Source organism: Caloenas nicobarica, chromosome Z (genome assembly GCF_036013445.1).
Source record: "Caloenas nicobarica isolate bCalNic1 chromosome Z, bCalNic1.hap1, whole genome shotgun sequence".
NCBI classification, from domain to species: Eukaryota; Metazoa; Chordata; class Aves; order Columbiformes; family Columbidae; genus Caloenas; species Caloenas nicobarica.
In genome coordinates this window covers 2,169,386-2,313,564 of record NC_088284.1, presented here as the reverse complement: position 1 = coordinate 2,313,564, position 144,179 = coordinate 2,169,386, and the positions used below count along the sequence as shown (strand labels likewise).

Genomic DNA, 144,179 nt, shown 5'->3' with positions numbered 1-144,179 from the left:
AAAAAAGCCAGAACATGAATGATTCACAGTAACTTATTTTCCGAACTTCACACTTGCCAACTCCATTGCCCTTCCCACAGTTATATTAGACCTTTAGCCAGGAAACATTTCTCAAATGAGTCTAGTAAATGAGCAGAACAACATCTCCAAAAAGAAAAGTCTTCTAGTTCATTTGTTAAATACTCTAAAGTCTCTAAAAAGAGAAGAAAAAAAAAAAAGACAATGTTTTTGTTCTCAAGTTTGTAGCCACAATTTGTTACAAACAGATTAAATGCAAAAGACCCTAATTAACAGAACCAGAAATACTGTATCTTTCAGTAAACCAAGCTAAAATTCAACAGTGTCCTTGAATGAAGGAAACAGGAGAACATCCCACCACAACTAAACCAGCAAAGCTCCACGCGGCTGGTTTCACGTCCATCCACACCACGTGTCCTCCTCCCTGCCCCTCCAAAACAATGACCCCCACCAACCATTGCAAACACTCATGAAGAAAATCAATAGAAATGGAACACTTCGCTTTTTTGGAAGTTAAGATCTCCACTAGGAAATCAAACCAATGGACCATCCTCGAAGCCGTCGCCTGGTTTGAAAACACTACCAGCTCCACCACCCATCCTTCTCCTCCTATCTCAGTGCTGCTCCAGCCTCACCACCCATTCAAAATCAGCAGGGGGAAGCCAACCTAACTCATTAACCCTCCCAGCTGATGAGGTAATTAGCAGCAGGCATGACTGCACTCTCTGCCAGCAGCAGGAGCACATGTCCTTGTGGCCAAAGCCTCCTGAGAAACCATCTTGGGCAGAAACCAAGGCAAAGTTGTTGAATTTGGGCAGTGGGTTTACTCTGGGGTTATCTTCACCTCCCGTTTTCCACGTGTGCCTGAATTTGGGATGAAACGGCAGCTGAACACATCGTTCTGAGCTCGCTGGAAAAATAAAAACGCCACCGGTGTTTCTTCTCATAGTTGAGTTGCATCTTTGGGTGCAAATTCTGAAGATGTTCTCCGTGACAAAGGACGCCTGGAGTATGTTATACCGAGATAAAACTGAATCTCATGGCTGTGTAGCTCTTAACCTGCAGTGATTTATGGGCTGCTGAGACTGCCCAGATTTGTGTTAATTAGGAGAATTCCAGCAATTGGTGTTGGAGTAATTAATTCCCCGTGTATTTCCTCCTATGGCCAAGCTCTTGCTGGTACCTGCAGCAGCTTCGTCATTGCGTCAATCGGATGATGAGGAAATTCAGCATCTAAGTAAAAGCAAAAACTCTGATTCCTCGGAGTTGATTTAGAACTGCAGTAATCCACCTGCAACTGTTAGCTGGCTTCCCACTGTTATTCGGTGATTTGCATGAAAGAAAAAAAATAAAGGCATCTCCATAAAAAATGGAAAATAGGGAAGGATGGATTGTTGAGTCCATCCCTCCAGCCAAAAACAGAACAGGTAGTATTAATGCATAGAGCTGGACTTGAGTGCTGCTCCAGAAAATGTCTCAAGATGACCGAAATGAGTAAAAAAGTTTCTTTGCGTCCTGCGTATTTAACTCTTTCCCTTCTGCAACACGCTACGATGGTCGCTGAGAATTTAAGGGGTTTTTGATCTCCAGGGCATCTTTGAAGTTCAGAACATTTCCTAACATCAAAGTACCTTCTTCTTCCCACCTGATTTTTAAGCATAAATCGGTCCACAGTAAGTGTGGATACACACTGACCTCTCTTTAAATTAACACAAATACGAATAATTTCTGTTCCGGAGAAGCACAAGGGTTTTTTTTGCTCTTTGCTCTTTGCTCGCACGAATTTCCCGGGAAGAAGGTGAAACAGGATGACACTCATTTTAGAAATATGTTGCATTTTTGCAAAGTCAGAGCATCATTCAGATTTGACAGGAATGAACTAAAACCATCTTTGTTTCAGACTTTAAAAAAACTAGAACAAATGGAGTCAGTGGTAATCCCAGGGGAAGAAAATGCAACTGTGTTTCCAAATTCTTTAGGTTTCAAGTTATAAATCATTCATCCAGCGCAGGACAGCAAGGGGTGAGGTAACACACAGCTCTGAATCTGATGACATATTTCCCCTGTCCTTATTAATTAAGATCAGATGAATATGTCAGTATGAACATATGTTCTCCAAAATACGTTTATTTTGAAAAATAGCATCCCTTGACCTACCAAAACCACATCCCTCCTGGTAGAAAAACTCATCAGGACAGCTACTATTGTATATTAACATCACGCAGCTTTGGTGAGAAGTCTCCATAACCATTCCTGGGACAAGCAGAGCAAGTGTCCTGTGTATTTTTGGAGAAAAACGATAAGCAGACCAAAAGGTGTCAGTGTAAGAGTCATCTGAGATCTGATCGATGCAAGTGATGAAGGCTGGAGAGCCTCAAGCAGCCGTGGGTCATCTTCCAGATGCTTGACCGCATCGATCGGATCTCTGGAATTTGATGGGAACTTGGACGTTGACCACACTTGGAGACACCAGCGCGTATCTACATTTGGACGCTGACAGTTTGGACCTGCATCCCACCCACTGTGCAATTTTTAGTAATTTCCCATGATTAGATTGGATCTTGGGGACAATTTCTTCCTGGAAGGGCTAATCGGGCATTGGAACAGGCTGCCCAGGGCAGTGGTGGAGTCACCATCCCTGGAGGGGTTGAAAATACACAGAGATGAGGTTCTCAGGGACATGGGGCAGTGCCGGGGGTGGGTTAATGGTTGGACTTGACGACCTTAAGGGTCTTTTCCAACCAAAATGATTCTATGATTCTACAATTCCACCAGAATGATGGATCAGGCCCACCACAGGAAATCCTTCCATAATCTTCTCCTCAGCTATTCTCTGCTCTCCATTGTCACTCTCTCCTGATTCATTTTGGCACGCTTGAGGGTGAAGAGCAGTTTTCAGGTAGGACCCCGTGAAAGTCCTATTTTTTTTTCTCCACAAACTACCACGCGTTGTCTATGGGTCTCAACACCGACGTCCTGAAAGGTCTAGAGCAAAGCACATCCTTTGCGAGAAGAGCTGAGATGGCAGATGGTGACTTTCTCCAAGGTACCATCCACGACTTCTCTTTGCTGGAAGGAGCCCAGAAATACATAACGTTGATTGGCACCTTCCCATTCAAAGGATATTTCTTAGTGCTAAAGAAAAAGTTACTCGGGTGTCACCCTCCACGTCAAGTACACACAATATCGTTCTCCAAAGCATGTTGAGGCCCTTGGCAAGCCTGTGCTCTCCCAAAGGACAACGCAAATCCAGCTTAATCCTCTCATGGATTATGGCCTGTAACTGTGATGACTCAATTTCAGACAAGACGTGTGTCCACACCGCACACTTTTCCTCTCTGAGGTTGGAAGTTTGGAATTAAATAAGGAAATAAACCACCACAAGTCAATATTTTGAAGCTCCAAAGTCTGCTCTGGGGCTCTTATTTCTCCAGTAGTTGCCTTCAGCAGTGAGGAATGAGGGACAATGAGTCAGAAATGGGTCACTGTGTCCTACCGCTGCCTATGACACACAGCCCTTCCACCTTGGGAAGATTTATAAATTCCTCCTTCATCTCATAATCCTTCATTTTTACCCCGTAACTTCCTTGGAATCCGCTGTGAGTCAGCAGGACTTTTTGAGGCAAGATCGTTGCACGGCTTTGGAGCAGATAAATCATGTCCCTGGGCCAACCAGAGGATGTTTTGGCAATATTAACCATCTCTTCTCTCATCCCCAAGCCCCAGAAGAGGGATGGAGTCAGTTCAGGACCTGAATGAAGCTGCTCCAGATGCCGTTGCCTCGATGACTCTTCCCAAGACAAGCTGAAGTCTTGGCGTGACTGTGTCGCATGAAACCGAGAGCCCCTTGGCACAAATCCCGCGTCTCACAATCGTGTTTTCAGCTCCTGGAGAAGTTTTCTTCCGAACGGGAGAAAAACATGAACACTGTCAATTGGTGCGTATTAGGGATCGCATGGCTGGCAAAAATATTTACCCTGGGAACCTGGCCAAACCCTTCCCACACGGTCATGTCCTGCCTCCCAAAGCTCTCCCAGAAAGAAAAAAAATAAATAAATACTTAAAGTCGGCGCTGTAGTTTGCTTTAGAGGTGGGTACGTGTCCGGAATGAGAGACGGCTGAGAGCAAGCGCTCCCATTTGCTGAGAAAAAGCACCAGAGCTTGGTATGGGGGGTCAAAACTGCCACTTTAAATCACTTTATTTCTTAAAAATTGTCGTTTTCGGCTAATCTATCCCGGCCTTCAGCTAAAAGTGACATTGCCTGCAAATGCCATCGCATCAGATGTGGACGGCGGCTCCTTTCATCCCTGGCCTGGGGGCTCAATTCGAAAAGATATTTTTCTTTGGAGATGCCAACAGTTGCCTCAGCAGATTTCTCCCCCTCGTGCTCCCCCACCACTCCAACCTATTTTCACAAAGGAAAAACAAAACCCAAACAAAACAACACAACAAATAAATGGATCCTATAGTGTCTGCAATGTAAAGAATTAGCTGAATGGGAAGAAATGAAGCATGGTCTTTATGTCCTAGTTAGAGTCAGTGCAAACATTGCCGCTAATCCCTGTTGTCAGAGGGGACCGGGGAAGGGACACGGATAGATCCCACTGGGAACATTTTGTCTCTTTCAATCTACACTTGAGATCACTTTTTTTTTTTGGGGGGGCGGTATAATAAGATTGAGTTGTATTAAGAGGCCCGTGGATAACGTAAAGCTTGGGGGGGGATATTGTTCGCCGGCTCTTCCACCGAATGTAGCACCCACAATCTTCATATGCCGGGAGGTCTTAGCAACCCATTCATTTCAGGGGAGAAAAAGGAAGCTATTCATTCCCAGTAAATCCCGTTTTGCCATGGCAACCCCCCCCTCCCGCCCCTCGCGCACAACAGTTGCTCACAGGGGCTGTTTCAAACCAGACAACAAAACCAAACCATCGCCCATCCAGCCCTGGCACCTTCTGCTTTGAATTTCCTGGCGACGTCCAGCCTGTGCGCCAGGGCAGGGACAACCCGGTGATGGGGAAAGGGTAAAAACGCTGCGTTGTCACCTCCCCTTGTCCCCCACCATCCCTGGTGGCATCGCGCTTCCTGTCCCTGAACGGGACCCAGCTCAGAGATGGGACGTGGTAGAATCATAGAATCATTTTGGTTGGAGGAGACCCTCGAGATCTGCAAGTCCAACCACTAACCCAACATTTCTACGGTCTTGTCACAAGAGCTGCTGGGTACCAACCCAGTTCCCACCAGTTTGGGAGCCTCTAGTTGTCCTGGCCCCCTCCAACCATCCTTGGGCACAATTCCCATGGATTGCAGCCCACAGCCACCAACAGAAAGCTCTGGTTTGTGCTGCTCATGGAGCATGTCGGGCATTGGAACAGGCTGCCCAGGGCAGTGGTGGAGTCACCATCCCTGGAGGGGTTGAAAATACAGAGAGACGAGGTTCTCAGGGACATGGGGTAGTGCCAGGGGTGGGTTAATGGTTGGACTCAATGATCTTCTCTTCCAACCAAAATGATTCTATGATTCTATGATTTGGGGGTTACTAAAGCTGTGTTCAAGCTGCCAGGGAAGCCACGGGAGATGTAGAGCTTCCCTCAGCAGAACATATTCCCCTCAAGGTCTCACCTCTGTCTGTCCATCTCTCTCCCTTCCTGATGTCCCAACCCTGTGGAGCCACTAGGTGCGTAGGAAGGGTTGGGGTACAGGAACGGCACCCTGCAAGGCCAAGGTTCTTTGGGACACTACCCCAAGCCATTTTGATCTTGTACTCAAACTGCATCTCAAGTTACAACTTCAACCCGAGCAACCAAGAATTTGTTGGCCCTGAGGGTGGTGAGAGCCTGGCCCAGGTTGGCCAGAGAGGTGGTGGCTGAACCATCCCTGGAGACATCCCAGGCCAGGCTGGACGGGGCTCTGAGCAACCTGAGCTGGTGCAGATGTCCCTGCTCATGGCAGGGGGGGCACTGGGGGAGCTGGGAACGTCCCTTCAACCCGAACCATTCTATGATTCTAAGAGCAAGAAAGAAATGACTTGTGCACTGTCTCCTCGCAGGAGACCCTCTCCCGGCAAGACGTGATTCCTTTATGTAGTTATTACCCAGAGAGACTGATATTACGTTACAGGAGACTCACCTGGCAAGCAGCAAAACAGGGAAATAGCCAAAATACAGCTGAGCAGCGTCGGGAAGACGCGACCTCCTCGTGTGCTACATGGGCTTTAACTTTGCAGCATCACCTCTGCTGACAGCAGCTCTTCCCGAAAAGCTAAAAATTACATCGCTTTTTGGTTAACCTGAATTCACATTTAAGAGCAAATAAGGCATTCCTGGCATAATTTCAGTTACATTAAAAAAAAAAAAAATAGAATTAAGGACTTGTTTTGATTAAGAATTAATGGGTCGTTTTATTTTTATAAACGCAGAGAGAGCGCAAAACATCAGGAAATAAAGGCAAGTGTTTGTGCCAGGTGTTTCTAGAATAAATCTCAGCAATACCACAGATTTTATCCTGCACTTTATTACTGACTGTGGCAAACGAAGCCCTTCTGGTGACCCAGGCTTTTCCCTGAAACGTCCTGGGCACAAACCCCTCCCTCTCCACGGGCAAACAGGGTTAGGCAGTTGGTCACACCACGGCCTATTAATATGTAGATATTTTAAATATTTTAAATACCTCCCAGATCCTTTGGCAAATTGCTCTGTGTGTTCTTTGTTTCGTTTTTTTTCAAAGTACGCAATTAATGTCCCGATTTTTAGTGGCGCTTCTCCTTCAAAAGCTTCTCACCTCACCAGAACACCTTCCCAGAAGAACCAGCACGTACTGGGATCTACCCCCACTTTTGCAGACAAAAAAAAGTAACTTTAGAGTCAGAGAAGACTCCTGTCTTCAGAAAGCAAGTTGTCTTTCTCTAAATCCAATATTTAATTCAGCTGAGCAGACCATTCCTGGATGCTACTTCTCTCCATTCACAAGAACGAGCATTTGACTTGCTGAGATATTTAAAATAAGTTGCGACGAATCCCACCGAAAAGCCTCCCTAGAAATAAATCCCTTAATGACAGAGTTTGGCTCACTGCAATTGTGGGGCTTGGGGGTGAGAAAAGGGAGGAAAATAAATCCAAAGGCTTCGCCGTTCTCAAATTTTCACTCAAAAGGCTTTGACATGAGAAAAAGCAGATTAAAACTAAGCAGTTGGAGAAACTTCTGCTGCCAGCTGTCTGTCCTGCCTCGCTCCCCTCTGCTGTCCCCGTAGACGTGACACAGACAGCCTGGCTCAGGCAACAGCTGTGAAACCACTGGAAATTTCACACAGATTTGGGGTTTCTTTCATATGGGAAGTGTAACGTGCAGCTGTTGAGCAGCTGCTCTGCGGGAGCTTAACCACCCGTGCGGCAGCGACACGGATCCTGGGCAAGGACGAGCACCCGGGGGCAACCAGAGCACCCACGGTTGACCAGTGCCTGTAAATCGGAGCTTGGCCCTTGGTCCACATCAGTTTCGACTCGGGAACGTGTTTTTGGGATCAATCTCTGAAAGGTCTTTGCTCCTTTGGTTTGGTTTCCGAAAGGGAGCGGGCTCTGGGCGCACGAACCCAGCTCAAACCCAACTGGAAGGTGCATGGAAGAAGAGCTCTGACCTTGCAAAACCAGACACAGCCTCTGCATTCTGGGAGTCCTCGAAATATTCAAGCATGTGATATTTGCATTGAAAGACCTGCACCACAACGAAATAACATGAGGTATTTGGGAGAGTTAAGAGCCCAACTCTCTACTAGTTGACCATTTTGCTTGGCCAAAGCCTTAAACATCGGTGGCCACTTGGCTTTTGCTAAACCGTTCAGGACTGAAATGAATCACAGAACCACAGAATCATTTTGATTGGAAAAGACCCTCAAGATCATCGAGTCCAACCATTAACCCAACATTGTCACTAACCCATATCCCTAAGAACCTCGTCTACGCATCTTTTAAACCTGCTCCCCATCAGACTTGTGCTCCGAAGCCCCGGATTCAGCGCGGGGTGTTGAGGAATGACGTTACACAGCTGTGTGGGAGCTGCCAGGACTCTGTTTGCTCCTTTAAGCCTCATTAAAATCAAATTTAGCTTTAGGATCTGGGAAACGCTGTCTTTAGACTTCGAAAGCCAGGCTCAAACTAAAGGTTGCACGGTTAAACCGAAGGGCCACAGCCACACCGGGAATGCGACGATTCCGGTGCCCCTCAACCCAACCGGGATGTCCACCACTGTTGGAGGGTTTGTTGGGATTTGTAGCTCCTGAACCACCCGAGCAAAGACCAGGATCTGCCCTGAGGGCTGTTGTCTCCACAATCTGGGCCACGTTTGTGTCTTGGAGCTGGGCTTTGCCTACCCTGCTCTCTACACATTGCTCGAAGGCAGAGAGAAGACGCTCAGGTGAGTTTGTCCTAACTTTACCAGATTAAGTATGACCTCTGGTTTATAATATCAGCCTCTTGATCAAGAACTGTCAATTTGCCACCATGGCCAGAAAAAAAAATCTCTTAATTTTACCATAGTTCCATCGCCCACTCTAGACAAGCCAAGAAAAGCAACCAGAACATCAGCAAAATCTCTTCTTAGAAAAAGAAATCAAGTAATTTCTGTATCCTTCCCTTTGCATAGAGTTCCAGTTCATCCCATCCACTGTGTTTCCCATGGGAATGATCTTGTCTACTCATCATTTTCAAAAAGGAACTGCATAAAATCTTAAAACAAAATCAGATTGCACCTTTTTTCCATCATATAGGTTGTTCTATTGATAATTACAAGTGAACTTATTTAACCTGTTGGCACCCATTTAGGAAATACTTCTGAGACCAGTTCCAGTGGTGTAACCTGGGTTCCTGATGGGACAGACAAAACCATCTCTTGTCTAAAGTGAAGGGAAAAAAAAAAAGAGCATTGCAGAACACTATTCTATATCCACTCCATATTTTTGCTGCACACCTCATATTGCAAACGTTTTTTAAATTTCTCTGCTTAGAACTGAGTGAAATTCAGGCTGTACGTTTTGAGAAGTCGCACACCCCACAACGGTTTCACTGGGGGTGTCTATTAAATATAAATAAAATATTTAGGAATAGACCCGGGGCAGAACCTCAGATCTACCCGCCCTTGAATTTCCCAGGGTTTTTGTATTAATATTTGTGCTACGGCCTGAATTTTGTCTATTCTTGCCCTTTGACATGTGCTCAAAACCAACAAGACTGTTAAACTTCCTACTGAGGAGCACTTACCCTGGCGTGTTTTTCCCAGACAAAAAATCCCCAAAAATCCTACAGAAAAGAAACACCACAACCAAAACATCCTCATCCCCAGCTACGTCTACCCCATAGGTACCGTGATGGGAGAGAATATACCTGTTGGTATACCTTGAATATACCTTGGTTGGCAGAAATGATAAAAATTTCCAACTCAAGAGGCAGCTTCCTTCATGCAGCATCTTCTCTCCGCTCCTTTTAATGAAACATTCTCAGGGCTTTGGAATCTCAAGAATTTGGAATCAACTCTGATTTTTTTTTTTTTTCTCTTTAGGTGGGAAATATTGCAAAGTTAATTGACCTTTTTAATCAAAGATCCTGAAATACGCCTACACAACACTGCTGATAAAATCTGCGAGTAATATTAGCATTGGCAGGATTGGAGTTATCATTGAGGGCAGGGCAGTTGGACAAGGGATGATGGAAATCTCTCAACCGGCCAAACGTATTCAGACAAATCCTATTTTCCCTGAGCTGTACGGAAAAGTCGCGCTTGGAGTTGTTATCTACGTGGTGGGAAAATGCATCCTGGAAGGTTTCAGCTGGAGAAGATGAGGATGCAACGATATCACAGTGATGATGCAGGTGCAATGATGCTGAAAAAGCTGGTAGCGATGGAAGAAAAAATTATTTGAAGGTAGAAGGAATATTTTCAGGTCTCTGCACCAAAAGGAAGGACAAAAAGTAATGCAACTGCATATTTCTGGACCGGGAGAACAAAAAATGTAAATAGGTACTAATGGACCCCCAAAAGCTGAAGCCAGACAACTGCAAATTAAGGATAAAGCACCTTTTTGCAGAATGTTTGGTTAATCACATGGAACAACTGTCACAGGAGACAATAAATCTGCATTTCTCGATCTCTTCAGCTCCAGACAGCACTTTTCTCAAGAGCGTGCTTTAGCCAAATAGAAGTTATTGCGAATAATGGGGGGAAACAAGGAGGAACTGGATAATCTTCCTTCGCTGAAGAAGCCTTTGGCACCGCGAATCAGCCTTTCAGCGTGAAGCACTGTAATACGAGAAGGATTCGCTGAAGCACGGTCTGTCCTTTTGAGAGAGAGAAAAAACCTCTAAAATCACATCTTGTTCTTCCCGCTGTGCCAGCCGGCCCTGATCTTACTCGAGGGACGGCTTTGTCTTTCTCCAGTCGTGTCGGGATATTTGTCGTCACTGCACAGCAGAGTTTTCAGTAATTAACTCGATGTTTTAAGATGTTTTAATCCTTCCCCTGGAGAAGTCGGTGTCCTTCCGAGTTGCTTTTTCCTCTTCTTGGTAAGGGCTGAGCAAGGATGAGAACAGCCCTTCATCGGAACACACCAACAAAGACCAAGAGAGAGCCAAAAAGCCACCAAGCAACACACTTAACCCTTAATATCGGTAAAAATGCACTTAACTGGAATAATCTGATCGGGTTGCTCAGCAGGGTTCAGGTTGATCAGCAGGAGTCTCTGTGCCAAGGACACCCTGTGGTGTTTGTAAAAAGGTGGCCTCCTCCTCAAAACAAGGGGTGCAGCCCTTGGAGATGGGGGTTCCCACCCTACAACCCTCCCTCTGTAAAGATTCCAGACGCTGCCAAGAAAAAAAAGGAGGCGGCATTTGAAAAATTAAATCCATTTGGGTAGGGGGCCCAAATTCGAGTCATATGTCTCAGGGTTTAGAAAAACATGTGTCCGTGTCCTCACGACGTCACCGCCGTGGCCAGTTGCTATCGGCCCCCACGCTGGGAGTTGGACTAAATGAGCTTTGAAGGTCCCTTCCGACCCAAACTATTCCATGATTCTATGATGGTCTGTGCTAGAAGGTGTTTGCTCATTAGTAAATCCTTGGAAAAATGCAGGACGACCTATTTTCTCGATGTGCAACGTGATGTTTTCTGTCCGAGTCCTGGTAACGATAAACTGAGCAAAGTGAAGCACCAACTTTTTTTCTTTTTTTAATTATTTTTTCCATTCTTAGAGTTGTCCAATGTAAAGCTCATTTGCTCAACAGCCTGCGCCAGAGGCTTCCCCTTCCACCCGAAGGCTCCTCGTAGACACCTTGCAAGAATTTTATTGCAAGCATAAATGATTTTATGCTTATGAAATTGTCCCAACCTCTGCAGCTCGGCTCTCCTCGAACAATGCGTTCTCTGTGAGCCCCTGAATAGAAAACATCAGCCCATAGTGATAGAGCTCCAGCCCTAAACATGGGATAAAAGTGCTTTTCAATGTGTACTTGGGGAAAAAAAAAAATGTCTTTTAATGCTCACACAGTACTCCTTTTAAAATGCTAACGCCACTTACAGCTATTGATAGGAAGAAGTTGGACTAATCTTAGCAAGACGTTCCCATGACCTTTCAGTATCTGCAATACCGCAACTTTGCTTAAAATTATCTTTGCAGGGGAAAACATTGTAAAATCTACCAAAGGATTTATAGCAGACAAACGACTACTTGTTAAGAAGCCAAAATATTATAAGAAGAGATTTGGGGTGTCTTTACGAAGCTGGTACTGAAGCGAGAGAAATTCCCAGTGGGAATATTGAAGAGCGAAATAAAAGTGAGTTAAAGGCCTCAGCGGTGATTTCATACAACACAGAGTGTACCTGGGGAACTCCCTGCCCTGTGATATCAGCTCAAATTAGCCCTTAAAAACGAAGCAACCGGGATGAAACACTGTGACCCCATTAACTTTCTCAGCAACAATTAAAAATACTCTGAAAAAAAGAAGTTCCAAACCCCCTTTTGTTAGGAAGCAAGCCCGTGAAAGTTTTAAAGAATCAGCAGATTAGAGATGGTAAAATGAATCTTTAAGCAAATTCGCATCAAGCAGCAGCACTGGGATACCAGATGGAATGGAAGAAGAGACTGAATTAGAAAAAAAAAGAGAAAGACAGAAGGAAATTTCTCCTCCCCAATGTCTTTGTGTACAGTAAACTGTGCTTGCCAAGAAGTTATTCAACACCTCTGCCAAACAAAGCTCTACATGTTGTAGCCGGTCAGGCTGACCGAAATCCCAAAGAAATATGACAGCTGGGATAAAACAGAAATCCTGGCAGAGGAAATCGATCAAAATGATAACAAAAAAAAAAAAAAAAAAAAGGCACAAAACCTGATATTAGCTTTGGCTGTAATTAAAATCCGACAGTCAGACAGAAGCTCGTGCCAATGTGGCTCTGCTGGGACTCCTGACAATGACTCTGTCCAGGCCAGCGTGCGTGTCCTGACGTGATCTCTGGGTTTTGCACTTCAAAAGTGAACCTCCAGTGCTTAAATCGAAACCTAAAAACCAGATTAGATCCATCAGTTCATCACAGCAGTTTGCCAGGGCGCGGGTATGGTTAATCCTGGGGGAACTGTGGTGTTGCCCTTTGGAAAACCATCCAGAAGCCTCATGTTTTTTAAATTGTATTTTAATATTTTTAAACAGAAGCAAGCTGCTTTACATGCAAGTGTGCAAATATTTGCAAAAATTGAAACAGCTTATTTTCATCACGCCTTGGCCACACCACCACTAGCTCTTTAAAAGGTGTCCTCTTAAGATTTTTTTAATATATGGCTATAAGCAGACAGGCCCTGCGGTTTCTACTCAAGTAAAACTCTTTTTCTGCTGTCAGCGAGTAGTTATTTCCCTAGTAAAAACAATCATTATTTTTACTAGCAACAGCTGTTATCCTGGCCTCAGCTCAGCAGCACCCGTTCTCCTCATTTGATGTGGCTGGTAAGACCTTCCATCTGCAAAACACCAACTCAAACTCCGATCTTTTGGGTTTTTTCTTTTAAATCAGGTGCAGCTTTGCTTGCCCAGCCCTTGACCGGGGATAAACGGGGCCTGAGACTGGCAACGTTCGGCACCACGGCACCCCTGGTTGGGTACCAGCGCTCATGGCCAAGCGATGGAGGTGAGGCCTACAAGGCCGAACCAGACCAAAGGCCGCGGCTTGGGCACCTTCAACATTTTCACCCATCTCCCAAGTCTGCATCAGCCTCTTGCTGAGGATTTGGGTTCCTAAACCCCTTGGCATTGCTGGGAAACTCCAAAAGAGGGGAAAAAGATCCTTTCCCCGCCGTTCGGTGCATCGAAAGTTGGCAATGCCAGACATTTTGGCTTGCTACATTCAGCCTGAAGGCCTCTTTGTCTAACGTGACTTATTCATAATTACTCAAGCTGCTAATTTTACTTTTATGTAAATGACGTTGGGAGGCAAAGCATGAAGGCAGCGAGGCACGTACAGGATAATGGATGGGAGGAGGAAAGAAATGAAGCTAGCACGACATGAGAATGATGCCAAGCAGATTCCGGCAAACAGAAATGCTTTTGGGAATTCCCTAGAAATCCCGGTGGTAAAACCCAGCTCCTCTTCAGATTAACAACTGAAAAGTTGGAAGGGTGAAAACACTCCGTCTCATCTGTAAAAGAGTCAGTTCTAGTGCCACGTTCATCCCCAAATCAGCCCCATCGCTGCCTCTTTTAGCCCCGGGGTTTTCAGTTCTGCCATCCCAAAGGCACAGCCCTTGGAGGTGGCTGCGTCAAGATGTCTGAAGACATCCTGCCTTCACTTACTTTGCTGGCAAAACTCCAAATGAAGCCTTAATAAACAAGCTCGTAGGTTTTTTTATTCACAGCGTCTCCACCTGCCAGCTGAGCAGCCGTCTCCCGGGAATACGCGGCGCTGAGCACGCAGCCACCAAGAGCTCGCTTGCTTTGGGATGCAGAGCAAACACAAGCAGATGCACACAGTAATTAGCAGGAGGCTGCCCTAAGCACATTTATTTCGGTGCTGGTATTTACCCGCTTAACCAGCACTTGTTTTCCATCTTAAACCTCATTACTCTTTAATAAAAGGCATTTAGACTCGCAGCACATGCCTTGGCTATCTGGCTGGCTGCACCGTGTGTTTTGGAAGCCATGAAGATGTCAAGAGAGGACAGGACCGGATTTCTACAGAACGCTGATGTTGTTACTTGCCTCACATAATGCGGAGAAGTGCTGAAAAGCAAAACGCAGCTTTTAAAAGACCTACCAGATGTAGAGCGAATTCAACGAGTCAATAGACTTCAAGCACTAATTTGTTCAACTAAACCTTCCCTGACGAGCCATAGATGTGGGCTGAGGTTTGCGCATGTCGCTGTTAATTTTTAACGTAATGGGTCTGAACCCTATGGCCAATATTTTCAACTCTTATTATTTGCTGGGCCTCCAACTTTTTCCCACAGAAGGTTTGGCCTCATGTACCTATTGCCAGCACATCTTTTCTTGGCTACCTTGCGCAGACACCTAACAAAGTAGCCATAGACTTCATCAAATAGTGCTTCTAGGAAAAAAATAGTTATAAACTCAGCTAACGAAGTCAGGATATTCTCAAAATATAGTTTTACTGATACGTCTTTAGACAAGTGAATAGGTAGAAAGCAGGCAGAAGCCAAGTGCTAATTAAGATGCAAACGTTCACGCAGGCTTCAGGAGGACAGGACTTCACCTGTCCCAAGTCCCCGTGCCGTCCCACCACCCAGTCACAGCGAACAAGGGAGAACCACACACAACTTGAGCTCGGGCTTGTTGCCTGGAAGGGTCACAGGTTTCGCTCGGGGCTGTTTCCTCTTCCAGATGAGAGGAAACGAAGATGCAAGATCTTAATTACTGGAGAAACGAGAAGGTGATTCCAACTTCTTTCCGGGAGAAAGAGCAGCATGTACCCGCCAAAGTGCTGAGCCAGTTAAGCACCATCTCTGTAATTAAGCATAACCTTAAGAAGGTATTTTCTTGTTTTCTCTACTTTTATCTTTGTTCCTTTACTCCAAATCTATGTTTTTAGTCTCATGTACTCTTTGATCTGTCTGCCTTGTCTAATGGTACAGCTGGGTGAGCGTGAGCTGAGACATAACAAGGTTTTCTCCTCCTCCGGAGTTGGCGACTCTTCAAACGGGGATACAGGGACGCGATTCCCCAGTGCTGCCGCCCCCAAGCACTGGTTCAGTGGGCACTGAGGTTTGCTTTGGGTCAGATACTAGAATCATGGAATCATTTGGGTTGGAAAAGACCTTCAAGATCATTGAGTCAAGCCATTAACCCAACCGCAGAACCAACCCACGTCCCTGAGAACCTCATCTCCGTGTCTGTCCAACCCCTGCAGGGATGGTGACTCCACCACTGCCCTGGGCAGCCTGTTCCAATGCCCCACAGCCCTTTGGGGAAGAAATTCTTCCCCAGATCCAACCTCAACCTCCCCTGGCGCAACTTGAGGCCGTTTCCTCTGGTCCTGGCGCTTGTTCCTTGGGAGCAGAGCCTGACCCCCCCTGGCTCCAACCTCCTTTCAGGAGCATCAGCTGATGCTCTTCAGAACTTGTCTCCAGCTTTTAACTGCTATTTTTGTTTTAACTCCCCCATTACCACCTGCCTCACCATGAGCCATCTACCACACATAAAGCCTTTCAGCTCCACCAAGCCACAATGGGCAACTTTGCGCATAAACCCCTAATGTATCATACGGTAAAAAAACCAACCTTACGCTTTGCATTATCAAACGCAACTTTGTGAAACGGCATGCTCTTACAAGTCACCCGATGGGTCTATTCCTTATTTCGTGCCCAGAGACACCCTTTAATCTTCAATTACTACAGCTCAGGGCAGCAACCTACCCCTCATGATGTCTCTTTATCATTGGACTTAAGAGTAAAAAACGGGGCTGATGATACTGAGGCGTCAATATTCTTTTTCCAAATTGCTCCATGTTCTGCAGAGCTTCATAAGCGATAAGCCACCTCCTGTCACATATCGTCATCCCTCGCTATCTCCTTTTTCAACAGTTGGGTTGAGGCTGCGTGAATCACCGAGTTATAAGATAATAATAAAATTATTCCTGGGCTGAGTAAAAAGTGATTTTAACATGTTAACCTTTCCAATATTCTCTGGATGTCTAATTCTAGCTCAATAATAGTCTGGGGCACTTTAGAAATGAATAAAATGGATGGAAAACAAAAACATTTCCATCTTTTTTTGATAAAGGCTACTGAAAAGCTGCTCTGCATGGGGCTGAAGTTTTCCCCTCCTGGGGAAGATGTTAAGCACAAGCTCTGAGTTCCATGTGGAAACAACAAGTTATCGCTTCATGTCCTAAAAAAAAAATCATCAGCACCATCGTATCCATTTGCGGAGCTGGAAATAAGCTCAAAGAACCTTTGCAATCACTTAGGAGGCATCAAACGGCAGAAAAGACAATTCCGTTTCCATTCCACATCATCTTTATAAAATAAAATCACAGCCAAGTGGTGGGATTACACAGAAGCTGAGCCTTACGTGTCCAAAGCAGACTGGTACATGATGGGATAGTGAACTAAATCAGAGCTGATTCACTGTTCTCCACTCCCACCACCCGCTGAGGTTCATGGTATTTAGTGGTTTCTTTAAAATCTTCGCTCCTGGGCATCTGTGCGTCCAGGGAAAATGCAGCTGTCGCCAACATAAAACCAAAAACTCTTTCTTGTGGATGCTGGAAAAACAATGATCAAAAAGCTCAAAAATTAAAAGGTAAACGAACCTCACTGAGTATATTATTTCAAATAAGCCACTGTGATTTCGAGCAATTTTCTGTGTTGGGAAGAAGAGATAGGGAAGCGATTAACTTTTAACTCACTAAAGTGAGAGAGCCAGGGCTAAAGCTGATACGGAATTCAAATGCTCCTGTAAGACAGAGGTGACTGTTCCAGGAGACACCTTCATATCTGGAAACTGGCTCCTGGTCAAGTTCAAGACCTCCAACCACTACTACAATTAATTTATTTTTTTTTCCTAACCATATTCCTACTTCTACTGTATTTTTCCATACTACAATCATATAAAAAGAAAAGGAACTATTGGGAAGCAAAATTTTCCGTTTCTCTTTTGAACTCTACCGTGCAACAGTTACTTCCCCAGGAAATAACTGGCCAACAAATTAGCGTCAACAGGACTTTTTTTTTTCAGGGATTATTTTTCCTTTGAGTCTAATTTCTGATAACTACAAAAATGAGAAACTAATAGTGCCAGTACCCAGGGATGGTTCTGCCTCTATAAAGTGTTAAAATAAATCCATTTTCCGAATTATTTTGGGGGAAAAAACCAGTTGCAAAGCATCTGTTTCAGCAAAAATCTTAGCTCCTGATGCTGTGTTATTTGAAGATTAGGCTACAGAGATGCTAATCAATGGGATAATTTCAAGGTAGATCGTTAGAAGGGACAATTTGATTATTGTCAGATTATAGCATTTACCTCATAACATCAACTATAGGTGAAAAGCAAAAAGCGTCTATCTAGGAGATAAAGAGACTGGGTTGAGGGGAAAGAAAAAAGGGAAAAAAATCATGATTGAGGATGTGGATTTCTTCAGAATGGCAAAGTATTAATACACTTCAATCAGCAAAATTGATAACATTCATTAATAGGTTTAAAAAAACCTGGTTTATGAACACTTAAACGCAAGGCTGATATATTTGATTCTCCCCAAAGGCATTTTTTAAAAAATGTTTTATCAATATGAGATTGCACTGGGGGTTTTCTTTGAACAGCAACAGCCGATGGCAGCAAAGCAAATTCCCCAGCGAGCGTTTCGAGGAAATGAGAAGCGTTTCAGCCTGTGTCGAAAGCTGCTTCTGTCACTGCATAGCACGAGAATATCCGCTGAATTAATTCTGAAAAAATCCCCCTCTCAGATGCTCTGAAATTTTCTCAGAAGACGAAACCCTGCGGATTCTGTAGCGAGAAATTTCTGTCTGTCAGAAGCGTAAAAAAAATATGATAGCTTTGCAGAATTAACTTAGAGAAAGCCTCCGTAGTTGGGTTTTCTTTTAAATATTTGTGTGATGATAGGCCTCCCTTTCTCCAAAGATCTGGAGAGGGAGCAGGGACCCCACCAACTCATCCCAGCTGGTAGGATGGGATATTTCAATGGTACCTGGTGCTTTTACAGGCTGGTGCGTTCCCTCAACATCCACCTTACGCCAACCGCAACGACGTGTCAGGTAAAACATCGCTCAGAAGCCACCTTGGTTATAGAATCACAGGATGGTTTGGGTTGGAAGGGACCTCCAAAGCTCCCCCAGTGCCCCCCCTGCCATGGGCAGGGACATCTGCACCAGCTCAGGTTGCTCAGAGCCCCGTCCAGCCTGGCCTGGGATGTCTCCAGGGATGGTTCATCCACCACTTCGTGTTGTCTCACCAGTTGACTCCCATTTCAGTTCTCATGGACCAAAGCTGCACCAGCCGCAGCGGTACCTTCAGAGCAGAATGTGCTCAGCCCAGATCTTGCTCTTGTTCTCCATAAACTGTAATTAGAAAGCACTTTCTCCACCCATGCAGTAGGCAGAGGAGTTGGTTGCATCATTGGCTTTGATGTTGAGCTACGTCAACGGATTTGGCCCTATCCAAGGAGCTGTTTGTCCAGGAGACCCCCAACACGGGGAGGAGATCATGGACCTTGTAGGATGCCAGCTCAGAGTTCCCCTTGGACACGGGACAAGCAGGATTGCGCTGTTCTTCAGAGCAGAGCCACGAGCAATCATTGCTACCAGCTCTCCCTTCAAGGCAGATTGGAGAAAATTATTTTCTAGCTCCTTTCATAGAATCATATAATCATTTTGGTTGGAAGAGACCCTCAAGATCATCGAGTCCAACCATTAACCTGACTCCGGCACCAAACCATGTCCCTAAGAACCTCACCTATACGTCTTTTTCCATATGAAAAGGCCTAAAAATGTGAATGAACCGGTCGATATGGCTGAGACCAGCTGCACTGTGTGTCTTCAGCAGGATAAGAACAGCCTTCCCAACACATACATTTGATGGGAAATGACTTAGTTCAGCGTTGGTAAAGCTCAGAATAACATCCAGCCTGGCACAGTGGTTCACAGGTGGGCAAGCTCTTTTAGGTCCTCAAGAAGAGCAATTTTTTTTAAGACTCATTCCAGAAATACTAGAACACTATCTGCTTGTAGAAATTATTTAATTCAGCCTCGGACTGCCCTTCCTGAAGCCGGTGTGGGATTATTTACCCAGGCAGAAAATCGCAGGGCGTAATCAAGTGGGAATAACGTGACCTCAGACGGGATCTGGGCTGGTCACCAGTCAAACAACCAGCCTGGCAGAGCAGCCCGTGGGGCCAGATGATAAAGAAATCCCTTTCCCTCCTTCCCTGGAGGAGAATTCAACATGAAAGCAATTGCGTCTCCTTGCAGAGCCTCAAGGAAAGGTTGGAGGATGCCAAAGACGCTCCCATCTCCCCGATGCACATGAGATGTCCTGTGGCGTCCCCCTGTGCTACTTGGTGGTGGGATGGGTGGTAGAGCCATGGAAGATTAGGGAGAAAAACACCTCTTTTAGGCAACGGCAAGGGTTGTTAGAAGGTCAATGGAAGAGAAAAATCACCATCCTACTCACAGCTCTTTAACAGGAGTATAGTTGGACCATTGACATCTCTTGTCCTTCTGGTATCTACTGTAGGTGGAGGAAAGTTCATCTGAAGACCTACCCAGCAGCTGTTGACCACATCAGCAGCCCCCTGAACACACAGAAGGACCTTGCCAAACACTTTTGCTCCCTGACAAAACTTTGATCTAATTCTGTTGGGAAATTGCTTCAAAAATTGCAGACAAGGGAGGCAGCTCCCACCTGCTTCAGCCCAACACCCCGTGGGTCCCTCTCGCCTTTTCTTTCCCATTAAGCCACTTCTGACTTGATGTCGGGAGGTCGCCGCTCTGTAATTTGCCTTTCTTCCCATCCTCCTCATCGTTATCTCGCACTTTCCCTATGGATAAAACAAGGATCGCATCATCTTTGCTTCTGGGATGTCTCATGCGTACCAGGAGGAACATGGAGAATAATATAAACCGGAAATATTTCCCAGACCTGGCAACCTCGTAGCCAGATAATGAGAAACATTTCTCTCTAACCAAAAACTTCCAGGGACAGAAACATCAAGAAATTATCTTAACGCTAAAAATTGAGACAAATTTTTCCAACCCCAAGACAAAGATTGTATAAAACTGGGAATTGCTCCCGGCGGTGGAAAGGGAGAGACAACAAGCATCTTGTCAGGAGGCCACGCAGAGGCGGGTACCACTCCAAAACCACCTTGGCTAAGATTTTGGGGGTGACCAGCCCCCCTGTTTTACCCCAGTCCCCAATAGCGATGGGGTCCTGGGGTCACCATCCCGGCCAGGCAGCACCGCTGGGGACAGTGGGCAGGACACCGGGGAGCAGGAGGTAAAAACCTGCTCCAAAGCACCTCAGATAAACGTCACAGCTAAAAATCCTCCAGGCAAATCGCTCCACAAATCCCAAAGCTTCTGTCTTTGTGGAATTTTGCGATAACAGCCCCAGCAGGTATGCGGAGCCCACAGAGAATTTCCAGGACTGTACTTCACCCGGGGCAGCAGTGATTCACGCTTCCAGCGTGGCTAAGTAATTTTCCCCCCCTACCCTTTCTACTTCTTCCCGTCCCATCTACACGAACCAATGCGGGCGCAGAACTATAGAAACTGTATTAATAATCGTCTTTCATGTGGGCTTAATGATCTCTCAGGATCTGCCAGCCCGCGAACTTGAAATTCTTTATGAATGTGACTCACTCTCGGAGCAAACGTTCATTGGCCGACAAACTCTCCTGATTTCGCCCCGTAAAAGTCCTTTTCCTATTGGAAGAGAGAACCTGAGGTGCTACCTACACTGCAACTCGAGTTCACTGACTCCGAATAACCCCGGATACTGGTATCATGTGATTTTATTCTCATTCATTCATCCTCGAGCAGCCTGACAATAAATACTAATCTCCCCAGCAGAAACCTTGCAGAAATTCCCTTTGTACAGACACGCTTTCGACTTTTGCAGCCGATGTTTTATAGTAAGACTATCTACAAGACTTAAAAAAAACCCCAAAGGTTATTTTTCTTCCCAAATATATTAAACATCCAGACTTGCCATGGTGCACTTAAAGGATTTCGATGAAAAGCCTCAATCTGTTTTGAATCAGCATCGGATCCCACTTAGGAGCTGGTGTCTGACCTGGAGATAAATGACGTCCGGTGAGAGATGAATGAATTGGAGAAACGATTCTAGATTGAAATACGGGCTTTGCGAGTGATTCGTAAAGCAGAAAGCTGGTCCATACGGACGCTGCACGGTTCAGCACCGGCAATTTAAGGTGAGCCGAGGTTCCTGCGATATTAAAACTTGTCAAATTGCTGCGTTGTACAAAAATCTCCCCAAATTCCTGCTCTCCTGCCTCTCCCAGAGCTGCAGATGGATGAAGGAGCAGATTAGAGTCTCATGAATATCCTCACACATCTCTCTCAGCCCAGAAAAAAAACGGAAAGAAGAAATTTCCTGGTTAAAAAGAACTTGGCTGAGATGTTAAAATTCAAACCCTGGACACAGGTGATGGGCTCAGCTGCTAAAGAGAAAATTATTAACAGGGCAGCATATTAGAAATGTATAGATTTAACCTCCTGAGCAAGCATGTTTTTCAAGTTTTCCATGTACATGAGCCTAAATGGGCGTCTCTTTTGTACGTGTTTATTAATATTTATACATCTGCATTCGTAGCACTATACGGAGCATCTCCTACCAGGACTCGGGTTCCACTGGAGCAGACATCAGCCCCAAAGTCTGGACCAGCTCATTTCACTAACGCATTTACACCAGTTAATCTGCTTTATGAGAAAATTCAGAGCGAAGGGGACACGTGAGAAGTAAACACATCTATAAATTGCTTCTCTGCGGAACAGGACGTAATAAAGAACATCACCACGGCTTGTCCTCCCCGAACGGGCTCACATGTGGAACAAAACATCTTGGATGTGTGCCTGGAACACGGCCACCTGCTGACAATCTACCGTAACATTATATACATGGTGATTTTACCTTCCTATTACACATCCCCAGGGTGTTCCCGAAATAAGACTCTGTTAGATTATATTAGGTAACCCTCCTTTTTTTGGATAGGCATTTATTTCTTCGCTCCCTCCCCCAATTCACCCGCTAAAATCTTTATTTAAAAACATAACTTTTGTTTTACACGCTTCTCAAACGCCTTCAGCATCCTATGCTGATTATCCAAGTCACCAATACATTTTGCTGAGAGCAGATGCCGTTCTCGAATATTTTTCCTCCCTTTTCTGCGAGGAAGCTGGTACTAGAAATGAAAGAAGAGTGGAAAGCCCAAGGATGGACAGATCGAGAATTAAAAGAATGTCTCTTCTCTAGCTCCACACTTGGGATGCAATAGCCCCCTCACAACACATTATAGATTTCCTGTCACATAGGAAAGGTCACTCACGTCACTGTTTTTTCCATTGTGTATTTGCACAATATATGTGGCTTCTCGTTGAGCTGTGACCACGTCAGTGTTGGCAAATTGCAATGTTGGCCTCTTCTGCAAACACCCACTTCATTCAACAAACGACATTAAAAATGACATTAAATTATGTGAAATGTCACCGCAGCTAAAGCACACACGCACATGGATATTTTTCCAATATACTCATGAAATAGAGAAAATCTTTAATCACCACAGATTAGCAAACCCCATCTGTTAAAAGACTAAAAAAACCCCAGCCTTAAATAGAAACAAACATAATTATTTGCTCATCGTGACACTAAGGTCAGTCCTGTCCTCCCACCAACCTCTTTGTCATCCAGCCTCACAGAAGCCAAACGTGCGTACAAATTGCTGGGATTGGAGCCATCTGTGTGTGCTTGGCAGGTGGGCGATGTTGGGGGACATCCCCGTCCCGCATCCATCACACATTTCGGAGCCTTGACCCCCGGCCAAGGTCCCTTCCAACCCGAACTGTCCCGTGATTCCACCATCATCTCGTGTTGAGCAGATGATGCCGCGGGGCAGCCCCTGAAACTCGCTGTCTGATTTTAGAAACAAGAGGAAAAGAGGCGTAAAGGTCCAAAAACCCCCAAAACCTTGTCAGCGGCAACATCTGGATTCGCTGAATCCACATCGCGGCTTCAATTTTCTGCTATTCACCTCCGAGATAAACTGTTCAATGGGCTGCATCAGCTCTAAGGTAGAAAAATATATCACTATATGTGTTTGAAAAAACCTGACGGACATGGATATCTCGGTTTTCCAGCGCTGGAGGATGGAAAGCATCCATGGCAGGCTTTCCTAGAAGCCTGCTCGAGTCATTTTTTGGTTAGATCATCTCTATTTAAAGCTGTTCAGAAAAGACAAGCGAGGGATAATCACCGCTGGATGAAACCCAGAGCGAGCGTGCTGCGTTACCACGACGGACAGCTGTTTGCTCCATTAATCGCACGGAGATCGTTATGGAGCGACGTGCTGCGAATAGAGGCAGCTGGGTTTGTGGGTTTTTTTGAATTTTTTGCTTTTTCAGAAAGAGTTGATATCTCGGGAAATCGTCCAAGGTGGCGAGAGAAAGAGACGGATGTGCCAAAGCATGATGCACGCTGGACACCGCTCCCCGCTGCAACCTGCCAACGCATTTCTCTAGCCAGCTGCTTTACGAGATGACGAGTTTTTCCATGCCCCGGGATCAAATTCAGAAGCGGCGAGATGTGCAGACGGTTTCTCTGTCGGGACAGCAGCAGATACGCATCTTCCAGCTTGGAACTCACGTGTCTGGCCTCGGGTCTCTCCGTTGACTCAGAGCGGTCACTCATTTTCCAAGGGAAAACCTTAAACTTTGATGGGAACCTGGTTAGAAGAGCCAAACGCAGCCCAAGTAGAAGGTGCTGGATGGACTCATCTCCCCTATCACCTTCGCCCTTGTTTTGTGACCCATTTTTTTATTTGCTCGGCAGGTGTGGCCAATTTCTGGCCTCCTTGGAGAGCCACCACCTGCTCCAAGAGACCTTGGTGACCGCCACGTTCCGGTTGTTCCGTTCACAATAAAATTCGAGCGAGCCCATCAAACGGAGGAAAAAATAAAAAAATCCAGCCCGAGTGTGAGTTCAGCCCAGGAAGAAGCAAGAGTTACGGAGGGTTTAGCTCGGAGGTGCTCCGATCTCAGCCTGGGCTCGGTGCCAGAAATAAAAAGCTTCCTGTAAGCCCAGTCTAGAGACAGAGCTTAGTCACGGCCTGGATTTGAAACACCTCTGAAGGGGCTCCAAGAATCCCCACGAACTTGAGCAAGGACAAGGTGGGACAGACATCAAAGACCCAGAAAACGGCACTAAGCAGCAGGTTGGGAGTTCAAAATTGTAAATTCAGGTCTGAACTCCACCTAAACCCCGTCTTAGGCCCCTGAGCTTTGTGGTGGGTCACGCTCCGGGGCAGGACAATCGCTTGGGCTCTCTCAGCGCTTGGGCTGAGCAGCATGAGAGCAGCAAAATCTGTCTCTATCTCCAGCAAAGAGTCATTTCCTTACCTCCACTGAGGCCCAAAGCTGTGTGCCTCAGTTTCCCTACCTGCTACAGGAGCCCAGCAGCACTCGGAAGTCTCTGGGTGAAACTCACGCCACATGTGAGATCCAGGCATCACCGCAATGTAATTACAACAATTTTCCTTATTAAATGTGGCTTTTTCTTCTCTGCTGAGAGGTTTCTCTGCTCACACCACCGCTGTTCCAGGCCACGGCGTTCGGTTCCCGCTCCGTATTTCTTTCGGGAACGTCAAACAAAGAGCGTGGGAAGCACGGGGGGACCAGCCCATTGATCTACAGCGTTCAGAAAATCCCGGCGTGTTCGCTCCTTCTCGCCTCTTTGTAGTCGTGACCTCTCCCTGGCGAGGCCAACCTTCTCCTCGATGGCGTTTCAGAGCTGACCAGGGCACTGAATGGAGAATTAGCCAGAACACAGCATCCTTTGTTAAAATACCGACTTTTAATATATGTAAATGGAGCAGGTTACTTTTCCGGCTCTTGTACCCATCAGCAGGTACGGACTTCCCTCACGCGGCAGAGCCAGAGCGGAACCAAGCCCCCATTTCTGTGTGAAACACAAGCCGTGTTCCTCCATCCCGGCAGAAAAATCTGATTGCCTCAAATCAAACAATCAACTATTTGATATTTTGCAGGGCAAGAATGTCCTTTTATCTTCCCCAGGAGGCTCAGGGGTTTCACGCCACCTTTTCTTGCTGCCAGGTTACTATCACCGAGCTGGCTTGGGGACCTTGAACACGACACAACAGCCCAAACTGGCAGTTCCTCCAGACTCCAACAGCTCCTCTTGCTCCTTGTCTTTGTTTTCCTGATGTTTCTTTGCTCTTTGACTTTACACAGTGTGGTGACACTAATTGTCAACAGCCTGGAAACTGTCCCAAGAAGCTGGCACTGCTCACAGTTCATTATTTTGTCCCGCCACACCTTGAATGCTAAGGCTGCACCTCGAATCCCGGGGTCAGTTTTGGGCCCCTCAGGCCAAGAAAGGCCTTGGGGTGCTGGAGCGAGTTGAGAGAAGGGAACAGAGCTGGGGAAGGGGCTGGAGCACAAGTGTGATGGGAGCGGCTGAGGGAGCTGGGGGTTCAGCTGGAGAACAGGAGCTGAGGGGAGACAGGGACACAAAGAAACGGCCTCAGGTTGCGCCAGGGGAGGTTGAGGTTGGATCTGGGGAACAATTTCTTCCCCAAAGGGCTGTCGGGCATTGGAACAGGCTGCCCAGGGCAGTGGTGGAGTCACCATCCCTGCAGGGGTTGAAAATACACAGAGATGAGGTTTTCAGGGACATGGGGTAGTGCCAGAGTTTTGTTAATAGTTGGACTCAATGATTTTGAGCGTCTCTTCCAACTAAAATGATTCTATGATTCTATGCTTTGCGGCACTAAACTGATGTTCAGATACCTCCTGGCATCTGAGATGGAAGAAAAGGGTCAGGGAAACCCCATCCTGTCAATGGTAAAATACTTTTTTCAGACGCTGACTGCTGCTATCAGGTTCATGCTGGGGCTTCACGGACCCAGCAGCAGCGCATTTGGACCTCCATTTATAGAACCACGTCACTTGAAGCTCAGGACTTGCCCCACGTTTTGGTCAACCTCAACACAAAGATCAAAGTTTGACTGAAGGACATGGAAGGATGCTCCAAGCTAAACCCCAGGCTTTCAAGTCGTGGTGTTTTAGCAATTAAGAGCCTTGCAACACTATCCCATGGTGGAAAGCAGTTGAATGGAGCCACCAAAAGAAAAAGCGGGGTGGGATTTTGTTCAATGTGGCCCCTACTGCACCGCACAACTCTATTTTTCCCTTGTAGTAGCAAATACTGGAACTAAAAGGCAACAAAGATGAAAGTCAAGGAAAGAAAAAAGGAAGAGGAGGAGACAAGGGGAGGAGGATCAGAGGCCAAAGGGCACCCAAAGCCTCATACAAAGCACTTGGCTTTCTTTTTCATCTTGGCCTTGATCAAGAAGGTCCATCTCACTTTTGTACAGTCACAGGCCATATTATGCCTTGTTTTCTTCACCAAAAAGAAATACAACCCCAGATCTTTGCAGATACCAGCTCTCACATCAAGCCTGAATAAGGGTCACATTTTTCAAAGAGGTCGGAGTCTGTTATATTCTAGACCGAGGACATAAGAGGGCCCAGAAGATCTGGGGTTTCTCTGAAGTCCTGCTTTCCATGTGAATGTAGATGACCAGTTTAGGACCCCTCTCCCTCCACCGTGCCTCACATTGGCAAGTTTTTTAAGCAAATTGGACAAAAAAATGAATGATCTCTAAGAATCTACAAGGCTTCTGAAAGCTTGTGGTAGGCAGAATCCAGAGAGAAGGAGAAACCCTGGAAGTGTATCCACTTAAGATCCATCTATGTGTCCATATCCTACTAAATATTGGAGAAACACACACCAGAGAGCCCTTAAAACACCTTGTCCACCAGAAAGCTTTCAAACAGAGCTCCTGCTTTCTCAAACACACAAATCAAACAACCTCAAGACACAAAACCATAGGAAATCAGGCTTCCTAGTTGCAACGCTCACAGAAACATCGGGGTTTTTCCCCTCTCTTCTAGACAACAAAAAAGAGATAGAAAGCTAATTTCCAAACCACACAAATGTGGAAGACCCAGAGCTCGTGTAGCAACCTCAACATTAGGCTTATAGGATGATTCAGATTGGAATGAGCCTCAAGAGGTCTCCAGCCCTAACTTCTGTTTAAAGCAACGTCAACTATGAAGTCCCACCAGGATGGAGGTGGCACAACCCCTCTGGACAGAGGTTCTCCCTCCGATCAATAGAATCATTTTGCTTGGCAACAACCCTCAAGATCATCGAGTCCAAGCGTTAACCCAAGTCTGGCACTAACCCACGTCCCTAAGAACCTCATCTATAATAAATTGCAATGGCCACCAACAGGAAAATATCAATCGATGGCAAGGGAATCACAGAAATCTCAGAGTCAGAGAGCGCTGGCTGATTTCTCTCTTGGGGTTCATCACCTTACCAACACTTATTAACACCAGAAGGACTAAGAGTTTCGGTGGAGTCCAGAATAAACGCCCCATTATTTAAAAACATCTCTGCAAAGTGAAGTTCCCTGGGGAAAGTGCACAGCACAGCTTTTTCCCTCCTGAAGCTGCATTTTAAAAAATAATCCACCCATCACCCACAGTGATCTCAATCCCTAAATTTAAACGAGGAAATCAGCTGTCATCGAGAAAGCAACCTCGGTATTTTCAGCCAGTGAAGAGGAGGGTTCCTGACGTAGCCCGGAGCTCCTCTATCGCAATAACGATGCTCAGGAGATCCGTGTTACCTTATGTGGGAAGAGAATACGCCTCACCAGTCTCCAACTGGGAGGAGGGCTGCACCAACAGGTTCAACTGGTGGAAGGTGTGATGGGTGCAAGACGTAGCCCATGCCGAGGCTTTACTTCGCGTACCCTGTCATCCCGCGATACCATCAAGCCCTAAAAAAGACGTTGGCAAGAGCAAATGTATCTTCAGAGCGGTTACTAGATCCAAAGAAAAAAAAAAAAAAAAAAGAGTTAGCCCCTAACTACTGCTGGAGAGGTCCATAAATCATCGAATCATAGAAGAGTTTGGGTTGGAAGTGACCTTCAAAGCTCACCTAGTCCAACTCCCCTGCCATGAGCGGATACATTAATAAATGCTGATATATGAGATTACAGTCCAACAAAGATGGGCGCTAGTCTCAGCTGCGAGGTTCTCCCGGTTCAGGTATTTTTACACAATATTTCCTACATCACATACATATTTACATACTTATTCCTTGCTTTCCTGCATGAATAGAGCCCGTTTCCAAGAACATTACACACACGTTATGCGGTGGGTTAGAGACAGCGGGAATTAAACAGTTTGGATCCCAATCCGAAATGAAAAAAAAGCTGCAACCACACTAGTACTGCAGCCCTGGTTTGGGTTGTCCCAAAGCACTGTCTTTAATAACAAGGTTCAGCTCGCTGGAGCGAGCCCACGTGCTAAAATTTGGATAGAATTTGAAAAAAGAAGGTGTCTCGGTACAAGCAGCGACTTCTTCAAAGATGCAACTTACGATGCGTAACTGTACTGGTGGGGAGGAATCGGTGTGAATTTTCATTCCTGGATTAGTCACGGGCTCGTTTCCCCGTGCGGCTCAGAGCTCAACAGAGGCAGCAATCCAGACCCGTCCACGGAATTATTCTTATTAACGAGCGAACGGGAAAGAGCCCAGAACGACTCTCGGTTTCCGGACTGAGTTTCAGGGATCGGCACTCAAAACAACTACCGATTTATCTGCGATTTGAATTCGGGTTAGTTGGGAAATCTTGTTTAGGCTTAGCTTTTCTCTCAGCTGACAGCCCCTTAGTCATCAGCGTTAGAATCAAGTACACATTGCCACAGGTCTTTATGTCATTTATGGGTCTTTATATCATTTCCCACTGGCTGTAACTCTCTACCCTTTCCCTTCGCACAAAAATACAGTGACACAAACCAAATCACAAGGCTGAGATCTGGAATCAGCACAATCTGGGATCAGCTCAGCGTTCCGGCACATATTCCAACCTCTATCGCAAGACCGGTGTTATGAAAGAGCTTGCAATAAAGTTGCTGACTCGGACTTTTTTCCCCCATGTTCCGCACCCCTGCGATACATAAATTAAAGGTTCGATACATAAATTAAACACTACCCACCCCAATTTTGCCCTCAGCGTCTCCCAGCCCTTCTGCCCCTCACTCGTTGATTTTTTTTTCCTTCGCAGACTAACAGTCGTGACTCAACACTGAAATCCAGATGCCGCTTTTCCACTTCGCTTCTCACAATTTGAGACATTTTCCTTTATCCATCGTTGCCCCTCTCATCTCCAAATGCCCGTACTCAAGAATTGCGCAGACTCGCTCACTTGGCTTCTCGCTCTTAGACACAACTCAGCCATTCTTGGGCGTTGATAAACAGAGCTTATTTTTCTTCGATCCTCCCTCGCAATTTAAAAATCTAATTTCTTGGTACTATATTTCAGATTTATCACTCTTCCCCCACCAGCACCAGTCAAAGCCGCGCAAGTTTCTCCCTTTCCCATCAGCTCCTGGTAGTGGAAACATCAGAAGAAGCCAAACCACAGGGACAAGCGTTGGATGGTGGAGACACCAAAACATATTCAGGTTTCCAGATTTTGGAGCACCTATGGAAAAAGAACGACTCATTTTTCACCTTCATGTGCTGCCATTTATTCACACTGAACACGCCCCAGTGGTTCCTGTCTTGGCAGAAGCTCCATTTGCCGGATGCAAAACCCTCATTCGAAAGCCACAAAACAGTCGATGGTAGTTGCCTCTGGATGTTTCCTGGGATCACAACATCAAATAAGTTCTTTTTGTGTTATTTTAATCAGAAATAATTCTCCCCATCCTCTAAGAAGTGAGTTCCAGAACAATATTTTTCTTTAAAAAAGAAATCTAAATTATTTCAGAGTTTCTTGAAGACTGCTCATTTTCCTATCTCAGCAGAAATCATCAGATTTCAGAAACTATCTTAAAAACCTTGCCTTGAGTAAATAAATCGAAATAATACCCAAGAAGTCACACCTACCGGTTATCAGAAGCCACACATATTTGTAAGCACCTGTATATACATTATTTTAAAAATCACCTTGCGGTATTAAATGTAGTATTTATTAGGTCACCCTGAAGAGATGCAGAAGGTATTTCTATACTAAAAAAGTCACAAATGTAACTTTAAATATACTTAATACATATAAAATGCCTCATTTTTAAAGAGGCTAGAGCTGGATATTTCTTGCAACTTCTTCCTATCACATCTGTATTATTTTTCTTCCCACTAACGCATCATTTGGCAGCTCATTGCAAGCAGTTTGTACTTGAATTTCCAGAAACGCGGCGTGTTATTTACACTGCTGGTTGCAACACTTTTTTCTGTGTAAAAGCTCCCTTAGATTTCACTAATCGTTGCCTTTTTTTGTTTTTTTGAATAAACAGCTGCCAAAGGCAAGAAGAACTTTGCAGGGTAGGAAACATGGAACATCAACCTCTTCAGCCTTACTCCCAGAAACACCTGCTGCAAAAATCCATCTTCATTTTTCTTTAAGCAAGTTAAATATTATTAAACGGGAAATGCCACATGATCGTAGAGTTAATATTCCACATCTACAAGGTTTTGGCAACAAAACAAGAGCTTGCATTAAACTAACCCCATTGGAATAATATTTAGGAAAAAAAAAAATAATCCTGGAACGTACACCCCTACAGAAATAAGACATGATACCAGAAAAAGCTCATTTTTAACTTGAGAAATTTGACATTTGCAAAATGGGCAGCTCGCCCTGCATGGAGAAAGGAGGAGCTGAAGGTATTTAGTGGACATTAACATCTATATTCTGCAAGTGGCAGATGCAAAGGGAAGGGATTCATGTCCCCTGACATCAACCACCTCAAAATTAAACGCCTGATAGTCGTCTTGGCTTCTTGTTTAACGCAGATTAAAGTCGCTGCGCTGGGCAGGTCTCCCTTTCTCACTCCCCAGAGGCTGCAGAAAGCGCTCGAGTGTCAAATTTAAATAGGGGGCCGGAATTAAATCAGAGGTGTCCTGCTCCTGAATGCGCCGCCCGGACCCAAAGCGCGGCGGAGTCCCTGGAAAAAAGACGGCGGTAATTCTGGAAAGGGGTTTTTAGTCCTTTGCTGCTGCTGCCCAGAGGTTTGGGGAGCTCAGGATGAGCCGGGTTAACACCGGGGAAGGAGAATTCCTGGAAAAGAGCCCCCATTTTTTTATTTCTGGAGCCTTGCAATGAAAAACCTCAATATAATTCTTGCATTTGATCGGTCACATATTCAGCATCCAGCTGTCAGGAGAAGGCGTGTGGGGAGGAGGGAAAAGCAGGTCATGCAATTTCTTTTATTTTTAATTTTTTTTTTTTTTTTTTTTTTTTACACGGCAGATGCTGGTTTTCCACCCACGCTGCCAGCTCTGCACAAACCTTTTTCTTCTTGCTCTTTTTGAGAAACAAAGCGCAGACGCCGGGCTGGCCGCTGCCGAGCGCCGCTATTCATCTGCCCAAGCGGCGTTCCGAGATTTGGGCTCAAGTTTCCTCCTAGGGAGACATGGGCTGACTCGAGAGCAGCCAATCTGCGGCGGAGGCTGCAGATGATGCCGGAGGGGAGGACCGAACACATCCCAGATGAGGGAGCAGCCGTCGGACTGCGTAAGCCCGGCTCTGCTGAGCCTGACCTCGCTTGCACCAGATCCTTGGCACCACTGCCCAGTCCTCCTACACCTTCTGGGGTGTCTGCTCAGCTGCAAATTCCTCTTTTTTAAAAAAGATTTCTTAGCCGTTTATACTTTTTTTTTTTGCTTTTCTTCGCCCAGTTCCAAGAATTTTGCTTTTCCTGTTGCCGCGTGGTTTGTATTCTGTTGTAACCAGAGGCAAGTGGAAGCTGTTTTACAAAACCAGCGTTGAATTTCCCAACGCGGGCTGAGCTCAGGGTGCAATATCACCAGCAGCACAAAGGGAAACCCCTTCTGTAAAACAGTATTTCAGAATAAATACGGTGAAATTGAAATCATACCAAAAGCGGCAGGGCTTGCCGGCTGCGCGTCGCGTGGGGGCTGAGCTGAATCCATAACTCGGACACGTCTTCCCTGGATGAAGACAATTCGAGCCAGACACCAGTTCCACAGTCAAGTCTTTTGAGAGGTGTAACCCACACACACACAAAAAAAATCCCATTTGGGGTGAATTTGTCATTGCCAAACAAAGCAACCCAGCTGGAAGGAGCTGGCTGAAGCATTTTCCTTCATTGCCTGATGCATTAAGTACAACTTAATAAAGAAATGTTGTGCTACTGAGATCTATAAAATCCTTTAAGCTTTAGACTGCTGTCTTTGCTACATCCACGTTTCTTCCTCCTCCTCATCCCGAGATTTTGCATTAACTACAAACAAGGACTAGCGCAGCACAAACAATGTAAAAACTAAAATAAATGCCCTTATAAGGGTCGTTTAAAGTATTATTAACACCCGTTCCCGATTTGAGTATGAAAATCCTCCTCGAGAAAATTTAAAACACACTTGTACAACACAGTTTTTTAATGAGTAAAAGTCCTTTATCACCTTATTTCGGTCTCTCACAACTGCTGCTTGGTGACATTGCCACGGTCTCCCAGCTCCTACCAGCACTGGCCCTCAAGACTCAGTTGTCACCCTCATGACACGCAGAAATCTGCAGAATTAGTTGTAAAATTTGTGCAAAATAAGTTGAGCGCAAACTTAAATACATCTCTTGGATGACAAAAAGCTTCTAGGAACCCTGACGTCCCAACAGACACCTGTCCATCCATCCATCCAGCTATATCTACAGGGACCTTGACCTCAGTCCAACTGAAATCAGTGGAAAAAACCCCATTAACTCCAGATCAAAAGCACCATTGAACAGTCCAAACCCACGTTTCACAAACTGTATTTGCCCAGTATCCCCATCCCTTGCCTTCAGGTGGTGGGTGGCCTCATCCAAGGCTGCCTTTGCGTGTAGGACCTGGTTGTCCCAAAGCAGAGCCCTGCGGGCATCAGCAAGACTTTGGGCAAAGCTCAGCCCGTCACCGATCCCACCTCTTTGGAGGAGACACTGGAGCCCTTCTAAGCAAGGTTTTAGGCCAGCATAGAATCGCAGAATCGTTTTGGTTGGAAAAGACCTGAAGATCATCAAGTCCAACTGTTAACACGGCACTACCAAATCCACCACTAAACCACAGAACCATTTAGGTTGGAAAAGACCCTCAAGATCACCAAGTCCAACCGTTAAGCCAACCCTGGCACCAACCGATGTCCCTGAGAACCTCATCTCTGTGTATTTTCAATCCCTCCAGGGATGGTGACTCCAGCACTGCCCTGGGCAGCCTGTTCCAATGCCCAACAGCCCTTTCTGGGAAGAAATTGTTCCCAAGATCCAGCCTCAACCTCCCTTGGTGCAACTTGAGGCCGTTTCCTCTCATCCTGGCGCTTGTTCCTTAGGAGTAGAGCCTGACCCGCAGCTGGCTCCAACCTCCTTTTGGGTAGTTGTAGAGAGTGAGAACGTGTCTCCTAAGCCTCGTGTCTCCAGCTCTGCCTGTGATGGGCCATAGGACATGACTGCAGGGACACACAACTGTCATGTCATGGGTGCTCCATCAACCACGCAAGATCCCACAGCCATGCGGCCTGCAGAAGACCTCACGCCACCTGACAAGTAAAGGAGCCGTAGGTAGTGACGAAGCAGGTGCAATCAGCCTGCTGGGGAGCTGGCTGCTGAGCTAGACCAAAAACCGAGCTCAAATACGGTCCAAAATAAACAACGGGATAATCCACTTCTCTGTGGAACAGTTTGTCCGGGTCGTGGTGTTGAAACCTCAAGTGCGTTACAGCAGCGACACCATCTTGAGAGGCACCTCTGCTGTTTGCAAGGGTACACGTTCATGGGTTTTAAGCACACCTACCAAATGGAATAAAGAGGTTAAACCCAGGAGAACGGCCATGCCTTATCCCACAGAGTGATCCTCAGTACTACACATTTGCTCCGATTTTCTTCAGCGCTCATAAATGGGTGAGAAGGAACCACCACGATTCCAACTGGGAGGTCTTGCATCCTAAGGCACATGGCAAGGAGGACAATCACCATCTCTGCCATTTCCTAGAGGGCAAGGAAGAATCACAGAACAGTTTGGGTTGAAGGGACGTTCCCAGGTCCCCCAGTGCCCCCCCTGCCAGGAGCAGGGACATCTGCACCAGCTCAGGTTGCTCAGAGCCCCGTCCAGCCTGGCCTGGGATGTCTCCAGGGATGGGGAATCTACCACCAAGAACACAGGTTGCTCAGTTGCTTAAACCGCTCCTAAAAATTATATATAGTTTTCCTTATTCTAGCAGTAAGCTGCACTCCAACCACGTAACCTTAGAGCTGAGACTGGATGAGTCCCACCATGTTTAGCGTCAGCAGTTCTGTATGTGCATAATTGTGCTTCTCTCATCTGGGCGCTGAGACCTGAAATGGAAGGAGAGGAATCTCCTTTACTCCTCAGCACAAGGAGAGTTTGGAGAAGACAACCAAGACGCCTGCAAAAGCCAGCGATGCCTCAGCTCACGGGCTGTGGGACCATCAAACTGTCAGCACCTGCAACAAACACCTCTGTAAATCACAGAAACCATTTTTCGAAAACAGTCGCCATCAGCAGAACATTGCTTTCCCTGGACGAGTCCTCCCTGTGGTTTTCAATGACAAGCCCTCACGACTAGAAAGGGATGGGGGGCGGATCCAGTTACAAGTTTTCCAGCAATTTAACAAATGCCTTGATAAACTTCTGCATATTTCTGGTGGTTCTTAACCTAGAGGATTTTACTTATATCAAACACACGCTTTAAACAGCTGGTTGTCACTTCAAAACATGCCAAACTGACCCCTGTGCTGGCCTCAACAAGGCTCACAAATCATAAATCTAACATTAAGAAATAAAACTTCCCCTCGGACAAACAACAAATGCATTTGTTCAGTGGCCACTGAGAAGACTCATTTCTTAATCAGACTTTGCAAGCACGACACACACCAACGTAACCTTATCTTACCTCATCTGGGCTTCAGAATGTGCTCACAATGCGGTTGTGTAGAAGTAGGACCGGGCTCAAGCGCCAGGTCAGGATGAATCAAGCAGTTACCCAAACCAGTAAGGACCAACAAACCAGTAGGGACCCACAAACACTCCTAAACCTGCAGTACAACAGCCACATCCCCATTTTTAGGAGCTGAGGCTTTTCCAACCAAAACAATTCTATCTCACGCAGTGAGTCATTTCAGAATTCTCATGTACTTTATTTCACAGGAAAAATAGTTTTCTACTGTTCAACTTTTAGCCAGGAGTCGACCTCAGAGCTCTGCTCCTGAATTCAATCCAGGGCTCGACCCAAAGTGCGCAATGTTTAAGTTCACCACACCTGGAGCAATCTCATTGCAGCGGTGGCACAATTAGGTGTCGCTCCGGCTACCAGAAGTTGGACCACCTAATTGCACAAATGTCTAAGCAACAGGTAGTGTGAACAAGGGGAAAACAGGAAGACAAAAAAAAAAAAAAAAAAGGAAGAAAAAAGATAAAAGAGCCCCAAGCGACGACTTCTCCATCACACGAGCGCTGCTGGGAGTCACCAACATTCCCCCTTCCCTCCCAAGAGAGTCACGGTGAAATCCTCCCTGTCTCAGAAACCGGTGATTGAGACTGAAATGACACAGGTGGGAGCGACAGGAAACATCAACTGGAGCCAGGAGCAGCCCTGCTTTGAAGTTCAAGAGTCATATGTCCACCACGGAGAGATCTGGAAGCTATTTTAAGAGAGCACCAGCTCATGCAACATGATGTGTTGAGCAACATGAAGTTCTTGTGAATCTGACTCCTCTAGTGCATGGTCACCGAGTTACTACGAACTCAAGAAGTTTTTCCTGGAGGAACTCACGCTCTGTGGCCAACAGGGTTCAGATCCATAGTTGTCCTGTCCCTCAACTTCAATTTACTCCATGCTCAACCTACTCCATACTCAACCTCATGCTCAATCTACTCAAGTCCACTCCATACTCTACTTCATACTTAGTCTGCTCCATGCTCTACTCCCTTCCTACTTTCCCCTGAATCTCAAGTATTTGAATACTCATACTTGTCGCTGTTGGAGTAAGAGTCACAAATACCGAATTCTGCTTTTTGTCCACCAAAACTTTACGTGTTTTTCTCCAAATTAGTCCAACTTTACCAACTGTAGATTTGACAAATTATTACTCTTAAAATATGGTTTAGAAGCTTCTGGAGTCTGGTGAGTGTATTTTTTCTTGAAAAGAGCATAACTTTAGTTTTGTGTAGGTGAAAAACTTTAGCCTTGTGAGCATGAGAAAAAATAACCCTGAAAATGAGTTGTTTAATATTCAATTCAGTGATTAGAAGTCCAGTAAATACAATTTCTCAGTGCTCTGCCATCTCCCTTCTGTATTTAAATTACATTGTCTTCTTCACACTCTTTCCAGATTTTGCAAATTCCAAGACCTGAAAAATCTCTATTTATAAATAACCACAGCAGAGGAGGGAAAAACATTGGCTTGTAAGAATATTTTACACTACAAACAAAAAGCCCAATGATTTTATCATGTGTATCTTATACTAGAGCTAAATGTTTATAAAGAGGGATTAAGATTTTTCTTTTCTCCCTGGCAACAGCTATAATAAACACACCGCTAGGGAAAAATACGTGAAATAGAAGATATTCGCTCAACACTGAAGAAACGTGTTTGGATATAGCGAGGAACTTGCAGAAGCGTCCAACTCTACAAAAACCCTGAGCTCCAGCTTGCTGCCTGTGTTAAGGTCTCTCAAAATAAAACTCCTCGGGTGAGTTTTCCTTTGAGATGTGGTCAGGTGGTGTCTCCAAGCTCCATTAACTGATTAGTTAGTAAAAAGAAGGATAAATGTTTCACATCGATTATTGGGCAGCAACACGGAAATAAAATGCCAACTTTTCCCCTTTACCTGCTTCTTCCATTCCCAGAGTTCATAGTTTTTGGTTCACAGAAGCAAAAAAATAATAAAAGTACCGCAATATCTCTATGGACCGGTACATTAGCTCGCTGTCCTAAGCTGGCATGCAACAGCGCAGCGTCTCACCAATTTTCGAGAAGATTCAAGCTGTGGTTTCACAATCACTAAACACCGCATTTGGGCAATTCCTCTTGTCTCAGAAAACAGATTCAGGCCGGGCCGGGTGTGAACAGGCAGTCCAGCTTCTGCTGAATCAGAGTAGGAGGAAAAACATGAGCCGCTCCAGCTTAATACCTGCCAGGGTGAATTTATCACACTGAGGATTTCAAATAGCTGCGGATTAGTGCTTGACTTGTAATTCCTGTGGCTACAGCGTTCTGACCTGGCATTACCAGCCCTACAGCTGGATTTGTTATCAAACAGTAGCCTTAAATACATTTAAGAATGTTACCTTTGAGAAATACTCATCCATTATAACACCTAAACCAACAATCTTGCGTAATTCAGACTTACCCCGTGCTCCGATCTACGTGTTAAATTTAATTTTTCATGTAAATGTACATAAATCAGCAAAGACATCACTAGCACTAGATCCTTGTAGCTGTTTTTGGAAAACTGCACCCCCGTTACTAACCCTTTAACTTATGCACCCTCAGAAGGATTAATTTCCCCTCTGATCCCCACTCTGTAAAACAATAAAGACTCTGGGGTCTGTAGTAGCAAATACATGTTGGGATCGTGGCACCTGCTTGGTTAAAACCCACAAAAGGAGAAATGGGACCTGAAATTTCGCATGATTCACTTTCAAGGTTAAAAAACAGACTTGTGAGAAAAGCTGTGCTACCATACGGAGGACAAACGCCTTTGTAATAATACGAGCGAGATCTGCAGGGTGTTTAAAATGCACCATCCAGTGGCAGAAAGCGACATCTACATTTAAGAGTAAATATCACGCTGCTTTACCTGGGCAATGAACACTGTCCACAAAAGCTTTCCTTCCTCACACATTTCAAGAAAGGCAAAAAAAAAAGTTTTTAAACTTCAAAAAGGATTGTATCCTCCCTAACCAAAATGAATGTGGCATCGTTTAGCGGGACTGTTTATACTGCCGGGCACTGCAACCTGAGACCACGGACAGGTAAAAAGAAAGAAATTTAAATTTACTCCCCAAATAAGAGCATTTTTCCTTAGTGCCCCTGAAAAAGCAGACATTGAACTGGAAATTGGGAAAGAAGTTGCATCTATTAGAAGGGCAATACACCAAGTCCCAGTAACTTCCCAGGAAAGGATTTCACTGTTTCGCTTTAGCGTGACAAAGCCCCTCGTCCGAGGCTCTTACCGGACATGAAAAGGATAAAAATGGAGTGATATAAAAATTAAGAGTTGGCTCACACAGCACAGAAAGGTTATGAGCAGGATGTACAATCATCTGTGCTGATAACACCTTCATAAGTGATCTGGAAAGTGAGGTGGACATCGTGATATATTTATATATAATTATTCAGGATGACCCAATTTGACTTGCACAGCTAGAATTACACATGGATCTCAAAAAACTGAGGGATAAAAAGGGGAAATAAAACATTATGTGCAAAATAAAGTGTACAAAGGGGATCATTCTTTACTGTACCTACGCAGTGAAGAGCTCTGAAACAACTGTATCTACACGGGGACGGGATCCTGGAAAAACTGCAGCCAGTTCTCTGAAAACAAGAGTTCAATGATTATCCACAGTCCGGAAGGAAAAGGGAACTAGTTCTGACAGAACTAAAAATATCTTGCTTTATAAAATCACTGTGGCAACCGTATCTTGAAGAGTGAAACCTCAGTACCGCTAACTTAATAAGATACAGTAGAAAAAGAGATATTGTGCCAGATGAACATCTGGTTGCTGCCTTATGGCAGCTGTTTGGGTTTTCGTATAAACACAGAGCAAGCTACGAGTTGCTCCTGAGATCTCGTCTCATCCAAATGGCACCTACGTTACCTCAAATGATTCATAACTTGAGCTCCAGCGCCCGCAAGAGGCGAGACGTCTCGCTCAGATGTGCATTTGGCAAATGAGGTAAGAACAGCTCCAAGTTATGTGACCTGAAGAGATGATACTCTCAGAGGAAATGAAGAAATGAGTTGCTGTATTTTTGCAGTCACCAGGTGGCAACGCAATGAGGTGCAACTGCTCCCCTTCCTGGAAGGCTGACAGATTTACTAGAAATCTCTAGAAACTACCCAGTAAACAGTAGTTATACCTCAGCCAGGAAAAACAGCCTATTTGAAAACAAACACTGGCTTAAAGTAACAATTCTCAGTGGTTTACTTTTAAAACAAACAAAGAAAATAACCAACCATCCATCCAACCAACCATCCATCCATCCAACCAACCATCCATCCATCCAACCAACCATCCATCCAACCAACCAACCATCCATCCAACCATCCATCCATCCAACCAACCATCCATCCAACCAACCATCCATCCATCCAACCAACCATCCATCCAACCAACCATCCATCCAACCAACCATCCATCCAACCAACCATCCATCCAACCAACCATCCATCCAACCATCCATCCATCCAACCATCCATCCATCCAACCATCCATCCATCCAACCATCCATCCAACCATCCATCCAACCATCCATCCATCCATCCATCCAACCATCCATCCATCCAACCAACCATCCATCCATCCAACCATCCATCCATCCAACCAACCATCCATCCAACCAACCATCCATCCAACCAACCATCCATCCATCCATCCAACAAAATCGCAAACACACACCCCTTTTTTTTCCTCTTATATTTATTGTTCTTTTGGGAGGCACAATGGGAATTTCAGCTTTCGCTCGTTTTCTTTTTCCCTCGCAAACAGCGGGTACGGGTCACAGCGATCAATCCGCAATCGGTACGTACTGAAGGTCTCAAATTAAATTTTTATTTCCTGATAATAAAAAGGTACAGGTGCCAGACAGCAGCGGCAGCTGAAATACGAACAGTTTAAACAATATTTGGTTCCAGAGCTGCACCGACTGCTATTTTAAGGCAGGTTTGGTGAAAGTTTGACAGGCAATTTCCTCAGGAAATGCAAAGAATTTTGCCTACATTATCCCTGATTGAAAAGAGGCTTTTACAAAATCCTTGATTAGTGTGAAATCATATTGGCGTTACACTTCCTTTGGTTAGAAAGACACTAATTAATATCTTTTTGTTCGGAATTCAGACTTCCCAGCTATCCCTTTACCTTGCAGGAATGGCACAAAATGAAGGCGGCGACGTTTTATTGCCGCAAAAGGCAGCAATTTCTCAGGAAATTAGTGATTCGGGCACCACTGGATTCTCCAGTGCCTCTCAGGCCGTGTTCTCGATGATAAGAGCAATTCCTTGTCCACCGCCAATGCAAGCCGACCCAACCGCGTATTTCCCACCACGACGCCTGTATGGAAAAAAGAACAGTGAAAATTATTTATATTTATGAAACCACAGTCGCTGTCGTCCTGATTTTATGAAAGAAAACTAGCTAGCAACTAAATACTATTAAATATGTTTTCGAATGTGTATGTTGTTCTTTTTCTAGAAAAACATCACCCAGCCTCAACTGATGTTAAAATATTTCTGTAGAAAACAAGGTCTGGCTCTTTTAACATCTCAAAGATGGGACATTATATCATCCTTAAAAATATAAATGGCGACGAATGACATTATGGGATAGTTGTAGCTTCACCACAGAATAAAAATGGCATAAATAAATACGGTAGTTTTTAAAAGCGAAGTTTTCTACAGCCACCCTCCAAGAAAGAGTTTTCTGTAAAGTGCAAATTAACTGAGGGGTGGGAAAAAAAAAATTTAAAAAAGGAAAATTCAGATTAAAATGGTGCTACGCATATCAAGAAAGCCAAACGAGTCAGAATTTCTGAAAGTGGACTAAAAAATACCTTAATTCATGAACCAGATGAGCTGTGATCCGCGATCCCGACGCACCCAAAGGGTGACCTATGGCGATGGCACCTCCGTTGACGTTGGTTTTTTCAGGGTCAAGGCCCAAAACTTTTTCGACAGCTAAATACTGAGGTGCGAACGCCTCGTTCACCTGAAACACCAGAGAAACGATAAAACCGTTCGCCTCTGATTTTCCACACAAGTTTTCAGCAGCGTCTGCGCACACGAGATGAAATGCCAGGTCACCGCGATCGGGAAAATATTAAAAATCCTGTTTATAAAAGCATACGCAGACAATGCACAAGTTGTCAGGCCAACCCAACGTCAATTCAAATTCCTCTGGCGCGTTTTATAAAACATATTCTATTAAAAAAGGCACGGTATATTCTGAATGCGCTCGGAATTATTGCTCTGCCAAAAAATGACCTCACAAACGGAAAAGTGTGACCGACTTAAAAGAGGAACAGTCCAGTCTCATGTCACATGAGGATATTTTTGTTTTCCTTGGAATGCGATCAGGCCATTTTCAATTTTTGTAACGACTGAGCGACTGTTGTGGTAGAAACCACAGGTCAGGCGGGCAGAAACACCTTCCTCGTGATGACAAATGACATGTATGAGCAGAATGCAAGGATTAACCTCACGTTCATGTTTAAATTCCTTACCTCTACCAAATCCATGTCCTTCAGGGTCAAGCCTGCTTTCTTCAGAACCTCGGTGATTGCAGGTACAGGGCCTGTTGGGAAATTGTGTGTGCAGTTAGTTAAATTTTAAAAAAATAATAATAATAAAAGCTTGTAAATATGTAAGAACAGAACAGCTTCGTAAAGCCTCATTAGATTCTGTTCCACGAGCCTCTGTGCAGGCAACGAATCCAAAAAAGAAAAAGGCTGTTCTGGACTTTGCCGGTCATGCGTTTAGTTACGGTTATTGTTGGTTTGGTGTTCTTAATATAACTGAAAATCTTCTAGTCAAAAAAACTAGCAAGAAAATGTTCCTTTGGACCCAGGTCCCAGCCAACTAAAGCCAGTAAGTTTGATTTTTTTTTGGCAATAAAACTGTTTTCTGGAAGAAAGCTGATATTTACACCTAGTATAATCCCCCAGCAGTGATTAATCTCAAAGCACAGCTACCTGAGGAGACACTCAAAGATAATTCAAAAGGGCTAATTCATTTGGAAGGTGCTTGTAGGACAAAGATAGAAATGGCAGCTGACCACGAGACAAAAAAACAACCCTAAAACATTAACGATCCTATCGCGCGACGGTATCTCACTACCAAAAAGCGGTGCTGGCAACCGATAGCTCAAAGAATAAAAAGCGTAAAAAGAAGTAAATGACCGAAGAGACAGAAAAATTAAAAGAAGTGATTGAGTTCAAAGCTCAGTGGATTATTAGAAAGCCTCAGGTGGTTTAGTAATAGACTCTAAACGCGTCCCGTTATGGATGGACGGATTTTAGTCTGCCCGTTATGCATTAGACTAATGGGAGGGTCTCGTGTGGACAATACAAAGCCCATTAATGATGGACAAGGAGATGTTTTTTCCCCCTCTTTCTCTGTGTTTTTTTTTTAATATACTGAATTCTCTTACCAGACCTCATGAGGCAGGACTCCCTATCGCTATGTCTGTGAAAAGGCAGCTGCTCAGTCAGAAGGGAACAATCCCGGGACGTCTGGATTGGAGGGTTGGTTTGTGTTAAATTCTACTTGATTGGGAAGCATAAAATAGGGGACTGGTGAAAAAGAGAGGAGCAGTTGGTTTGCCAAAATAATACCTGAATAGATGTGTATTCTGGAATTCAATCCTAGCTTGAGCAACTGAAAGAGGTACATGGAGCCAAAACTCCTTCAACAAGCAGTGAGGAAGACAAGTCATAGCTACACATTTAATGATGGGAATTAAAGCTTCCAGAAATTAAAGTGAATTTCAGGAGAAAACTGGGTTTTACAAAAATTGAGACCACCTGTTTTCTTGACTTACTAACAGAGTAAAAAAGGAAAAAGAGAAAAAGGTGGGGGACTGAATGTCAGAGCTAATGTTATAGGTACCATACGTAGCCCTTCAGCCAAAGCGAGGAGTAAATTAGTCCCTCCGAGTAACAGGGATGCAATGACACAGTGGAACGAACGCTCCGTAGTAAATGACACAAAAGCTTTCAGAGCTACCGGACTCAGCACACTGCAGCCTCCCTCTCCTTCCTTTGGAATATTTAAACGCTGCCCGATGCTATTCTATTAAAAAAAAAATAAATAAAATATAAGATGTAAAATAATGTGTTTTACTGCAACTCACCGATGCCCATGATGGAAGGGTCGCAGCCAGACGAGTGATACGCAACTACTCGTGCCAGAGGAGTGAGACTGTGCTTTTTCAGGGCCGATTCGCTGGCAACGATGACAACACCAGCTCCATCGCACACCCCCTTGGAACGAGAGAGAAACACATCTTAAGTGGAGAAAATACAAAAAAAATAAACCATGACGCACTTTAAACTGAATATACCTCTCAGAAAAGCTCGAGACCAGGACATTCATATTTAACGGACAATTATTAGCATTTATTCAAAACAACAAACCACGGTCCTTCACTCTTCGGTGGATTGCGAAAGATAAATGTAGGTGTTTAATTAATTTCAATGTTTTAGAAAAGTAAAATGCATTTTTGCCACTTTAAGCCTCCCTTACACTGGAAACATCCTTCTGTAGCCTGGCAAGAAGACTATTCATGGTGTATAATATTAATACAGACACCAATGCCTACGATCTATTTTGGACAGGAATTATACTATTATAGTGGTCCTTCTGGCCCAAAGAGCATTAATCAATTGATTAAGATAATGACTGTAAGAGGAACAGCGCTGCTAAGCACTCTGGGTAAGAGCAAAACGTGGTTTGGACACAGAGGATACTAACGGTGGTAAAAGATGAGCAGCAGCAGCAGCAGCAGCGCACCCACTAATAAAACGCGTGATTTGTAAAGCAAATATTCAGTAATCATTGCCCCCAAAAGAAAGCAGAATGGCTAATTCTACACAGGCAGCTACTGCATAATTAGAGGCTGATGAGGAAGCGTTAATGACTCACTAAAAGATCAGCGACAACCCACAGAACCAAATTTTAGGAGCGGACTGAAGGATCCCCTGCCATTTAGAGGCTGGGAGGGTTAATCAGGGCCATTTAATCCCAGAATTAGAAACAATTTTCATCAGGAGACACCGCTGAGAGCCAAAGGCGGCTCAGCAAGACATATCAACGCAGGGACAATAAATTTGGAGAAGGTTCGAGGCGACGCTTTCGGGAGCTGAGGCCTTGACGCACTCACTGAAGCGTTCCCGGCAGTGACCGTTCCGTCCTTTTTAAACACACACGGGAGTTTTGCCAGTTGTTCCGGGGTGGTCTGGGGTTTGGGGTGCTCGTCCTTTTGCATACTTTCTTTCCCCTTTTTCGTTTTCACTTCAATCGGCGCCATCTCAGCGTTAAAGTAACCAGCGTCCTGAGCTGCAACCACAAAAAGGAAAAGGACTCTGATAAAAATAACGAGACGATTGCGCAGCGTGGCCAATAAGCCCATTTTCATGTGCACGTGACTTTTGCTCTATTTTAACCAAGAGTCGAGGGACAGTACTGTTGATGCTTTATTTTGTTTAAATAGGCTGGTTGATGTTTTATTCCTTGGGTTTTTTTTTTTTTTTTAGAAACTGGGCAAAAACTCAAGGAATACATTCTCAAAGAAACCCTCAAATATAAAAGTGTTATTTCAGCTTTAAATAACTCTTTTTTAAAAAAAATTTTTGGTACACATCCCCCCATACTGCTGTTGATAGGCACAAAACCTGACTCAGTATATTCAGAGTCAACCCCCCTAGGAGTGGATTATTCGTATCGCAGGGCAAATAAAAGAATGAATTAAGTATCTGCAAATGAAAAAAAAAAAATTACACCAAGATGCACGAGCTACACGAAACCTAAAAATAGTTCCAATCCAGACTAGATTTGAAGTTAGTCTCATAAACGCTTCCATTCTTAAATTTACTAACCTGCTTTACACCTCTGTTGCGTTTTGAGCGCGTATCGGTCACAGTCCTCCCGCGTGATGTTGTATTTTGCGGCCAGATTTTCAGCTGTAAGCGCCATAGGTAGTTTAACGTGCGTGTCCGTTAGACCTGCCCACAACGTGTCTTCCAGCTGCATGAAAATGATACAGAATAAGAAAACTATTTATTATTAACAGTTTCTAATTACCCAGCACCTTCTTGGAAACTAGCGGCGCTTTGTAAAATTAACTTAGGTTACCTACAGATATTTTCTTTAAAATTAGAACACATTGCAAAACAATATGCAAGTTATTGTGTATTATTTTAATTAATCTACATTGTGCTCTAGTGTGATTCTTTTCCCAAACCTCTCGGGGCTGTGAGTGGAAAGCCAACGATTCTTCACATTTCAGCTTATTTCACTCCTGCAGGAACTATTTATTAGAGATCTATGAGAAAACACATCTGCCCTTCTGTCATAACAGAAAAACAGCGTAGAAAAAACACCAAAATATCCTAATTTAGCATTTTGATGTTGGTTATGACCCACTGAATAAATGGTGATTAGCAGAGCAGAACTAGATCTTGCTGCGAACTTCCCACCGTATTCACTAAGGATTTATCTTCAGAAGATAAAAATCATTTCTCTGGCAATGCATTTAATTGCAATTGATTATTTTTAGAATTCAGAGATGCTTACAGCTTGAACGTATTTATTCTTTACTGGTTTATCTACCCATTGCTACCCTCACTAGCTTTAAAAAGCAAAAAAAAATACTAGACCTTGAGTTCTGCTCCTAATCTGGTTCCAAATCGAATGTTTCGAACCGCGTAAGGAGCCTGACTCATATTTTCTGCTCCACCACACAGAACAACTTCGGAGTCGTTAAGGCAAATTTCCTGTTAAGAGAAAAACCAAATGGACTTAGGATTTAATTTGCTGGTTTTGTAAGACGGCAACAACTGTTTTAGGAAAAGACCTCATCACCTACAAAGCCACCCACACATGGAACAAATTCAAGCTTAGCCACGCGTATATTGATGAAGGGGTATTAAGATTGGGGTCTAATTAATCATTGCCAAAGCGCGCAGAACCTAAAAGCCTCAATTCCTAAATGCACCACCAGACCACTCCAAAATTCTGCTTCCTAAAAACGATTCGCTCGGTCGGACAGTTCAAGTTATTAACGTACTGGAATGGAAGCAGATGAAATTATCTTGACAGGCATCAGATGACTAGTTAATAATTACTACGATCGATTTGTGGGACTATGTACTGAGATGCTTCTTATAGTTACTAAAAACTTCGTGCACGTTTAAGCAGCTCAGAATAGAATCTGCAGCTTTGTTATGTGCCATAGTTTTGATATAAGGGGTCAAACTCTCCAACAGATTTATTCAGTGTAACCTTTGCAGAAAGCACTAGAAAAAAAGTTAGATGGATCTTATTGTAAACACATAACCTTAACTCTGCATTGTATTCCACAATTTTTCCTCTAGAGGATCAGATCTAAAATAATTCTCTAGCCAAAGGGAACTTTAGAAAAAAAAACAACAAACTATGTGGTTGCTCAAATATTCATAACACACCCTTTAATTTTATGAAGTCTAGACCACTGGTCTGTATGAAGAAATGAACTAAAAATCGCTGTATCATCTTAATCAGTGGTTCTGGCCAACCGCTCAAAGAGACGTTGATTTTTTTTTTCTGCTGTTGAAGAAAAGACGCTATAGATTATCTAACCCGTAAGGGGGTTTGGATCTTTGAGCAAAAAAACACTTACAAAGCACAGGTTGCTGCTTACATAGGTGAGAATATGAGCAATAATCAGGTGGAAGCCTCCTGTTGTGGTTCTGACGCCCAGGAATTCCAATTCACGCAAACAGGATCACAAAATGCAACTATTGCACGGCTGAGCTCTATTTCACTAGGTGTTGCATTCCTTATATTAAACCAAAAATAGCCACGATGATGATTTTTAAGACCAACCACAAAATATGTCACTGTGGAGGGTGAACTTCTTCACAAAACCATGCAGGACAATGTGAAATCTCTACCAGTGGTAGCTAAAAATCCATTTTAAGACTCATCCCAAACATGAAGAACATGTTTCTACACACTTCTCTGATGTTAACACTCTAATAAAGGTTATAACTAATACGGATTAAAGAAAAAAAAAAAAAAAGAGCTTTGTACCTGACATCCGTTGGCAATGGACTGGAAACCAGAGCCACAAAGTCTGTTGACGGTGAGGGCTGGAACTGAGACGGGAACTCCCACCCGTAAACCAACGTGTCTCGCGATATAAATCCCGTCCGCGGAGCTCTGCTGGCAGAACAAACAGGAGGTTTCGTTACACTCCGATTTCTTTAAAACTCTGGATGAAAAGGCAGCGTGGTGCAATTGCATCACTGCGAGAAGACGGTGGATGTTCAACAGAAACCCCACTCGTGAGAAGCAGCGCTTCAAAACCACACCATCCTATACGATGAGAAAGGGCAAAAAAATGGGACTAAAGATGTTAAGACCGAAATCAGCAACTCAAGAGTCTCACGTTTTCCCTTTTTCTTTGTTTTCGAGACAGCAGACACGCAACGGACTGAGATAAGCCCAGATCCTGACTGGCAAGCGGCAATTATTTCAAGGTAAATCAAAATGGCTCAAACAGGGGAAGGCCCCCAAAAAACTGTTAGCGTGGAAAACACGGAGATGCAACTGCTGCTTCACGTCCACTTTGTGACATTTCGTAACTGTGACGTTCTATCTGGACACTGGCCTGGTCAAACAATGACATCTCATTCCTCCAAACCTTTTTAAAGCTGGTTGTATCAGACTTTTATTTGAAAAGCAAAGTACCACACGCAGAGCAGTTTGTTTCAGAACCCACTCCTTTAATAAACCAAGCGTAGAGAGAAAAATCAACAAAAAACACGACCACGTTTCTGCATTTCAGCTACTGAGTCAGCGGATGGTGGCGAGCACAGGTACAGAATAAGAAATTATAACAGCACTGCTGTGGGTTTGTAAAGGATCTTTTCCAAACGGAGAAAACACGTTCTTGGGGATCATACCCTAAGCTAATATGAATTATAAAGGCAAAGTTCTGTGCACAGTGCTACTTGCCAATGCAAGTTGAGAAAAGAAAAAGAAATCAAGCTACTTCTGCTGAAAGAGAGTTTAAAATGGTGATACATTTGTAGTTATTTAAACTTAATCATATAATACTTAAAAGGAATCCAGGACAAAAAAAGAAAACCTATCGGATGGGGAAGTACAATGCAAAAATAAACCAAATGTAATTTCAACATGAAAAGACTTTTGTGGGTTTTTTTGCTTGCTTGGTTGGTTTTTTTATTAGGAGAACGCTATTTTTTATGTGAAAGCATTATAAGAGATTTGGACACTGCAATTGTTTTTTTTTCTAGGCCACAATCAGTCGTTAAGAAACCTAAAAAGCAGCATAAAAGAAGCCAAGATGACAGCTGTAGGAGGCAGAAGAATCAAAAGCTACACTTTTGGCTGGAAATCCTCAAAAAGAAACACTGCGAGTTTGTTCACTTATCATGAAAGTTCTGCTACTTGGTTCTTCTGCACCCTTGAAACACTCAGGGAAAAATAAGACTGTCTACCCTTAATAATGGTAAAGTCAGAATGCAAAGCAAAACCAAACCAGAAATGCTCTTTGCTGTCTTGCTTAAAACAAAACCCTAACCCAGAGATGTGGATAGAGGCAGTTTTGCAATGCTGGTGCTCTGTACACAACAGCTTCTGTATCACAAGCTCTTTGGAAAAGATACGATTGTCCAAATGTCTCTGCTCAAAGTAAATTCATATTCCCTCAAAAAAATTCTATAGAAAATTCAAGGGAAATGGACTCGAATCAGTTACAGTCTCCAGGAAGAAAGGGATTTATACATTTCAGTGAAAAGTCACTGGTCGTTTTGTTCCACAGCTCAAGTCATTAAAATAGAATGAACGTACCAGGGATTAGCAATTAATCTTGTAATGAATCCACATTTTTCAGCAGATGAGCTTGTCCTAGGCTAAACTACCTTTGGTACTAAAAAAAGCCAGCTAAGCCTTGCTCCCAATGATACCACAAATCATGCAGGGTATGTCCCTTAAAATGAAACATAACACTATAAACCCTACTTACTCATTTAATTTCCACCTCTTCGGCTTATTCTTGGCTGCAAACCAGAGGTAACTATCTACAGGACCAGAAGATTAATCAAATCACTCCTGACCAGTGAATTTTCCACGCCACCAACCTGCATGACATTGCCGACGACGACGCTGTCGATGATCTCGGGAGAGACTTTGCCGGCGGCCAGCGCAGCCCGAGCGGCGATTTCCGTCAGGTCGGTGGCGCTGAAATCCTTCAGCAAACCTCCGTAGGTCCCGAACGGAGTTCGCTTCGCCGCAACGATGAACACGCCTGCGAGAGGAGCGAGAATTAGCCAGATAACGAACAGAAAAATCACCATCCTAAGCGGGTAACATCCTAAATTCAGAAGTAGGTTGTAAATCAAAGAAATGTGAATCCACGCAGTTCAAGATAAATAAGATATAGGATATATATATAGCTTTATCAATAGGATATAGATACCTTTATCAATGATTCGGACAAGGTGATCGAGTGCACACCCAGTGATTTTGCAGATGACACCAAGTTGGGTGGGAGTGTTGATCTGCTGGAGGGTGAGAAGGTTCTATAGAGGGATCTGGACCCGCTGGATCATGGGCTGAGGCCAATTGTCTGAGGTTCACCAAGGCCAAGTGCCAGGTCCTGCACTTGGGTCACAACAACCCCACGAACGCTGCAGGGTTGGGGAAGAGCGGCTGGGAAAGGACCTGGGGGTGTTGGTGCCGGCAGCTGAACATGAGCCAGCGTGTGCCCAGGTGGCCAAGAGGCCACCAGCATCCTGGCCGGTACCAGCACTGGTGTGGCCAGCAGGCTCAGGGCAGTGACCGTCCTGTGCTGGACACTGGGGAGGCCAAACCACGAATCCTGGGGGCAGTTTTGGGCCCCTCATGCCAAGAAAGGCCTTGAGGTGCTGGAGCGAGTTGAGAGAAGGGAATGGAGCTGGGGAAGGGGCTGGAGCACAAGTGTGATGGGAGCGGCTGAGGGAGCTGGGGGTTCAGCTGGAGAACAGGAGCTGAGGGGAGACAGGGACACAAAGAAACGGCCTCAAGTTGTGCCGGGGGAGGTTGAGGTTGGATCTGGGGAACAATTTCTTCCCCAAAGGGCTGTGGGGCATTGGAACAGGCTGCCCAGGGCAGTGCTGGAGCCACCATCCCTGCAGGGGTTGAAAATACACAGAGATGAGGTTCTCAGGGACACGGGGTAGTGCCAGGGGTGGATGAACAGTTGGACTCAGTCTTAAAGGTCTTTTCCAACCGAAATGATTCTGTGATTGTAAGGTATGCAGAATCAATGGTCAAAAACTAGGAAGATCCCAGAAAGAGATTTAAAAAAAAAAAAAAAAAAAAAAAAAAAAATTAAAAAATAAAATTAAAAAACCGCCCCCAGATATTTTCGACACAAATTTGTGGACAAACGCATTGGCCAGAAGCAGAATTTCAGCTCGGGAGAAGCCGCCTTTGAACCGAACTGAATATCCTGGCACAACGTCTCTGCTCCCGCGCGTGGCGGTTTGTGAACTTTCCCCCAGTTGAACAACAGAGCCACGAAACATCCCCGGTTATTTTAAGTAACACCAGAAGGATAAATACCAATACAAGAATGCAGGCAAATCAAAATGCCTAGGCATTAAGCAGCTCCTAATGCTGTTTTCAGGTCTGTGATCCAGATCATTTTGCTGTTTTTTTTTTTTTTTTGTCAGGGGGAGGGTTCTCTGCCTCTCCTGCATCTGGATCCCAGGCTGCGCGATTTATATAAAACAACTTTCCAAACCGGTCAAGGTCAAGCTCGCTCCGCTCACAGGGACCTGAACGCAGTGTTAAAACCCAGAGCAGGCAATTAATACACTCAGATTACCTGGGAAATAATTTCAGCAAGAATTGCAGTTTAAGGATAGGAACGAATGCAAAAAACGTGGTTTTTGAAGCCATGAAAATAGCAAAACAAAGTAACACCCTCACCTTAAAAAAGAAGGATTTGCTAAGCACACTGCTGCTGATCCCTTGAAATGTAGCGCTGACACAGTAAATATTCCAAAACTATGAAAAGGCAGAACTTATTTCCTCAAAAGAATAAATAGCTGCTGATTATTATACATCTAAAAGCCCCACTTTTCAGGTTTTTAAGTGTAAAGGGAACACCACAATCACTAAAAATATCTATCTCCAGAGGTTTCTATGTATTCAGAGGTCTGAAAAGTACCACAGCTGGTGATGTGGGGAAGGTCCTGTATCCAGGTTGGGAACAACCGCTCGGAACCGATCCCTCGTATACGTTATACCCATCATCATTTTTCGCTCTTCATGCATCTGATGCCAGCAAATAATTCAATTTAACCCAAAACAATTCTTAATCCATTGACTGATTTTTTTACTTGGGTTATACATATTTTTTTCTGAAAAAAAAAGCTGACAACTACTAATAAACACAGCATGTGAGCCCCTAAAATTTTTAACAAATATTAGGATGAATTAATGGATTTATGTTTATGTAAAGCAAGTGTGTTCAACACAGTCACTTCAGGAGTAGTTCCCAGACTTTCTAAGCTGACGGATTTAAACTTACAGCAGCTGGTTTTATTTAACTATCCCAAATGGATTGTATTAACAATAATTTATTGAATGTTCCATTTGAGCCTTCATTAAATGGTAACAATGCTTGTAAAACAAAAGACCCCGTAGCTGGTCGCACGGCTTTGCTGTGGAGCAAACTAAAAGAATTTGTTCTCCTCCCTTTTGGCCACGTTGTGGGTTATTCACATTATTTGCTGAATAGCCCAAGGGCGAGGATGGAACTTTGCCCTTAACCTTTCACAACTCTCTTTTTCACCCAGGTCGCTCGCTAAACCTCTAAGGGAAAAAGAAGCGGCACAAGCCGTGTTGAGTTATAAACTGAGCACAGAGCCTTTCCCCTAAGGACTTTTTAAAGGATTATTACTGCCGAGCCTTCCTAATTTTGCTTGATTGGAGAGACACCTACAAACACTCCTCCCTCCACAGAATTTCAACAAGGGGCGGCTGAAGTCCTGAGTAAAAAAAGATCCCATGGTCTTCGACAGCTCTTCCTAAATCCCTATTAATTAGTACTGTCCTACATTACCGTGGCAAGACCTCCAGAGCCTCTGCAATTTTCCAAGGTGATAAACATCGGATGAAAGTGGGATACACCGGGATCGGGAAACTCTGGGGGCTAGAAAGCAAAGGTCACTCCGAATCCTCACCAAACACCCAGTTCAAGGCTTCTTTTAATCTGGTTTTGTTAATCACCCGCTGCCAAATGGGGATCTGCTGTTATAAATCTGAAATATTCCTTAATCCTCCACCATTTCTTGGTGTGACAATGTTTCGTCAGATCCTATTCTGAAGGCCTAAAAAACAACCGTTAACCTCCCAAAAAATGTAAACGAGCGAGAAGTGCGTATGAAAAACATTATCGCGAGAGAGAAGATTATGAAACAGGCACAGAAAACTAATACCACACAAGTTTGGGCAAAGCTGCTCTCTTATCAGTTCAGCAGAGCTAGACGGAATTACAGCAATTACACTACACAGAATTACAGAATTAAATTACACCAAACAGGCTCTCAGCACTGAAACCTCAAACCCTGATTATATACGTTATTATTTAGGCGCCACCTGCCAAACAGCAAAGCCCTGTCAAACAGACAAAAAGCACAATTTCACTGCACTCCAATTTTGTTTTTCAAGAAGATCAGGGCATATTTACCTCATTTTTAAAAGGCACAACATTTAAACCGCGTAAAGCAGAAAGCACTTCTTTCCACAAAATACCTTCAGGAATTGTTGGCGCTTTATAACCAGAGTTTACCCGTTACCGCTGACACAGGCGGGGGGGGGGGTGGATGTGACAAAAGAAAGTTTAAGTTATTGACATTTTAAGTGTCACTTCTAGTCACTGTACGCAAGTATGGACGGCTATCGGACATATACACGCGCCCTTTGCGGATATATTAAACCTAGGTGTATAAAACCTGGGTTTATTTGCACCACAGGTGGCTTAAGCGCTGCAGCAAGTCAAGCACCGCCGGTCACCTTTACCTCAGACCCGCCCGCCATGACAGAACCAGCCTGGGTCCCGCTGCCCCCTCAGGGCCCGGCGGCCGCGCCACCCCCGCTGGGGAGCCCCACAACCCCCCACCCGCTGCCGGGGAACCGCCAGGAGCCTGCCGGGGAACCACCAGGATCCTGCCGGGGAACCGCCAGGAGCCCGGCGGGGGCTGAGCGCCAGAAACCCGCCGGGGCTGCCGAAGCCTCACCCCGCAGAAGCGCCATGGCCGCCCCGCTCCGCTTCCCTCCCGCCGCGCCTGCTCCTCGCAGTCGTCACGCCGGGGGCGGAGTGAAACCAGCACTTTTTAAAGGGTTTTTAATGGCTGCCTCAGTCCGCCATCCGCAGCTGAATTCCGCGGGTCGGGTGAGGAAATTTATATCGGGAAAAATTACCTCAGATCGTGCGGGCACTCACCCCTGTGGGCGCCCCGTCCGGGGTTTAATGGCGGTTTGGCGCCCTGAGGTGCTTCGCCCAGCGCTGTTTCCAACCTTCATCCCGCCTGGAGCTGCTCGGAGAAAAGTTGGACTTTTCCTCGGGGGAATCCACACAAAACAGCCTTTTCGAAGGTGTGGTGGGTGAAAAAGAAATACACGCTGAGGTATGGTTTAGGTGTGTAAAAACCTTTAGCGGATCCATTGAGGCTGTCTGGCAGAAGATGAGTACAAAACTTTTAGTAAGTTGCCACGTCTTCATTCAGTTTAAGTTTCATAACTTTTGTAGAGGGGAAAATTGCTTCCCTGCGAACAATCCGATGTTTGATTCAAAATAATCTTTCAGCAGCTTCCCCTACATAATTACAGTGGTTTAATGAACCTATGGATTCATTCACACAGCAACACGCAACTTTGTCTTTTTTTTAAAAAAAGCAGATTTTATGCTATTTTTTCTCTCTCTGCCGTTTGTTTACCTGGCACTGCATCCTCTCCATTCATCCCCAACAGCCCGTAAGATTCCACCCTTAATTGGTTTCTAATTAGCTCACAATATTTCAGCACCTCTGACATTTAAGTTATAACTCTTAAACCTTTTAAAGCCTTAAGTAAAAGCTTTGAAACTGTTCGTTTGTGTTTGTAAGGTACTTCGTAATTTTTAAATAGAAATGTTTCCCACCTATAGAATATTGAAAGTGTATTTTTCACATTTTCGCTTTTTGACCAAAAGTCACGATTTCTTCAAAAGTGTTTATTTCACGTATTTTTTTTTTTTGTATCCACAGCTGAATATTACAGTGACTATTACAAGCATTTTCCTATAAACAGAAGTGTAGTTTACAGATTTGTTCAAAATGGAAAAATATTTTATAAGCAGTATTTCATCTACAGTATTCACTCCTGTATATCATTTAACTTCGTTAAGGGCAGCTTTACCTTCTGCTTTTTAAGGTAATTAAATTTCGCACCCCCCCAAAAATCCCTAAACAAACAAAATAGACATTGCGCCATAACAGCACATTGTTTGATACTTTTTTTTTTTCTTATTTCAACATAATTCTAAAGTCTTTGTCCACTGGCTTTTACATTTTGAAGGAAATTATATATTCATTGGGGACTATGTCCTCTGGATTGTTTCAAGATCTATATTGTTAGAACTTCTTTCAGAAAAAAACAAAAAATCAATTTATGACTGTAATAAACGTGAAACAATAAAGTTGGGGGGAAAAGCTTCATGGCAGTTCATGCAATTTGTTTTAATTACGTTATCGTATTTATCTGCAAGGACGAAATGCTGATTTTTCAGTTTAACATGGTCCGAAACGCTCGGTTTGCAGAGTTTCGTTCACTTACTGTTGAAAAATGGAGAAAAACGACCTGTTGTTTCGAGTGGGTCTTTTCCACTTGGATCTTTTGCAAACGACACGAGTGGAAGTTCATATCTTATAAAGATTTCAGGTGTGATTCGAGTGTTTGAAGTTGCAGTATCAGGGAAATGCTCGAATTCTGAAACGTGCCCATGTTTTGTAACCATTTCACTCATCCAAAGGCTTTTTAGACCCAGGGGAATAACTTTTACGAGCAAAATATGTTTGTGACACAAATTCCGTCTTGAGGTTTCATGTTCTTTTCTCCAGTCAACTACTAGGACAGTTTTAGCAGCTGAAAGATCAGCAACTTGAGTTGCAAAGTGCCAATAAAAAAAAAAAAAATTAAAATAAATGAAGCGAATTTTTAATGAAAATAAGGAGCGTACGTTGTCCTGGATGCTTCTCGTAGGTCTGACAGCACTTGCCCAAACTCGCCTTTGACGTGTTGGTTTTGTAGCGGTGGTTTGGTGGGGTTTTTTTTAGGGGGTTTCATTTTTGGATTTTTAAAAAATTATTATTCCCAAATAGTGCTTTTCTGAGATACATTATACATGCAAAAAATCAGTATTGTTTTTTTCCTAGGAACCTCGACGGGCGTTTGCAGACCTCAGAGAGCACTTCTAAATCCACGGTCAGCTTTTTAGGACAGAAAAAATAAAACTATTTGCACCTTTTAATGCTTATTTCAGAGAAAAAAAGCGGTTGGGAAGTCAGTTACCTTAGTAACAGCTCAAGGCACAGTGGGAAAACGCTCAGCTTAATAATCAATATTTAAAAATAAAGACAGATCTGGGAAAGAAGCGGATTTCTCAAAGCCGCGCGTTGTGTTAAATTTGCCCTTTAACTACAGAAGCGCCAATCTGAGGAAATCAAAGGCAGGCTTGAGCAGAGCAATTTAACAAAAATAACATTTAAACCCCAAAATTTTAAACAATTACTAACAGAAAAGATAACGTATGTTCAAGAGATTTCATGCAGAGTCCTCTTCCGGATGGATTTTAATGTCTTGATCTGTGATAATGTGGTTTATCCATTAAGTCCCAGTTCTTATCTATAAACGCCAAGAGTTTTTAAAGAAAGTCTCTCTGTTGTACGTATAAAATTCTGATTCTAAAAATGCCGGTGAAGACCGTTATCCCCTAGAAGAGCATTTACCGCGTTTTATCGTTGCGATCGGCAACAAAATCGTTGCGGAACAGGATTCTGCAGCAACCTGTCATTTAGTCTGGACGATAAGCGTTGGTTTAATCAATTGGTTGGGAATTGTACTCCGAATAATTTCTATCAGAGAGGTGAAGACTTGAAACTTCTGAAAAATAGCCTTACAGAAAGCCCAAATTCTGCTTTATTTTTTTTATTATTATTATTTTTAAACTGTGATTACTACAGTGTTGGGGGGGAAAAAAAAAAGGGGGGGATAAAGTAAAATTTAAAAATTCAATTCGGGGCACTGCAAAAACATTTGTTTGCAAAACGTGAGAAGAGGTAGGTACGATAAATTAAAATATTGCAGAGGAGGCGGCGATGGGAGCGTGTGGGCTTGCTGGGCACAAATTATCGTTATTGTATAGAAAAAGGCACTACTGAATATACCCAGTAGACGCAAATGCTCGAGGACGATAGTTCGGAGGTAGCGCTGGTACTATACAAGCAATACATTTTCGTCTATAATAAATTGGGCGATGATTAGAGGGAAAAATCACTTTTAAGTCTGGCCTTAGGCTGGGAACAGCAGCACTAAACCATTTAAAACACGGGATTTACCCACCAATAGATTTCTTCACAGCACTCCATTTTTTCTTTAAAAATGTGCTTTTTTTGCCTCGTCATATACATAATATAGTACATACAGGACTATTACAGTTTGTATATACATAGATTACATACACAATGTTGAAATCAAAACGCCCTTTATCTAAGAAGGTGGCGGGATTTTGTGTATTTTTAAGTGATTTCACATTTTAATCCTCTGAGCGGACAGGGTGGTTTGTTTTAATTTAGAAGTTCAGTAAAAAAAAAAGAAAAGGGAACAGAATTCAAATTGATTGCAATTTGTTGTAGGCAAAGAGTTCGTGTTGACTCTTAAATGGTTTAAATTACTGACACTATCTTACAATTTGGTGTTAAAGCATTTCATTGCTTATCCATCGGAACCTCGACAGCCCCTGCATGGGAGTTTTTGACTTTTAAAAGCAGAGGAAAAGCCAAGAGCAGGGATCGGGATGATGCTCGTCTATCCTAGAAGCAGGAGGCCTAAAGTTGTCCCTCGTCTCGAGATTATTTCACCAGGACCGAACCTTTGCGAGCCACCGATATCAACTCGATAACGGAATTAAGTCCAAACCGCCAATTTATTTGAATTCCCATGAAGCTGGATGTACGCAGGGGAGCGACGGAATTTTTCCGATCTAGAATTTGTGATAAATTCCACGTAGCAGCATCCAAGCCCAGCGTGATAAATACCTATTGCACCTTCTGCAGTTTACTTTCTAACTCGCTATCGTGATAGTTCTTAGCAAGACGAGGCAGAATTGAATATCCCATTATTAATACAGACAAACCCACCTCGGTATTAGACAAATTACACATCCCTCAAGGCAGCAAAAGTGTCTCAGGTTTTGGTTTCAACTGTCATTTCTTCATCGACACCCGTGAAGATCAAAGTTAGTTGGCTCCCACTCATTGTTCTTCTTTGTTAGTGGCTTTTGGGCTCTGGACTGTGTCAACATAAAATCAAGCAGTAAAAAATAAATCTACATTTCAAGTATCCTTATTCTGAGCTGCGAATTACCCCCCCCCCAAAAAAAAAAAATCACATATAGATCAGTCTTTCTTTTTTTTACTTTACAGTTTAACATCCATTTATTACTGTGGATTGGTGGTTCTTATAAACCTGTTGGGTCTGTATTTAAAGAGCTCCTTAAATTCCTTTTCGTGATTCTTCTCTCTTCGCTGGAGGTCTCTGGGTAAGGAGGGCTGCGCTTAATTCGATTTTCTTCAGACTTTATTGAGAAATTCCAAGTTGAGCGAAGCGGGGATGTGAATGGAGTCCATGGTTATGGAGGAGGGATTGAAGGGGAACAAAACCGGGAACATGTGCTTGAAGTCCAAGAGCAGCTGCGGAGGGTCGTTTCGCTCCTGCAAGTGCGTCTGCGAGGGGCAGAATAAGAAAAATTGATCGGTTGTTGGCTTTTCTTCGCATTTGCCATCGTCAATGTACAAAATGTTTGGTTTTCATTTCTTTATTTCTCCCTTAGTTGCCAAATTGTGCCTTGTATCTCAGAAATAATTCAATTTCTCACCGACTCCCGCAGCCTCACTCCTGAGTCACGTTGCGTTAGCTGAGCTGGGAACTTAATTGCTTATTGCACTTTGTAATTAACGGCCTCGTTATCCCTGCAGCTGTATGTTGCAAGAGCGCCAAATCCAGGACAACGTGCAAAATTACAAAATGCCTGAGTTATACTAATGAAATCTGCATTAACTCGTTACTATCCCCCCCAGTGTAAAGCCTCTAATTTACCTGGATGTCTCGTATGAAAGCTACGGTCACACGTTCTTCGAACTCATTCACAGGAGTGTAGAGATTAAGTATCTTTACAATCTGTTGAGAACAAACCAGCATTACAGACAGTCACGAGGAGTCAAACTTTTCCAGAATTCAAAGCACCGCTAATATTTTGTCTTGATACGACCAAAACAAGTTTCCCGTGACCCTCCTGAGAAGCAGAAGTAGCACAAGAACCATCCTGATGTTCCTTTGTCTGCTGGAAGGTGTGTGAAGCGTCTACAGACGAATTAAGTTGAAGACGAATTAAATTGAACAAGAGATTTATCTGGGGACTTCAGTCAGCTGGCACATGGTGACATGAGTGACCAGCACGGCTGATGTCACCTCTACAACACTTCTGCTGCTCCCCCCCTACCACCTATCACCGCGTTCGAGACGAGGAGATGGAGAAAAGATCCCCAAGAATCACCAGAGCTCAGTTCACACCTCTGGCTTCTCCCTTCTACGACATTATCAACTGAAGACCACGCAATCCAGCAGCAAAGGACAGGAGTTTAGATCCTCCTGGAACGGAGTCTCGAAGTTTAAGGTCAGATCCAGCCATTCTCCACCCCAAATCCCAATTTTGTTGGGCACCCTGCAGACTTAGCCAGGTTAGACCTGGGAAAAGAAGCTGGGTTTAAAATCCCAAGTGTCTGACTCATACCACGAACCCCTCAGTGCTGGGTCGAATCTTCCAGCGTCGAAATCTCCGCCCTGCTCCCTACCTGTTGCGTCGTGAGCGACGTGCACAAGGAGCAAATGGCCTCGGCGTCTTCCGACGTTTTCTTTTTCAGCTGCAGCAGCTGCGCCGCCTGGATCAAGGGCTCCAACGTTTGCGCCGCTCCGCTCTGCTGCAGGTTCTTCCCGTGCAGCCATTCCTCCAGCTGGCTGATGTTAAACCTGGGCGAGCGGCCAAGATAAGACATGAGCTGAGAGAGGAGAGATAAGATTGCCTCAAAAATCCTCTGCGAGACTCAGGGTGTGTTGCTGTGCTGGTATATGGAGCACAAGTGCGATGGGAGCGGCTGAGGGACCTGGGGGGCTGAGGGGAGACTGGGACACAAAGAAACGGCCTCAAGTTGCACCAGGGGAGGTTGAGGTTGGATTTTGGGAACAATTTCTTCCCCAAAGGGCTGTCGGGCATCGGAACAGGCTGCCCAGGGCAGTGCTGGAGTCACCATCCCCGGAGGGGTTGAAAATACACGGAGATGAGGTTCTCAGCGACGTGGTTTAGTGTTGGGTTAACGGTTGGACTCAATCTTGAGGTTCTCTTCCAACCAAAATGATTCTGTATGTAACTTTTTGCTGCGTATTTGCCGTACTCACGACAAGAGACAACCAGAGCGAAGCTGAATGCTCAGCAACTCAAAGCAAAATTTATACTGTGTTGTCTTAGAAATAAATGAGCCGTGTAACAGCTGAAGAGCACAAGGGCTGTGCTTTTCTACAGCATTCAGAGACATTCAAGTCTCAAAAGTCAATTAAAATGAAGCTTTTAAATGCTAGCAAAACCCTACGAGTTACCAAAGTACCTTTGAAAACATTTACGCAAAAAATGCTTTTGCCTGTTCCCACTCCCAGGCTCAAGAGGAACACGCAAAGGATCCCGAACCCAATCCTACCTGAGCTGCATGCCCGTGCTCCACGAGCAAACATCCTTCCTGAGCAGGAGATTATTCAGGGCGACTGCATTGATCATGTAGAAGAGCTGCTTGAAGACCTGCTGCACGATCTCCGGGTCCAGCCCCTGGTTGCACATGACGCCGTGGAACGCGTTCAGCTGGCGAATTAGCGCGTCTAAGCTGTAGGAGCTGTCGCCGTCTTCCACGCTGGAGGAGCGATTCCTGTAGCCCATGGGTTTGACACCAGAAAGCCCCTGGATACTTTCGTTTTCCAGCACCGCGGACACTGAAAAAAGGGGGAAAAAAATGAGCTAAAAAAGCCTTTATCCACCCTGTTAGTTGCTGAAGGTAAGAAATGCTCCTTCACGGGCGATCACGAACGCGCCGAAGTCTCAGCAACGCGATGCGATGGATGCTGGGAGGTCTGAAAAGCAGATCAGACCCGTGAAGTTTATTTTGATAATATGAAATAGTTGATACATACAGAATTATCTGTAAGATCACACTTCTTTTCCAGTCAGCGTTACCACACAGAAATCACAGGAACTGGGAACATCTCTGCTTTGAGCTGTAATCAGTTCTCCCTCTATACCCACCACAGAGCCTTACATTCTACACTTTGAGCGGTTCATTGGCTCGAAGGACTGAGAGAAATGAAAAATAGATTAAAGGAAATCAAATTCTTCCAGCCTGATTGATAAAAGAACGAGACAACTTTCCGCAAGGAGCGGGAGGTACGCGCAGCGATGGCATCGGATGCAGCCAGAATTTGCGCAATGACGTTCGGAGAGTAAAGGGAAAAGAGTCCCAGATAAAGCACAATCCAGGCTGGGAGCTCGAGGAAAATACAGCAAACAGAAAATATAAAACACTGAGAAAAACCTCTCCGTTAGCTTAGCAAAACAAGGTCTTTATGAGCCTCTTTTTAATCCTCTTCTCCCTCGTAATGTGCATTTTCACCCATAAATAGCTTAACCATGAACCTGGTGTGGAGGGAACGCGGTTCCTGCGGACCCACCAGCGCCAGCTCCCCAACAAAAAGGAGTTATTTCCCATCACAAGGGGGGAAAAAACCCTCCTCCCTGTTACGTTTTATCACGGAGGAAAATAAAAACTCATCCAGGTCCGCATCCTGAACTTCAGGTCACTGTTGACACCAGGACCTGCTCCAAAAAACCCACTTTTGTTGTAACAAATTCACCCTCTCTACCAACCGCGGGCTCTTCCTTTGGGGAAAAGTCACTGTACAAAGGTCTGAAAAACCCTCAGGATATATAATTATAGTAAAAAACAAGCGTGAAGGTACCGATCATGGGTTGGAGGACGCCCTCGGCGACCTTGATGAGCTGCTGGTAGATCTGGATGGAGAGGTGGCTCAGCACCTGGCGATACTCGGTCAGGTCGAAGTTCTTCAGACAGTGCTCGTTCTGCTTTGCCGTGTTCTGCGTCATAAAACCCTGAACGCCAGGAGATTAAACCACCCGGTTTTGTTATTCCACCGATTTACAGTCCGGTAAAAATCACTGTATTTTTTTAAAGAGCACAATACATCCAGATTAAAAAATATAACCACGTGCTATATGCTTCGAGGACATTTTAAACTGACGGGGAGTTCAGAAATCTCTGCAAATAACTGAATTTATTCCCCGCCTTTTGCTGAAGCGGCAGCCGATCTCTGAACCTGCAAACAGACGCTGTAGCCCCGAGTTCTGGGCTCAGACGTTAACGCCCATTTTGTCTGCTAACTTAATTTTGTAATTAACACGGCCCTGTTCACGTGGTCTTATCAATTTGGCGTCAAACCAAGAACGATGTGACTTTTTTGAGTTGCTTGCTGAGTAGGAAGATGCAAATAATACAACGTACGGTTTGAGTTGGCCTCAGAATTTCTCATTTTTCCTGAGTAATGGAAAAATCTTTTACTCTTTGTGCTGCAGGATTGCATTTATTTGGGGTTTTTCTGTTTTCTTAAAAATAAATTGGATTTCAAACTAAACAGTAATTTGGAAACTGCTCCAAATGATTTTTTTCCTCCCTCTGGCTTTTGCACCAAATTGGCAAAAAGCTGCTTCAATTCACACAGGAAATCATGGCAAAGAATGTGAAATTTCTGTTTGACGTTATTTTTTACCCTGCTGGTTTTCTGGGGAGGATTTTCTTTAAGTGTAATGTTGTTATCCAGGCAGAAGAGGGCAAACAGGAGCATAACTATTAATAAATATTATCTACATAATTTTTCTTTTTAATTTAAATCTTGGAAGTCCAGCATGGAGGTTTTACACACACGTCATTACTTTGTGAATGATCTAAATAGTTAATTTGATGCCATGAATTTTTTTTTTCTTTATTCTTAAAGCTCGATCGCTCAATATATTTAACACAAATCACGAGGAAATGAGAAATGATCTAGTTTGGCTCTTGAAAAGTTTAATACCCAGAACATACGGCTTTAAGGATGGCAGCTTTAAGAAAGGTACCAAGAGGACTGTGACGATCTGATTTTGTCAGAAGGGATCAGTTATAATAAAACTTAATTCAACTCATGAAATATTACTGTGGTGGCAAGAAATAAGAGGATTTCCTTCCAAATTCTTCCAGCAAAATTATCTATTTTTGCTCTAAGTGCAGTTATTTGGATTCTAGTTGAACAGAACAGGAAAAAAAAAAAGAAAAATCTTGGTTAATGAAAAGCTGTAGGACATACTAACCATGGAAACAGCCTTTGAGACGAAAATCCCTGCCCAGACAAATCAAAATGCTACAAAATTCAAAATATTCTGTTGTGTGTTGTGTTTTAAGAGTCCCGGTTTCAGCTCTTTTCTCGGTCGACGTCTCTGAACCTCTGGTCTAGTTCAGACTTGAGATAAAAATATATAATAATATTAATATTATAGAGATAATATGATCCTACTTTCTTACCGCGTCTCCGCTGTACTGCTTCAAACAGTGCAGGAGGCGACACGTATTCGCCAGCCAGAACGACGTCATCTCAAAATCATCGCTGTGTTTCTGGAGGAGCAAAATTAAAACATAATTTTGAGGTTTGCGATCAGGAGGATCTCTCTCTGCAGATGGGCGGTATTAGCCATTTGTTCCCCGCAAATGTTATTTTTTTAATCAATAAACGTAAGCATTTTTTTTTTCCTAAGATCAGGAGGCCGAGCAGGTTGGAAAATCTCTACGAAAGCCGAACTTGGACGCGGTTATAACCGTCTCACGCCAAGACAAAAGGAAACGGGCACCGACCTTCAGCACTTTCTTGACGCCGTTGATGGTGGAGGTGAGCAAGGAGTGGACTTTCTGGTCGTCGTTGATATAATCCGCGTGTCGGATGCACATGTAGAGGATGTAGGCGGGAAGGCAGGGAACAGTCGCAGACACCGCCTGCGGCTTGAGATCTAAAAAGTTCGGGTTGGTTTGTTTTAAAAATCCTCTTAAAATTCACCGACTTGCAGTAAACCAGAGCTGGAGATGTACCCAGGCAAACCCCCGCTCCCCAGGTCCTTACGGACGATGAGATTTTGGTCCCGCAACGTGGATCTTTCTCTGCAGCATGGACACAGAGCCAGAGGTGCAACCGTAGGACAGATGGACCCGCCGGAGCCGGGCAAAGCACAAGAGCCCGCACTTTGTGACGTTATCCCATTACAGATGCACAAATAGATCTTTACCGCATAAAAACCTACTCAGCGCAAATGCTCTTAGCCAAGCTCCCTGAAGCTTTCGGGAATATCTCCCACAGGTTAGAAACCCCCACTCGGGATTCGTGACGTAGTAAATCACTTTCTCCCTCAAGATGCTGAATCCGAATGGCAGCTGTGGGAATTCGCAGCCTCTGAAGGAAGAGCCTGATTGTATGAAGCTCAGCAAGTTAAAACTGTGGCCTCCTTTTTGCATTTTCCATTTTCTTTGCTATTATATCTGTGCTGGTCTGTCTGCTTAGCGCTGCTTTACCTGCCAAAACTGCCAGCGCCATAAATGTGCAGCCCCAGGAGGGATTAATTTGAGATTTATCTTGAGATCTCAAGTTTACAAACTCCTGGGCAAGAGAAAAAGGAGCCCAGCCCAGGAGCAGATCAAGTTCCTCACCTGTAATGAGGTTTCGGATGAGAAGCGGCTCATCTTCTTTATAATATTCCAACATGCCCTGAAAATCTTTCTCCTTCCTCTGGACGGCAACTTGCATGTTACGCTCGTTCCGCCTCCTCTCGGCCGGTACCGCGGCTTGGGACGCTGCGAAAAGAGCGTGAAAGGTGGTACCTGGTGATCAAAAATTATTCACATCTTCCATTGGCGTCGAGCAGACACCAGGTCAAAGCGTTATGTATTAAATTTCCGATCATGTCATCAGCTTTAAACTTATAAAAATATAAAGAACCACTGGGCCTTGTGCTTCCATCAAAATTTCATAAAACAGGAGAGAGCAGCGTGCGAGAACTGCGGTAACCAGCAGCCTGAGCTGTGCCGGACATTGAAATCGTACCGTTATTCAGTTTAATTTCACTAAAGGCCCAGTTTTTAGAAATTAGCTTATGAGAGCAAGGTTGTGTGATAAATCACAGCGCCTGCAGAGAATGGGAAGCTCCTTCTGTACGACATAGATGTCGCGTTCGAGGTGTTTTCTGATCCAGCAGAATATATATGGATATTTTAATCCTAAATGGTTTTAAAGAGAAAAATCTGCAGATCTCTAAGGAGTAGAACCAGAACCCCAATATCTACGAAGAGCCAAGTCACCTTCGAAATCTTGGACCTTCTTCATGTAAATCTTTAGTTGCTTCTTCAGCTTTTTCTCATTCTTCTCCAACTTCTCGAGCAATTCTTTAAGATCCTGCAAAACAGAAGACGCATTGGGTTAAAAAAAATAAAGAAATCAAACCCCAAAGCAACTCATTTGGGGTGAGTTTGAGGCTGGAGTCACAGTCTACGCACCACTACTACACAGCGTGAGCACCTTGAGAGGATAAGAGCCGTGTTATTTCTGGATTGCTCGGCAAAACCCTTCCCTACACCACGAAGATCGTGGATGTCACGCGCCTGCTTCTTCTAGAAGTAGCCTACAGCAGGCAAATACTCACCACACACCACCCAAAGCGGTTTTCCCCCCTCAGGCTACATTATCAATCTACTCTCTTACCAGATTTTCATTGGTGAGCCGTGTAATTTCTTGCTGAAGTCCAAACTCCACCTGGGCCTCCGGAGGGAGCTGCAGGCTCTGCAGAAAAGCCTGTTGCTGTTTCTCCAGCTCTTCTCTCATCGCGTCCACCTCGTTTTTCAGAGCTTCGACCTCCTCCTCGTGCTCTCGTCTCTGATCCTGGAGCTGCGCTTCCAGCAACCTGAGCAAGGGATCGCACCGATCAGTCCCGTGATTTTGGTATCGTGGTGGTAACCACCATTTTGAGTGTAGATCCTTCGAAATCAGCCAACCTGGGAGATGTTTCCAGTCAACCTCCCTCTCAAACTGACACACACGCGGGGGTGCTACGGCTGTTATTGTCACATCAGTCTGTCATTTGCTAAACCACAGATACTTTTGGAATTAGTGATATGAGATCAAAGGTTTGGGTTGGTTTTAAATAAAAGGGAGGGGGGGGGAAAAAAAAATCTAATTGCTCCTTCTCTCCGCAACCGTATCACAAATTTGAGTTCCTTTGCTCCAAAAAGCAAATACACGGCAAGAAAGCAACGCAGATCAACGCCTGCGGGTTTTTCAAAAGCTCGACTTGATGGGGATTTGTTTTGCTCACCCCCTTTCAAACATCGCTGCTGACTTGTAAAAAGATTTGTTTCCTTGTATTCTGTGACGTACAAATACTAACAACACGACGCACAACTGACAGAAGTCGCCAAAACCAGCTTTTCTCCCATTTTTAGGTGGATACTCTAATATTTTATCCTGCCACCCTCTCCTACCTGCCCTGCCCTGAGTTTGTGCACAAGGACAAGCCTGAAGGAAGAACACTGAGCTAAATCGTTAATAGAACACTTAATTAATGCAATATCCAGCTATTTGCTAAACCATTTTTATTTTTTCAGGATTGCATAAAAGAACACATGCTTTACATGGAAGATTTCTGGATGAAAAGTATCCATCATTCTCCACTTTGCTTTTTTGTTGTTGTTGGTTTTAGAAGATCTAAACAACCCAATCTCTACTCCCATTTTCCAGCAAAAGAAAAGGATATTTTCCAATTCTAGAAACACGGGCACAGCCTCGTAATCGTGTCTCCAGGAGTTATGTTCTTAATAGACTTGGAAAAAAACAGGCCCACCGTGAAATAAGTATTAAATACTTAAATTTCATTTTATTTCTTCGTGTGGGTCTGGATTAACTGTGAGCCACCCTCAGAAGAACAGGCTCCTTATTTGAACTTGGGTTCCTACATTGCCTTGGAAAACAAATTTATCATCCTTGTTATTGTCTGGTTTTACTCTTTAGATTTACCCTTTGGACTCCTTTATACTAAGGATTATTTTAACTTTTCCCCTCTATAGTGTCCTTAACCAGCTCATTTCATCTCTTTTATAAAAAATCATATATATTTGAGCCTCCTAAGCACCCTGCAGAAGATCACAGATTGATTAACACTTAATTATCAGCTCTTCCAAACATCAGGTTGAACCAGGAGATCACAGCTTCCCAACACCTTTACTACACAATTTCTAATTAACGCAACAGAATCCTTACTGAAACACCGCTCAGTCATTAGTGACTACGGCCAACATTAGCAGTGCCTAATTAGAATCACGATGGCTCCTTTGAAAATCGGAGGATCTTGCTTCCTTTAGTTGGGCTGATCCCAAAGAGGACAACAGGCCCCAAAGAGGACAACAGGCCCCAAAGAGGACAACAGGCCCCAAAGAGGACAACAGGCCCCAAACAGGACAACAGGCCCCAAACAGGACAACAGGCCCCAAACAGGACAACAGGCCAACAGCAAAGGAAGAGAAAGAAACCAAAGGGGAAGAAGAAACAGTGTGTGGGGGGGAAATAAAAGAAAGCGTTTTGACCTGGCAACTTGCTTTAAACCTTGATAAGCCAAGCCGAGCTCTCCATCTTCATTGAGATACCCCCAGTCCTCAGTCTTGCTAGAAATAAAGGACAGAGAAAAGGAAACAAGAGGACAGAGAAAGACGAAAGGTCAGTTACAGCGGAAGGGGAAAAGGTGCAGAATCCTTAATAATGAATTTTTTTTTTTTTCATTTTGAAGTGCACTTTCATTACATTGTATTTCCCTTTCCACCACGGTGAAGGAGGTTGTGCCTGAGGTGTCCAAACACAGAGGGGATAAAATTAAAAAGCACAGAGTGATCCTTAGCAGCTCCCAACAGCTCCCCCTCGAAAAAAATTAACTATTTTTGAGCTGAAACAGCCCACGGGCACTTCCAACCCATGGTGCAAACAGAACCCAACCTCGTATTTTTATTGTGTTTTATTGGAAGAGCTCCCTCCTCTTCCAGACCTTCTGCGCTCTGGCGCATCTCACTTACAAGGCATTTTTAAGGCAAGTTTCTCCATTTTCTTCCTTCTGTGACAACTTCCACTGGTCTAAAATAAATTCTCTTCCTTCTACTCCAGTCGTCAAGTCAAACACAGCGTCTCCCTCTTCGGTTTAAACACCCCTTAGACGTTCGTTTCCTCACATCCACATGACATCCAATCTCCCCCGTATCTATCCAGGCATAAAAAGGGCCAAAAAAGTCTCATCTCGCTTCAATACTAAAAATTTCCTTTAAACAATCTAGCGGGTTTTTTTAAGTTATAAAAGGCAGAAAACTGATTTATCTTCTTTAATGAGGCGTGGAACACGTTACAAATGAGCAATGGGAGCTGGTCAACCTGACCAGGAACACTTGCAGCGGCGAGATTTTAAATGATGTGAGTTCGAAAATAGTTTTTCTTTGGGGAAATAATAATAATTTTAAAAAAAAATTATTAAACTTTCAGAGAAAAAAAGAACCGAGCCAATATGCACCTCCTGTTTTGACAAGACGTGTAGCAGATGTCATTCTGTGGCAAGGAAAGCTCTGCATAATTAAGTGGAAAAGCATAAACTTTCCATAGCGAATTTTCACATGAGGAAAGCACTGAAAACCAAGAAAAAAAAAGACAAAAAAAGGGAAGGATCCTCACTATTTATTACACGTTAGTAACCTGGGAAATCTCACATGATGAGCAGCATTTTGAAGAGGCGCATTTTTCTGGATAGACTCCTTTAAAAAATCGTTTTCCTTCCTTTTTTTCATCATCTGCATTATGGTAAAGGAGGAAAGCGGCTCAGTGGGTGCCATTATACTAAGATAAAACTGCCCCGGGAAATAATAATTCCGTTTGTGTTCATCAACACGCCGCTGACTCAGAAATCATTGGAATCCTCTTCTCCCAGAGCTTCATATTGACTAAGGCACTAAAGGTCAAGAGAGGACCTTTCTAGCTAATTAGAGTAATTAATATGTGCCAAAAGAATTTCCTAAAACACCGGGTAGACCTCAAGCAAGCCTGAAATGAATTGAACGGGCACGATTCACAAAACCTCATTTCTCCCTCATCCTAAACCTTTTTCCACGTGAGATTTAAACCTTTTTTCCATGTGAAGCCACCGTCAGCCCTTCGCTTCCCACCGCAGCTGCAGAAAAAAGAAATAAAATACCCCACGTACTCTACAGAAATCACTTGCAAGTTATCACAGAAATTAATTTTAAAGGCTAAACCTGATCTGCTTTGAGCTGCCTGGTTATCATTTCCAGTATCGTCACCTGGGCTTTTGTTGGCACGACGTTTCCGCTGACATCAAACAGGTTTAAAAGAAAGATCCCGAGAACTCAAAGAGGGAACAAAGAGTCTCCTTAGCTTCACATTCAGTTACTGAAGCAGAAAATTAGCTGGAAACTAAGTTCATGTTCTTCCCTTGAGCAGGTGAAAGTCAGCGAAAAAAACCTAAAAAATCTGAGTTCACTGGATTTATATTTTGAATTCAAACTCCTCCTTGACCTGGTATCATCAAAGGGCTTTATCGCTACGCAGGCAGGGTCAGCAGCACCGGGAAGATTTTCCAGATTTCCTCCTGCTGTATTTAAAAGCCTTGGATTATATAGAAATAAAGGGAATAAAAGGTCCATCTCGCACCAAAATGCTCCATCCCCCGCCTAAGCGGCCAAGACTTGATGACTTCAAGCTCAGAGTGACCCGTGGATTTACCACATCGACTCTTGCTTATTAATTCCACTTCGGAATTGCAATCCCACCCCCTAAAAGCTTTCCATTCAAATATTTACTGATCAAGGTTAGAAAAAGAAAGCGGTTTTATTTCTCATGCTGACACACTGCACAAATTTGTTGGGGGGTGGGAAGGTTAATTTATATCCGCAAATGCAATAATCCACGCTCCCTAAGCATTTATTTTCTTCTGGTTTATTGCCTCCAGTTTCTAAAACAAACCAATATACGAAGAAATGCACAGGGAACTATATAACGGGGAAGCTGGTGGTGATTAACGAGTCATTACGGAAATCACTGCAGAAAACCAGGGCGATGATACATTAAGCTACTGTTCTGCAAGAGCCAAGCTTCATATGCAAGAAATAATAAAAAACGGAGCCTGGAAACTGCAGATTTACCCTCTAAAATCTCAAGATGCCAAAAAAACCACCAAGACCTGATCACAGGAACTTCTAAAATCGCACCTCACCCGTGCGACTGCAAGGAAAGAGATTCGTACTCTCGTGGAAAATCTGATTATTGCGGCGGTTTTTGATCATTTCCAGGTGGGATTTGGTCCCCGCTGCAGAAGTTAAGGCTGGAAACCAGAAATGTTGAAGAAGTTTCCGAGCAGAGAAATCACACGCTCCAGAATGGCCAAATATTGATTATTACCAGTGATACAACCTGATCAGACACATGCCCTATGAAAGCGGTAACTTATTTTCACTTATTTTGACTTATTTTGACTCCGACACCTGAAAATAAACTAACGATCCCTACACGCGCATGCTGGGAAATGCAGGTTAGGGAATAATTCACCCCATGCCTGACAATGGGGTTTCGCATCCCGCACTAGAGCAAATTGGAAGGAAATTGGAGAAAAGCCACAGAATTCATTAAATGACCAAAAAAACGCACCTTGCAGTAGGAAGCCCCACTGATTTATTGACAAAAAAGTGATGTTTAAATCAATCTCATCACCCCCGCGCCGCGGGGAGGGCAGAAATTTCATCAGCAAGTTCGCCAAATATTCAATGGCGACAAATTGAAATAAAAAAATACAAATATAGGTCCTGATCCAGGGATGAGCCTCCGGCTCCCCAGCACAAAGTGGAACCTGAAATACAGGGTTTTAAACTATATCTGGACTCAAACATGAAGCGATTTCCACAATGGCTTTCCCAAGAAGTAAAATAGACACAAATTCAGAAAATCCAGCCCGTACTACAGCAGGAATTTGGGGGACGTAGTGTTATTAAAAGCCATTAATCCACGACGGTTACGTCTTTCGACTGCCTTGCTGAACGCAAATTATTTTGGAAAAAATGCCTCAAACATCTGTATTTATCAAGAGATGAACACGCGATTTCCTTTGCAGTAAAAGAAATATTTACTTTACGTCTTATCTTGCTGTTTAATCCATGTAATTCTTTTCTTCTTGCAAGATGCTCCTTTTTAATTTGATGTTCTCCTGCGTAGCTGCAAGGATGCATTTAATGCTTTGCAATATAAGCCCATTACTATAAGGACCGACACATGTTCACGGTATTAACTCTCATTATGGGAATTTATTTTTTTTACTCACTTTCACGTTGGTTTTTCTACCTTCCTAGCATCTCCCCCGACTTGGGGACACGTTGTCCCGATGACAAGCGCTCCTCACCCATCGCAAGACCTACATCTTTGGTACCTGAGGTCCAGAACACAATCCAGAAGCTGATAACTCGCCAAAATTTTCATTAATTTTGGTCCGGAGCCCAACTCGCGGATTTTGGCCAAACCCTCCTGCTGCTGAAAAAAGAAATTCGGGCCACACTTACCGGTTTGTCTCGCACATCCCCTGATAAGCTTCGATCGCGTCCTCCTGGTCGATGTGCTTGTCGCTGTTGGGCCAGCTGGCGTTGGTGGCGATGTTCTCCTAAATCCGACACGCAAAACGTAGTAAAAATGCCATCCTGCACATCTCCCTCCTGGTTTTCAGAATTCCTGAGACCCAAAAACTCCCGACCAGCCTTAACATGAGTTTCCTCGGGGCGCCCACGGGACTAAAGAGCTCCTGGGAATTCGTACGCGTGAAATTGGGAGATGGAGGGATGAAGAGAACCTGGGAGATCCAGGGGGAGCGTGGTCTGAAATACAAACCACACTGAAACCTCCAGGAATGATAACACGGCAAATTAAAAAACCCAAGGGAGAGTTTTCAGTAAAAACGCAACCAGCTCGAAAGTAAAAAGCCCTCGGCTGCGATGGGCTGTAAAATGTGTAAAAACATATTCCAGCTTTGCCAGCATCAAGTGAGCAGAATCTGGTCCGAAAGATCTTTTTTTCCCCATCCTGTTTTCTTGCAGAATAAATCAGTTGTCACAAAAACATCGCGGGGAACATCTCAGACGTCCACACATTGTGGGCTGTATCTTATCCACATCAATAACCCCGCAGGACCTCCTTGAACCATCTTGACGCCCGGAGCCCGAAGCAGAGACGGCATCGCTCGGGCACGCGGCGCATTTTCAGAAAGAAACCCCGTCGCCCTCTCAATTACCGTGTTTTTCCCCGTCTCTTTTTGCTGGGCCGCCTTCATAATCTGCGTCCTCAGGATGAGCACCTCTTCCTTCCGCACCTCCAGCTCCTCGTTGGCCGATTTCAGCTGGTTCAGCAAGAGGCTGTAACTCTCCTGGACGTCGTTGGACGAGTTGTTCTGCGTTGCTCGCTCTGCGATAACCTTCCGCAGCTCATTTAATTCGTTTTTCAGCTTCTTGTTCTCCGACTCCAGCTCTTGCCTCTGGAAAACAGCCAAACCGTTCACCAGTTTAGCTGAACTGCCTTGCGGTGCCTTATCCTTCATTTTCTGAGATGCCTCTAATGTATTAATAACTCAATTACTGATGATTGCAGCCGAGCGATCGATTTGCACCAGGATCTGGATTTTGCTGCGTGTGGTTCGGAAAATAATTTTTTGCTGTGATCAGGAGCCTGTCGCTATTTAATAACAACGCTATAGGGTGACATAGGGGGGATTTTTTTATTTGTTGGTGCTAATTTTAACCACAAAAGTAACGCCGCAGAGAAACCAAGCACGTTGGTTTCTTCTCCAGCCCTTTTTCCTTCCCAATCAAGAAATCACCGCAAGCCCCACAATGTTTAACTTGTCTTTAAATTCATTAAATGAGGTTGGAAGATGATAATTTACATGACCCCTTAGGTGAGTGATGGCTGCGCGAATTCCCACTACGGCTTTTTTTTAGGGCTTATTTTATGGAATCGTTTTGGTTGGAAAGGACCCTCAAGATCATCGAGTCCAACCGTTAACGCAACCCCGGCACTAACCCATGTCCCTGAGAACCTCAGCTACTCATCTGTTTCCTTCTGCATGACAGTAGAATAAAACTCCAGCCTTTATTTCGCTATTTCACCGCAAAGCGGGCGGTAACGCCACATTTGGTGGCACCCAAAACCCACCTGGAGCATCATCTCAGAGCAGCTTTTCCGCTGCGGATGCTGCAAAGTCCTTGTTATGGGGAGGACACCAGACTCCTGGGGTCATAGAATCACAGAATCATTTTGGTTTGAAAAGACCCTCAAGATCAAGTCCAACCATCAGCAGCTTTTCACCCTTTGCACGTTTCCTCTTATCTATGCACTATCTGCTTTTTTTAAAAATCTAAAGACTCCAAAAATAGCTGGGGGCAATTTATACAATTTACACAGCGTGTAGCCAGCACAGCTGCGTAAACCTCGTTTCCATAGGAAACGGGCGTTGATAATTATAAACCCTTACAAATTATAAATAGCAGGTTTTAGCAGAGCGGAGGTGTGAGCGGAATAGCTGAGCATCTGGACATCTTGCTGAAAAAACAGCTCCAGTAACGGAGCATAATCAGGTATCTTATACCATCTGTCATTAAAAAAAAAAAAAATAAAAAAGAATAAAAAATGCGTTTGATCCAGCAATTCCTCCACATCCACGTCAACCGCAGCTCAGCAGAGGGAGCGTATGAGCTTTTCTAGAACTGGTTTTTAAAACAAGAGTGTGAAATCGATACCGAACCGGGTTTAACTCATCTTGCTTCGTGGCTTGAGCATCGACTCGCCGATTCTGATCATGCAAGAAAGCAAGAAGCCAAGAAAATCAGGAAAGAGAGAACCAACAACCCTGCTCCAATAGCCCAAGCCCCGGCCTCCTTTCAGAATTTACGTTTAAATTATTTCTCTGCTCCTTTCTCGGTGGATTTTATGGGTAGATTTTTCTATCTAGAGACATGGGCGAGACGTCTGGTGGGTTAATGGTCGGACTTGATGAACCTGAGGGTCTCTCAAACCGAAATGATTCGACGATGATTCTATCAGAGCAGAACAGATGTTGACCCAAAGAGATACCCCTGTGAGCCCAGCCCAGGCGCTGCCGAACCAAATTACAGGAGGTTTTGGGTTATTTCCACCTTCAGCCAATTTTTGGGGGCTTTTGGATCCATGCAATAGGTTACAGCACTAAGCAGGAGGCTCCTCACTCACCTTCAGACTGTTGTACGCAAAATCCTCACGGTCCGAAGTCACTTCAGTCTTCGTTTCGATGACCTGCGTGGATTAAAGAGACGTTAATAAATATTTAAAAGCAGCCAGGAACTGGCGCATGGCACAAGATGGCCAGCGCCACCATAATAATGTTATTAATTGCTGTTAAACGGAGTTCCAGCAACACGTAGAAGTGATTTGCTAGAATTGCTGGAAGTGCTCAGTAATTCCTTCCAAGGAAAACACCCAAAATGTAGGAAGAAAGGATACATCAAATAAAAAGAACGGATCGAAGGAATATCCCTGCCCTCCAAATCCTCACATTCTCCTTCCTCGTTCTGACCTTTCTTAATGAAACTCAGTCCCCGCTTCAAGTTTCTCAAAAGAGAAGGAAAAAGGATCACTACAGGCTGAATAAAATGCTCCAAAATTGAGTCTACATCTCATTGCTTTCAAGATACTGTCCTAAATCTGTTAGAAGCAGTTTATTTTAAAAATTAATCATAATAATTAAAAAATCAGTTCTCCTGTCGAATTGTCCTTAAGCACCAAAATCTCTCTCCATCTCCCGGATGGATTTGCTGCCTCTTAAACTTGAACTTGTCGCTCTCAAACTTCAATTCCTACGTCGTGTGTCCTCAAGCAACCAAGGAAAGCCATGAAATATTAGGATGGATGAAAAGCCGCCTCTTACCTGGGCTTTCTTGCTCTCTTGCTCCTTTTTCTCCAGTTGGTTTTGCAGCTTCTTCCTCTCCTGCTCGAGCTCCCTCACTCGTTTCTGGAGCTTTAGGAAAACGGTCATGTCCATGGCTGCTTTGTCCATACCAACCTCCTGGAGAGTGGAAAAAAAAGGAGAAAAATTCTACGATTCTATGAAAAAAAGGAGAAAAAGTCAAGTTTTATAACCCCGCAGTGTCAGATGTTTATTAGTTGTTTTTAAATCGGCTTCACCTGGAATATTTTCTATTAGAGCACGGCCAATACCAATTAATTTGACTTCAACAAACACTCTCAGAGCGGTTCGGAAATATTAAAGCGACGTAAAACAGCAAAGGGCCACGGGGGTTTCTGCAGGCGTGGGACACAAACCACGGAACCAGGAACTAAAGTCACAAAGGCGAAATTTGAAAAGCAAAATATCGTAGCAAAAATAAGCAAAAGACATTTCCCTTTTCCATGGGATTCTCGAGAGCCAGGGAATAATTTATGCTGCTCATTTTTCTGCATTAAGAGACTGGACTCGATGATCCTCTTCCAACCAAAACGATCTCTATGAATTCTATGATTCTATGATTGCGAAGAGCGAGTTTTCCCCGCGTGGTACCTCCACTTGCTGTACGACGTCCTCAGTGTCCCCGATCTCCGAGGTCGATATGGATGGATAATTGGAATCGGACTCCAAACTGCTCTGGTTGGACGGGTTTCTCCTGTGTCCCGGCGTTTGCTGCCAAAGAGCGACGCAGATACACAATATATTCAGTGTTTAAAGAAGGATTCCTCCCAAAGTATCGTTTCGTAGAGCAAATATGTGTTTATATACTAAGGTTACCTTTACAAAAGGTTTGACTGTCACCTTACAGTGAATTCCATTTTCTATTTCTTACGCCCTACAACAATATTCATATTAACACAAAGGAGTAGCCTAAAATAAAATGTGAGAAGTGATACATAACTCCGTTTAAAAATTCTGCATGAATTAAAGGCTTTTTATGATGCCTGCGAAGTGCGAACGTGCAAATCTGAGCTCAAGTTTACACTGTTCACGGCGCCCTCCGGGACTCATTTAAATGCTCAACCTTCCACCTAATCCACCGTAACTCTAATTATTTTCTGATTTTCAAGTTTTTCTAAACCTAAAAACCTTGGCTTTTGAAATTCTGGAGTCTTGTTGTTGTGGGTTTTTTTTTGGTTTTTGTTTTTCAATCCAACACCAGCAACAGAAGGAGGATAATTTCACTTTTGTTACCTTCATGATAGTAATTTCATCCCGCAAGTTGTCGTATCTCTGTTCCAGCCTCGAATATTCTTTGACCAGGTTCTGATACCGAGATCTCTCTTCTTCCAGCTCTTTTTTCATCTGGATATTTTCCTCGACTGTATTTCGGGCAAATTCGTCTTTGAAATAAGGAATTAAAAATTAAAAGACATTGTGATCTTCATCTCCGAAATGAACTTCTTGTAAATACGTGCAATAACTACTAATTAACAAAACGCCATGTATCGCGCTAAGATTGTGGGGGCCATAAGTATTTTATAACCAAATAAATTCATTTTTTGGTTAAAAAAATGCCTTTTAGAAGCAAATCTGGTCCCTCCCCTCTTTGAGAAACCAGGCGAATATAGTCCCTGTCTCCTTTTAAAGGAAGATTAGCGCTTTCCAAGACAGGAAAAACCAATTTTAGGGGAGAATAGTTGAATTCCTCATTTAGCAGAGGCATTCCAAGGCTGTAAGTATATAAATACATATATATATACACATTTTTACCTTCAGATTGACACAGGATCCTGCTGTTAAGCTCCTCTTTTTCCTGCTTCAGGAGCGCGTTTTCTTCTTCCAAGTCAGATATTCGCTATGAAAAAAGACAAAAAATAATCCGCTGATTGTTTCGAGCAACGTGGGACTTGCATAGTTAAGATGGACACAGCGAATACGAGCATTCATATTAAATAATTCAGGCTTTTTTAACTTCATATAATAAGATTATAGCCATTTAAATGCTTCTACTGCAGAACCTTTACTAGAATGTGCAGCAGGGCCTTTGGAGCATATATAGCGATTAACACCGACGATTACCTAGCGAAAATTAATAAAAATAGAAACTAAATCGTGCAAAATAGTACTGTTATTTTTTTTTAGAACTGAAAGACGTGGTAGAATCCACAACAATTATTCCCAGGTTTCAAAATTTCTAATCCGGATTGGATACAGGTATTTTTTAAGATGTGATCTTAAGTGATTGAGCTTGTTCATCCCATTCGCGTTTCAATATGAAATAGAAACAAGCTGGAATTCAACACTTGCGTGTATAGAAACCCAATTTTCTATAGAAAATATTTTTGAAGGTGCTTCAAGTATAATATTAAAACCTGCTTGGAAGGATTTCTATGGAAGATGTTGAGCAGCGAGCACTCGTGATGGTTTCAGCCCTTATTTAATGTTCTACTTGGAACCATTTGCTCATGAGATTTGGCTTCGGTCCTCCCTGAATCTTGTGAGAATTATGGTATTTCAGGTTTTCCTAATAAAAGTCCTGGTGAGGACTGAAATCACAAGGGAGAAGAGATCAGGTGCTACCATAAGCCCTTGGTACTCACCCACATCCGATGTTTTAAACTTTATCGCAAAACGGAATAAGAAGAGCTATTCTAAAATCAAGGAGCTGGAGTAAAAAATGCCACAAAATGACTTTTTTTTCAGTAACAAAATCATAACTAATACTCAAAAATCTCTAGCGGAATTTTTCTTGGGAAGTTTTTTGGCTAAAAAAAGGGTTTTGAGGAAGGAGACGGGTCTTTTCCGCCTTCCCATCAACACGGAATCGAAGGCAGCGACTCAAAACTAATATAAAAACCAGAAGCCTGCACTGCTCAGTGGAAATGTTTTATAATTAAACCATTTATTATGGTGCTGGAGAAAAGAAGCCTTAAATTCTTTCCAACAGCAGGATCGAAGAAATCAATTGTTGGTGCAGAAGAAGAAAGGTCATGGATTTAACCTCAGTAGTCACAAGAATTCACAGCAGGAAACCAAACTCGTACCTCAGGTTATGAGAATGGGTGTGAAGGTTATTCAAAATGAACCTGACCAGCAAAGAAATTCAGGGTAAAAGGTCTGGTTTTGCTGTTTGGAAAAAAAAAAAATTCATTCTGAAGTGTCTTTTTGCCACTAGAACATCTTGTTGTGCAACGGTGGGAATGTTGGACCATCTGAAGAGATCTGGAAAGCTCAGGAGTGTGACTTTTGACAAGGGCATGTGGTGATGGGACAAGGGGTGATGGTTTTAAATGGAAAAAGGGGAGATTTACATTAGATATATGGAAGAAATTCTTCCCCATGAGGGTGGTGAGAGCCTGGAACACGTTGGCCAGAGAGGTGGTGGCTGAACCATCCCTGGAGACATCCCAGGCCAGGCTGGACGGGGCTCTGAGCAACCTGAGCTGGTGCAGATGTCCCTGCTCATGGCAGGGGGGGCACTGGGGGAGTTTTGGGCCCCTCACCTCAAGGCTCAAAATGGCGGCACCAGAATCACCTCAGGGCTCCAAATGGCGGCACCAGAATCACCTCAGGCCTCAAAATGGTGGCACCAGAATCACCTCAGGGCTCAAAATGGCGGCACCAGAATCACCTCAGGGCTCAAAATGGCGGCCCTGGGGGCACCAGAATCACCTCAGGGCTCCAAATGGCGGCCCTGGGGGCACCAGAATCACCTCAGGGCTCAAAATGGCGGCACCAGGGGCACCAGAATCACCTCAGGGCTCCAAATGGCAGCCAGAGGGGTGGCGGGATCACCTCACACCAAGAAAGGCCTTGAGGTGCTGGAGCGAGTTGAGAGAAGGGAACGGAGCTGGGGAAGGGGCTGGAGCACAAGTGTGATGGGAGCGGCTGAGGGAGCTGGGGGTTCAGCTGGAGAACAGGAGCTGAGGGGAGACAGGGACACAGAGAAACGGCCTCAGGTTGCGCCAGGGGAGGTTGAGGTTGGATGTGGGGAACAATTTCTTCCCCGATGGGCTCTCGGGCATTGGAACAGGCTGCCCAGGGCAGTGGTGGAGTCACCATCCCTGCAGGGGTTGAAAATACACAGAGATGAGGTTCTTAGCGATGTGGGTTAGTGCCGGGATGGGTTATGATTGGACTCGATGATCTTGAGGGTCTCTTCCAACCAAAATGATCTACGATTCTCTGATTGTGAAGAGCAAGGTTTCCCCGGCACGAGCGCCTACAAAACACAAGATACGACAAATCCGCACCTTTCTCAGTAAGCCCTTCTCCTTGGCGTAGGTGTCCTCCGCCACCTTCCTCTCCCCGTGGGCTTTTTGGAGCTCCAGCCGCAGCTGCTCCATCTCCTCCTGCAGGCTGACGAGCTGGTTGTCGTCGCCGCGCTGGTTCCGCTGATATTGCACCAGCTCCTTCTTCAGTTTTTCCACCTCGGAGGAGTGCGTGGACGTGAGCAGAGAGAGCTGCTCGCTCAGAAGTTTGTATTCCTTGTTCTGCAGCCCCCAAAAAAAGAAGAAAATAAGATCAACACGTGCACTCACACACTGCAAAAAGCGTCAAAATCTTTGAGCGAGGTGGGCAACAAACTTCCGATAACGAGCATTTCCACGCTAACGAAGCTCACGGAGCTAAAAATTATTTCAAAACGGTGACAAAAGCTCAAGAATACTTTGTTAATGATTAAACAAGTATTTATTAAATCAATGTTACGCTTGAAACGCCACCTGGTAGCACTGAAAACAGAAAAACCTCTACAATTATTACAGCTTCCAAGCTACGTTGCTTAACGCAACTGCCTTGCAATTTTTTTTTTTGTCTGCAATATTACGTTTGCAGTTTATCCTTTTATTCCCGACTCCGATACCCACAGGAACCCGGGGTGACGACGCGCCATGGAATAATTACATGAGCACAAATTGCTCCCGAAACTCCAGCTTTAACTCATGCGCCAGCTCCACGGTCTTTTTATTTGCTCGGATTTTCTCTTTTAAGGCTCTTAGCAATGATCTGCTCCTGAAAATTTGATTTTTCTGGTTCAAATCCAAGACAACTCGAACTCCATTGTGACTAATAAAACATTATAAAATCAGTTTAAGTCTTTCCTGGTCTTGCTGGAAAATATTTGGCAAGAAATTGTTGTCCAGACCAGATGAGCGTCCTGATAATCTGCAAATTCAACCTTTGGCTGTTTCTCAGAGCTTTGGTCACCAGATTCGCACCAGCTCATGAGAAATTAAGTTTTCAGTTCACATGAAGGCTGAGAAAAGCTTGAGGTGAAGAAGCCAGAAAAGTCTTAAAATACATAAATGTATCATTTTTTTAAAGAGTCGACGGATAAGGGAAGACCTGATTTACAATTTTTGACCGGTCAAGAGAAGCAAAGATGTAAAGTTACAGATCCTGAGATGCAACTTCTTCCTCCAAGATGTTTGGCAGAGTTTTAATAAGCAAGAAAAAAAAAATAAATGCAAAAAAAATTTATGATTGATCTCTGTAATAGAGTCAAAGGCTCATTATCTCCTGTACAGAGTTCTCAGAGAACTTTTTTATTATTATTATTATTGAAAAGCAAAGTTCAGTGTTCGTGTGGTATTAAGGAATGAATGTTTCTGCATGACCAAAAAGAGACATTTGGAGAGAAAAGCTTTGCAGAAAATTGGAAACAATCACCCTGGTTCACATATCTCCGCTGTTTTCCCCGCCTATAAAGGGGAATCCACAATCTCTGCTCATTTTCCACCACGTGCTTCATGGTTTTGCGTCCCAAGATTAATATACATGATTTTATACACCAGCCAACTGAGATTTCAATGTAATATAAATGCACAGGAAGGTTTTATCTTCTTGTTGGCGACCAGAGATATGAAAGAGCATTTACCGACCCATAACAAAAGGGCCGGTCCCCATCACAGAGATTGCTCGACAGACCTCGTTAAATTGGAATTTTCTTGATTTTTGATCATTTCTAAATTGTTTTCAATTGAAATTATTTTCAGTTTAATTATCTTCTCTCCCTCAGGGGCACAGGGAGTATTTGCATCTCTCTATTCATGTGTGAGCTGAAGCAGCAGAAACAGAAACATTTTCTTCCACGGCGAGTCAAAAAAATGATCCGAGTGCCACCCTCCAGCTCACCTGCGATTTATTTTTTCCTTCCCAAGTTAACTGGCATTTTTAAAAGGTCGTGTTTATAGATCGGCAAAACCTAAATATGCGGGCGGGTATTTTTAGAATTAATTAAGCACCCGGCCTCTACTGCGGTGCGCGCTTGGCGGCCAATTAATCCGACAATTAATGCGGCAGCAGGAATGCGAATCCCCGGGTGTTTTGCCAATGCAAAGTCATTTCTCATCATCCTCATCGTGTCACACGGGGACGGGGGAGATTTAAGGCGGCGAGGGTGATATAAAAGGGTTCCCGACAACAGCCCAAATACTACGATAAACCGCAACAAATTGCAATTACTACGGACCGGTATTACCAATGAGTAGGCTTCCTGACTTGGGGAACGTTTCTCGAAAAGGGCTGTTTAAGGATATAGGTGGATATTAATTTATTCCTTAATATTAGTGGATTTAATTGGGTGCTACTCAGCGTTTATACTCATCCCTCAAGTCCTTGGAAGGAACACGGAGGGTATTTATCAGAGTAACTTGTAGGTGGGAAAACCCTTCTACATCAAACGATCATTCTGCAGCTCGTTAGTGACGAGTGGCATTAGACGATGGTCTCTGTGATCAAGTTGTCACAGTCAGACAGATGCTCTTACTACTGAGCCGGCGTTACACCCAGTAGTTGCTTTGCAAAGTGAGTATTTACCCAATTTACCCTTTACTTTGCAGGTGAGGTGACTCCCAAGACGTGTGGTTGGGTTGAGCAGACTCCGCGTCCTCAGAAAAGCACAAAGTGTCCCAGCCAAAGCCTGTCTGACATCGGGATCTCACTCATGTGGAGCTCGTTGGGGGTTTTCGAGCAACAGTTTTCAAAATTGCCAATTTATCTTCCTCCTCTGAGTCCTTCTGGGTGGTTTTCACAACAATTACACCGCAGCTTTGGCATTTTAATCTTCAGACACCGAGGTGGAGACCCAAGATCCAAGAGGATCTGCACGTCCATGGTGGTGTCGCACCCTTACAAGTGTTTGGCCACCAGTAGAAGGTTGATCTTCCCATGATGTTTGGAAGGATGTCACGGTGGTGGCAAATCCTTCCCAGGAAAGACAAGAGAAAAGAGGCAAAGCAGAACCACACCAAGTTGGAGACCCAAGATCCAAATGCATCTCCCACGGTGGTGTCCCACCCTTAAAAGTGTTTGGCCACCAGTAGAAGGCTCCCACCACCACAACATCCTTCCAAACATCATGAGAAGATGAAATCCTTCCCAGGAAGGACAATAGAAGAAAGGCAATGCAGAAGCAGAACCACACCAAGGTGGAGCCCCAAGATCTAAATGCATCTACCATGGTGGTGTCCAACCCTTACAGGTGTCTGGCCAACAGTAGAAGGCTCCCACCACCATGACATCCTTCCAAACACCATGAGATCAAATCCTTCCCAGGAAGGACAAGAGAAAAGAGGCAAAGCATAAACACACAAAGGTGGAACCCCAAGATCTAAATGCATCTACCATGGTGGTGTCCCACCCTTACAAGTGTTTGGCCACCCTTAGATGGTTGCCACCACCTTGACATCCTTCCAAACATCATGGGAAGATCAAATCCTTCCCATGAAGGACAACAGAAAAGAGGCAAAGCAAAAACACACAAAGGTGGAGCCCCAAGATCCAAGTGCATCTACCATGGTGGTGTCCAACCCTTACAAGTGTTTGGCCACCAGCAGAAGGCTTCCACCACCATGACATCCTTCCAAACATCATGAGATCAAATCCTTCCCAGAAAGGGCAACAGAAGAAAGACAAAGCAGAAGCAGGACCCCGACTTGTCCCAGCGCAAGACATACCTGCTCATCGATCTTCCTTTGAAGCTGGACCACCTTGTTCTCCATCCCAATGTTGAGTTTCTTCAGGTGTTGCGCTGAGCGCGCCTCGATCTTCAGCGCCTTCAGCTCCTGCCTGGCCTTCATCCGCCGGTAGTAGCACTGCAGAACGATGGTGGCACCTCTGACCCGACGGAAGCGAGTCCGGGCCAACCAGCCACGGGCGTACTTCTGGAGGATCGTGGCTTTGTGTTCCGCCAGGATCTGTTAAAAAAAAGGGCAGAAACGCGACAATTAAAGGAGAAAAGTCACCCACAAAGGGAGCGGTAGCCCTGGTTTTGCTGCAATGTTGCGTCAACACTTCTAAAAGCGTCTTCAAGAGGTCTTCTCCAAGTAGGAGAGTCCTGGTAGGTGCAGGGGGTGATGGATGGAGATGGAGGTTGTTATTTTACACCCTTTTATAGAAAAAAACCTGCTTGGCCGCTGAAATGAGGTGATATGATGCTGGCTGGTGAGGAGAGGACTCGACGGGGACGTTTGCACTCAAGTGGGACTTCATGGACCACCTCAGAATAGAACACAGATCCACGAGATCCATCGGTAGCAAAATAAAATAGCCATTAACACCAACACTTAGTAATAAACTTGCTGCCCCTTCAGCTTCAGATATAACTCACCAGGACAGGTTTTTACTTTTTTTTTTTTTTTTTCCTGTGTTCCACCCCTGCAACATGATAAATTATATGGCAGATAAATGGCCTGGTGGGATTTCTTATCATACAAATAACCTTCAAATAAAAACCCCAGAGCCCTTTCACTACAGTCTGCAGCGTGATTCAAATTTCTAGAAACTTAAGAGCTGGTTTAGTGAAACTTCTGGCACTTTTATGTTGGATTGAGCTCCCCAAAAACCGCAGAAATCTTTCCAGTAGGTGCCGGTTCAATTCCTCCCTCTAAAACTTACAGCTGACATATCAGAGATACAACCAGCATATTGTATTTTTAATATTTCTTCATAACTTTATGTTGATCTGCGTTGCGGTATGAGGAAAGAAACACCAGGAGAATTTAAAGATTACAAGACACTTTGCTGTTATTATTTTGGGACAAGTTGTATCAGAAAAAGGCACCGTATCAGCTTCTCTTACAAATCTGTTATTTCACCCTCAGGTTTTCTTTGCGTTCGCAAATTTTAATTCTGAATAAAGGGGTTGTGTGAACTCGGGACGCAGTTGGATCCCTGATCTCTGGTGGGTCACCACGTGTCCAGGTAACCTCGATCACCTCCAGGACGGGCTCATCGTGCCTCTGACTTCTTTAATTACCCCATGACCATCCAATTAAGCATAAATTTAGGTGACTACCAAAGTAAGGCTGCACCTGAGGAGTGGACAGAAGATTCCCCAAAGCTGTTCTTGGTTTCTTGACCACTCACCGTTATCACCTACTGTCATCAAACCTTTATTTCATTGCTTTCAGCTCCTGGTTTAGCACAGAAAGAACTAATTAAAGATGGATTTATAGTGATAAATGACTCGACACCTTCCACGACAAACCCTGACGGTCTTCCCACCTGCAGCACGGCTTAATAAATCACTTTGCCAAGGAGTTTTTTTGCAGAGTCTGGGTTAGATCAAGCGACATTTCCAGCTTACCACAATGCCTCACGGCATCTGAATGACTCATTTCACTTAGTTGCTGCTGCCAAGATCATTTTTGCTTGCACGGCTTTAAATGGCAACATCTCCCCGTCACCGCGCGCTCTCCGGAAACACCAGAGGCAGTCGGCTTCGGAAAACGTCAAAATGGCCACAATAAAGACATTTCCGTGCTCTTTTTCTAACGTCAAGACACCCCGTGGAGACGTACCTTGCGATAAATCCTCCTGACAAACATGCCCCGAGCAAAGGCCTGGATGGTGACGGTCGCGTTGCGGACGCTTTGGAAAGCTCTGAGGACGCGCAGCATTCGGAACTGCTTCTGGAAAACGACAGCCGCTCTCGTCCTCCTCAGGTGCTCGGCAAGTCTAAAAAGCACAGGAAAAAAAGGTTAAAAAAACCTAAACTCTCCTTTTTTTTTTTAAAAAAAAAATCATATTAAGTTTTAAACCAGACGGAGAGAAAAACCTTTTGTCCAAAAGTAGTTTGATGGTACTGAACAAAGACCATCCCAGCAGTATGGCTAAGAAAAGCACAGCCGGTGGCATGACTTCTTTAGAATAACGAGAATGCGTATGCAACCAGAAAGCAACACACCTCATTATTCCTAAACGGCATTAAAAACAAATATTTTCCAGCTTTTCCCCTTGGTTTGAACTCTTTGCTTTACATACTGGAGCCAATCAACGCCCCACGTTGGCTCCATCACTTCCCCAGCTATAAAAAGCGAACGTTGCACGGGGTATCTACCGACCCAGTGACAATGGCAGCAAATGGATTTGACATTTAAACTGGTGCGCACTGGTTTGGCAACGCTCATGAGCGGAGCCCCGAGCGGTTCACAGCGAGGAAATAACGAGGGATGTGGTCAACTCGGTGCCACGTCGCTCCCGTTCTCCAACTGAATTCATGTTCGATTTGCTGTTCCGCAGGTTAATCAACGCCCATAAAAGCTCCATTTAATTGGATAATGAGCTTGTTTTGCTGAGTTTATGATTCATTTATTGCTCTCAGCACGAGGTATTATATAGATATTTGATCCACTTCTTTATTTTGTGAAAAGTGTATCAAAACTAAAAGAGCCATATGGGATTGGCTTATGTATTCTCTTCGTCAAGGCCAATGGTTTCTAATTACGACCCATTGAGCCAGAGCTTATTAAAGAGGACAAAGGACGGTCCGTTCCAAAAAAAAAAAAAAAGAGGATAAATCAGTTATTCAGATGACATCCAGCCCCCAAAAAGAGGTGAGCTGAAAAAATCGTATTGAAGAAACACAGCAGACAAGAAAAATCTGCTCCATTTTAAATAAAAGTCACCAAACCAAGCAGAAAATGAGAAGGGAACGAAAGCTGAAAGGATCCCAATCTCCTCCTTGTTCCTATTTGCCGAGTGGCTGAAGCCAGTTCGGCGTTTGGCGCGAATAAGGGACATAAAACACGAAGTGGTGTGTTGGGACGCTATAAAATTGATTTACTACCTCCTTACACCCACCCCACATCTCCTACCAGCAGCCCACCCTCCGGTGCGATGTTATTTCCAGAAAATCCAGTGAGGAAGCTCAAGGTTCCTGCACACAGGGAGTTAAACTTCGAGCTCTTATTATTTTGTACCGTAAATTGCCCCGTTGCCAGTCGTTTGGAGTGATTTTTCTCATTACAAAGGATACAGTAAATCAATTTTGAGAGCTCCCCTTGGATACCAAGGAGGCGCAAACCGGGGCTCTGCAGAAAAGGAGCGTGTACCGACTGGCAAAGCGCTCACTGGCCGATCCAAACGCCTTTTGCCAGAAAAATATTAGTTATGTGAAGCATTTTCACCTAAATTTATATATTCTTTAGTCATCTGATTGCAGCCTAGCTGCCTACGCTCTAACCCTGGCCCAGAACCTAGAAATTAAATCCATACAGATACAGAATCAGTTCGAGACAAAGAATTTTGTTCTCTTGGCCCCGAATAAAGGCTGGGGAGAGGGGCTGGGAAGTAAGTCTTGACTTTAGCACAGAAATATGCACCATAGCGGTACCTACGTGCGCAAAATGGGTCTTGTTTCTCCTACGAAACCCCCAAGTTTATGCAGAGATGAGGTTCTTAGGGACGTGGTTTAGAGTTGGACTTGGCAGTGTTGGGTGAACGGTTGGACTGGATGATCTTCGAGGTCTTTTCCGACCAAAATGATTTTACAATTTGAAGTTTAAGGTCTACGAGACGGAACAGACGGAGAACGCAAGTGGTTTTGCGCCTTCCCAGGACCCACCTCCGCGCCCGGTGCCCACGCGCGTAGCGCTGGATGACGACGGCGGCTCGTCGCAGCCTTTTGTACTTGACCCTCTGCAGCCAACCCCGAACCGTCTTCTGAATCATGATCGTGGCAGCTCTGAACTTATCTGCTCGCAGTTTCTCCAGATATGCCACTTGGCCTGCACGGAAAAAGATCTTGGTACGTCCAAACTGGAACTTGTCTGGATCCTTTTCAAAAGCATAAAGGAAACTACATTTAATTAAGGTGAACATTATTTTGGTTTTTTTTCAGTCTATGCTGCTCAGTAGATACAGAACAAAACCCCACTTTGGATCAAGTTTATCAGCTCACATTAATTGGGTGATGAGGATATTATTAGACTCCAAACCTGAGCTTCTATATACCCATCGAGGAACGCAAGACTCAGATTCAGTCTTAAGTTCCACATATTTACATTCGTTTCGAATTTTTGGGGGATTTTTTTTAAGTTAAGTAGTGCGACGCGACACCAGAGGACTTCAAAAAACTATTTATTTCTCAAAAAGATTCAGGGCTTACATCTGCAAAATCAGACGCACTCTACAAATGGCTCTGCAGCCAAGACAAATGCTTGGTACGTAAGGAGAGCAATTGAGTTCAAAAACCCGATTGAGTCAATTCCTCAAAATCCTACGAGGAAAACAAGGATCAAAAAGTAAAACCTGGCTTAAGATGTGTGCAAGTTCTTAAGTGCTTAAGGTGTGCAAGTTCTGGGCTCCTCAACAGCCAAGAAGAAACGTTTGTGTGCGCATTTGTAATTTAAAAATAATGCGCACGTGTCTAAGGTTTTGGTAAGGGGCGCGACAAAGAATTCTTATTTGCTATACATAAGGGGAGAAAATGCTTTTTCTACATATTAGCGGCCATTAAAAGTCTCCAATACATCAAGATAGGGCAATTATTGTGTTTTTCTCATTTGTGCAAAGAGACTTTTAATGACGGGGTGACAGAAATGACTTTGACTAAGGTTCGTGACATTGTACACAGCACCCCAAGCTGGATCTCTCAAATACGCTCCAGCCAAAATCCAGGAGGGGTTGTGGGGGATGAGTTTTTTTGGAGATGACCCATTTTTCACGTATAATCAGTGATAAAAACCTCCGGACTTCATCAGTAGCAAAACAGCACGTTCAGCAATCGAGAGATTCCACGTCACATTTGTTCTCGCTATCTCATTTGGGAAATAAACTGAAATAAGCACCCGGATGAGCAGCAGGTGAAGTACGAAGAGCCATTTGACTCGTATCAAAGCCACGAGCTTTTCGCACTTTCAAAAATCATCGCCAAGGATTCGGTCCCGGCTCACCTGAATGAGATCTTCCAACAGGGTCTGGCAGATCTGCTTCTTGTCCTGCTTCGAGAGGTCTCTCTTCTTCATCAGAACACGATATCTATTGAAAAAGTCGTGGTAGGACCACCTGAAAGCGAAGCATACAGAGGATTAGTCTGCGTGCTGGGCATTATTTCTTTAAAATAAAGCGCAGATGAGTTAAAATATTATTTTACTGCTACAAAATATCACCTCCTGCCGCCGCTGTTTGATGTAGAACCCGCGGACTGGATCCCAAAATTGGTTCAACATCTGCCAAGTTTCAGCCTTCTCCAAATTAACACGGTGAGTGACAGACCCCTCAAAACCACCGTTTTTAATTCTCCCTGGTTTTCCACTTCCAGAGATTAAGAAATGGGGGAAGAAAGTCAAAATAAATTGCAAAGGGCTGGAGCGATGCTTGTGATGGGTTCTTACGCTTGAGCAGTTCGGGGCTGAGTGAGGTGTCACCACTTGAGCACCTCCCATGTTCAAGACTGTCGCTCCTATAAAAATATTTTATAGAATAAAACAGAATAGTTCAATTGGAAGGGACCTACAACCATCATCTAGTCCAAGTGCCAAGATAATCTCTAATGGAATTTCTCCAAGGCTGAAACGCTGGGATAGTTGGTGAGGTGGGTATATCAGAAATATAAATCTTATTTCAAAATGCGCAAGTTTCGCATCACTTCAGAAAATAGTGAATGTTTAATCCCTATTTACACGAGTTAGTCATGGGGCTGGACAGTCAAGGCTACTCCCACCCTCAAATGATCAAAAATATCAAATTATTACTAAAAAAAATAAGATACCACTATGTGGAGCTCTCTCTGGGGTGAGGTACAGCAAAAGCAAACACAAAGATTACACAAAACGACGGGTTCGTGTTATGTCGGGTTTAAGCTTAAACTTGCTTTCTCAACGCCTTTGTTTTATAATCACATTTCCCATCCCGGGCTTTGATCCTTTCGCTTTGTGCAGGGAAAACCCGTTTCCACTTTAAGCACGTCTGAGGCTTCGCGTGGCTCTAAATCAAAAGCAATAGGAACGACAGAGCCCGCGGTGCTCGAGACCTCCCGACTGCTTTGGGTCTTACTTAAGCCAGGGATTGCTTGGAGAGGAGAAAAGAGAAGGTGAGAATATTCCCAGAGTCCGTTTAGGGGTTGATATTAATTAACTGCAGCTTTTTTGGAGGAAGAAATTATCCCGCAGATGCCATGTGGGCTCTTCCGGCAAAGAGCGGATGGTGATGAGGCAACGGGTAACCAAGGGCTGGGTGGAAAACACCAAAATCCATCCTTTCCTGCACCAAGACAGTGGGGGAGATCTCCCAGATTAAGAGCCAGATACCTGCAGAAATGCCTTCAAAACAGATCATAAATTACCGCGCCAACGATCTTTCTTCACAGCCTGTTGCTCTCGTTTTACGCAGCGATTTTTCCGCTCGTTTCCGTTCCAGCCCGTCTTTAACGGCACGACATCATTTCGCCGCGGCCGCTCTCGCTGATTTAACAGGAGGTGACAGCCCTGAGATCACAACCGCTCGGATTATTGTCCCCGGAATATCAAGATAAAAGCTCTGCCAGGATGGGGCTCAGCTGGTCCATCAGGAGTTTCACTGGTTTCATTTAATTAGCAAAAAAAAAAAAAAGCTGCGGGGTGGGGGGTCCAGAGATGCTGTTACAGGATCCCCCCAAGAGAAAGGATCAATTAAAGCACTCGGGTTTAATGTCACGTGCCTGGTTAATTGGGTTCAAAGCAGAATTCTGTGCTTCGACAAAACCAACACAAAGCAACAACCTTCCAAGGGTGCAGAAATAGTGAAGCTCAACGCTTTAGTTCATACGCTTCTTTTTCCGGTCTTCTGCACATACATATATATATTATTTTTTTAGGTTCAACATCTGCATGTTCAGCAGAGAAAATGAAAAAAAAAAAAAAAAAGGAGAAAACTCACAAAGTGATTACTAAAAATCTGCCTTTTTACCCCATAGTTGAGCAGGTCAGGAGAGACTATGCGAAGACGATACCTCTGTTCAACTTGTTGACGGGTATTAAATTAAATTTTAAAGCTGAGCTCAAGCACAACCGACCTCAAACATCGACATTTTACTCTGAAGTCAGCACAGGTCACTAAAGCCAATAAAAGGAATGGAAGGACAAAGAAAACCAACTTTAATCTGTGGCAAAACCCTTCCTTAGGCTTGAGCCTAAGATGCTCTAGAGCTTGGCTTAGCAGGTGACTTGGTCAACCGCCCAATTTCTTTGTCATCTACAAGAATGAGACGGAGGGAATAAGCCATAAAACACTCCAGAAATTAAACCTTCTATTTGTGGTTTAAAACGCAAGATTTGGACGCTTTACTCAAAACTACAACTGGTATCACCCCCTGAAGGGATCAATATTTTAAGCAGTAAAGAGCTGGACTACATGGACCTTTCTATAGGAGCCAAAGCCTGTTTGGGGGGCCCGTATATTAAATATTGGAGCCAAGATTTGGCATGAAATCATTTTCGAAACAAATTTCCTACGTAGCAACTACAAGAAGAGCGTTTCAGAGAGACTTGGAGTGTCAATGTTATTCAGAGCGACCGCACAGTGGGAACCCACCGCCAAGAAGAAAAATACAGAATTTTGACAAAACGCGCCTTAAAAAAGTCGTTTTAAAGAGTGTTTTGTTTTTAATGGAGATCTGTGCTAGTTAATTTGCTACAGACTAACCTTTACGCAGCCCATTTCTACAGAGATGAATGGTTTTATAACAGAGACGTCTTCCGTGCTTTATAATGGAGAAGTCGATGATAAATTTACTATCGACACATTTAAGACAGTCCATTCATCACATTCATTTATACACATGCTAACAAATATATTTCTTACCCGCTGCGTAACATTTCAAACTAAATGATCTATTTTCAATGCACTTGCTTTTCAATTTACTCGCGCAGAGCACCGTGGAAATGAGAAAATAAAGCCAGATGTACCCAAAATGGGCGGCGTTTCATCTTGCAGTGGGAATATATCTTGTACATAGAGCACTAAAAAATGTACTAAAACTTATTCTTTTTCTTACGAGAAACTGGTAAAAAAAATTACCGAAGCCTTAAAATGTTTAATTCTTCAAGCCATAAAGAGATGATGATGGAAAAGGGTGAAATAACAACCAAATGTGGCTTTATCCAGAGAGCGCTGACCCAAAGTCACGGCACTCTCGGAATTTGCTCTTGGGGCAGCACGCTGGAAAATATTCAGATGTAAATACTACGGGATAAAAGGAAACACTTTTCCCCTGTTTCTGTGATAAAACTTCACCTGAGATAAAACATTTTGAAAACTCCTTCTTGCTCGAAAGGTAAATTGCTTGCGCGCAAGTGAAGATAAACTCCCAAAGATCAAGTTTTCTGTTATTATTTTAAGTGGTTTAAATTTACAGCATCGACATGAGGTTTGAATTTCAAGCGATGGCCCTCCTTTTTGGTTTTATCCTTAATCAACCATTATAATCCATAAAGAAATAGAGAGGAATAATCAACGCTCGCTGTGATGAAAACTGAGAGGGATCTCACGTACCTAAAAATTCAGAAAGAATTAATACATCTATTATGACATTTCCCACAGAATAAGATTCCATGGAAGCAGCTTTTGCCGAGCAGGCTTGTAAAATCAACTAAAATATACAGATTATTCACAATATTTCAACTCCTGGGTCTGGCTTTTCAAGACTCAAATTTTATGACCAAGGAGGGTGAAGAACGATCAAAACCCAACGCGAGTATCTTATTCCATGCAGAGTTGTTGATGTATATAATCATCTTGTAGAAGCATTAAAATAAACAAAAATGTGTCCTTCAAGCATCCCGAACACTAAAGTGGAGAAAAAAGGACCTCATCACATCGCTTTTTGAGATTTTTCAGGATGGAGCGCTCTTCGCGGTGGTCGATTATTTGCCCTAAATAGATCTTGGCCGCTCTCCGGTGGTTTCTCCCCTCCGTTCCCCCTCCCCAGATCTTAATTATACGTCAACCCGTGGGCTGGTTTTTAATATCCCCCTGTCTTAGATATCACGTAACTTAGGAGCAATTTTTTAATAGTTTCTATAGAATAGTTCTAATAGTTATTTCCACAAATGCATTGAAGACACCCAAGAAGGGAACCAAAGGTGGCGTTGGGTCTTCTACCCGGGCCAGACCCAAACCCGGAGGACCCAGATCTCCGCCACGCTGGCGGATGAGAGAGAAATTAATTTCCATGAACCGGTTTTTTTCCTTTTTTTCCCCCTTTTTTCCTTCTTAAGGAGCGCTCCCTAAAACACCTCTTTCGAATTTTGTATCGCAATTAGCCACGCCACCCACAACCTTTCTTTTTTTAAGACGCAAGAGCTTGAAGCCTCGTATGCTTTGCATATGCGGCGCTAAAGCCTGCAATAATAATTTACAACCTTTATTTTCCTTCTCTGCAAGCATAATAATTTTTTTTTTGGCTGAAATGACTATTGCAGCAGGTGTGCGAAGCCAAAAAAAAAACAGAAAGCAAACTGTACAGCGCAAGGAGGTTTTGGATGGGGAGCTTCACGGATGAAACAAGCTGGATGCTGGATATAGAGACGTTATTTTGTTACTGCCTGTTCACCTCCATCTGGGAGCAAAACTGGATTCCTTTATCTGCCCCGTACCAGCGTTTTCAGGGATTTCACCACATCAAATTACTTCTGGGGAAATAAACTGAAAAGCAGCGGCTGAAACGCTGGACGTGACACGACACACCCTCCAGCGACCTCAATGTGCAGCTTGATAACAAAGCTCTTAAATCTGAGGAAGCCAGGAGCGAACGGGAGGGTGGCAAAATACTCAAAAATATATATGTTAAAAAATATAATATAGATATATATAAGGCCACAGCAAATTCACAGCGCGGTACCTGGAGGGGAAGCCGGCGGCGCTGATGCGGATGGTCTCCAGCACTCCACAAGCTCTCAGCTGCTGCACCGCTCTCTTGGGATCAAACCTGCAATTAGATTTAAGACAGAGGTTAACACGGCGAGGAGGAACCCACATCGTCCACCTAAAGCATCCACGAGAAGATTTATGTTGGCGTCCTGGCATGATCCCACTTTTGGATCAATTTATCTTTGCCCAGAGCGCAGGTACCAGCATCTCCTGTCACTTTTACCTCCTTCCACCCCAACACCGAACGCACAAAGAGGTCCCAGCTCTCTAGCTTGAGATATTGGACAATGGACGATGTTGCTGGATCAAGCTTGGACTCAAAAGATGTTGATGTCCATAGATGTTGATGTCCATAGACCTTGGAAGCCCATCAGCACCGATGTCCGTAGACCTTGGAAGCCCGTCAGCGCCGATGTCCGTAGACCTTGAAGCCCGTCAGAGCCGATGTCCGTAGATCTTGGAAGCTCGTTAACGTTAGCGTCCGCAGATCTTCAAGTCCATTAACGCTGATGTCCGTAGATCTTGGAGTCCGTCAGCGTTGGCGTCCGTAGATCCTGGAAGTCCGTCAATGTTGGCGTCCGTAGATCCTGGAAGTCCGTCAACGTTGGCGTCCGTAGATCCTGGAAGTCCGTCAACGTTGGCGTCCGTAGATCCTGGAAGTCCGTCAACGTTGGCGTCCGTAGATCCTGGAAGTCCGTCAACGTTGGCGTCCGTAGATCCTGGAAGTCCGTCAACGTTGGCGTCCGTAGATCCTGGAGTCCGTCAACGTTGGCGTCCGTAGATCCTGGAGTCCGTTAACGTTGGCGTCCGTAGATCCTGGAGTCCGTTAACATTCATGTCCATAGATCTTGATGTCCATAGATCACAGAATCATAGAATCATTTTGGTTGGAAGAGACCCTCAGGATCATCGAGTCCAACCATAACCTAACCTGACTCTAGCACTAAACCACGTCTCTAAGAACCTCGTCTAAACGCCTTTTCAACCCCTCCAGGGATGGTGACTCCACCACTGCCCTGGGCAGCCTGTTCCAATGCCCAACGGCCCTTTCCGGGAAGAATTTTTTCCTAATATTTGATCTAAACCCCGCCTGGTGCAACTTGAGGCTGTTTCCTCTTGTCCTATCACTTGCTACCTGGGAGAAGAGACCAACACCCTCCATGCTACAACCTCCTTTCAGGTAGCGATGTCTGTAGCTGTGTTAGGTTTCCACAACAAAGGTGAGGAATAAAACCTTCTCAAATACTTGCTTGCCTCTTCCTGGAAGTATTTACAGCCTCAGGTCAAGATCGCATGAATAATTCTGTTTGGCCTCCACTGTGCAAAAGCAGCATGAGAAATAGGCCCCTGCTACTTCGTGCATTTTTAATTTCCCCGGACCTGTCAAGTCTACAGAAAGTTATTCACTACAACACCGCAAATGCGGTGGAAAGAAAAAAAAAAAAAATCAGTCTTGGCTGTCACTCGCTTCAAAGAGGAATCCACAAGGGTACAATTTCCATAACAATAAATAATAAACAAGACTGGAAGGGGAAGCTTCAATCCTGGAAGATCCCAGGGCAATGTACGTTGTACACGAGGGGAACTTTCTGCAACTGGAAAGCCAGGACTGCCTCCAGCAATAACTCCAGCTACGGGCTGAGGCTGAAATAACGAGCTTAAAAGTGGGATAAATACACATTATTGTGAACTTCTCTTCCTTGCCATGGCAAGCAGAAGCACCTGGCAGGTTGTTTTTTGCCTGGAAACCCAAGGAAGAGATCACAAACCCTGCCTGAAACAGGATTTGGAAGGAAAATTGTCAACGGTAGAAGGTGAAGTCGGGCATTCCTCTTGCACCTCTCTCTTTGAAGTCTTCTCCATCAGGGATCAAGCTCAGATGCAGCAAATTTAACGGTGTGGTGCCAATGTTTCCTCCAGGCTGGAAGTTCTGACGTTCCTCATCTCCCAACGAAAAAAATCCTTACATTTCCACCAAGCTGAAAAGTAGGAATGAGATTAATTCAGGGAGCAAGAGACCTCGGAAAGTCTCTAGTCCAACATCCCACACTCAAAAGCCAAAGCAGATCTAGGGGTAAGACCAGGTTGCTCAGGGCTTGATCCAGTCAAGGGCTGCGAAGTTCTGAAGATGGAGGTTGCACAGCCTCTCTGGGCAGCTCGCTCCGCTGACTGTCTGTCCTCATGGAGCAAAAAAAAATGTTCTCTTATCTCCAATCTGAACCTCTTGCTTCAATTTGTGGCCGTTGACTCCTGTCCTCCCACCGCACATCGCTGTGAAGAACCTGGCTGCATCTTCTTGGCAGCTCCTGTAGGTCCTGGAAGGCTATTAGGTCCCTTTTCTTCTCCAGGCTAAATGTCTCCTTTGAGCAAAAATGTAACGTTCTTGTGAGCTGAAAAATGTTGTGTTTTAGGAACGGAAAAAGGTCTTTTTTATCACTCAACAATGAACAGAACTCCAAGTGTTCTGCGTGCTACAAGGTACCACTTCAACGCTAACCTACGGCAGTGCCACTGACGTTTCATGTCACTAATTCCTGCCAGCACCGTGTATTTTTCAGCACAGGTGCCTCAAATGCAGATTCCAGCCACCCCAGCATTCTCCAGCTTTGTCCAGACCTGAGCTTTCCACCTACGCAAATAAAACTTTATTCAGGCCATGCTAAGAATATAAATTCCTCAAGCTGGTGGCAGCAAGATCGACACTGACCAAGATTCCCGGATCGCAAATTCCAGAACCGTTCTTGTGTCTATTTTGGTTACCCAAAATCCGGAGTTTTGACAACCCTGACGTTCACCAGATGGGAAGCGTCGCTCAGACGGTGGCACAAGCAGAATTATCCTCCTGGTATGTGCTACCCATAGCATCTTCAAAGTACAAATGAGTTCATTTAGACAATTACTGCACCTTGACAAGCAGGTGTTCCTATGTTTATAAACTGATATTCACTGCAACTTGAGCATCACGTGAAAAATTGAATTGTGATGTTAAAGGCAAAAGACATGAAGAAGGATGGGCTGAAAGCAGCGCTGAGTACGAGCTGCAGAAACGCCCTTTGGAAAGGTAAAGCCATTTCTCCATGCAGAGTATCTACCACACATAATTACAGAACATTAGGAAATATTTTCGTGCTTTATCTAAAGAACGCCAGAGCCTTTGGAAGACATCACAACAAGATCTATGAGGTCCCTGTATATTAATAGCTAAGCATTTTTGAACTTAAAAGGAACAAAATTGGATAAAAATACCTTGTCTAAGAGGTTAAACGAGGCTAACAGCTACTATTCAAAGCCTACAATATGCCTCTAAACTAGAGGAAGATCCAAACTGGCTTTTTCCTTCAGCCGTTCACTCACCTGGAAACCTGGAAAGTTGATACAAGTCACGTCTTTACTTTTCCCACATTGATTTTGGAAGCACCAAGACATTTTGGTCATTTTGGTTTTTCACTTCCTTCTCAGCTACTTTTCACTGTACTATAAACCATTTAAATCAAAGCAACTCTAAGATGAAATTGCACAAAGACCCTATTATTGCAAAGCAAGGATGTTCAGTATTAGCAGAGTATCTATGAATTACTACGACCTGCGTTAATCTTCATTTGACGGACACAAAAACCACATTATTAAACCCGAGAGAAGCAACTCCAGCAAACTACAAGGAACCTTCCAGTTACAGGAACAGCATCACGAGAGAGACAACCTCTTGGAGCAAGAGGAAAAGTCCAAAGCGCACTCCGGCTGTAACGCTGAACACATTTACTCATCCGAAATCCCACTTACTTAAAGGGGAGCTTCTCGTCATTGGGCTTGATGCAGCGCACGTAGTGCGGGGTGGTGGCGTTCAGGGTCTCCATGAGCAAATGCAACGAGTTGCGGAACTGAAAGACAAAAGCGTTCGTTTGGAGGAGGGATTGAGGTGCTGGGTCAATGCACCCTAAGTTGGCAGGAATGGCAAGAAGCCACCTGCGGTGCCAGCGTCTCGATGCAACACGGCGTGACCCTCCCCGTCAGCCCAGCACATTGATCATCGAATCATTTCGGTTGGAAAAGACCCTCAAGATCATCGAGTCCAACTGTTAACCCAACCCTGGCACTACCCCATGTCCCTGAGAACCTCATCTCCGTGTATTTTCAACCCCTCCAGGGATGGTGACTCCAGCACTGCCCTGGGCAGCCTGTTCCAATGCCCAACAGCCCATCGGGGAAGAAATTGTTCCCCAGATCCAACCTCAACCTCCCCTGGCGCAACTTGAGGCCGTTTCCTCTAATCCTATCGCTTGTTACTTGCAGGAGCAATTCAGAGAAGACATTGGTGGGTTCAAGGCTTCCAGGTCAATGAGGTACAAGAGCAATAAGTGTTTGCTCAGGGCTTTAATCAGTTGAGTCTTGAAAATCTCCAAGGGTGGAGACAGAACCACCTCTCTGGGAACCGGTTGCACTGCTTGACTGTCCACACAGGGGAAAAAAAAGCTGTTTTTCTCAAATTGTTTTAATTTATGAGCACCATGGTACATTGGGATATGGTTCGGTGAACCCCAGAGTGGCCTCCACCCTCCTTAGACTATGTCTTAACTGCTTTAGTCAAGACTACTCAAGCCTGCTCTTCCAGAGACATTGCTCAAAGGCGTCCAAAAATGCAACGGCCAAATTGTTCCCATCCTCAACAAAGGTCATGGGAAGGTCTCCTTCCCTTTTACCCCCCAATCTGTGCTTCAAGCTGAAGAAACGAGATCTGAACTGTAAAAATATCTGGATTTACCTGTCCTGTTCCCCTGCCGTCAACCGACCCGCTCATATCGTACGTTACCTGGTGTCCCACTGTTTTCTTGTGCTCCTTGTTGGCAGCTTTGATCACGGGTCTGGCAGAACGGACACTGATTTTGGCTGTTCCCTTTGCCATGGAAGTGGTGGGTGCAGCATCCTTCTCATCTTGGAATAAGTCAGCGACCATTTGATACTGAAACCAAAACCCAACACCTGAGCACCTCTTTGTGTAGTGAACCCACCCAAGTCACGTTGCTCTGGTCGTTTTCCCCCCCGTTTTAAAGCAGGAAGGGTAAAAAGGGCAATAAAGTGAAAGCGAGAAGCGTTGCCTACATAACCACATTGGCAGGACCACGGGCCGTTCTGTTTTCTAGTTCATCAAACCTTGAAATGCGCACGTTAAATCGAGCAAGCGAAAAGAAAGAGGACGGCTGGCTCAAAGGCTGCGTCACCCGATGCATCGTCCAAGGCACAAAACCTCCTGAACGTGACACGACTCTTGTTCCCAAGCTTCATTTTGAGCTACTCCTTCAATCCTGATGACAGGAGAACAGGTGAGCTGGCAAACGCATTTAATGTGTGTGTAGGGGGGGTAATTCTTTTTAGTTTTTTAAGAGGTAGGTTCTTCAAATTTGACTCAGGCTGGGGAGCTTAAATACTAAGTCAGCGACAATAGATCTGGCCTGTTCAACGGGGCTGTTAAATTTTTACATCGCGACTCCGGCTGTGCACCCACGCAAGTTCAAATGCTAAATTCTGAAATGTAAGAAAAATGGGGTTTAACGCTTTACAGCGATTTAACGAGCAGCCCAGTGCAGCTCACCCAACTCCTAACAGAATAAAGATTTACTCCTCCTTTGCCTAACCCTCAATCCCTCAAAAAATAATCCTGACAGCCGTTGTGCTTTGCTGCCATGTTACTGTCTCGGACGCTTTGAATTCTGCAGACGGGGGACTTTGGAGCGGTTGGAAAACGTCCAACGCGGGCTCCAATTTACTATCTCGGCGCCTGATAATGCGGTGAAACACCCGGCTGTCATTTCGGGCTTCAAAATACCTCCTCGGCACGTCGCTGGGCTTGCCATCGACCCCTGTATCTGCTTGGTATTAATAACAGGAGCTGCAAAAATGCTCAAATATTGTAGAGATGAGTTTTCCGCTTGTGTAAAGCAAAACCGGGACCACGTAGCAGCCCAGGATCTATTCCATGGATGCTGGGGGATAAGAGGGAAGGACAGATTCCTCCTGCCCAACCGGCAGAGTCAAAACCACCAGTGCATTAATCATAATAATCATTATAGAGAACTGGGATATAGTATCTTAACGGCATGCCCGCACGCTTTCAATCGGCGTTCCAATAGGTTCTCTTAATTCAAAGAACATCAACTCCTAACTGTCTGAGCTGACCACCGCTAACACAAACTAATTATAAAAGTCTCTCGCACCATCGTGTTGCCAGCGGTAATTGCGTCCCAATTAGCGGAAGGCAATTCTGCCTCCGTGGGAGCGCGATGCACTTGCTGACGGAGAAGTTGTTTAAGTTGTTGCCGTGTTAAAATGAGTGTTCCCCCTGCCCCTGTGTTCCTACAAAGAGGAATTCAGCGAGTACCATAACACAGGGTTGATCCTGAGCACAGGACAAAATCCTTGCGGCATAAATTTAATTTTTAGCCAGATTAGTACATTTAAAAGGCAGATTCGGCCTTGCCGCTGCTGCTTTTTTTGGTTCGGAGAAACTAAAAATATTTATTTATATCCCCGGAGGGCAGAAGGCAGGTGAGAGGCAAAAAAAGTGGGGATAACTGAATCTGTCGCCGCTCCTGCATCATTAAAGAAATGGCTCAAAGGCAGAAATTCAACAAATTATCGCCCAAAGATTCTCAGAGCCAAGTGCATTTGGGAGAGTTTTCATCTAGGTCACAAATGCAGCTTTTGGTGTCACCTATGGAGCCACCACAAGGTCCTAACGCCCGAGTCTGAGGAACGTTCGCTTAGTTTACAGGTCAAATAAACCCAAATCTTCGGCCCTGAGATTAACGGCTTAAAAAATTCCACGTTTTAGGCCAAGCAAACTGGTTGCAAGGAGCGGGGTTTGGTTTTTTTTGCTATGAAACCAAAGCCCAGCCTAATCTGATATGGCCCTTACGTATGAGAGAGAGGAGAGGAGGAGATCCTGTTAATAAACCCATTCCGGCATTTTTTTAATTTCTTTTTTGTTTTAAGGAATGAATTGCAGCTCTGCTCTGCACCTACGGGTAGAAATCAAACAGAAATCCCCATCAGACGCCGCCAGTTCTGCAGCAACTTCAGGACAGGCTAAATAATTTAAAGTCTCAACTTAATTAATTGATAATGAAAGACTCAAGGATGCAGGGAGGAATTTTTGGTCTGGTTTTAAACAAGACGGTTTTTCTGCTTCCAGCAGCCTCAGGACTAACGGAGACTTTAAACCCCAAAAAGCTCTTGACCAGCAAGTTGTTTTGACAATATTTGGGAGCAAAAAGGTACACAGCGCAAAATCTTGTAATACAGGAGCAAGAGTGATCATCAACATGTGTTAATTTGTTAAGATTATGTATTGGCAGCGGTGTAAAATAACTCTATCAGCAGCTGGAACGTCTCTGAGCTCATGCCAGATTTCCAGCATTTTATATTAACTCTATTTTAACTCGATTTATCTCCCGACTCGCTGTTTTTACCTTGCTGGCTTTGAGGATGTTGATCTGCTCCTCGTACACGGTGTCCCTGTTTTTTTCCAGGAATCCCTCGCTTTGATATTCCACCTGGGTGAAAACACAAAAAGAAGTTCAGAGGATTAAGTCCAACCACACAGGGACAACGGGTTGCGTCCCATCGCTCCCCTACTGTCCCCTGAGACATCAGAGGGAGAAGTGGGGGGAATAAGTGGAATTTCTAGGTCAGTTTTTAATCAAAGCAACCGAAGAAAAGCAAAATCCTTAACACAAATTGTTTCTTAGTTATTAAACTGCTCTGGATGGGACCCAACTGCACTTCCACGGAAACCAGGGGTAAAAATGCAAAGATCATCACTACACGTTCTTTTATTCGCTCCTGAACTCCTCTTAAATTAATCGATAAACCCCAAAATCTCTCTCTTGTAGGTCTCTTGGTTTGGAAACTCCAACGAGTGGGAGAGCACGGGAAGAATTTTGAGAGGCCAGATGCAAATTTTATTTTCTTTTTATGTTTGAAGTCGGCTGAAATAACTGACGACCGAGGAACAAGATTTGGGAGGGATACATGTGCAAAATCGGGTGTTTAAGGAAAGGTGAATAGCAAATTTTGCTATAAAAAATGCCGCTCGCATCCAGGACAAACCTGGTTTGGAGAAGCACCCAAGTGTCACCTGGCTCCTCAGACAAGTCCCCACGCTGGTGCTACATTTTCCTTTCTAACAAACGCGTCTTTTGGACAACTGCGAGCTTTTAAGACTCTTATTTGCTGCGAGTAACACCTGTCGTGTCAGGATTTCAATAATAAGGGCCCTACGGCACCAGATACTGGCATTTAGAATCCCCAGTTGGCATCTCCCTAAGAATCCGACCAACCCAGGGTCACCTCTCACGTTCTCCTCCATCACTCCGATGCTCACAGCTCCTGCTCTTCTAAAATAATTCCCTTTCCCAATATGGTTTTTTTTCCACCGCTTTGAGAATAAGGATTTTCCTCTCCCCTAGTTAAAGCTCAGCTCAATAGTTTGGAGGCTGAAGTCATCCAAGCTGATCTAGATCTGATTTTCCAACCAAGACTACGGCCAACAAGCCATCCCTATCACCAAAAAGCACCTCGCCGGTGCTATAAATGAATTTCCCATCGTGTTTCTCTGTTTTATTTTTTACCTTGTCGGCGAAGTGGAGGACGATGAAGGACGTGTTGGACATGCGGGGCTTCTGGAAGTGCTGGCAGGTGCCGTGTCGGTCGTAGAGCTTCTGCGCCCAGTTCTGGTCGGTGCCTTTGGGAACCTGGACGGGGAGAAAATGAAGCAAAAATCAAGTCGTGGTCAGGTATACAGAGAGATTTTGGAGCCCTCGGGGGCTTTCCTGGAGTTCAGGCTACAGGAATATTTGAGAAACAAATTGCGTCTCACAGAATCACAGAATCACAGAATGTTAGGGATTGGAAGGGACCTCGAAAGATCATCTAGTCCAATCCCCCTGCCAGAGCAGGAACCCCTAGGTGAGGTTACACAGGAAGGCGTCCAGGCGGGTTTTGAATGTCTCCAGAGAAGGAGAATCCACAACCCCCCTGGGCAGCCTGTTCCAGTGTTCCGTCACCCTCACTGAGAAGAAGTTTCTTCTCACATTTAAGTGGAACCTCTTGTGTTCCAGCTTGAACCCATTACCCCTTGTCTTACTGTTGGTTGTCACCGAGAAGAGCCTGGCTCCATCCTCGTGACACCCACCCTTTATATATTTATAAACATTAATGAGGTCACCCCTCAGTCTCCTCTTCTCCAAGCTAAAGAGACCCAGCTCCCTCAGCCTTTCCTCATAAGGGAGATGCTCCACTCCCTTCATCATCTTTGTGGCCCTGCGCTGGACTCTCTCCAGCAGTTCCCTGTCCTTCTTGAACTGAGGGGCCCAGAACTGGACACAATATTCCAGATGAGGTCTCACCAGGGCGGAGTAGAGGGGAAGGAGAACCTCTCTGGACCTACTAACCACCCCCCTTCTAATACACCCCAGGATGCCATTGGCCTTCTTGGCCACAAGGGCACAGTGCTGGCTCATGGTCATCCTGCTGTCCACCAGGACCCCCAGGTCCCTTTCCCCTACACTGCTCTCTAATAGGTCATTCCCCAACCTGTACTGGAACCTGGGGTTGTTCCTGCCCAGATGCAAGACTCTACATTTCCCCTTGTTATATTTCATATAATTTCATATTTCTCCTCCAGTTCTAGGAATTCTATTTTATTTTTTGACAAACACATTAAAATCTCATTTCCAGTGAAAAACACCGGGATAGCGTGAGGTCACCTGGACCCCTAAAACAGGGTAAATAAACCCATAAAAACCAGAAAATCTACTTTTCACAAATCAGCCGTTACAAGGAGGGTTTGGGCTTCACTCCCTACTCAGCACCTGCAGTTTTTACCCACTAAATAACTGTAAACTTCTTAAATTAATGCAATATACCGCCAAGATCAGGGAGAAGAAAAAAAAATAGTTGCACGTACATACACACTTAATAATTTTTAACAAAAAATGGCTGACTGGATTATTTAGGTTAGAAAAAACGCGAAGAGTCGGAAGAAAAGCGTTAGGTGATATTTAAAATTAGATGGGACAAAGCCTAGAAAGCACAAAAGAGGGAAAGCTCTGGATCATCCATCAGCTCTTTACACAGACCTTGATATTAAAAGTGACGGAGGAAATAAAAGCAAGGAAATAATAAGAAGGAAAATTTGAGACAGATGAAGAATATTTCTTGATGCTGCTCTGAAACAAACTTTGATTTCACAGGAACGACCTAAAACACGTCAGAAATCACCATCCCTGGAGGGGTTGAAAATGATTTTGAAAATGAGGTTCTTATGGACATGAGTTGGTGCCAGGGTTGGGTTAACGGTTGGACTCGATCTTAAAGGTCTTTTCCAACCAAAATTGGAGCTGCTTGGATTAAAAGGTTGAGACGTTCTGATGTCTGACGATCAAAAACTAACGAATCCAGACAAGGAAAACACATCTGCGCCGATCACCAAGGTCACGGAAACGCAGAGAGACAAGCGGGATGGCGAACGGGTCTGCGAGGAGCGGACTTGAGTGTTCCTGGCACTTGACAGAAGGACACGGGAAAGATTAACGAGCACCTTCTGAAGAGCATTAGAAAATGTATTCGGCACATTAACGTGCTGTAAAAGGTCTTTTCCAACCACAACGGTTCCATGATTCTATAATTTCTCTTGAAGAAAAATCGACCCCAAATGGCTCCTCCTCTTCAGAGCTCTTCATGTCTTCCCTCCAACTTCAAAGCCCTCGCAGTCTTCCTACGAAGTCGTCTACCCGCTCCACCAAAGTCATTCCCAACCATGATAAGACCAACCACACCCTCGTGCCACCCCAGACGTCCAAGTTATCTTCCAAACGCCCTCCCAGCTTCCAACAACTGGATTTTCAGAGGACAACCACCCTCCTTAATGCCCGTCTCTTCTGATGGGTTCTCCATTGGTCTTGTTCTCCTCAAGGGCTCTGCTCAAAGTACTTCCCACCAACACCGTTGGCCCCGTGGTGACTCCATCTACATTTCACAGCTCACCAGGATGGAATTCCTCCTGGATGTCCTTGTCCCCTTGCCCTCTTCTTCGGGCTCATCAGTTTGTGCTAGAGCACGTCAATGTTGTGCCCATCGTGGTGGCCTTGCTTTCTGGCCAAGGCCATTTCTGTCCACGGGACACCAACTCTTGCTGTTCTTCTGGCATCTTTTTATGTCCAAGCAAAACCAAGAGGTTCTAAAAGCTCCAGATCTGGGCGGGTGACGCTTCAGGGCAGGAAATGGGGAAGAATCACTTTGAGGACTCCAAGGGACATAAGGTCACCACAGTCCCATAGAGAAGATGAGTCCTCCTGGGCAGACCAGGGACATAACTGGAGGTTGGACAAAATCACCTCCACAAGCTCCCTCCAACCTTAATAATTTTACAACAGCTTCCAACTCATAGGACCTCAAAGCTGTTTAAAAATCCCCAAACTCAAACAAATCCTAAAGTCGTCTTTTTTTTCCAGAGTTAAGGGTTTTATCGTTTGCTTTCATGAGATGGGTTTAGTCCTTAAAACTCCAATCTCAACCCAAGACTCCTCTATTTTATTGCCAATTCCCATTTCAAACCCGTCCAGCCCCCTTCTTTGAACAGTGACAAGACTCGAGATCTGTGACCTTCGTTAGCTGAACGGCTTCAACATGTACCCAACCACCCCCTCCCCAACCTCACATTAAAGATTAAAAATAAAAAAATCCATACTGTGAAGCAAGAACATTAGCGACAAACCCTCTGCATTTGCGCTAATGTTTCATTATGTTACCAGGACCCCCCTCAATGCCATTTCAGTCCTGGAATATATTTATTTTTCACCGTTGGACGTGCTAACGAGACGACTCGCAATTACCCCATTGTAGTCCCGCGGTTGGTTCTCCTCGAGAGGCGAAACGCTGCTGCCAGTGACGCGGGGGTGAACGTTTTCATCCGTAAACCGGTGCTTTCAGTTGACAGGTTTTGCCAAAATTTTCATAAAACTGGAGAACGCTTGCGGGTTATTATAAAAGAGCCGATTACAGGGCCCATAATAAGGGCCTGTGACTAATGACAGCGTTCCCTACTGACAGGTAAATATCCAGATAATTGGCGTTTGATGGGGGGGAATAGATCTTGTGTTCCATTTTTTTTTGGTCGAAAAGAAGCACGGATGAAAAAAGGAGTAGCAGGCAGATCTACAGCAAAGTTGCTGTTTCCTTATGGTCTTCACAACCCCCAGGAGATGGTTTGAGCCTGAAGAATTTAACAGAGACTAAATGAAACGGTGCTGAATATCAAGCTGATAATCTGACCTCCTGAGACAGCACTGCCTAAGATGCTATTTTAATGTCATCAAATCAAGTTTAATTTGTCATCATTTTGAAGGAGTCTTCCCGAGATCAGATTTGAAAAGGGCAAAGTGTCCATATCCCAGGGAAGGGCTGAGCTCGTGGGACGTGCGGGTTGGGACAGTCTCATCGCGCCCCGTCACTTGGAGAAGAGCAGCCGCTTGACAGGTCGCGTCCGTCCCCGACAAGGACAGGTCAGACAGCTCCTGAAATCCCAACAGGGACACTGCTCTGAAACAAGGATTCAAAACCTTTCCCTCTGACCACAGAACCATAGATCATTTTGGTTGGAAGAGACCCTCCAGATCATCGAGTCCAACCATTACCCCACCCCTGGCACTGCCCCGTGTCCCTGAAAACCTCATCTGTGTGTATTTTCAACCCCTCCAGGGATGGTGACTCCACCACTGCCCTGGGCAGCCTGTTCCAATGCCCCACAGCCCTTTGGGGAAGAAATTGTTCCCCAGATCCAACCTCAACCTCCCCTGGCGCAACTTGAGGCCGTTTCTCTGTGTCCCTGTCTCCCCTCAGCTCCTGTTCTCCAGCTGAACCCCCAGCTCCCTCAGCCGCTCCCATCACACTTGTGCTCCAGCCCCTTCCCCAGCTCCGTTCCCTTCTCTCAACTCGCTCCAGCACCTCAAGCCCTTTCTTGCTGTGAGGTGATCCCGCCATCCCTCTGGCCGCCATTTGGAGCCCTGAGGTGAGGGGCCCAAAACCGCCCCCAGGATTTGAGATTTGGCCTCATGTCCCCCCTGCAACACTTGGAAGATCTTCAGCTCCTCTTTGCTGGACAAGACCATCCTACAGATTTCCTGACATCCCATATGGGATTCGAAGATGAGCCTTAGTTTATCTTTTTTAAGAAAGATTAAACACTACATGGGTGGATGCCCTGGGGCCCAGTGGAACACTATTTTTTTCTACACATGCACGTTTCTCTAATACAGCGAGCAAGAAATTGTTCCCAAGATCCAACCTCAACCTCCCCTGGCGCAACTTGAGGCCGTTTCTTTGTGTCCCTGTCTCCTCTCAGCTCCTGTTCTCCAGGCTGAACCCCCCAGGGTCTCTCAGCATTAAAAAAGGCTGATTTCATGGTTTCATCTGTCCAACTTCAACTTCTAGCTATTCCATGCTAAGGACTTTTTGTGGCCAAGGCTCTGAAAACCCTTCCACCGATCATCACTTCCAACCACTCACGGACAACGCTCAAGTTTCTTGATCCTCAGCATCGCAATGTTTGATAGCCCTGATCTGACCACGCTCCAGTAATTTCCTCATCATCATCACTGTGTAGACACCAGAAATGGAAGAGGTACAAGCTGCTCTGCCCGGTGTAGGAGACCTTTTCATCACAGCATCACACTGAGCTCTCCTGTTGACGATGACCTTTGAAGGTCCCTTCCAACCCAAACCGTTCTATGAACGTAACTAAAGACTCTGGACCTTCCACCTACTCACCACGCCAAAGACCTTCAAAACGGGCATCACGAGTTCCCAGGAAAATCCCCAATCTTACATTTTTTGCTCCTAGATATGTTTGATAATTCAAGGAGTCCAACCTTTTCTTACGGATTCTCATGAAGGGTTGGGCGTCCTGGCATTTCTGCTCAACTTTTACACAAGATTTAATTGAGGCTGAGAGACAGATGATAAATGAGCGCAAACTACTCTCCTCAAATTACAAGCTTGCTTTTAAAAACACAAACCAAACCAACCACAAAACCAAAGCTCCGAAAAGCTGAGGGAAGACACAATTCCAAACTTTTTTCTATATACCAAGCGCCACTGAAGCACAAATTCCAGCATCTGAGGTCTGTACGCTAAATGCAATCGAATTCATCCCAAATATCAATCGCAAGAGGACTCAGGTTTCCCTCAGGACAAAATAAGGCTCAAGATGGGGAGGAACTCCAGCTCCTGGATAAGACTGAAGGAATCAAAAGTCGCAAGCAACGACCATCCCTATGTGTACCCAGGCCAGAAACACGAGCTCTGGTGACATCACATACCCAAGTTGGTAGCAAACATCTGCCAAGGAGGTTCCGAAAGGTCCTAAAGCAAATAAAATGCCGACAGATGCATGTGAAAGGAGATATTTACCCTCCTGCAAGCTACCAGAGGTTAAAACCCATTCTTTAAACTTGTATAAAACCAAAAATCTTCGTGAAAAGGCTTTTTACCTTGCACTCTTCATCCAGCAGGTCCAAGATCCCAAGTTTTGCCTCTATAAGGTCTATGCAGGGCTGGTTATCGTAGAAATCGATGAGAGTCCAAGGGATTCCCTCCTTCATGTACTCTTCTTGTTCCAGCTTAAACACATGCTGAGAGGGGAAAAAACAGCCCAGTTATCGACCGGCACCCGAGCCCGACGCGTCCCCGTTCGCACCAGAGCCGAATATTCCCTCGGCACATCCCGAAGCCATAAAAAGCTTTCGGTGCCCTCATGTGCAAGCTCTGCCGTTTCCGCAATCTACCTTCCAGCAAGGAAAATAAAAAGCATCACACTAGGAAACCACGGAGCGGGGTGGAAATAAAAATAAAAGGCTTTAAATGACTTTCACTAGAGAATGACTGAAGCTGTCACTACATTTAAGCTGGAGCCATATATTGAAGTGGCAATGACATTTATATCTCTTGGGCTGGGAAAATTGCCCTCTCTCTCTCCTTGATTAGTGTTTTGCTAATTAAAGTAGTGACCTGTAGCAAGTTCACGAGCCGGGAGCTTCACAAAGAGCACCCATCAGTCCACAAGTGATATCAACAGCAGCATCTGACTTTCTATTGTAGATTCTTATTAAAAAATTTTAAAAAAAAAAATCATCTTCGCATGGCTTATATATCTCAGACCTCTGCTCAAGCAGATAAATCATCTCTGGCCATTTCTGAGCTACTCTAAGCATATTAAAAAATGATTTTTCAAACGCACTTCTCTTCTTCAAAGATGGCTTTTTAAAACGTCTTCAAATGTCATCTCGGAGTTTGAATTTCTAAGCTTCAGAAGCGGTAGTTGGACATCCTGAGATATGAATAGTGTAAGTACGATTCATAATTTACTTTTCATTTTTAGCAGCAGCGATCTGATGCATTAGATACACTGCAAATGTTAGTGTTGACGCGTTTGATCCAGTTTCAAAGTGCCGAACTACCCTGTACTTAGCTGCTCTATTTTAACGAGTTTTTTCCCCTCGTATCGTGAAACTATTAGTAATTTTTTCCCTTCTTACAAGAAAAGTGGAAGACAAACCCTTACTGGTTTCATTTCCACCACAGGTAAGCACTTGTATCTAATAAAATAATAATAATAATAGAAGAATCTCAGGTTGTCCAAGTAGAAGAAGGGGAGTGTGTCCAATCCTACCATTTAATACAGAGTTTTCTGCCACACTTAACAGGCAGGTGTCCATTTGGGCTTTGTCGCACACTAAAAATCAAGATTTGGCACAAAACCACCCAAGTTGAGCTCAGTTTAAGACTGAAACTACGCACAAGAAAAGCGGCAAACTATTTAGTGCCTCAAAACCATCCCCTTCCACAAACCATTTGCAAATCTGCCTCCAGCCTCAAGCTTATCGATCAACCGAGCGACATTTTCAACTTGATACGGATCTTTCCTGCAATTACGACGCACAATTATCGCTGGGGAGTGACGGTAGCGTGAGGATTTCCAGCCCGGCTGCAGATAAATGCCATTAAGCAGAAGCCAGACATATAATAATCCAGCCTTTCGATATTTTGCGGCGTTTTCCTGGAAGGTTTCCAAGCTGACCTTACCGAGTTGAACTGCTGCTGGAGCTTTTCGTTGGCGTAGTTGATACAGAACTGCTCAAAGCTGTTCACTTCAAAAGTTTCAAACCTGCAAAGCGATGAATAAATCAGCGTTAAGCTTCACCGCAAAAAAGAAAATCTACTTTTATCCGCCACAGTGATGGGGAATGCCAGTTATTCAACCATTTCTTTGCATTCCTTCTATCCCAAATCTACGCTTTATTCCTCATTCCCCGAAATGTCTCCCCAAGACTCCGGGGATTCAAAATATCCCTTCTACGCACGACTGAGATATTTGGTGTGACTGTAGTTTCCTGCCCATCAGGTGGAAGCGCCGAGACGAGAAATGTAACGGCCTCTCTCAGGGAAAAAAATATTATGAAATATTAAATCCAAGTATATTCACTGCGAAGGTGATGGAGAAACAGGAGCTGTCCCGAAAGACCCGATGTGGCGTTTTTAACGCAATTCAATAGAGCGGAAAAAAGAAGGTATTAAATTCATAATTATAGCTTCTGTATTTTATCCCTGATAGCACAAAAATTGGATACAGGTGAGAAAGCGAATTCTGGAAGGCGGAGGGAAAAATGGCGCTTTTAGCTCCAATTCCAACACGTTTTTTAGAGGGAGTTTGATGCTGCTCTCGGTGATCTCCCTTTTTCGCCGGGGTTTCCAAAGCTCCCCTCACCAAAATATCATCCCATTCCTCCTTGGGCCACTGACCAACACCAAACGCAGCTCCAAACTGGCCTCCTAGGCCCAATTAGAAATTAAAAACCACACAGTTTTAATAACGAACTACAGGGAAGCAGCAGAAAACCAGTCGAGCCCCGGGGGTGGTCGTACGCAACACCGAGGTAGAGTCATAAAGAGCCAGGTTTGCTCTTAAAAAAAAAGGATATTTTTCAGCTACCGCTGGGAAATATGTTATTTATATTTCTATTTTTAAGGCACAGAGGGAGGGGGAAAAAAAAAGCCTTTGACACATGATCGTAAGGATTAAATGAAAGGAAGAAGTGGCAAAGCTCCCCGCGCTTGATGAATAAGCTGCCGTAACGATGAATGCGCGGCGAAATAATTGTTCGGGTAATAAGTGCTGTAGGAGGTGGCAAAACAGTATAAAGCATTAAACACATGAAACAACTTTTTTTTTTACCCCAAAATTAGTATTTCTAGCGCTTTCTGAGGACCACCTGGCTGTTCTCCACGCGATGCAGCTGTTCCCCAAGTATCGCCAGGCGGTAATGCGCTTATCATAAAAAATAACTCAGCCCTCAGGAGAAGGAAAATGGAAAAATGGGGAAAAAGAGTCGCTTTTATGCTTTTATCAGTCCTCAAAGAAACCCAGGACCAGCTCTCTTCTCCCTCCCCATGGCAGAAATTGAGCTTTGCAATCTTAAACGCGACAAAACGCGGTGCCTGGGATTAATTAATATTTGTATTAAACACGTGCCGAGAGTCCCGATGGTGAATGCGTCCTTGAAGAGCTCCTTGATCTTGGTTGCGCGGCCACCGCGCCGAGTACATCGGCACCGTCAGCTCTTTGCAACAAAAGGGACGTGATTTTCCCAGGACTTCTTGGAAATAATTCCTGCAGGCTCATCATTGGAGCAACGGGGCAAGAAAAGACTTAATTAAAATGGAGACGGAGGCGGAAAAACACGACGAGAGCGGCAGTACAAGAGGAAAAGCTATCGGAGGGGAAACTCTTTTTCCACTCAAAAGACACCAGATGTGATTTATGAACCTTCGGCCGGGGGCGGAGCAGAAAGGTTCTTAATGCTTCACCCTCTCACCCCAATACTAGCAGAGGATTAAGGACGAAGGGTTGAGAATTAGGAGATAAACCCCACAAGCTCTGTACCCTGGATTTGGACCCTGTCCCTAGAAATCCCACTCATGGGGACACCCTTCCCCTGCAAATCTACCTCTTGCCATGGGATCTGCAGGTCTCTATGGGAAAAATAAAATTAAAAAAAACCCAAGCATCGTACCCTGCAGTGACACCAGGGCTGTAAAAGCATCTGCTGGACGTGATGCACAGCAGGCGTGCAGCTAAGGAAGGTTTTTCTTCCACGCTAACAGGTTTTCAAGCTTAATCTTTCATGAGCGTTATCCTCAAGTCTCCTTTTATTCCAATTTTGGAAAGGCTGCGGCTGATTTTGTAACTTGGACATCTGGTTCTCTGCATTGACCCACGTTCTCAGGGCCATGGGTGAGGGTCTCAGGGCCATGACTGAGCGTCTTGGGGCCACGGCTGAGGGTCTCAGGACCATGGCTGAGGGTCTCAGAGACCATGGCCGAGGGTCTCACGGACATGGTTTAGCGCCAGGGTTGGGTTAACAGTTGGACTCGATTCTGAAGGTCTTTTCCAACCAAAATGATCCTACGATTTACACCCAGTTCATCTTTAAGCTCGATGCGTTAAATGGCACGGGGGACAGAAATCCTGAATGGGAATAGCACGAGAGGAAAATCCCAAAAGCCAGCGCTCAAGCGGATCTTCCAGACGCTGTTTCTGCGTCAGGGCTGCAAAACCTAAGGGAGGATCGAAACTTCAGACCACGTACCATTGCAACCAGATGCTCGTCGCATGGAGGTTGGACTAGATGACCTTTGAAGGTCCTTTCCAACCCAAACTATGGTTCTACGGTAACACGACTGTGCTTTTTGTGACCCTTTCTACGATTCCCATCTCCTGCCACAAGCCAATGTCAAGCGCGCAGGGCCAGAAGGGCGAGATAAATCAGGAAGGCCTAATTAACCAGAGCTAAAAGCAGAAAAATCGCACCTACCCGTAGATATCGAGCACGCCGATGAAGGAGTGCTGCTTGACGGTGGTGTGCAGGGCCTTGTTGATGTGCTGCACGATCCAGTTGAAGAGCTGAGCGTAGATGTGCTTGGCCAAGGCGTCGCGGGCATTGAGCACCTGCTGCACGGACATGTTCTTCACGTAGGTCTCAGCCGTGGTGACGAGCTTGCGATGGCAAAGCCAGTGCTGCATCTGGCCGTGCTCCAGGCCCAGCAAACCGCAAAAGTTGGCCAAGTGCTCGTCCTCGCTCTGGAGGGGGAACAAGAGGTCAAATCAGCAGGTTGGTGATGCTCCAGAAGCAGAGTTTTAACACCGAATCCTCACATCAGTGCAAGGAATTCACGTTAATGATTATCTAGGGAAATAAGTGTGTAAGACCAGAGATGCGATGAGGGCTTGTCCAGTCGCGTTGGTCTTCGTGGACGTGGAGGACACGGCTCACGCGGAGCTCTGCGTGGTGGGACAACCCATGGCTTTCCTCTGCTCTATTTTTGAGGTCTTAAACCTCATAAAAAAACAGATTTCCACAGCGATTGTCTCCACTTTACTTCTCCTTGAGCTGCAGCCACACGCTCCTTCCGAGCAACCTTAATTAACCCTCAATTAAAGCTCCGGGTACGCCGTTCCACCGGCCTTTTACAAACCGACCCCATTTTGAATAGCAAAATTGCAAAACGTGCATTACCAGAAGGGGTTGCGTTTTGCAGAATCAATTAAATGAAATCCAAACTTCGTTTTCTCCAGTGCATGGTGGTTTTAGCCCCTCGAACTAAGCCAAGGCAGTTCTGAGTCTCTATTACGCTACGACACTGTTATCTTACTGTGTTTTGGACAACGCGAAATCAAATTTCCCTTTTCTCGGTGTAATAATACATATCTAAAAAGAAATAAATTGTTTCCAGTTAGAGACATGCTTGTACAGAAGCTGGATGGGTTTGGAGATAGAAAAATACATTTTAAAAGACCTCGAGGATGCTTTTTTTGCTCTGATACCTTTTTGACCAGGGAGTCGAAGCCATAACAGGATTGATTTCATACCATGCAATTAGATCTGAAGGTAATTAAACAACATAAGCCCCATTATAGAACTCAACAGATTGCTTTCGCACCTCCATCCTGCCAAATATCAAGCAAATTACCCCCAGCAACCCACTAATTGCACAAGGGTACTGCTAAAAATGTGCGCGCAACCCATTTTAATACTTTAATTAAGAACAAACGACTCGGCCTGGATACGGCGCTAATTGACGGGACTGCATTTTCTATATAACCCCTTTTTCCGACTCCCGAACAAACATAGAAACAGAAAAACCAGCCCTAAGGCATCTTTAATGTTATTTATTCTTGCTAATTAACAGTGCGGTGCTCCTTTGAATATTGGACAGGTGCGTTACGAGCAGCAGCCTCGTGGCTTTGCCTGTAGCAAAGTGCTCGTAGAGCATCAGACCTTCTGCTGGTGGGAGCTCCTGCTCCCAAAATACTCCGTGCATCGAGTTTTTAGGAAAGCAGGAAGATTTAAAGACGATTTGGGACGTAAGGAGGTAAGCGAGCTTCGAATCGTCTCGCTTACGGGCTGGCTAGAGCGGAGAAATAACGCGCCATCTCCCAGGGAAAAAGTGAAACAACCATGAAATTATGACGTGTGTTCAAAAAAAGAGAAGAAAACGAGGAGGGAAAAGGTTTTCTACCAAAGGATATGCTCAACGTATCCATATATGAGCGTGCAAAGCTCTTGCTGCCGACCTACCGAGACGCTACAGGCATCGCCGTCCCGTTCCCCTTGGATTTCCAAGTTGCCGAGGTGCAGAATGGCAGCGATTATCCGGAAAATGGTCGTCTGGTGAGATTCCTTCACACCTACGGGAACAATCGACAGGTGATTGCCGCGCCAGAAAACCAACGGTGACTTTTGGTTTATCTGAAAAATGCTGGCGGTGGTTTGATTTCCTTCCCGCGCCGTTGGTGTTGAGAATTATCAGACCGCTCCAAATCAATTCATCGTAAAGCCATCGCTCAAATGCGACGCCAATGGGAGCTCCTCACGTTCTTTCTTTAACCCTAATGGTTGTATCAAAGGAATTTTATCACGCGTGGGTTTCATACTATTGAGAAAACGCACGAAAACAAGGATTCTACTCCATAATGACCCAATGGGATCAGAGCTCCGGGGGCTCAGCGGCTTTTTTAGAACAAGAAGTTGCTTCTCCACGATCATAGCCCAACTGAAACACAAAAATTAAAGTTTTTCGCCAGTGTCCCGCAAATGAAAATTAAAGCCGTGCACACAACACGCAACATCTCCAGACTGGTACAAGTGACCAGGGAGGTGACGTCTCGCGGTCCCCGGTGTGTCAACAGAAGCCGCATGTTGTGGGTCTTCACCGGGGGTAGAAGATGTTATTGCTATATATATATTTTCTAGCAGATTTTTGCAGGCGTTCCCAGCAGGATCTTTGCTCAGCAGCAGTTTTCTTGCCATATCCTGCATTTTTTCATCCCTGTTGGGTTTCTGGGCCCATTTTATGTTCAGTCCTAATGTCCTAATTATCCACCCAAGGTCTGAGACAGCACCTGCTGGTTTTTGAATTATCAAGAGCTTCTCTTTCTCTCTCTCTCTCTCGGGACTTTTATCACCACAGTGAGAAACGTTTCAAGGTTACTAAGAGGTGCAATGCTCTGTCACTTGGCATTCTTAATTGGAGTTAAGCCTGCCTAGGGTGGGGATTTGCAGAGAAATCTGACTTCTCGTTACGAATAAAAAGGCAGGAAAGTGTAGGAGCAATTTCACCGGCCTTGAATAGAAGCAGAGTTGGGAAATACTGAAGGAAAATAAGGAAAAGCAGAGGATGCAAGCAGGAGAAAAAAAAAAAAAAAAAAAAAATCAAATTGGCAGCGAAGATGCTTCACAGGGTGCAACAAGGAGGCAGAGAAAGGGACCAAAGTGACACCAAAGTGACACCTCACGTGGCAAAGGGATGGGGAGAGGGTCCCCTGGGGGTTTTTAGCACTTAGTGTTACAGGATAGCTGCAGAATTCAGAGAAAATACTAAAAATCATTTGCACGAGGCTTCTCCAAGCGCTTACCAAGCAGGGTGAAGGCACGTCTGGTTTTCTCAAAGTCGTCGGCGTCGTCCACGCCATCGATGGACGTGTCGCCTCCCTGAGACGTGTAGAAAAAGTCTTCAGCGCACGCTGGGAGAGGAGAGAAAGAAGAAACAAATCAGCGACAAACAGCGGCTTTGCGGAGCGAGGGGCGTTTTAAATGCAGGAGCAACAAGAGGAGATCGCGGGATTCAGAACTGCTTTAAAAAGCTTCACGCACGATTGCCCCGTCCTTAAACCAAGGGTTAATTTGAGGCCAAAACCATCGAGATCTGCGCCCAAGGCTGCCGGGGTGCGAACTGGAAGTCAGAATCGCTTCGCAGCACCAGCTGCGGCTCGTTTCAAACCAAGAAAACGACTTGACTTGCCAAGAAAAGCTCGGAAAGACCATTAACGCTCCCCAACATATCGCCCGAGTATCACGAAAATAATGAGAAAAACCAGTCTACTGCGCGTTCCACATGGGCCTGGTGGTAACCTTTAAAATCACTGCAATCTGCGCTTATTTTTTGACTCGTCGTCACCAGAAGGTCCCCACCCCTTCCCGGCCCTCCCGCGGGTTTTTGCATTAGCTGTAATTTCAGGCTGTAAGAAGAACGTTGAATTCTTTTTGGCGCACAAAGCCCCGGGCCACAGAGGTTTCGGTAACTCGGAGCGTCAGGAACAAGGGGCGGAAAATACCGATGTCCATCCCGGTTTCCCCAGCACAAAAGAAATTCACCCAGCTCATGATGGAACGCGTGGTGTTAATCATTTTAATAACCACAAACCCGCTTTGATTCGCCGCGGAAAAAGAGTAACAACAATTCTTTGTGTGTGCAAGACACAAAGGAAAAGCAACAGCTCCTGCTTTTGATATGGAAAAATACAATACAATACAATCCTGCTCTCTGTCTAATAAAAAGTGGATTTTTATAGCAAGATACTCGTAGTTTTGGACAAAAACAGGTAGAAAAGGTTGATCGGTAGGTACGGTACAGCTCACAGGAATTAAATTTGGGTTTTGACTACTCATCTCAAGATATGGGCTAGTAAGTCTGGTGCAAAATCAGTCAGGAAAAATCCCTCGAAATAAAGAAACGATAAAGAATTGTGCACATCCGCACCTACAGAAAAACACCCAGAACTATTTATTCCCTGCACCAAAGGCAAACATCGTGAATTTTGAAGCAAACCGCTTCTCTCGCCGTCGTTGCGTTTTACGGACATGCAGAAAAGCGCAGCTGGAAACCGATAATAGAAAATTTCAATTAGAAATGACCCAAAAAGTCTTCTCCTCACAACCTGCCTTCCTCGCTGGTTTGAATCCTTAAAAGCACGTTTGAAGCCTTGCTGCTTCTCTTTCTAAGCAACAGCAAATATCGAGGGTCTAAAATTAATTATGCCGCAATTCCGCACCCCCTGCTGCAAGAGAAAAGCACATCCAACCTCAGCGATAACCCCAATTTCAAACCCCACGATGTTTCCCCGTCGCCGGCGAGGGAGGTAGAACCACGTACTTAGGCCGAGGTCTTTGAATTCCGGAAGAGTCGCCGAGGCGCAAAGCTGGTAGAAGATGTGGTAGTTGCGCTCGTCCTCCGCCTGCGGGGGGAAAACCGGCAAATTCAAAGGCAAGAAGAGGTTACGCCGCGCTCCCACCTTGACCCCATCCCTCCGCTTCCCATCATCGTGGCCTCCTCGGTGTCACCAAGAAGGCGGGGACGTTGTGGCACGTGGGGAAAAGGAGGTGCCACCCCTTGCCCTGACCCACGTACGTTGCCCATCTCGCACAGGCACGGAAATAAACAAACACAGGATTTTTGTAGTCGGGTTTTTTGGGGCGTAGGGACAAACGTTTCGCAAGCGCTTCGAGCTGGAGCTCAAAGCACAAACCAAAAAAGCTTGTCCTGGAAGCCGTGTCCACTAGGAAAGCTACTTTTAAAGCGATTTTTTTGAAATCCAAAAGATCCAGACGATGAAATTCCCAGAGTACGGCATCCAAAAGACAGAACGACTTCTTACCTGGAAAACAACGCGGGATTTTTCCAGCAGATACGTCCTCATGTTGGCGCCGATGATGTGGTATCTTTTATCAAAGCCGATCTGAATGTACTTCCCAAAGCGGCTGCTGTTGTCGTTCCTTGTTGTTTTGGCATTTCCAATTGCCTGCGTAAAAACAAGATTAAACGTTGATTTTTCATTTCTTTTTAAACTTTTACATTGGTAATCAGCGTCACATCAACAGCCACAAGAGGATTTGAGGGAAATCCCTTCCCGGGTGCAAAAGACAGCAACGAGGTGACTTTGGGGAGGAACCTTCACTGAAAACGTGGTGTCGACAGAATTTTTACGAAATAAAAATATCCGTACAGCAATTAGATCATCTACACTACTCCATCTTTGGGTTTTTGCACCACCTTCGGGTTTTTTTGCAAACCATGGCAACATTCTCAGCACTTTCCAACAACGACAGGCAGGTTCCCCGGCCCCAGCGCTTCGAATTTACACCCAGAACTGACCACAGGCAAGAAAATTAGAGCAATAAAATTATAGGATCACCCACTATAGTGGCATTGCTACCTCCTGTCTTTAAAAAACCCCACAAAGTCACACAAGCCTAAAGGGTTTCACCGAGTTTCAAGGCTGACTCAGATATTTTGCGAGTGAAGTTACTCGGACTGCAAAATCCGTTTGGAAAATGGGATTTAATCAGTCAGACGTTTATTTTCACCATCTGGTCGTGGTGCAATGAAACAAAGTGGCTTTCGCTTTCATGTTTGTAAAAGGAAGGTTTTTTTCCACTAGAGAAGATTTCCCTATAATAGGGTTTGTTATTACCCATATGACAGAAAACTAGCAGAATTAAAACTGCATTGAAATACCTCAAGTAGATGAAGTAATCCTTGGTTTAGTCCCTTCTGGGGACACGCAGTGATCACAACAAGAAGGACAACGGAAAACACGTGGGTTTTACCTCCATAATTGGGCTCGACGCAAGGACTTTGGCTTCGATATTGGTGTCGCTGGCAGAACCGCCCACGGTCGCGAAGAAGCGCATGGCGTATTTGGCAGAAACCGTCTTCCCCGCGCCCGATTCCCCGCTCACGATGATGGATTGGTTCTTCTCGTCCCTGTCACGGCAGAGAAAAAAAAAGCTTTTAGAAATTAATCTCGTTAACGTTCTTGTTAATAGTTTGGTTGCATCGCGCGACGACCTTCCACCTTCACGCATCTGCGTCTCTCTCGTCTTCTCACTGCCCGGATGCTGGATTTATTCTGGATTTTACCAAAGTAATCGGAAAATTATTTTGCTTGGAAGAGAACCTCGAGATCATTGAGTCCAATGGTGAATAATACACGATTGTGCTAAATCTCACCGAAAATCTAAAGGATGCTCTGACCGTCCATCCGCCTTATAACGTCACAACAATAAACCTCTGCTGCTTGACATTCATCTAAAGAACTATTAACAATCATCGGCTGAATTTCAGCTCTAGTATTATATATTTAACATCGCCCTCCAATGCCTTCGCTCAAGCATTTGAGCTTTTGCTCAACGGAACGTGGGCAATTAGTTGCGAAACTCGCTCAAGTAGCCTTATTGCTGAGCTATTAAAACGTAAATACCCAGAAAGGTTCCTCTGAGCTCCAAATATGTCAAAAAAATACTGAAGCTGTGAAATCAAGCACCCTAAAATTAGGAACAGCAGAATTCATTTGATTCCCTGGGGAATTATCGAAGTATTTTCACACATCCGGTTAAGACTTTGACAACAATAACACAAAGGACGTGTCTGACATCAGACCCGCAGCATCTATTCATCCCCAAAACGTGGTACCCACCAGATACACCCCAATAATTACGCAGTTTAACGTGCTTGAGTTGCAAGGCAGAAAAAGGACCAAGGTAAGATTGGTTTGGAATAAAACCTCGGTCGAGTCAAACGTGTAACATTTTGGTGCAAATCGCAACTTTTTAAGACAGGAGAGAGGACTGGTGAGGTGATTCCCAGCCGTGTTTATATTTTTTAGGGACCGAATTATTAAATATAACTTAATACACCCCCTCGCCAGCTCCACCACCCTCCTGGGCACCCACCAGCACAAGGAACCTCCAACCACTCCAGCTCTTGGGCGGTTAACGCAGGAATAATAATACCAGCCCTGAACCAAGCACAACCTCACCCAGGGAAACGAAAAACCAGCACCAGCGTTTCAAATGACTCATTCTGGGTGGGGACAACCCGCACGTCGCACCGAGGACTTGCTAAGTCACGGCTGGGTGAGCTCCGCACCCCTTGGCAAAGCCACCGGGACGTCCCGCGGGCAGGATCCGGGCACGGGGCTGTCAACGTGTCCATCTCGCACCTTTAGACTTCATCAAATCGTTTCGGTTGGAAAAGACCCTCAAGATCATTGAGTCCAACCATTAACCCACCCCTGGCACTGCCCCATGTCCCTGAGAACCTCATCTCTGTGTATTTTCAACCCCTGCAGGGATGGTGACTCCACCACTGCCCTGGGCAGCCTGTTCCAATGCCCCACAGCCCTTTGGGGAAGAAATTGTTCCCCAGATCCAACCTCAACCTCCCCTGGCGCAACTTGAGGCCATTTCCTCTTGTTTTGGGACTTCAGAGGCCAAAAGGAACCCCAGATCCAGCACAAGCTCAGAATTACCCAGAAACTGAAACCCTCCATCGACAGCACCTCTGTAGCCACGATGGAAACCTCTGTGAGATGATGCTGTGTTGGGATCACAACCTGCCTTTTACTGACGGTTTAAATCCTTAAAAACAGGTTTTAAGCCTCACTTCTCTTTCTAAGCAACAGCAAATATTGGAGATCAAAAATTAATTACACCGCGACTCTGCACCCGCTGCTGCAAGAGAAAAGCTTCTTGTTCAGGTGTCTTACGGAGGTTTTGCTGCAGATCTTGGAGAAAAGAAAAAAGAAAAAAAACAGCAAACATGGCATATATCCTAAGAGTTAACCACTGAAAAACATAACGGATTCATAGGACACAACTGCTCCTGCCAAGACTCTGGCCACACCAACCCATACTCACACTTCTTTTAAAAGACAGATCTTCATGCACATTTTGTACAATAACACACGATCTCCCCGCATCAGCACGTTTCTTTGTGTCCCTGTCTCCCCTCAGCTCCTGTTCTCCAGCTGAACCCCCAGCTCCCTCAGCCGCTCCCATCACACTTGTGCTCCAGCCCCTTCCCCAGCTCCGTTCCCTTCTCTCAACTCGCTCCAGCACCTCAAGCCCTTTCTTGGTGTGAGGTGATCCCACCACCCCTCTGGCCGCCATTTGGAGCCCTGAGGTGATTCTGGTGCACCTGGTACCACCATTTAGAGCCCTGAGGTGATTCTGATGCCACCATTTTGAGCCCTGAGGTGATTCTGGTGCCCCTGGTGCCACCATTTTGAGCCCTGAGGTGATTCTGGTGCCCCTGGTGCCGCCATTTGGAGCCCTGAGGTGATTCTGGTGCCCCCAGGGCCACCATTTGGAGCCCTGAGGTGATTCTGGTGCCCCCAGGGCCACCATTTGGAGCCCTGAGGTGATTCTGGTGCCCCCGGCACCACCATTTTGAGCCCTGAGGTGATTCTGGTGCCCCCAGGGCCACCATTTGGAGCCCTGAGGTGATTCTGGTGCCCCCGGCACCACCATTTTGAGCCCTGAGGTGATTCTGGTGCACCTGGTGCCACCATTTTGAGCCCTGAGGTGATTCTGGTGCCCCCGGCACCACCATTTTGAGCCCTGAGGTGATTCTGGTGCCCCCGGTACCACCATTTTGAGCCCTGAGGTGATTCTGGTGCCCCCAGGGCCGCCATTTTGAGCCCTGAGATGATTCTGGTGCCCCTGGTACCACCATTTGGAGCCCTGAGGTGATTCTGGTGCCCCCAGGGCCGCCATTTGGAGCCCTGAGGTGATTCTGGTGCCCTTGGTACCACCATTTGGAGCCCTGAGGTGATTCTGGTGCCCCTGGTACCACCATTTGGAGCCCTGAGGTGATTCTGGTGCCCCTGGTACCACCATTTTGAGCCCTGAGGTGATTCTGGTGCCCCTGGTACCACCATTTTGAGCCCTTAGGGGCCCAAAACGGCCCCCGGGATTCGAGGTTTGGCCTCCCCTGTGCCGCTCGGGTGCGTTAAAGCTGTTTTTGTAGCACGACCCACCAGACCCATGAACCCAACAGAGAAAAACCAATTGCAGCTCCAAAGAAACTAAGACTAAGCACAGAAACCACAAGTATGTTGGATAAACCCTTAGCAGCAGTTCCCAGGACAGGCGACGCCAGTGATTTATCATCATTTATCTCCTATTAAATAGGTGAAAAGTTTCACCTCCGCATTGATCATCTTCACGGACAACCACTCGCTGAGCTCTGGCAATGAAGGTCCCACGTTGATCATCAGGACGCGACACATAAAACTCACGTCATCTCCAAAGGACGGAGCAGAGAGGCTTTTGGCTTTTGTTTTTTTTCACTATCTAAGATTCATAATTAAGACCTTCCGTTACCGATTTTGACCTTTTTTGTAACTTCTCCATATCAGGGTGTGCTTGGCTGGAGGAGACAGAGACCAACCCACCACGGATGGTCCAAGGAGTTCTCCAGACCCACAGTTTCCGTGGGCTTCAGGTCCCATCAAAAAATACCTTTTATGTGACATCCTGAGCGGTTTATTCCTCCCTCTGGCTTGTCTCTTTTTTTAAAAAGTACCGTCATTCTCCAAAAGACCCTGAACATAGTGATAAGAACCGCAACCAACACCATTTTTTGCTATTGCAGCTGCTCTGCCGGGTCACGTTTTTCCAGAGTTTCTCAAAAATTTGCTCTAATAGCTGATGTGCTGCTACACGAAATGCGCCAGGTGGGTCCCCCATGACACCATGGAGTTGTATGATACATTAATAAAATAAAATATAAGCTGCTGGCTTACGAGCAAGACGGAAAGGCCGCTCAAATTCTTGCATTTGCAGTAACATCTCTCTTCCGTTGCTGGTTTTTTTTGGTGGAAAATGCATATTGAGACAATTTGTTTCCAACGTCAGGAGTAAAATCCCTCAGGAATAAGGGTTGCAGAGACTTTCCCTTCTCTGGTGTACAAGTTAACCAGCTGCTGATGCCAACAGGGAAAGACAAACGAACCCAAGGGAGCTGCTCAGCGAGCAGAAATGGCTAAAGCCAGGCAGGTATTGTTTTTATTCAGCGTGGAATAAAATAAAATTTAAAAAAACCAGACATTTGGCCATTGTGCAGGTGTGGGGTGCAACACAGTTGCTTGAAACACAGTTTTAGCAGCATCAGCACAGAAGAAAATTATGATGGAAATGTGGCGCTTAACGATGCAACTCCCGCCTCCGCAGGTCTGCAGTATTTTTGTTTCTTCAACCACTTTCCAAGATGACCCACAGCCTGGAAAATTAATATAATGGCCTGAAACTACAACCTCCATCCATCAGAGATGCTTAGAAAAGCACCACGGTGCAGAAATCCAAACCAGAACAAAGTCCAGGATTATTTCTTCAATGCGAGGGCCAACAGCAGCTCCGAAAGTTTAAAAGGCGCAGAGTTTAAAAGATATGGAGATGAGGTTTTTAGGGACGTGGTTTAGCGACAGTGTTGGGTTAACGGTTGGACTCGATGATCGTAAAGGTCTTTTCCAACCAAAATTATTCTATGATTCCATGAAAGCTGAGGGTTGCAAGTGATGGTGGCATCTGATAGAATTTATGGACTGCCGTCTGTAAATTCTGAGTGTTTTCCCTCATTTTGCTATTTCGATGTGTCTTTTGCAAGCAGTAATACCTGTTTAAGCTGCTACGCAGGTAACGCGTCCTTTTTTTAAACAGACATTTCTCACGTTACTTGGTTTTCATCATCATCTCTCCGCAAAACCACGACTTCATCTTGATCTGGGCAGCTGGTTGCACTTAAAAACACGGTTCCTCTGAGAAGGAAAAATATCCAAAGCAAACAAGGGCAGATCCAGACCCTGCGGATAATTATCCAGGGTTGCTCCAGCTCTAATTCCGGATCCGACACTAATTCTCCACGTCGCGGAGCAAGTCAATGAGTGTCTCTGCGTTTCCACCACGGAAATCATATTTAACCTACTTCTTTCGGGATGCTCAGAGGATTAGCGTTCATAAAGCAAGCTCAAGATTAAAAATGCTTTAAGTATTGTAGTTTGAATTTAGCCTGACCCTAACAAAAAGACCCATAAAGCCTCAATGCACAACAGGCTCTAATACACTTGTGTATCAACGGTGCTTGTGCAGGTTAAAAATGAGCGTAGCTGTTACACCACGGTGTTAGCGATATACAAAAACGCAATAATTTAATTACCATTGGCGCTAACGACATCAATGAGAAACTGAGACAGACTAATTCTGCCTTCAAATGAATAGGCAGAAGTTGCAAACCGTGAAAATAAAACTCGGAGCGTTGCAGCATCGTAACGCTGAGAAGAGTCGCCTCTGAAACGGCCTCCGAAACCGGGAATTGTTCCCATTTCCATGGGATAACTGGAATTTGCAGCAGCATCGCTGCTGAGGGCGGCAGCAGCCTGTTTTACTCACTGGCTTTAATTTGGGTTTTTATATTACCGTGCTCGGTCACAAATATGAAAACACAACTTCGGGGTAGTTGGACTTTTCCCTCGGAGAAACTCCAAAAGATATTATCTAGTGTCTGGTCGAACAAGAGCGTTTAAGGGCTTTAGCATTCTCAAACATCTGCTGCAAATGCACGTTTTATGCTGCAGCTCCTGAAGTCAGCAGCAACATACTGGCGGCTTTTCAAGTGCTATATATTTATCCGCAGTATCTCATTTCAGCAACGCCAAAACCTGGTGTAACGTCACCCAGATATCGCAGGTGTCCCCGGGGGACGTTAGATCACGCAGGGCCCATCCAGGGTCTTACTCGAGATGATGCATCGAGGGTGACAAACCTGCCCGGGGTTCATCCTGCGCAGCTTCGGAGATAATTTGCTGACACACACCTGGGTTTTAGCAAAGAACCAGAGGGAAAATATGGGTTTGAGTCACTTAGTTGCTGGGAAAAAGCCTAAAAGTACCAGTTTAGCCCCAAATGGGAAAGAATGAGCATGTGGCGTGATGCTCGAAGAACAGGTAATGTGCAAATTAAGCTTATTTCTGCAGCCACCTCATTAACATAAATATCAATCTGATGTGTCTAATGTCGAGATCAAATACCACGGCACAAATTAAAGTGTCTTCGCAGAGGTCACAGCGCTTTTACGCGATGCTCCAGCAAACCAGTTACTCCTACAAGAGCGGTGGGAGTCCCACCGGCCCCGGCTCATTAAATTACTTTTTCCCCCGACCGTTTTGTGCAGCCGGCTGGAAATGCCCCTTCAACAAGCAAAGAAAATCCTGCGTACTCAAAATGCTGAGCTGTCTCCAGTCTTTCCACCAAATCCCGAGGGCCGGCGGGAAGGACGAGCTTCTCCCGGGATTTATGCTTTAGGGAAGAACACAAAGTCCTCGGCCACGCTAAAATGAGGTCAGCAATTCTTTTGTGCGCTGTTTTTAACGAGAGCAAAACACGCGCCCGGCCAATTTTAGCGGTTCTCTGGTACCCTGATGCACTTTTCGGTGCTGGGATCACACCCCTGAGCGCCTCCGGCTCCCACCCAAGCGGCTGTGGAGCTCGGCAGCCCTGAAAATGGAGACGGTATCCTCCCAAAAAACATCGCGCAGGGTAAGGATCACAGCGGCTTTCTGCTCCCCACGTTTGCAACCCAAGGAGTTCAGCTCTGCGGGCACCAGGAGGACAAGGCTGTTGTTCTTCCACCCCATGGCAGTCCCAGAAAGAGGGTAAAAGAATCATAGAATCGCTATGTTTGGAAGAGACCCTCAAGATCATCGAGTTCAACCATAACCTCCCCCTGGCACTGACCCACGTCCCTGAAAACCTCATCTCTGTGTATTTTCAACCCCTGCAGGGATGGTGGCTCCACCACTGCCCTGGGCAGCCTGTTCCAATGCCCCACAGCCCTTTGGGGAAGAAATTGTTCCCCAGATCCAACCTCAACCTCCCCTGGCGCAACTTGAGGCCGTTTCTTTGTGTCCCTGTCTCCCCTCAGCTCCTGTTCTCCAGCTGAACCCCCAGCTCCCTCAGCCGCTCCCATCACACTTGTGCTCCAGCCCCTTCCCCAGCTCCGTTCCCTTCTCTCAACTCGCTCCAGCACCTCAAGGCCTTTCTTGGTGTGAGGTGATCCCGCCACCCCTCTGGCCGCCATTTGGAGCCCTGAGGTGATTCTGGTGCCGCCATTTGGAGCCCTGAGGTGATTCTGGTGCCCCCGGTGCCGCTATTTGGAGCCCTGAGGTGATTCTGGTGCCCCCGGTACCACCATTTGGAGCCCTGAGGTGATTCTGGTGCCCCCGGTACCACCATTTGGAGCCCTGAGGTGATTCTGGTGCCCCCGGTGCCACCATTTGGAGCCCTGAGGTGATTCTGGTGCCCCCGGTGCCACCATTTGGAGCCCTGAGGTGATTCTGGTGCCCCCGGTACCACCATTTGGAGCCCTGAGGTGAGGGGCCCAAAACCGCGCCCAGCATTCGCGGTTTGGCCTCCCCAGCGCTGAGGTCCTTCATCACCTCAACCACCATCAGCCACCGGTGCTTTTAAAACTCTTACACTACCATCTAATTAATTACGGTCGATATACATAAGGAAAATCCCAGAAAGACATTTTCAGAAATCGACGGGACCAAATTCTCCACCCCGACGTCTCCAGAACTTCGGTGAGGACAGGGAACAAGCAGCGGCTGGGAGTGGACAAGGGCAATGCCAAGTCTTTGTGCTCCCGTGTAATTATGATGCTCGTGAACACCGTTCTGAATATTTAATTATATTCGGTGTTAAAACTTTCACCCCTCCTATTATGACTCTGTCCACGCCGGTGATATTTCACACATACAATCATTACTCTTATGCACTGACCTTTCTGGGCCTTAAGCCAGTGCTGTCCCATTATGAGGATTTATGATTTTTCTGTAAGGGATGTCTCACTTCTGATTCAAGCTGCCAACAAATAGCATCGTTCTCATGCCAAACTGCACCCCCCAAGAAAAGAAAATTTTTAAAAAGATCATTTAGTCGCTATTTATCCTCAGAGCATCTCTACCCCTCTCTGTAGCAAGGCAAGTAAAGTCTCTCCTTCGGCTCTTGGGAAACATTATCTGGAGATTTTTCAATATTTTTTCTTTATATCACCCCTGGAGAAGTTGCATCCAGCTGCTTTTCAAACACCGAGGTCTAACACCACCGTGTTTATGACAAATCTTCCAAATCTCCTCCCCATCCCATCAGGAACTCTAAACAGAAGACACCCCCCTCAGTTTCTCCCCTTCCAAAATTGAGTATTTTTTTCTTCCGACCTTCATTTTTTTTTTTTTCCACCAGAGCTGCTCGTTGCAAATCCCCGACCCAGCCTCATTCACCAGGAGACCTAAACCCTTCCCTGCTTTTCACACAACACAACATTCCGCCTTATTTATTGTGCCGGTCGGATCCCTCTCGCGTCTCCGTCAGGGGTTAATCTCTCTTAACTCCCACCCGCTCTCTCATTGTGTGGTTTTAAATCCTCTCGTAAAGCTTGAGATTTGAAGCGCCCGTACCCCTCCCTACCTCTGTTTGGTGATGGGTACGGTCAAATCTGCAATTTCTGCTCTTTTCCAGCTCCAACGTCACAACCCACAGCAGAAAATAGGACGGTCGCGGCTCCACCAGCCCCTGCCAACACTGCAAAGATCATTTAACACCTCCTGGCAGAACGTTAAAATATTCCGCGTTTCCCATTTACCAGAGTTATACGTAGACGCAACCAAGGTTATTTTTGTCTGACCACATGCGACAACTTTGCGGACATCACAAAGCATCACCCTGAAGGATGCGCAAACGAAGAAAAAGCGCGGCGCTTCACCCACTTCTTAAGAGGCTTTTAAAGTCCTTTTTCTTACCTGAGATATTTTGCACACTAGGATTCAAACACTGCACTTATCTTGTGGTTATGAGCTGCCACGTCGTGCTAATTAAGACACACAGGTACGGGACATAACGTTGCTATCGTGGCAAGATCCAGATGTGCTAAGCGGAAAACACACACAATACACAGCAAGGGGTTTACGATGCTTCAGCGGTTTGATTTACGATTCGAGCCAAGACTATCTTCATCACCTACCCCCCTATTTTTAAAAGATGTTTGACAGCACTTGGAGGGCCCCCTTCTCCTGCCCCATCGCCCACAGCGATAAGATTCTCACCACATACCTGTTGCTGCTCAATTTTGCCTTTTATTAAGTATAACGCACGATTTAAGGGGGGGAAAAAAAAGGCATTAAGATGCTTACGTGGACTAGCAAGTCCTGGCTTGTGCCCAAAATGAACCTAACGGGTACAAAAGGGAGAGATGGAGCCAAAGACAGAAAAGCCGCACAAATATATTCCCTATCTTAGCACTTCAGCTGTGATTTTTCTAATAGGGGGTTGCAATGTCACCGTCCAAATTTTGGTTGCCTCCGCAGAAGCGACAGCAACCGCTGCGACGTTTTTAATCGAGAGAAATCAAGTTGCGAGGGGAATTTTTTGGCTGAACTCCGGGCTCCTGCCCAAAGCGATGACACGGGAGGAAATCGGAGCCACCGCTGGGATTGGGGGACACAAGGGACCTTTTGTTCTGCGGAGAAAAGCGAGAAGCAGAGCAGCGTTTGCGCTGGATCTCCGGGGGATCCTGGATGTTCCCCCGAAGCTTTAACTGTGATTTCAGGGGTACAAACGCTTCCTGCAGCACCCGAAGGTGTAAAAAGCACCAGCACCCATCACAGAATCAAATACCAGGTTGGAAGGGACCACAAGCATCCCCTGGTCCGACCTTTCTTGGCAAAAAGAAGGAAATTTTTATCCTTCCAATTCATTACTGCTGGTTTGTAATTATCAAAATTCCTAAATTTATGGTTTTCCTTAGTTTTGAGTTCATAGCATTGTACAAATTTAATCTTAAAAGTAACACTGTGTCTGGATTAAGGTGTGACCACTGACGTTCAAACACTTTATTCTCAGATGAAATTAACCAAAGATTGAAGACTAATTAAATCGATTCATTCACCACAATATTGCGAGTTCAATCCTACTTGCAAAACACCTGACTACGCCAGAATAAGAATTTCACCGTATTTATACCTATATTTGCAAAATCTTCATGGAAAATATGGCTTTCTTGGCACCCAGAGGATGGATAACCACAATCTAACGAGATTTAATGAAATTTAGTATAATTACGGTTGCAGCACCCAAAGGTGGCATCAGGAGGAGGTTGCTCTGCCCTGCAGATAAAACAAGTCCCAAAGCACCAATTGCTTCGAACCCCTCCGTGATTAACAATCGTTAACGACCTGACACTTGACTTCAGTAGTAACAAATTAACTCCCTGCTGAGTATTTTGCCTAAAATAATATTATTTCAACGAACTGATAGAGCTCAAGCTCACGCTGGGTGTGCGGGGAGTTTCTAAAGAGTTGGTCACTGGAAGAATTAGAGGCCGTCACAGCTGAATTTTAATCACTCGCCCCTTTTTTAAACTGTTTTACATGCGAGTGCCGCAAAGCGACTCTCTGCAGAGCATCCTTGGAAAGAAAAACCCTGCGTGAATCTTGCCTGAAAGAAAAACTTCCATTTAAAGGGGAATTTTAACATGTGCTCTCATCACGCAGCCCCCCAAAAGTCTTGAGCATCATTTCGACAATATATTTTTTTTAAGGGTTTCTTACCCCAGTGTAGTGTCTGATCTCAAGGAAGCAGCTTAATGAGAGTCAGTTAATCAAGTTCTGCAAACTGCACGAATATTAACCCGTGGACATGTATAAAAAAAAGTGATGATGAAGAGGCCGCTCGCTGCAAAATTTGGAGATGACATCAGTTGTTTCTGAGCAACTTTCCATGGAAAAAGCTTGTTTTACCTGTTTTTCTTACTTACATTGAGGACAGAAAGAAAACCAAAGCACTTCCAGCCAAAACGCGGCAGAAAATGGGCTGAAACCCTCGGTAAATGGTTCGGTGCTATTAAAAGCTGGGGCTGGACAAAAAAAATCAGTTTATCCACAAGCAAATCTAAACACACTATGGGAGTCCGGACAACTATAATAAAATGATCCCCAGCGCAACAACTTGCAGCTTCCTCTCAAATTCTCTTTTAGATCCTGGTTTATTTTGTAAGAACAAAATCCTGCATCTGTCCCCAGCGACACAATAAACACAAAGAAATGAACACTCACACCACGTTCAGCTGGTGAAAACTCTGCTTTGAAGGACCCATAAATATCTCCAAATATCTGCCAGTCATGTCCTAACTCGAAAAAAAAAAAAAAAAAAAATCACAAAATAACCAACATCAGCTTCTGAGTTCAGCCTGCTTATCTCACCAAATTATCTGAAACGCAGTTTCCTCCAAGCTGTTAAACGTGACATTTGCAGAGCGGTTTGAATTTCTGCCAGGAAACTCATCCAAGCGGCAACAGAAAGATCCCCCATCCGAATCACGGTGGCGCCGAACCCGCGAGTTTCTGAGGACCACGGAGATCCCCATCGGCCCAGCCCGTCAGTCTCGCCAGCCAATAACGCAGAATTAATTAGAAATACTTGACCTTAAAGTGATTTCAGCGTGAAGAGGTTCTGCACCACGCAAGAGGCTCAAGTCTTGTATCTCGCAGAAGATGGACTGAGCCCCAACACCCACGGGTGAAGACGAGCACCAAGATGGGGAGATACCGCACCATGAAAATCTAGACGTTTCGTCCTCTTTTCCACGACTTCGCTTTCACAGTACGCTGGCGATATTGAATTTTTGGCTGCCGATGCGTCGACCGAGCGCCCGCTCACCTGGCCATCTGCTTGTAGGCCTCCTCCGCCACGGCGAAGATGTGCGGGTCCATATCGCCCGCGTTCTGGCCGCTGTACGCGTAGATGACATCTTGTTCGTAGATTGGCAACTGCTCGTAGGGATTGATGGCAACGAGCACGATACCTTCGAAAAGATAAATAGATACGTTACAAAGCAAGCACAGAGTTAAGACTTGGGGCTTTTCAGGGCTCGCATTGGTTGTTTCGATCAGTTTTTGAAATAAAATGCTTGGAGAAAAAAATATAAGAAGGGAATGGGGAAAGACTCTTAATTCTTATCTCAGCATCTCCTTCAAAGTGATGTGCTTTGATATCAAAACTATAAGCTCCCGTACAGCTACAGAGGAGGCAAATGGAACTGGTGAGAAAAGTAAATATATAATAATAATCTCCATTGTGTGAAGTCAGGCTTTGCAGGGGGAGCGAGAAGAAGAGCTAAACAGCGCCTGAGCCATCACTTCAGAAAAGCAATTCCTGCGCGACCAAAGCTCTGCCAGACCCAAACAAATATCACGGCTTTTCCCCTGGCTTAAATTCTTGAGTAAAAGCTCATAACAAAGGACGTACTCAAATCAAAATGAAATGCATAAATCACAGGAAAGGAATGCCAGAGCCTGAATTAAAGCTTTAAAGTGTCTTTCCTCTCCAGCTCTAGGAAGGTTGTGCCTGCCCGGAGGAGGCAGCGAGCCCAGGAGCTGCTGTGCACCCTGCAAAACACAAACACTCGCGAGGTTCCACCTCCAAAAACCTTTGGGTTTTACAGGTTTAAACTGGTATTGCTCTGGAGAATTGGTTTGGAAAAGTGCCCGGTGGAAAAGGACCTGGGAGGGTTGGTGACAGTGGCTGAACATGAGCCAGCGTGTGCTCAGGTGGCCAAGAGGCCACCAGCATCCTGGCTGGTACCAGCACTGGTGTGGCCAGCAGGCCCAGGGCAGTGACCGTCCTGTGCTGGGCACTGGGGAGGCCAAACCGCGAATCCTGGGGCAGTTTTGGGCCCCTCATGCCAAGAAAGGCCTTGAGGTGCTGGAGCGAATGGAGAGAAGGGAACGGAGCTGGGGAAGGGGCCGGAGCACAAGTGTGATGGGAGCGGCTGAGGGAGCTGGGGGTTCAGCTGGAGAACAGGAGCTGAGAGGAGACAGGGACACAAAGAAACGGCCTCAAGTTGCGCCAGGGGAGGTTGAGGTTGGATCTGGGGAACAATTTCTTCCCCAAAGGGCTGTGGGGCATTGGAACAGGCTGCCCAGGGCAGTGCTGGAGCCACCATCCCTGGAGGGGTTGAACAGACACAGAGATGAGGCAACCTCACTGATTTTGGACAAAAATCAAGCTTGCATCGAACTGGAAGCACACACGCAGCTGCAAAAGGCTGCGAGTTATGTCAACAGTCAAACATTACAGATAATTACAAACTTAAAGGAAAATTGTCACTATTACCAGCCACCGAGGGCACTTATTTCAAGGATGCTACTCTATAGAGTCATCTCCTCCTGCCAAGCATTTCCTCAACAACCCCAAATTGCGACACTTAATCATCGCCGTACGCACCAGCCTTAACCCTGCCACGCAAATAGATCCACGTGTTTCCCTGAAATCTTCCGACTCATCGCTTTGAGAAGCCAGCGAGGTCTTCTTGCGTGCCAGCCAGAGGGTTCAACATTCAATATTCTCCAAGGTCACTGACTAAAAATGGCTGAATTGCCTTTTTTCTGCTGTTTTTTTTTAGGTTGCAATTTATTGCCATCTATTCATAGGCAACCTGCTGTCTCGAATGGTTTTGGCAAGCCGCCCTCCCTGAGAATGACAAACCCAAGCTCACTCCTCCTCTTCTGAATTTAAGAGTTAGAAGATCCCCAAATTAATCAAGAAAAGGAAGCAACAACAGTCTTTTTGCAGTCTTTCAGGAGAAAAACCTGCTACGGACAGGTTGGATCGCATCTTTCTGGCACGCTGCTGTTCTCCAGTGTTTTGCTAGGTCCTACTTTTTCCCCCTCCAGACCACCAAGCACATACAAAGTTGGCTCCAAACTCATCTGTTGAGATGTTTCCACCAAGATTTACATCCACGGACCACAAGCTCGGAGGTTCTCAGTGCACCAACCCTCAAAAACCACCTCTGGTTTTACAATCTAAAGCTTGTTGGCTCACACCCGCCCCAAATTCGCACTCCCCGGACTTTCCACGTGCCACAGCCCCTGGTTTGTGGTCAGGAGCGGTTTCTAGGTGGACGCGGCTCGAACCCACGGCTTGCCGAGAGTTCAACGCGTGGCCTGGACACTCACCGCAGTACGTGTAGATGTGGTTGGACTCCAGGAACCTGACTTTGAGGTTGTGGAGGACAGCGGGTTCGTGGAGGTAGCTCAGGGCCGTCAGGTCATTCTCTCCCACCAGGATATCGGGATTGCGCAGGAAAGGCAGCTCGTTTCCTTGGAGATCAATCCGATATTCGTAGAGCTGAGGAGAGACACACAGGGAATGTGAGACCATAAAAACCAACAGCTCCTTTGACATCTTATAACTTATCCAAGCACAACTCCATCCTGATACTATAAAATATTGATACTTGCACATCCTGCTCTAAATTAAATGAAAGCCCCTTTATGTTAAAAGCTATAGGGACCTGGGTGACACGCCACGAGGTGACACGTCTTCATCATCCTCTTGATAAATGGCTTTGAGGTGGCCAAGAGACGGTCCTGCTGGACACTGATGGTCCATAAGCACCAACCTGAGAACATCTGAGTTGTTTTCAAGCCAATCTCAGGGCAAAAAGCCTTTAGCCAACGCTGAGCCATAACAGGGACCACAGAAAACCACAGCTTCACCTCATCGAAGCATCTTCATGCTCACCAAAAGGTAACCTCGCTTCAAAATACACCTTGTTTCAAAAGTCACCCGCAATGTTGCTTTCCGTGGGTTGTCTCAGGAAGGGGTCACGATGCTGAGCACCCCATGGAAGGGAGGGATCCCAGTTTGTCATGACCTTGGCACTAGGTCGCTGCCCGTGCAAACGGCACAAGAAAAAAAAAAAAAATCAAGCCGGGTGCTCAAGGACAGGGACACGCAGCACATCTGAGCATCTCAGCGTTGTTTTATATCCCGGTTCCACGTTGACCATGTCAGTTTTCAAGAGTTTGCGCTCAGTCTCGCGTCTTAATGGCAAATACAGCGAGGATCCCTTGTGATATTTAAAAATCGGCTTTTCATTCAGAAGGAGAATGGCCATAAACCACAAAAATAATAATAATAAAAAAAAAAAATCATTTAAAGCACAAGGACAAAAGAGAAGCACTAAACAGTCAGGTAATGCATGTTGGCTGTCAGGAATAAAAGGCTTTCAAGAGATTCAAAACCCCCGAAGAGATGAACGCTCGGTGTCTCTGTCTGATGTACATGATTTTTTCCCCTGCGCTAAAGCTTTTCAGTTCAACACGACTTGGGTCCCTGCAGGGTTTAATATGAAAAAGCAGCAAACTGGGGTCTCTCGGAGCACCCACAATAAGCAGCAGCCTCTTGCGCAACCCCCAGATGAGATGTTCCTGTGTTCCTGAGCATCACATTTGCAGCATATCATTAAAGATACATTCAAACAAAGATTGATACGACTGAGAGATGCAGGACGGCGAAACCAGGTCCAACCACGGAGCTACTGGGCAGGGAACCCACCCGGAAGCACAGGACAGTGATTCATGGTCCTACAAGAACAAATCTGGTGTTTCCAAGGGACAATGAGGTGGCATCTGTGCATCTCCTCATCCAGATTCATCACCACAGAGGGAAAAAGCATCTCCAAGGAGCATCCTCCATCTTTCACCCTCCTCAGAGAGCTGCCCGCTGCTGGAAGAGCAAACTGGGGAGGACAACAAGCGCAACAGGGGCTGAACTGGGAAGAGCCACCAGCACCGTGCACCGGGTGCGGATTTTAATCTGAATTCACAGAATCGCAGAGCGTCAGGGATTGGAAGTGACCTCGAAAGATCATCTAATCCAACCCCCCCACCGGAGCAGGAACACCCAGATGAAGTTACACAGGAAGGTGTCCAGGCGGGTTGGAATGTCTGCAGAGAAGGAGACTCCACAACCTCCCTGGGCAGCCTGTTCCAGTGTTCTGTTACCCTCACTGAGAAGAAGTTTCTTCTCATATTGAAGTGGAACCTCCTGTGTTCCAGTTTGCACCCATTGCCCCTTGTCCTATCACTGGTTGTCACCCAGAAGAGCCTGGCTCCATCCTCCTGACACTCACCCTTTATATATTGATCACCATGAATGAGGTCCCCCCTCAGTCTCCTCTTCTCCAGCTCCAGAGCCCCAGCTCCTCAGCCTTTCCTCACACGGGAGATGCTCCACTCCCTTCAGCATCTTCATGGCTGCGCTGGACTCTCTGCAGCAGTACCCTGTCCTTCTGGAACTGAGGGGCCCAGAACTGGACACAATATTCCAGATGAGGTCTCAGAACCTCTCTGACCTACTGACCACCCCCTTCTAATCCCCCCAGGTCCCAATTGCCCTTCCTGGCCACAAGGGCCCAGTGCTGGCTCATGGTCACCCTGCTGTCCCCAGGACCCCCAGCTCCCTTTCCCCTACACTGCTCTCCAACAGGTCATTCCCCAACCTATACTGGAACCTGGGGTTGTTCCTGCCCAGGTGCAAGACTCTACACTTGCCCTTGTTATATTTCATTAAATTTTCCCCGCCCAACTCTCCAGCCTGTCCAGGTCTCTGGATGGCAGCACAGTCCCTCATCCAAGTCACTGATGAATATATTGAATAGGAACTGGTCCCAGTACTGCCCCTTGAGGCACTCCACTAGATACAGGCCTCCAACTGGACTCTGCCCCACTGACCACGACTCTCTGGCTTCTTTCCTTCAGCCAGTTCACAGTCCACCTCACTACCCCGAAAGAATTGTTTTGATGAACAGCCTAATCAAGCGTGGCTCATTCCTGCTCTCCATCTTCCCGTTAAGTAACGGGGTGAAAATATCCCCCCGCAAGATGGAAAAGTTTGGCTGGCAGGGGCCACGAATTACCCGCCCTCCTCGGAGCGTTTTCAGTTTGGAGAGAGCGGCCTCAGTTATTTCCCTCTGGATAATTAAGGAAATCTGACCCGCTCGGCGTAGAAAGCTGGTACTCCTAATATAGTGGTGCTATAAAAAAATAAATAAAAAGTCGTTCTGGTATCACAGAAAAGAGATGAGAGGGGTCAAGGGCTTTTCTCACAACCTAATTTTAAACACAAGTGTCAGGGCAGGGAAACGCTGAAGCGTTAAGGCAATAAAACACATTTTAAAATATTTCCTAAAAAATATGAGACGGTTCAGGCTTCTTCACGCATTAATTTGAAGCTTGAAATTCATGAAAAGAATAACGACGTGCAAAAGCTTACAGTTTCATCTTCGAGTTTCAGATGAAGGCTTTTATCTCCCTCTTTGTAATCCTTGATAATTTCTGCCGATCTCCAAACTTCATCGGGGTCAGGAATCCAAACCCGTGTGTACTGGAGAGAGGAGAAAAAAAAAATTAAGAATTAAACACAAGGAAACATCTAGAAATTAAATCAGAATTAAAATAATTCAGTGTGGACACAATCCTACACTCATTGTGAAGTCAGTGCAGCTAAATCAATTATTTCCGTCCAAAAAAAAAAATATATAGAGCTAGAAAAACTTGTTCTTACACAAAACACAAGATGTCGGGGGAAATTCCAGCAAACCCAAGCGACACCAGCACCGCAGCACCAAAGAGATTTTTTTGGCCCCCGTCTTAAAACCAAACCCGCAGCGCGCGATGGTCAAATAACTGCCGGCCTGGTCGGGAGGAAGAGATTTTGATACGGAGCACGCGGAATTGTTCCTAGAGCTGCTCAACAGCTGCGGCAGCGGGAACCTGGAGACGTTAACGGAGCTACGGTAACATATGGCCGGAACAGCACTTTTAGCAGAGAGGGCAAAAGAAAATGCAATGTTTTCGAAATAAATAAGTAAACATTTTTAAATTTTTTTTTTAAAAAAGGAGAAAAAAAAGAAGGAAGGGAAAGGGGAAAAGAAGCGGGGGGGAAGGGGAGAGGGGAAGGGGGGCAAGAGGGGGGGCGCAAAAGGGGGCAAAGAATAAAAAGTAAATTAAAAAGTAAAATTTAAACGGTAAAAAACTAAAATAAAACCAAAAAATAAAAACAATAAAAAAGATTAAAAATATAAAATAAACATCAAAAATAAAATCAATACAAAATCAAATACATGATAAATAACAAAAAAATAAAATAAAAATAATAAAACGAAATGTAAAAAATAAAAATAAAAGTTTAAAGAATAAAAATAATAAAGTTTAAAGAATTAAAACAATAAAACAAAATGTAAAAAATAAAAAATAAAAAGGTAAAAAAAAGGTAAAAAAAGGAAAAAAAAATTTAAAAAAAATTTTTTTAAAGGGTTTAAAAAAGGGGGGGGTTAGAAAAAGGGGGGGCTAGAAAAAGGGGCTCCGCTCTCCTCACCCCCCGCATCTCGGCCCAGTTTCTCCAGGAAAGGTTCCCCAGCCCGTTGCTGCAGTTCCCGTCCCTCCTTTCATCCCCGCGGCCGCGGGTTCATCCAGCAGGAGAGATCAAACCCGCTCTAGAAACGCCCAAAATAGTCAGGGATCGGGATGTACCCGGCTCCCGGCGGCCTCAAAACCAAGATGTTGCTGGGCTCGGTTGGATTCCTGCAAATGCTCCACCCGCATACGGGGTTGGGTTGAACCACAGACACGTTGACCTCAAAGCAACCCAAAAATAACGGTCCTTGTGGTGACGAACTTTGGGTCGAGCTCCAGCAGCGACGACAAGTCGCGTTGGCCCGTCTTGGTGCTTCGTCGTGGACCGTGACCAGGTGAGATGTTGGAACCACCGGGGAAGGTCCCAGCTCTCAGCATCCAGCGATGGGGTTAGAACGTGGTGGTCAAAGACTTGATGTCCCACCAGCCATCCCAAGCACAAGAGTAGAGAATTTGAAGAATTTAAGCGGATTCTCCAAGACTCTTGTGCGTGCACAAGAGGACACAGATGTTTGAAAGGTCTCGGGAGTCCCCGAGGTAATTTGTTCCCCGGTTGAGACACCTTGAATGTGATCTCCGCTCTTCCCATCTTTCTAAATACGGAGTGTTTTTGCTACACAAACCTGCACCCAACCCTTCCCTTGCACCCATAAATCCCAAGTACGTCACACCACACAGCGTCAAAATCAAAGCTCTTCATCGTTCTTAGATCTTCGCAAGCTGAGCTTTAATTAAAACCCACCGAGGATCGGAAGTGACCCACGGTGGGGACCACCACGCTCAGCTGTTCCCTTCGAAGCAGCTTCACCTGATGTACGTTTGTCAATTAAATTCTTCTAGATGAGAGCCAGAAGGTCACCAAAACCATGTCGTAAAATCATAAAACAGTTTGGGTTGGAAGGGACCTTCAAAGGTCATCTCGGCCAACCCCTACGAGAACATCTCCATGAACATCTCCTTCCATAATCTCACCTCTATCGTAATTAAGTTTATATGCCACGTTCTGGCTTAATTAGCTTTAGCATTTTGATTTTCTGAAGGAGCTTGTTATGAAGGGAAAGGGCAGGTGGGGCTATCTCAGTTTAGTTTGGGCTGTTTGGTGGTTGTGGCAGTTCGGGACAAGCTGGAAGTCAGCAAATTCATCTTGATTAATATTTTTTTTAATCCCCCGAGTTATTTCAGGAATGGCGACGCTCACGGTTTTGTTGGTTTTCATTTTTTTGCTCCCGGATAATGGGAATTATTTTTCCACGGGCATCTTTCCAACGGGACCGCAGCCCGAGGGAGGGCACGGCAAAAAATTCCCAATAAAATAGCACCGACCGCCTCGCAATTAGGAATTCAGTAACTAATTCGGAATTCAGTAATGAAGACAACGATATAATATCTCACCGCCAAGCTTCTTCCACGCAGGTTGAGAAGAACTTCGGAGAGGACTTTAGCAGAAACCACGCGGACCTTAGAAAATCAATTACTCGATGCTCTTGACGAGGACAAAAATACATATTCAAGAGGAAACAGCACGAGCTTCAGTCCTGGCTTCCCCAAGAATACTTATATTTATATTTATACACACAGCATGTGAATAGTTAAGCGTTTAATTTGAAACAGTCCAATAATCCCCCTTCGGCTCTCACTAAAATTCAAGTTTCACCAAATTTTCGGCCGGGATAAACGCTCTCGGTGCTGGGAAGAGCCACTCGGTTGGTGCTGTTGGTACAGAAAGCCATCGGTTCCAAGTTTCTCCGGGGCATCTGCAGCTTTAAAAATCAATTCTGCCCCACTTGGCAGTGACTCAGGAGAAAAATCTGCTTTGGCCGTGACGCAGCAGCGGGACAAAAAAAAAAAAACACTCTGTTAAGGGACTCGTGGATCATTAACTTCTTTATTATTATTTACAATCTTGAACATCGGGACAGATGGCAAAGCGTAATCGTCCCTTGTCCAAGATCTTCATCCCAGGAGTGATTTCTCCTTTATCAGAGAGACAATCGAAGCACAGATTTAGGTCGGAGCCCTCCCGCTGACCCCACATCCCACCTTAATCTGGCTCCTCCGATCGCTGCCGGGTACCAAATAAACCCTTGCGAGGGTCGGGAGAGGACAGCAGAGGTTTCACCACTGGGTACAGAGCGGGCAGGGATGCTCCAAACCCCCCTATTGCCTAATTCCTGCAGCCTTGGTACCCCATGTTGGGCCATTGTGCACCAGCCCAGCATCCCCAGCACAATCCCAGTATCCCCAGTACGAGCCCAGCATCACCCCACAGCAAGAACCTCTCATAGGAAGAGACTCACTTCTTCCTCACCTCAAAAAAATAGAGAGGTCGCGACCGGTAAATCAACACTTTGACACACAACAAGGGACAAACGCTACCCCAATATCACGCTCAAGGGGTAGGGCAATAAATATTGTGGGTTTAATTGTTAAAAAAAGAAAAATAAATTTGCATTCCGTAGCTCAAAACACTCCGAGCATTCAATGCAAAGGGAAAGACAGTGGCACGCAGCAAAGCGCCTCTAATTACTCAACGTGAGAACGAGCAATTGCTGCATTTCCCAGAGCTGATAGAAACCACACAAACCCAAACAGAGGAGCGTAATCTGCACCGTGCCGCGTATTTCCCGTCCTTTTCACAGCATCAGCGCCGAGACGGACCCAGGGAAAGCACAGAAATCCACACCATGCAGGGCTCCTAAATTTTGGGGAGCGTCCCAGTTCATCCCAGTTCAGGAGTCACTGGGTTTGAGCTGGCAAAGCACGTGCTTTGCTGGCGCCTCCTCGGTACGGGGATATTTTCCTCCCCCCCGAAGAGCTGTCACACCGATGGATGCTCCACGTCTCCCACCAGCACTAAATCAACTCTATTTCTTTTTTTTTTTTTTTTTTTTTGCTGAATTTTATTCCCCTGCCTAAATTAACTCAGATTTACATAAAGGACTCAGCTGCTCGGACAGGCAGCATCTCCAGCATTCATCCACCAGCTCGTTAGCAGCGTTGCTAATGAACTGGGGTTTAAAAAGCTCCGGTTTATCATCGCGCCAGCCTCATCTCTCCATCAGCAGAGTTAAAACCGGCACTAAGCAAAGCAGGGTTGATGGTGAGCCCTGACACCAAGTGTCCCCCTAATATTTCTGCTGTAATTAAATATGATTTCCAGGACTAATCAACAGCCTTAAACGTAACAAACAGCCAACTCGTGCCTTCCCATCCTCTCCCCTACCACGATTTCTCAGCGGTGCTCGTTAGCGCGGGCTTAATTAAGAGCGACAGGTTCAGCGCCAAGGTCTCGGGTGCGCAGGCAGCGCTGCTCTCACCGCAGTGACAGGCTGAAATGCAAAATCCCTCTTGCAATAAATCATTAGATGCTGCAAAACCGGGTAGAGCCGCAGGTGCTTTGGGATGGCAAAAAAAGAAAAAAAAAATTTTAAAAAAATCAACCGTTTGGTCTTCATTTTGAGGTAAAAAAGGTCCTTCTCAGGCTGGAGAGAGACTTCCTTGTAGGCTGCAAGACTAGGATTTGCTCTGGGCAGTTCAACAACTCTGGTATTTTCACTTTGCTCCTCTACTCTTTAAAAAAAACCACCAAAAAAAAATCAAACCTCTCTGCCAGAGCTAAGAAGACTTCACCCGCAGGAGATGTGCACTATCACCTGCATCGCTGCTACCAAAGCATCTCAGAGCAGTCCGAGATAGTACAGCCGGAGAGTTGTGCCCGTTGCTCTACCAGACGCTCACCAGTTGCTCCACAAGATGTAGAGCAACTCATGAGCAAGATGCTCTACAAGACCCTCACCGGTTGCTCCACAAGATGCTCTACAAGATGTGGAGCAACTTGTGAGCAAGCTGCCCTACAAGATGCTCACCAGTTGCTCCACAAGATGCTCTACAAGATGTGGAGCAACTCGTGAGCAAGACGCTCTACCAGACGCTCTACAACTCACCAGTTGCTCTAGAAGATGCTCTAGAAGACGTTCACCAATTGCTCTACAAGATGCTCCAGCAGCCATGGGATGCTCACAGCCTCACTCCAGCATCACCCACCTGACCCAGCTCCTCTGGTGCTCATTAACTCCTCTTCTAAGTCATTAATTAAAAAATTGCCACACTGCACAGAATCCAGAAAAAAATCCTTCACCCGGTGTCTAAGTGGAATGAAGATGAGACGCCGTCTACCACAGTCCGAACTCAGCCACGCAGCCAAGATTTCTATTCCAGTAAGGGTTACTGGGTTTTTACACACCTCGTTTTTTGCTTTTTTTAATTAAAAACCCCATGCAGGTTACCAAACGGCCTGTCATATTGCAGAAATCAAATCCTTCCAGGCTACTTCCTGCAGATCCCTGTTGATTGGCATTAATTACCCTTCTCGCGCTTAATTCTCAATTAATCAAAACCTTGAGCGGTGTTGTGGCGTAATCTCGTCTTCCGGGTCCCATTTTCTACCTGAACTCCAAGTAAGCACCTTGACGAACATCGACTGGATCTAAAAGTGCTCAATATACACCATATACATTGATTATTAATAAAGTAGTTAAAAAACGGCCTTTGGGTTTTAATTATGGAGTTAAAAATGTCCTTTCACGCCAGGTTTTCACATTTCTCCATCTATAACGTAGCCTCATGACGCTTTAGGGAAATTCATCAGGGTGTTCCCTCCACAGTGCTGTGACCACCCTCCATTAAATAATTTTATATTAAAATAATCCTAGGAGGATTATTTAATTGCACAGCCATCTCTCCACCAGACCGAATTTTCAACCCAATTAGAAAGAAGTAATTGGATTAATCAACCTGTATGGTTATCCCCCACCTCTCCAGAAGTCACGTGCTTAATTCAAAGCGGTTTTGGCTACGTAGTCAGCTACATTTTCCTTCTTATTTTCTTATAATTTTGGAGATTTTGGCTTTCCAGATCTTTCAGCACACAGCAGCTCTCTGGAAAACCAGCCCCTAAATCCCATATGCAATTTCCTCTAAGAAATACAGGGGATGCGAAAACTTAAATGAGAAAGGATGGAAGAAAAACTACGTCCAGTAAGCCCTGACTTGCGAATTGCAGGAGGAGATTTGAGACGCGATGCCGTTCGCAAAAAAGTGTCGTGAAGGGCTCAATGAAGGAGATCAAAACACAGAATAATGCCCAAATCGAGGAAGGCTTGCAAGAAAGGCGTTTACACCCACTCAACATTAAAAAACACATATATAATTTTATAATAACCATACCACCAAATGCATCTGTTGTAGCCTTCACGTCCCGTTTGAATTTCTTCCCTGACTTGGCAACAACAACACCATCGAGGCAAACCAAAAATTAAATTGAAGAAACATGACGTTACCCCGATTTATTCTGCTGTGAAAGCAAAGCTCTTACAACCGGTGCCGCCAGTTCCTGGCTCATAATGTACAAGCCCAAAAGCTTCGTCCCTTTCTGACGAAATATTCAGTCCCAAGATGTGAATTCCTGCAAATCCCTTGGGGACACTTGAAATGTGCGGCCACCACCATGCGTAACCCAGGTTACTGGCACGCAACAGGTCCAAATTTGTATTTTAGAACCGTTTCCGAAGTTTTTAGCATTTCATCAGCATCTTCAAGCACGTACCACATCCAAAATTCAGACAGAAGCGAAAGATTTGCTGGATGAAGGTTCCTTGTCCCATAAAAGTTCTCAGCGTAAATGCGGATGTTCAATAGTTGAGTCAGAAACGGTCATACCAATATAAATAAAACCTCAGTTAACGGCACTTTTTAACTTATTGCCCCAAATTAAGCCAGTTTTTTAGACATTATATACAACCACAGGCATCTCTTGACTGTAGAAATAGCCCGTGATCCCATCGCTCAACCTACCGAGAAGCAAATTTCTGTTCGTCATGAATAACCATCGAGGATCGAACTGAAATTCATTATCTGAACTTCAGTTATTCTCCACACATGTCAAAATCACCTGGAGGAACTGAAAATATTCCCTGAGCCTGGGTGGGGAGACAAGAGTCACTTCATTTCTACCGCTTGCGTCTCAGGAATTCACGTTTTCCTAGGTGATATCAGAAATAACCCAAGTATTATAGCGCGTTGAGCACAAACATAAGCCTTTTCTCAAGCAATAAGTAGATTTTCAGCTAAACTCAAGGCAGTCTCCGAGCAGCAACTCTTGAGAAAAAGGTTATTTTTATAAATACATTTACAAAGTGAATCCACGAGAGTAGGAACCGGAATTTGGAGTGAATTTTTTATCAGTTTACCATGTCAGAAGAGCCGTAATTGAAGCTTTCAGCTTTTCAGGCCACCTCAGGAGGGCAGGGAGGGCTTGGGGACAATCGCAGGGCTGGTGGCCTCAGCGAGGCAGCACCAGGAACCAGAGTCACCCAAAGCTCAGCTGAACAGATAAAAAGATGTTTCCATCACACCTCAAACTTCTCCACTTCTCCCCAAAGCTATTGCCAGTGCCTATTTCCCTGGAAATTTCAAAAAATCACAGAATAATTTGGGTTGGAAGGGACCTTCCAAGCTCATCCAGTCCAATGAGCAGGGACATCTTCACCAGCTCAGGTTGCTCATCCCAGCCTGGCCTGGGATGTCTCCAGGGACGGGGAAGAGCAGATTGAAGTCTCAAACCACCATAATTATCAGAATATAATTCATGCCGATCAAGCATAGCAAACTCAGGATGTTTAAGGAATAAAAAAACCTCAAAGCAACGACTTTGCTAATATAATAGTCATACCCATGTCTCTTTTCCTCCACAACGGACGGCAGGGAGCCCTTATCACAGCATTATTCAAGCTGCTGCCGGAGCGCAACCTTCCTATTCCCAGCTGCGGTGGAGATAAGACCCACTTGCTGTAAACAAACAGAACGTTCAGAAAGACTTCAGTAAGAGCAGGGACTTGAACAAGAGAGGAACGGATCCTATCAGAGCATCGGCGAGGTGGATGCAGCAGCAGAAATGCAAATATTTGCTTTTCCTTCCTCTCTCCTTTGTCCTCCTCATGTTGGATTTGCAAAACGGGGTCACCTCCAAATGCAAAACTAACAGACATACCTGGCGTTAATGCTGCAGAGCAAAACCAGCCCGGCCTAACGCCCCAGGGACCTGCTGGTCGCCTCCTGTTGCTTTTCTTTGGTGCTTTCAATCATTTCTACATTCTATACGTTGGCCTCGATGATCCTTGTGGGTCCCTAACGCATTTCAGAGAAGCCACCTCAGCGGAAAACCCGACGCTGCCCAAACCTTCACAAGATGGCACCGATGGCCACAGCGACGCACAAGCAGGGGACAACGCGGCCGTCACCGACGGGCACAGCGCGGCCACGAACCGAGCGCGTTGCGGCTGCCGGCGCTGACGTCCCAGTAAGAAACCCCGAGGGACTGGTTTTCACAACAGCTCTTTTCACAGAAAAGCAGCTCAACCTGTTTCGAGGGTATTTTAGCCCGCGCTCAGAGGTTTTCCGTCCGTCCGCCGTCACCAAAGCGCTGTGAAAAGGTTGGGCTTTGTTTGAAAAGAAACAACCCAACCTCAGCATCCCACAGCGTCCCTTTCCAGCCAGAAACGCTCAAGATCTGGGATTTCCCTGCTCCTCCGACACTTCCATCTCCCTTTAGGATTTGCATGCCTGGGACGAAACCCACATCTTGTTTTGCACCAACATCGGAGAAAATAATATCGCAAAATATCACAAGATATAAAATAGAGGCTGCTCCGGTAGCTGGACAGACTGCAGCACTTCAATTTTATTATCACTCCTAAAGGGTGCTTTATCG

The 144,179-nt window shown here is 45.0% G+C and overlaps 2 protein-coding genes across 3 annotated transcripts; both read right to left on the bottom strand.

Moving 5' to 3' along the window:
• Positions 1-40,118: 40,118 nt before the first annotated feature.
• Positions 40,119-53,700, bottom strand: ACAA2 (acetyl-CoA acyltransferase 2). Of its 2 annotated transcripts, none has more exons than XM_065657104.1 (10): positions 53,597-53,700; positions 49,448-49,614; positions 47,373-47,504; positions 45,959-46,075; positions 45,179-45,326; positions 44,464-44,639; positions 43,435-43,564; positions 41,807-41,877; positions 41,138-41,292; positions 40,119-40,638 (listed from the first exon to the last, which is right to left on the bottom strand). In XM_065657104.1, the coding sequence occupies exons 1-10, from the start codon at positions 53,610-53,612 to the stop codon at positions 40,554-40,556; spliced, it is 1,197 nt and encodes a 398-aa protein (XP_065513176.1). In that variant the 5' UTR covers positions 53,613-53,700; the 3' UTR covers positions 40,119-40,553. The 2 variants fall into 2 exon arrangements, with proteins under 2 accessions (XP_065513176.1, XP_065513177.1); XM_065657105.1 differs by having other exon boundaries at positions 47,373-47,501.
• A 4,110-nt stretch (positions 53,701-57,810) lies between these two features.
• On the bottom strand, positions 57,811-132,395 carry MYO5B (myosin VB). Its single transcript, XM_065655484.1, has 38 exons — positions 132,167-132,395; positions 129,867-130,011; positions 117,921-118,077; positions 116,969-117,112; positions 116,467-116,548; positions 114,950-115,057; positions 113,613-113,722; positions 111,849-112,114; positions 109,060-109,141; positions 107,469-107,609; positions 101,550-101,672; positions 100,389-100,472; positions 97,733-97,882; positions 96,706-96,803; positions 92,897-92,983; positions 87,972-88,083; positions 86,642-86,853; positions 84,597-84,753; positions 82,752-82,991; positions 79,047-79,286; positions 76,564-76,648; positions 76,045-76,193; positions 75,403-75,522; positions 74,773-74,910; positions 74,079-74,141; positions 72,109-72,348; positions 71,387-71,484; positions 67,376-67,453; positions 65,502-65,700; positions 65,102-65,195; positions 64,454-64,597; positions 63,611-63,762; positions 63,284-63,373; positions 61,671-61,821; positions 60,365-60,650; positions 59,468-59,642; positions 58,713-58,793; positions 57,811-58,339 (listed from the first exon to the last, which is right to left on the bottom strand). The coding sequence occupies exons 1-38, from the start codon at positions 132,393-132,395 to the stop codon at positions 58,187-58,189; spliced, it is 5,463 nt and encodes a 1,820-aa protein (XP_065511556.1). The 3' UTR covers positions 57,811-58,186.
• Between the last annotated feature and the right edge of the window lie 11,784 nt (positions 132,396-144,179).

What these genes read in the sequence shown, in the direction of transcription:
- ACAA2 (XM_065657104.1), bottom strand. An exon ending in GATTAGGAGCAGAACTCAAG is followed by an intron (nt 45,327 to 45,958) that starts GTCTAGTATTTT and finishes ATTTTCATGCAG; the next exon opens with CTGGAAGACACGTTGTGGGC. An exon ending in CATCTGGTTCATGAATTAAG is followed by an intron (nt 40,639 to 41,137) that starts GTATTTTTTAGT and finishes TTTTCCATACAG; the next exon opens with GCGTCGTGGTGGGAAATACG.
- MYO5B (XM_065655484.1), bottom strand. Translation starts at nt 132,395, where the DNA reads ATGTCAAAGGAGCTGTTGGTTTTTATGGTCTCACATTCCCTGTGTGTC. An exon ending in GGTTTAAAGCAAGTTGCCAG is followed by an intron (nt 65,701 to 67,375) that starts GTCAAAACGCTT and finishes TCCCTTGCTCAG; the next exon opens with GTTGCTGGAAGCGCAGCTCC. An exon ending in AGCAGTACAGCGGAGACGCG is followed by an intron (nt 61,822 to 63,283) that starts GTAAGAAAGTAG and finishes CCTGGCGTTCAG; the next exon opens with GGTTTTATGACGCAGAACAC.